The 144,179-nt window shown below is 43.2% G+C and overlaps 2 protein-coding genes across 3 annotated transcripts; both read right to left on the bottom strand.

The window, feature by feature from the left end:
• Positions 1-9,176: 9,176 nt before the first annotated feature.
• Positions 9,177-12,790, bottom strand: edn1 (endothelin 1). The gene is made up of 5 exons (XM_020501856.2): positions 12,397-12,790; positions 11,942-12,101; positions 11,683-11,832; positions 11,182-11,298; positions 9,177-10,231 (listed from the first exon to the last, which is right to left on the bottom strand). The coding sequence occupies exons 1-5, from the start codon at positions 12,455-12,457 to the stop codon at positions 10,111-10,113; spliced, it is 609 nt and encodes a 202-aa protein (XP_020357445.1). The 5' UTR covers positions 12,458-12,790; the 3' UTR covers positions 9,177-10,110.
• Positions 12,791-17,292: 4,502 nt separating this feature from the next.
• Positions 17,293-108,373, bottom strand: hivep1 (HIVEP zinc finger 1). 2 transcript variants are annotated; one of them, XM_020500172.2, is made up of 9 exons: positions 108,275-108,373; positions 104,845-104,973; positions 46,725-46,781; positions 27,783-33,595; positions 27,465-27,592; positions 27,172-27,347; positions 22,194-22,292; positions 19,565-20,109; positions 17,293-19,211 (listed from the first exon to the last, which is right to left on the bottom strand). In XM_020500172.2, exons 2-9 carry the CDS (start codon positions 104,882-104,884, stop codon positions 17,991-17,993), a joined length of 8,079 nt encoding a protein of 2,692 aa, XP_020355761.1. In that variant the 5' UTR covers positions 104,885-104,973; positions 108,275-108,373; the 3' UTR covers positions 17,293-17,990. The 2 variants fall into 2 exon arrangements, with proteins under 2 accessions (XP_020355761.1, XP_031644672.1); XM_031788812.1 differs by lacking the exons at positions 104,845-104,973; positions 108,275-108,373 and adding an exon at positions 70,550-71,137.
• Between the last annotated feature and the right edge of the window lie 35,806 nt (positions 108,374-144,179).

The following is a 144,179-nucleotide window of genomic DNA, read 5'->3' on the forward strand; positions in this document are numbered from 1 at the left end:
TGCATCCTCTCCGGCCTGGTACTTTGGCGCAGATGGCACAATTGCTGTTGCTGCATTGTTTAACTACTGCTGTTTTGTGGACATTTATCAATTGGTAGCTGTGAGAAATCAATGAGGAGAAGCATGAAGTAGTTGCTGATTTTCACCAGGTGAGACTGTACTTTGTGAGGTCATAACAGAGCATGTTGATCACCCCATTTGGTATTATAACAGGTGCTCAACTTTGCCCTAATTAATAGGCTACTGACTTTCATAACAGGTGGTGACATAGCAGATTTGGCATGCACTGTGATTCATCTTTGTAATTAACCTGATATTGATATCATTCCTGCATGCATCATCTACCTACTAATCTGGTCCAACGAGCCAACTACTGTGTCTCTCTCTCAGTCGCAAATGAGCCTGAGGACGAGGTTATCCACCTATACTTGTAGTATGAATAATGCAGCACACGGGAGTCGAAAGTGAAGAAAATTAATTAATTACACTTCACATGTAATAGTTGCTCCTGTCAATGCAGGGTGTGTATCTAGTATTTCAAGTAATTCTTTATAACGAGCAGCTCTACGGTAAACAGTACAGAAGTTCTAGAGAGAGAGAGAGAGAGAGAGAGAGAGCTTGTTCGACACCTGCATAGCAATGTACACAAAGGATGGCAAAGCAAACAGCAACACTGTAGGTTTTACCACCAAGTTTTACCATCATTTGGTAAACGACACCTGGTCGGTATGTGCGCACGCAACCTGAACTCGTGATGTGTTCCAAGGTCTCGGGGTGCTACGCACATACCAGCCGGCGCACTAGCTCTGATCCATTGTGTTATATTTGGGAGAGCAATTACTTTACATATGAAGTGGGAGAGCTAGCTAGCTATGTCAGGATGAATTTAGTTTTTATAATTTTTTATATAATGTTAATACCAAAGATCACAACAACCAAGCAACCACTGTTGCTTGTGCGTTAACTGCCTGTCACCTTAAAAAATTGCTACACTGGCTAGCTAGCTAGTAGATTAGCTAACTAGCTAGCAAAGATACTGGTAACTAGCCCCTGTTGTCTGTGCTACTAGCTAGCTAGTAGTGTCTAATTCTAAAAGTAATTTCACCACACCTGCTGTTGGTGGAGGTAATGCACCATCCTCTCTGGCAACATTCCACATCCTGTCTCATCTCGCATGTCTGACAGCATCTGTGGTGTGAGAAGGTACAGTATCTGCTGGAGCCAGACCCAATTGCCACTGGGAGCAATTTATGATCCAGAAAAGAATCCAACATTAAACTGCACCGGGAACTACACTTCACCTGTGGTTTTGGCAAAGGTATTACTGCTCTACACGGTATTAACATTATGGCGTGACGCTCCTGATCCAAAAATAAGACTACCTGCAGCTAATTCCTCTGGTTGGGGCTTTTGTTGTGAGAAGACAGGCAGGTAGGGCAGGCAGACGTTGCTCTCTCTGGCCTTGAGGCCTTGAGGCATTCTCTTGTCTGACGTTGATTAACTTTACAGATGATAAATAATTACATCTGGAACCTTTCATGAGTAATGCCTGTCGTTATGTATGGCCTATGTAAAACCTGTAAATTCAAAATGCGAAAAGATCATGTACATTCAGTGACACAGTTTAAGCAAGCTCAATGAAGAATCTCCATCCAAAATAGTTTTTTTGTCTAGGACTAGGCTTTATCTGTGGCCGGGACACCGCCGCTCAAGGTACAGAGTACTGTACATGAAGTTGCCTATTTCAAACATTTCATAAGATTGCATGTTAAAACATAGAATGCTTGAACAAGATAGCATTGCCCTATTGTTGATCTCACAGAACCACCATTAGAGTACTGTGGCTGTTTATGAACTATTTTGAAAATATTTTACGGATATTCCACAGGACTGCTCCTCAGTTGTTGTGCTCCTAGCTGAAATGACTGGAAACAGCTAGAGAGTGACTGGGCTTGGCAGAGCTGAGAGAGAGAGAGAGAGAGAGAGAGAGAGAGAGAGAGAGAGAGAGAGAGAGAGAGAGAGAGAGAGAGAGAGAGAGGATTACTGCAGCATTCAGACATACTGACTGACTGACAGAGTGCTGAATGATAGCTGTCTGCAAATTCCCATAATCACGTCTGAGAAGTGTGCACTAGTGCACATAGAGGATCAGTGAGGTTAGTCCCTGTGGTCGAGCAGGGTTTCGTGAGATCCGTTGGCACTGGCATGGCTGGGAGTTGGATAACAGGGTGTGTGGAGGTATCGAGCGGCTGGGGCAGGGCGGCTGAGGCTAAGTTCTGGCCACCCCTCTCTGACGTATCTAGCACACAGTCCCATTGTTTGCCTCATAGACTCGCAAATTCCTGTCGAGTCGAGGAGATTCCTTGCGGTGTAATGGGCTATTATGTTAGAAGCTGGAACTATTCAAAAGCCTAATGAGTTACACCAAAGCTAATGTCTCTGGGGAGTCCCGTGCAGAGAGGCTGCATAGCTCAGAAGGTGAGGACCATTGTTGCAAGGGCTGCTAGGGGCTCGGGGCCTGTCCACGAGTTGTTAACCTTTTCTAAGCATCCAGGTACACTGATGAACTAACTGCTATCCACCACAACACAGCAACACTTTAGAGAAAGGATGAGGGGGTTAACATAACCTCTGCATACTGATGTCATGAAAGGTCATCTTCTCTGTCTTGGGTGAACAGATCCACAGTTTGGAACCTGAATGGAAAAGTACAAAGACCCAGTGAGTCTTTTGAAATGAGTTATCAGGGTTTAGGGGCTGGAGGGCTTTTGAAAGTTTAAATGGTGATAACGCAATTATAAAGGGCACCACCACCATCATTACTGTTGTCATTATCATCACTACTGACCACTGGCGCAATAAACATAACAGTTATCAAACATCTGATCAGTTAATCTATATCAAGTTAATTTGTGTTCCCCAAGAGAGTGTAAATATCAGCAGATTGATCTCTGATAAATCTTTCCCCTGTAGTCAACAGGAAATCCTGTAAAAACACCATCAAAGTAGAGACAGTTCTTCAGAACAGGCCAGAGGCACAATGTTTGCTGTTGATTTGTTATTTGGCTAAATAAGCTGGTAAGGAAATGTAGACTTTTCTTCTTCTATTTGCTTGGAGTGTCTCTGGCACCTGTTGTAGCCGGCATCTGATTGACAGATACAAACTAGAGAGGAGGGATCGAATAGTTTGGAAGTAAAGGACTTTAAGAAATGCTGAAGATTTTGTTAAAACATAAAACGTCTATTTTTTGTAACTCACCACAAACACATGTTGTGTAACATGCATCGACTGCAAGGCTGAGATTTAAAAAGGGGAAATCTGACAGTTTGAAGCAAAGCAATTTCACCACAGTGATCTCGGCTTTGCAAAAGATGCAGAAAGTGCCCGAGGTGCTGAAAATGACATCAAAGAGCTATCCAGTTCTACTCTCCAGGCTCTAGGCTATTATAGGCTGGCATGTGGCATAACCTCTTCAGTTCCTAATGGCCTGAAAACCACAGTAAGTGATCTCTGCCATGCAGTGAGGAGTCATGTAGTGAGAATTTCACAGTGTAACGAGCATGGTATTGCCCGATTAGCTAAGATGTTTTGACATGCCAATAGACTTCTACAGGGTCTGTTGAAGTTGGACCCTGAGATAATCCAACAGAGTATACCACTCAATACAGAACATACACTGAGTGTACAAAACTTTTGCACTCAGAACAGCCTCAATTTGTTGGGGCATGGACTCTACAAGGTATCAAAAGCGTTCCACAGGAATGTTGGCCCATGTTCTCCAATGCTTCCCACAGTTGAGTCAAGTTGGCTGGATGTCCTTTGGGCGGTGGACCATTCTTGATACACACGGGAAACTGGATGGCACACATAAACACTCCATGTCTCAATTGTCTCAAGGCTTTAACATCCTTCTTTAACCTGTCTCCTCCCCTCCATCTACACTGATTGAAATGCATTTGACAAGTTGCCTCAATAAACGATCAAAGCCTTCACCTGGATTCACCTGGTCAGTCCATATCACGAAGAGAGCAGGTGTTCATAATCTTTTGTACACTTAGTGTAGGCCACTGGTCAAATGTCACATATTATGTTCTAGTTTAGTAACTTACATATAACCCACACACACACACACACACACACTGGCCCCAATCACTGCTCTTATTGAGTTCTATGGGCCTGTAGTGAATCTGCGTCACATATGGCACCCATTTCCCCACATAATGCCGATAGGGCTCTGGTCAAAAGTATTACACTATATAGGGAATAAGGTGCCATTTAGTACAGGGCAGTCAGTGGAGGGGATAATAGCAAGGGCTGATTAGAATGAAAAGAAAAGGAATGCAAGGGGTATCTGCTGTGGTGTCAGGGGTTTGGGGTATATTGTGGAGGAGGAACAAGGACACTAAGGCCCTTTGGGCTTGGTAAAGGCTGATTAAGAGATGCTAGCTGTAAATGATGGCTTTTATGTCTCAACAGAGAGACTGGAGGAAGGTGGGTCTCTAAGGCCAGGGCTGGTGTTAGAGAATGGCTTCAAAGGCTTTATTAAGCTGTTTATGTGTACATTTTGCTGTGTCACAACTCACTTGTCTCAGAAAATGGGTGTCAGATAGCCTAAAGATTAAGAGCATTGGGCCAGTAACTAAAAGGTTGCTGGTTTGAATCCCCAGGCTGGCTAGGTGAAAAGATCTGTAGAACTTCCGGCGCCGACAGAGATGGCCGCCTCGCTTCGCGTTCCTAGGAAACCATGCAGTTTTTTGTTTTTTTTTACGTGTTATTTCTTACATTAGTACCCCAGGTCATCTTAGGTTTCATTACATACAGTCGAGAAGAACTACTGAATATAAGATCAGCGTCAACTCACCATCAGTACGACCAAGAATATGATTTTCACGAAGCGGATCCTGTGTTCTGCCTTTCAACCAGGACAACGGAATGGATCCCAGCCAGCGACCCAAAAAAACGACTCCGTAAAAGAGGGAAACGAGTCTTCTGGTCAGACTCCGGAGACGGGCACATCGTGCACCACTCCCTAGCATTCTTCTCGCCAATGTCCAGTCTCTTGACAACAAGGTTGATGAAATCCGAGCACGGGTAGCATTCCAGAGGGACATCAGAGACTGTAACGTTCTTTGCTTCACGGAAACATGGCTGACTGGAGAGACGCTATCGGAGGCGGTGCAGCCAGCGGGTTTCTCTACGCATCGCGCCGACAGAAACAAACATCTTTCTGGTAAGAAGAGGGGTATGCCTTATGGCTAACGAGACGTGGTGTGATCATAGAAACATACAGGAACTCAAATCCTTCTGTTCACCTGATTTAGAATTCCTCACAATCAAATGTCGACCGCATTATCTACCAAGAGAATTCTCTTCGATTATAATCACAGCCGTATATATTCCCCCCCAAGCAGACACATCGATGGCTCTGAACAAACTTTATTTGACTCTTTGCAAACTGGAATCCATACATCCTGAGGCTGCATTCATTGTAGCTGGGGATTTTAACAAGGCTAATCTGAAAACAAGACTCCCTAAATCGTATCAGCATATCGATTGCGCAACCAGGGCTGAAAAAACCTTGGATCATTGTTACTCTAACTTCCGCAATGCATATAAGGCCCTGCCCCGCCCTCCTTTCGGAAAAGCTGACCACGACTCAATTTTGCTGAGCCCTGCCTACAGACAGAAACTAAAACAAGATGCTCCCACGCTGAGGTCTGTCCAATGCTGGTCCGACCAAGCTGATTCCACACTCCAAGACTGCTTCCATCACATGGACTGGGATATGTTTCGTATTGCGTCAGATAACAACATTGACGAATACCCTGATTCGGTGTGCGAGTTCATTAGAACATGCGTTGAAGATGTCGTTCCCATAGCAACGATTAAAACCAGAATTAACCAGAAACTGTGGATTGATGGCAGCATTCGCGTGAAACTGAAAGCGCGAACCACTGCTTTTAATCAGGGCAAGGTGACTGGTAACATGACCGAATACAAACAGTGCATCTATTCCCTCGGCAAGGATATCAAACAAGCTAAGCGTCAGTATAGAGACAAAGTAGAATCTCATTTCAACGACTCAGACACAAGAGGTATGTGGCAGGGTCTACAGTCAATCACGGACTACAAGAAGAAAACCAGCCCAGTCACGGACCAGGATGTCTTGCTCCCAGGCAGACGAAATAACTTTTTGCCCGCTTTGAGGACAATACAGTGCCACTGACACGGCCTGCAACGAAAACATGCGGACTCTCCATCACTGCAGCCGAGGTGAGTAAAACATTTAAACGTGTTAACCCTCGCAAGGCTGCAGGCCCAGACGGCATCCCCAGCCGCGCCCTCAGAGCATGCGCAGACCAGCTGGCCGGTGTGTTCACGGACATATTCAATCAATCCCTATACCAGTCTGCTGTTCCCACATGCTTCAAGAGGGCCACCATTGTTCCTGTTCCCAAGAAAGCTAAGGTAACTGTAGCACTCACTTCCGTCATCATGAAGTGCTTTGAGAGACTAGTCAAGGACCATATCACCTCCACCCTACCTGATACCCTAGACCCACTCCAATTTGCTTACCGCCCAAATAGGTCCACAGACGATGCAATCTCAACCACACTGCACACTGCCCTAACCCATCTGGACAAGAGGAATACCTACGTGGGAATGCTGTTCATCGACTACAGCTCGGCATTCAACACCATAGTACCCTCCAAGCTCGTCATCAGACCCTGGGTCTCGACCCCGCCCTGTGCAACTGGGTACTGGACTTCCTGACGGGCCGCCCCCAGGTGGTGAGGGTAGGCAACAACATCTCCACCCCACTGATCCTCAACACTGGGGCCCCACAAGGGTGCGTTCTGAGCCCTCTCCTGTACTCCCTGTTCACCCACGACTGCGTGGCCACGCACGCCTCCAACTCAATCATCAAGTTTGCGGACGACACAACAGTGGTATGCTTGATTACCAACAACGACGAGACGGCCTACAGGGAGGAGGTGAGGGCCCTCGGAGTGTGGTGTCAGGAAAATAACCTCACACTCAACGTCAACAAAACTAAGGAGATGATTGTGGACTTCAGGAAACAGCAGAGGGAACACCCCCCTATCCACATCGATGGAACGGTAGTGGAGAGGGTAGTAAGTTTTAAGTTCCTCGGCATACACATCACAGACAAACTGAATTGGTCCACTCACACAGACAGCATCATGAAGAAGGCGCAGCAGCGCCTCTTCAACCTCAGGAGGCTGAAGAAATTCGGCTTGTCACCAAAAGCACTCACAAACTTCTACAGATGCACAATCGAGAGCATCCTGGCGGGTTGTATCACCGCCTGGTACTGCAACTGCTCCGCCCACAACCGTAAGGCTCTCCAGAGGGTAGTGAGGTCTGCACAACGCATCACCGGGGGCAAACTACCTGCCCTCCAGGACACCTACACCACCCGATGTTACAGGAAGGCCATAAAGATCATCAAGGACAACAACCACCCGAGCCACTGCCTGTTCACCCCGCTATGATCCAGAAGGCGAGGTCAGTACAGGTGCATCAAAGCTGGGACCGAGAGACTGAAAAACAGCTTCTATCTCAAGGCCATCAGACTGTTAAACAGCCACCACTAACATTGAGTGGCTGCTGCCAACACACTGACTCAACTCCAGCCACTTTAATAATGGGAATTGATGGAAATGATGTAAAATATATCACTAGCCACTTTAAACAATGCTACCTAATATAATGTTTACATACCCTACATTATTAATCTCATATGTATACGTATATACTGTACTCTATATCATCTACTGCATCCTTATGTAATACATGTATCACTAGCCACTTTAACTATGCCACTTTGTTTACATACTCATCTCATATGTATATACTGTACTCGATACCATCTACTGTATCTTGCCTATGCTGCTCTGTACCATCACTCATTCATATATCTTTATGTACATATTCTTTATCCCCTTACACTGTGTATAAGACAGTCGTTTTTTTTGGAATTGTTAGTTAGATTACTTGTTGGTTATTACTGCATTGTCGGAACTAGAAGCACAAGCATTTCGCTACACTCGCATTAACATCTGCTAACCATGTGTATGTGACAAATAAAATTTGATTTGATTTGATTTAGATATGCACTTAACCCTAATTACTCCTGTAAATCAATCTGGATAGGAGTATCTGTAAAATGAAAGCAACACTTGAACATTCATAAGACGGACTACAATGTACAGTTAATTGTCTTAAAATTGACATATTTCTTGATTGAAATGGAGATGAAAAGCACCTCTGACTAGCTACAATTATGCAGTAAGCTAAGCAATGCATGTAACTTTTGTCCTGGTATTCACACAAGAGATCCAAGAGATCCTCTTGCAGCTGTTTGACAAATTGTAAAGCTTGCATCGGTTTAGCACACTGATTAAAGGTTGAGGTTAGCCTTATTTTTCATATCACGCTTTGGTAAGCTTCCATATAATCATTTTATTTAACACTTTCTCTCTCATTATCCCAGGTCTCCCAACAGTCTCAGAGTACGTCACAAATGCCACAGTATTCCCTTAAGAGTGCACTACTTGATGCTGGTCAAAAGTAGTGAACTATTTAGGGAGTAGGGTACCATTTGGGATGCACACTGGGGCTCAAAGGACTTCTGTTTATTCCTGTTCTTTATGGATCTCATTATTCACTGTTGACTCAATGCTAACATGCATCCCAAATGGCACCCTGTTTCTTATATAGTGCACTGCTTTTGACCAGAGCCCCATCAAAAGTAGTGCACTACATAGAGAATAGGAAACCATTTGGGATGCAAACCCAGTTTTCAGAGGCTGCCTGTGGTTGGTATTACCTGGCTGTGTGTAGCAGTGAAGTGGATTGCATGTAAAAACAGCTTTGTGAGTACAGATCCCATTCCCACTGCTGTGGTTTCTCTGCTGCTCTGTAATTCAGATGATAAACAAAGAGGCAAGAGCTCAGACTCGGTGAAAGGTCAATGATCTGAACTCAATCGTTCTAAGGATTATTCATAAATCAGATTTTATCACCTTTTTTTATCACTAACCACTTTGATGTATCTCTATAACTACTTGAATTGAACCATCTCATTTGGTGTTTTTGAGAATCCAAACGTGATGTGAGTGTAACAGAAGGAACACCAGGAGAGATTTAGTGATTTTAAATAAGTGTGACAATTTATTTCCCTAAGTTTTGCCAAATGTATCTTGGCGACAAAAGCATTTCACAGAAATGACATACAATTATCACATGGATGGGGCCAATATGGCTATAAATAAATTGAATAAATAAAACATGGGGACAGAACAATGTGCATTAATTATTATACAACATGTATAGAGACATTTCAGACAGCAATAAATAGAACCAAATATAATCAGAAAACGCTAAAGTTCTAATGGATAACCATAAGATCATTTAGAAAGGTCTGTTGTCAAAAGTAGTGAAACTTAGTCAAACTGTGATAACGCCTGAAATCAATCAGCTGTGTTTCTTATGCCAGGTCATAGAGTCAATTCAATAAGTCTATGAGATTGTGATCTTCTATGAATCCAATGTTTTCTTGAGAGAGCAGACACAAGAACCTTGGACAGGATACACTGTAGCAGCAACAGTGCTTCTGATGCTGTTGAGTAACTGTCCCTCAAATCCAGTGATAATCAGAGGCATGCATAGAGTAAAGTTTCAGCCATTCAATTTATTAGCTATGATCTGAAGTTCTGTTTGAGGGTTGCTGCTGAAGTCCAAAGGTGTGTCAACAGTACACAGGAGGACCATCGAGTGTCCGTCTTTGTCTTTAGGATGTGGTGTCAATAAAGTTGACTCAAGTTCATTGCATTTCTCCTGCATGTGTCTCCAACCATCTGCATCTCTCTGACACTGCACCCACCATCACTGCCATTCACCCCCTTTAATGACCCACACCGTGACTGAGCCAACATGGGGTCCAGTAGCAGGCTTCCTGTGGAGTATCCAATGCATCTCGAGGGACCAAAGCATATGAGTCCCCAATGACAGGTGGACAGAGAGAGATAGATGAATCTCTGCCCTCTCTGTGTGTGAGACAGAGTATGTGGACATCTCCCTTCTCATCTCTCTTCTCGTGCCCTGTGTTGTTGTCCCACCATCAATTTCTCCAGCAGCAAGAGAGCTTTGACTGTGGCCTGAAGAGCTGATGGGCCCACCGCTTTTTGGTCTCTGTATTTCACCCTGGAGAGAAATAGGAGAGACCCATTAGACACCAATGATTAGACTTAACTCAATTCAATACAACTGTATTTATCCCCTGAAGGGCTATAAAGACTGTTGAATTCAGGTGATGTTTATTTGCATACTAAAACCACAAGGTTGGCCTGGCCTGTCAATCAGATGTAGGATCTTAATTTGGTCACCCCTTTGCAGGAGAACTTTCTTGCAATGCAATAAATGTAAACTTGCAGTGTATTTGAGGTTTAAAAGTCCACTTTGAAATTTCAAACTGTGTTTTCCCTTCACGAAAAATGTATATTTACTATAATCCACATAGAGTAATTCACATTTCATCTAGTTGCAGGATTATTTTCCTGCTGTAACAAACTGGCTCAAATTAAGATCCTACATATGTCTCGCCTGCAGGTTTCTTTTGACACATCAAACCTAAATGCTCAGCAATTTGCCATATATGTTTCCATGTTATGAATGTGAGCAGACACTGGCGCCTGACTGAGCGGGGGTAGGTTTCCAACCCTGATGCCACATGAGAAGAGCTGTGCCAGGTGAAGGCTCCATTACAGGGATCACTATGACATTTATGCAAGGGAAAGTGATACATGCCCTCATAGTCTGAGTGGGGAAATTCCATCACATAAATAAATTAGAGAAAGAAAACTGTTTCTTTGTTGTTTCTAAACTTTCACATTCTTACATTTCATATTTCAGTGAGACTCTCTCCCATAATATAATATACTATGCTTGAGGGCCAGCACTCTCTCAAATTACGTCTTTATATCCCCCATTGACTATACAATGCGTGCCGCCTGAGCTTCACAGCGGCACAGATCCTTCTACAGTTTTACCCACGGAGAAAGTATGCACTCTGCTAGATTACGTCTATCTTTCGTGAGGTTATAATTACAATGTCCATTTATTTTGCAATTAGACCTGTGGTATTCTCTTCTTACCTTTTAATCCTACTCGTCTTGGCTGAAAACTTGTGTTTGCACTGATGCCTCTCAGCACAGTCAGCGCCCACGGCGGGCTGGATCGCTGTGTCTGGCGTTACTGCTGCTGCAGCATATCTGAAGAAGAGCGAAAGTACACAAGACATGAACTTAGAGTCAGTCGGGTTTCCATTAATCATATCGTTTCGAAACATTTAAGGGGGGGGGGGAATAACAAGACAAGGTGTAAACCTGTTCACACAGGTTACGATGATTTGCATTGTTGACAGCTCAAATGAGAATCGAATTGAATAGATTGCCAAGTTAAATAGAAAAGGCGTTTTGAAATACCAAGCACGGGTGATTTATTGATCATAAACTACAATGTTGCAACATCCACATAGCAGTAGCAGAGTGGAACGCGCGTAATTACCCCAAATATTAGGCTAATAACATAATGTAATACGTTTTTGACATGTTTTAACTAAAGTTATTGGGCTAATATTATATAACATGTTGTACCTCAGGTAAATTTCAAGCTGACAGAAGTTTGTACATGTGCTGTCATCTTCATGGACGCACTTGCAGCGAGGGTCCTGCTTGGAGAGGGCGGGATCCTTGATGGCGCGCTTCTTTCTGGAAGCGTTGCCCAGACCGTAGGAAACCACGCGCCTAAAGAAATTAACGAAATTATTAGCCCACTGTAACCAAGCCAGTTACATTACATGTAACAATAGAATAGAAGACATATAATCAATTGTCGGTCGGAAAAGTGACTTACTCAGGCGTGTTGACCCATATGATGTCCAGGTGACAGAAGTAAACGCACTCCTTGTCCAGGAACGTCGCGCAGGAGCATCGCTTGTTCCTGATGTGGCGCACTGGCACCGGGGTGGCTGTTGTGGAAGCCGCTGTATCCTCTTCCATAGGAGCGGATGAGACTGTGAGGGAGAAAGTATGTTAATTACCTAAATTGAATACTATTATATTAAAAAACCTATGCCAGAAATTATAACATAAGATGCTATTGCATAGGCTATTGCAATTTATCGACTACGATTGCGCAGTTATTGTGTTGGATTCATTATGCTGCTTCAGGATTAAAGAGTGTAAAATATATGTATTGTTACCTAGCCTATTGTGGCCATTCATGTTAAAAAAGTGAATCAAATAATACTGAAAACACAAGATATTCAATAGTTGCTAAAACATGAGGCTCATTTTGGAAGATCTTACCCGCATGTAAAATTCCAGAGTACATCATTGACAACATGGAGCAAAGTATTCTCAAATCCATTTTTTATATTTCTTTAGTACAGTTAAAATAATCTTGTTCACAAAATGGAATATTCCCTTTTTAATGAAAAGGCTCCAAAAAGCTAGCAAAAAGCGACACGGGTGCCAACTGCGTAGGTTCGCATACAAGGTACGTTCACAAAGGAGTGCAAAAGCATTCCACTTGCACGGTTCTGTCAGTGCCTCCACATGTGCACCTTCTGCCCTTTATATACTAAGCACTTACCACCTCCGCCCTCCCCCCTGCAGTCGCGTGTAAACAGTTTTGTCCTTTGACTTATTCGTAGACAATGCTGTTTGTTAATAATCACCGACAAGCAACGTGCAGCCCAAGATAAGAACTGTGGATGGAGACGCCGGGAGGCAGGCGGCGACGCGAGCCAAGTTTTGACCAAGGAAGTTCTGAAGACGTAAATGCACACATTTTACAGTAGATGGCGACCAAGTATCAATGTATTAGCTTTACAATCGCATCAGCTCTCTAAAACGTTTTAATTTCCATAGAATGTATAGTCAGGTCCATCATTTTTGGCACCCTTGATAAAAATGGGGGCCCCTGTTTTCGATACTCTAGCTCTTCAATACTCTCCCCTTGCGAGGATAACTACACAGGCTTGATTGGAGAACTGGACTGACCTCTTCAATTCAAACCACAGGTTTTGATTTGGGGTTCAAGTTCGGTGACTGAGATGGACATTGCAAAATGTTAATTTAGTTGTAAAATAACATTTGTGTGTGTGTGTGTGTGTTGATTTTGAGTAGTGCTTCGAGTTATTGTCTTGCTGGAAGATCCACTTGTGGAAATGTGTTAGCCTCATGGCAGAGGCAACCAGGTTTTTGGCTAAAATGGTAAAGTTAACAAGGGCCCCAGGACCAATGGAAGTGAAATAGCCCCATAACATCAAACATCCACCACCATATTTTACCTTAGGTATGAGGTAGGCCTACTTTTCTGAATATGCTTTTGTTTTTCAACGCCAAACCCACTACTGCTGTGTGTGACCAAAGAGCTCTATTTTCATGTCATCTGACGACAGCACCGGTTCCAATCCAAGTGCCGATTCCGTAATATCAAACTCCAAGTGGTGCAATGGGCAGATTACATGAAAATAGATATCTTCAGCCATGAACACGTGGTGAGTTTGACTTTGAACATCAGACTTCCAGTGAGACAATAACCCAGGCACAAGGCCTAATCAAAATCTGACTTCCAGTGAGACAATAACCCAGGCACAAGGCCTAATCAAAATCTGACTTCCAGTGAGACAATAACCCAGGCACAAGGCCTAATCAAAATCTGACTTCCAGTGAGACAATAACCCAGGCACAAGGGCTACTCAAAATCTGACTTCCAGTGAGACAATAACCCAGGCACAAGGCCTAATCAAAATCTGACTTCCAGTGAGACAATAACCCAGGCACAAGGCCTAATCAAAATCTGACTTCCAGTGAGACAATAACCCAGGCACATGGCCTAATCCAAATCTGACATCCAGTGAGACAATAACCCAGGCACAAGGCCTAATCAAAATCTGACTTCCAGTGAGACAATAACCCAGGCACAAGGCCTAATGAAAATCTGACTTCCAGTGAGACAATAACCCAGGCACAAGGCCTACTCAAAATCTGACTTCCAGTCAGACAATAACCCAGGCACAAGGCCTAATCAAAATCTGACTTCCAGTGAGACAATAACCCAGGCACAAGGCCTAATCAAAATCGGACTTCCAGTGAGACAATAACCCAGGCACAAGGCCTAATCAAAATCTGACTTCCAGTGAGACAATAACCCAGGCACAAGGCCTACTCAAAATCTGACTTCCAGTGAGACAATAACCCAGGCACAAGGCCTAATCAAAATCCACAAAGAAATGCTTAATTGACCTCAAAATACTTATTTGCAATGACCATCTCTGTCTCCGGACTTGAACCCTATTGAAACCATGTGGTTTGAATTGAAAAGGGCAGTCCATAAGAGCAGATGAAGGATATCAAGGATCTGGAAAGATTCTGTGTGGAAGTATTGCGTAACACTTTCCCTGTCTGCCACTGCTCTTGTTCAACAAAAATGTCCTGTGTGTCATCACAACTTTTGGAGATATTTTAACAAAACCATTTTGTGGTAAATTGATACATTTTTTAAAAATGTTTAAAAAGTTGTAGGTATATTCCAATGAAGTTAGATCTATAATTGTTTTTTGAATATACACATAGGAAGGCCTTAAGATATATAATCCACTTGTTTTTTTTTCAAGGGGGCGAAAGTATTCGGCCCCCTTGAACTTTGCGACCTTTTGCCACATTTCAGGCTTCAAACATAAAGATATAAAACTGTATTTTTTTGCGAAGAATCAACAACAAGTGGGACACAATCATGAAGTGGAACAACATTTATTGGATATTTCAAACTTTTTTAACAAATCAAAAACTGAAAAATTGGGCGTGCAAAATTATTCAGCCCCCTTAAGTTAATACTCTGTAGCGCCACCTTTTGCTGCGATTACAGCTGTAAGTCGCTTGGGGTATGTCTCTATCAGTTTTGCACATCGAGAGACTGAAATTTTTTCCCATTCCTCCTTGCAAAACAGCTCGAGCTCAGTGAGGTTGGATGGAGAGCATTTGTGAACAGCAGTTTTCAGTTCTTTCCACAGATTCTCGATTGGATTCAGGTCTGGACTTTGACTTGGCCATTCTAACACCTGGATATGTTTATTTTTGAACCATTCCATTGTAGATTTTGCTTTATGTTTTGGATCATTGTCTTGTTGGAAGACAAATCTCCATCCCAGTCTCAGGTCTTTTGCAGACTCCATCAGCTTTTCTTCCAGAATGGTCCTGTATTTGGCTCCATCCATCTTCCCATCAATTTTAACCATCTTCTCTGCCCCTGCTGAAGAAAAGCAGGCCCAAACCATGATGCTGCCACCACCATGTTTGACAGGGGGGATGGTGTGTTCAGGGTGATGAGCTGTGTTGCTTTTACGCCAAACAAAACGTTTTGCATTGTTGCCAAAAAGTTCAATTTTGGTTTCATCTGACCAGAGCACCTTCTTCCACATGTTTGGTGTGTCTCCCAGGTGGCTTGTGGCAAACTTTAAACAACACTTTTTATGGATATCTTTAAGAAATGGCTTTCTTCTTGCCACTCTTCCATAAAGGCCAGATTTGTGCAATATACGACTGATTGTTGTCCTATGGACAGAGTCTCCCACCTCAGCTGTAGATCTCTGCAGTTCATCCAGAGTGATCATGGGCCTCTTGGCTGCATCTCTGATCAGTCTTCTCCTTGTATGAGCTGAAAGTTTAGAGGGACGGCCAGGTCTTGGTAGATTTGCAGTGGTCTGATACTCCTTCCATTTCAATATTATCGCTTGCACAGTGCTCCTTGGGATGTTTAAAGCTTGGGAAATCTTTTTGTATCCAAATCCGGCTTTAAACTTCTTCACAACAGTATCTCGGACCTGCCTGGTGTGTTCCTTGTTCTTCATGATGCTCTCTGCGCTTTTAACGGACCTCTGAGACTATCACAGTGCAGGTGCATTTATACGGAGACTTGATTACACACAGGTGGATTGTATTTATCATCATTAGTCATTTAGGTCAACATTGGATCATTCAGAGATCCTCACTGAACTTCTGGAGAGAATTTGACTGTTGTAAACTATTTGATGGGGGATCGAGCTACACATTTACTAATGATGGAAAGTGACGGGGGTACAAAGCGGTGCAATGTGGAAAAAGGTAAAAGTAAAACATTCTGAGTCAAACATTTCTGACGGGCCTAATCAAGGGCCTGGTGTTAGACCGTTTCCATTGGCCAAGGAACAGCTTGTGCTAATGGCTACAGGACAGGACAGCCTGTCTGGCTCCTTTCCAGTCAGGACATCAGTCTATGATGCAGGGAGCAGAGCCTCAGTTTCCTTTTCATAAGAGCCCAATAAAGCAGCTTCTTTCAGCCTTATTATAGGCGCCATCTCAAAGGGCTTTGGAGTAGACCTAGCATAACAGACCATGAAGCTGCTTTGGGGTTGCACAAACAAGGTAGGCTCTGAAAGTAAAAAGGCTACGGATAACTCTCACTCTCTCCATGTCTCTGATTTGGTGGGTATTCTAACTTGGCAACATTCTTCCCACCCGCTCCACTACACTACACCCACGGCTCTAACAGGAAGGGCTATTGCCCTCTAGGCGTCTCTGTTGCCTCATCCCAGGATCCACCTCAGGCCCCAACAACTACTAACTAACTGAATAACAGAGGCAGGCTCTCTCTCTCTCTCACAAACCCTGATAGGCAGATAAGTCACCATCTACATCCCAAACGGCACCCTATTCTCTATATCGGGTCAACAGGGCTCTGGTCAAAAGTAGTGCACTATGTAGGGAATAGGGTGCCATTTGGGCATACACAGATTAACTAGAGTAATGAGGAGTCTTACTGTAAAAACTCTTGAGATGTGCAATACGTTCTCTTCCTCACTGATGTTCACTCTCTCTCTGGTCTAGTGTGATAGAGGTCTGATTGCATTTGTTTGGTCAGTGCCCCCCGAGAGCATTCCTGATGAAAATGGCTCTTTCCCACGGAATATGAAATCCACTATAAGGCTGATTGTGAAATTATGTAGAGCATTGGGGAACAGTGGCGTTGAAAAAGCTCATGTTTTTGTTTTTAATCCGTGAACTTTTGCTGCATGTGAGATAAAATGTTGTACATAAGATCAAGAAAAAGGCTTTTGTCATATGTGGTCCAGAACTCTAGTCCATCTTCTAAACAGTATGACATTTTATTAAATGTGAAAACTTAGGTGCATCTGAGACAAAAAACATGAATACCATTTGTACATTTGTAAACAAGGTTTTACTGATACAGTTGATAATAATATTGATACCGCAATGTAAAGCTACCATATTACAGATACCTATGGATTTATGAATAATCATGGGCACTAAATGGAATATAATAAATAGTTGAACACAACATCTGTACACAGAAACAATGCCCCAAATCCATAGAAATGTACATATACCAGTACAACAGATTTATTTTTACATAAATTTACGATTGACATAAAACCTTCCAAAATAAAATTGTTATCCTCTATTTTCACTTCCATGTCATCGAAATAAACACAAGCAACTGCTGAATTTTTAAGGTATTATTTACAGGTTCCTAAAACAAGTAACTCCAAAAAGGCACAATTGTCTATACAACATGTACAAAAAAAAATTGTCTGGAGCTGACAAATTTTTAAAAAAGAAAAACGATTGGTCATCATTATCATCATCATCATAATAATAATAATCATTTATGATTGCACATACAATATGAATGTCAGAAACTGTGCTTTGAAAGGTGATTTGCAGAGTAACAAACCCACCCTGAAGTGTTTTCAGTCTTAGAAAGTGACAAGCATTACAAAAAGAGAACAAAGAAAGAGCTTTTCAATATGTAGCCTGGTAACCCAAATTGAATGCTGCGATCACCATTGTAAGCTCAGCATTCGGTTTGATTTGACCAGGCTATTCGACTAGGGGTTTCAGGTGGCGATGACCAGTCGGTCCTCGTCATCGCTTGATGCTGAGTCATCGATAAAGTCTTCCGTCACCTGCTGCCGTGACAGCATCGACTGCCTCCGAGGCATGACAGGCTCACTGGCTCCCCCTGCCCGCTCAACAACCCCCTCAGCAGCTGGAGCCGGGGATGGTTGTGGTAGAGATGTTGTAACCCTCCCTTCCTTCCCGGGAGTCTGCGTGTGATCAGAGCCTCCGGAGCTCCTGTGCCCAGAGCTGCTGGGTCTGCTGCCCGATGATGTCATTTCCTGGGCGGGACTTCCTCTTATGGTGGCAGTGGGAAGGGATGATGCAACAGATGGACAGCTGACCAAGGGTCCTAGTTCAGTCTGAGAGGAGAGTCGGGTGGCCCCTTGGGCCTCAGGGCTGCCCTGCCTCTCAGAGGGTCCAGGGAGGGGACTGAGGGCGGAGAGAGGGCTGAGCGAGGGGATGAGTGCGGGCAGGGCAATGTTGAGGATCTGCAGGCCGGGGATGGGTGTGTGGTGGGTGTGGTGATGGTGCGGGCCCGTGCGGCTCTGGGAGCTGGGGCTGGCAGTCAGGGCCTGCAGGCCCAGGGTGGTGTTGAGCGTCAGGCCGTGCTGGGACAGCAGCTGAGTGGAGGTCAGGCCTCCTGAGCTGGTCAGTCCCATGACGTTGAGGGTCTCCAGACCCATGGACTGCAGCGTCTGCTGGGAGGCCCCAAGGGCCTGAAGTCCGGTGACCTGCCCCAGGGGGAAGCAGGGCATGATACTGCTGATGGGCTCCTGAACCACCAGGGGCTGGTTGGTGGGGGTCAAAACAGAGCCCTCAGGCTGGGGGGAGTTAGAGGATTTGGGGAACGGGAGTGGACTGGTATTCCGGTGGATGACACTCACTGCAGGGATGGTGAGCTGGACAGTGCCAGCCTGGATGGGCACGAAGGTGGAGTAGGCTGGCAGGCCAGCTGGCACCAGCTGGATGCCCCCCACGGGGACCATGCTGTAGGAGGAGCAAGAGGGCTGCTGGGAGTGCAGAGGCAGGTGACTGAAGAGGTGCGTGTGTCCCCCCTGTGTGGCCCCTGATCCTTGGGTCGGGCCCTGGGAGGGAAAGTGCCAGGGGCTGTAGGAGGAAGTCTGGGGGGTGAAAGAGGCGGTCTGAGTGCTGACGTCTGTCCCGAAAGGGACACCTGGCTCACTCGTTGGTAGGGTGGGAGGAGCCAAAGAGCCATCCTGGGAAACAGCAAACATTTATAAAATGAGTAATTATGACCTTTACATACTCTACACGTCTTATCACTGGAAACAGGACAAACACTGAACATACTCCCCATATCTTTTCACAGGAAAAACTCAGTGAAGACATGAGAAGATCATCTGTTACTAGAAAACAAGCCTTCTAACAAGCTGCCCATCAGAAATGTATTCACCTTTTCAAGCATTCAGAGCAACTTTGCTGAAGTGTCTCACATGCGGGATTCAAGGAAAAGAGTTTGTGTATGAAAGTGCAGAGAGACAGGGACAGAGGGATGGAGGGAGGGATGGAGAGAGAGAGGATGGGATGAGGAAAACATGGTGGGTCTCACCTGGCCGAGCTTGGAGCAGCCCTTGCCTGGTACGGGGGGACTAGGGGGCACGTCAACATCGGGGTAGTCGATGGACATCTGCCTGCACGGCGAGACAGGGCTCATCATGTGCACCGACTCAGTGTCGGAGGTGTGGGGGGGTGGGGAGTAGGGTAGGGGGCCAGGGCTTGAGCACCCACCGGAGATTGACATCTGCTTGACCAGGGAGACGGGGCTCAGCATGGGCACGGACTCTGTGTCTGAGGCGTCGTGGGTGTGGTGGGTGTGGGAGTCGGATGTGGGGAGCTGGGGGAGGGACAGGGGAGCTGGGTGATGGTGGTGGATGGACATCTGAGCCAGGAGGGAGCTGGGAGGGAGCTCAGCCTGGAGGGAGGAGGGTATGTGCTGGGGGCTGGCCGAGACCGAGGGGTTGGTGGACAGGCCCGACTCAGCCTGGCTGTCCTCTTCCTCTTCTTCGTTGTCATCATCGTTGTCATCGTCAGCGCCCTCCGAGTCCTCTCCTTCTGAATCTGGGCGGTCTGTACTGCCAACCTGGCTACGGTCTCCTGGGGTAGAGAGATAGAGGGCACTTAGTATACGAGAAAGCAGTGTCAATATGTTCAACTATTAACCAACATTGACACAGTCATATGGGGGCCTTGGAAATCCTATATCTGGCACTGCTTCTATATCCCACTCCTAAAGTAAGAAAACTTGGCAATGAATAGCATTAAGATTGAGTACACAATGAGTGCACAATGAGTGCATCCAAAAGGGTATAAGTCCCTGGTCAAAAGTAGAGCACTATATAGGGAATAGGGTGCCATTTGGGATGCAACCTAGCATTGAAGGAGGCAGAAGGAGAAAAACAAATATCCTATCGGCCTGGGACCATAGAAAGCCTTTTAGCCTCTGCCTCTCTCCCTCTCTTTCTAAAATTAGACACAGCAATTTCCCTTCTAAACACTGCCTGTGCACGCCGCCCACGTGTACTCCCAGTTAACTGATAAAGAAGCTACATTTAGAATGTCTAATTAGAAACCTAGCAGTGGCATCATGGCTATTGATTGGCATGGCTACACTACGCAGACAGGGAATCGGCATTTCATAGCTGTGTGAAGTCATTTTGGGGAACTAAAGGAGAGGGTGATTCTGTTGTTAGAATCCATATGAGATTGGTGTAAACCTTCCAAATCAAATTCACATTTGTGTTATAAACACAGGCTTAAATCTGAATGCTAGTGCACCCCAGTTTAGCTATGGTGGATTAAGAGTTCTGATACTGAAAGTGAAGAAAACACAAATATTACTACAAATCTGTAATATCCCTTTGAACTAAGAGGAATACATTAATTCCTGTTGGCTTATGCTCTCTTTCAAACCTGTGATGAACTGACTTTATAACAGCTATCCTATCACATATGTCAGTACACCTGTGTGCAGAGATGGGTAGAATTTCTGTTAAATGTATTTGAAATATATATTTAAATTACTATTTAGTATTTTGTCATTTATATTACAATGGGCTGAACTACACTCCAATTTATTTTGTAACAAGATCATTTGGGAGCTGTAATTTGTATTTTCTAAATACAAAATACTTTTCTACACTATTTTTTATAGCGGTTCACCATATTGTGACCCCCTTTCACCCTGCATTGTTTGAAGTCTGATGACTGTCACGCCTTGGTCTTAGTGTTTTGTGTTTTCGTTATATATTTTGGTCAGGCCAGGGTGTGACATGGGTTTACGTGTTGTGTTTCGTATTGGGGTTTTATAGGATTTGGGATTGCTATGTTTAGGGGTGTGTCTAGTTAGGCTTGGCTGCCTGAGGCAGTTCTCGATCAGAGTCAGGTGCTTCTCGTTGCCTCTGATTGGGAACCGTATTTAGGTAGCCTGAGTTCGCTTTGTCTTTTGTGGGTGATTGTTCCTGTCTCTGTGTAGTTTCACCAGATAGGTTTCACGTTCCGTTTGTTGTTTTTTGTATTTATTAGTTATTTCATGTATCGTCACTTTTTCCTTCATTAAAGATCATGAGTAACCACCACGCTGCATTTCGGTCCTCTCCTTCAACAAACGAAGAACGCCGTTACAATGACACTATGGCGTGATAAGAGTGTCTGCTAAATGAACGAAATATAAATGTATATGTAAACATGTACAATTTCAAAGCATTCTGAGTATTATTCTAATGAGCTCTGCCCCAAAACAAGGCCAATAATAATACCCAGTGTGCTTTGCAGTTCATTTTTGTATGTTCATTTTCACATGTACATTTTGGTCATTTAGCAGACACTCTTATCCAGAGTGACTTATAGTCAGTCCATTCAACTAAGGTAGATGAACAACAACATATCACAGTCATAGCAAGTAAAACAGTTCTGTAACCGTTACAGCGAATGTTGTTGATGTTCGGGCCGCCTAATTGCAAATGTATTTCTGTATTTTAAAATGCAAAATACATGTATTTGAATTAAAGTACGATGTAGTTTATTTGGATACATTAATATTTATGTTATTTTGTAAATATATTTTAACATTTTTGCCCATCATTGCCTGTGTGTATTATAGATCTGTAGTGAATTCATTTTTAAAATAGCCAGCACATAGGGGCCCTACGACAGCGGGTCGATTCTGAAATGTGAAGTACCTGAGTCTTCTGTATCATGGTCCTCGAGGCCTGCAGACACCCCCATCTCCATGCACTTCTTACTGTGAGCCTTGGACTTCATATGCTTGGTCAGATTCCCTGTAAGAAGAGATTTAAGTTTTAAATGGAAACATCAATGCATAGCAGCAATATAAAGATGCTCTTTACAAGTGGAGGACCATTCTGAAATAAAAACCAAACATCACATCATAACCACATCATTTCTTTTTTTGAGAAAGAAGGCCACGAGTTCGTTAAGGTGGGACAAGCTTACACACCACAGGAGGAGCTTACGTAAGTCTGAGAGCACTGACTGTGCCCCAAATGACAGCCTATTCCCTACATAGTGCACCACTTTTAACTACGGCCGATAGGGTCTGGTCAAAACTGGTGCACTACATAGGGAATAGGGTGCCATTTGAGATTGTGCCACTATCTCTAGGCAGGCTGCATGTAATGGGTGAGTAATTGATAAATAAATGTTTTTAAAGGAACGTGGGATGATGCTCTGACACCGAGTACTGTTCTGCAGTGCCGCGTGGGTAGACAGGTTCGAGAATGGTGAATCATCCTGCCTCTTTTAGAAGACAGAGAGAGAGACAAAGTCTTCAAAACCATCAAGGCTTCTAACAGGAAAAAGATTAGAGCGAAACTCAGTTATGTGCTATTGAAAGTAAAAAGGGCCTTAAAAAGTAGAAACAAAGGAATTAAGTGCAATATCTGGCAGGCAATTCATGTCTGCCCACACATGTCATTTAAGATTTTTTATCCTGTCATTTGATTGAACATTACGTTATTGGCCTCACAATTCTTGTTTTCTTGCCCAAAGAAATATGACAATATGACTGTTTTCTGTGCACATCCCTTATGACACCAAAGCCTGTCACAGCCAGCAGCTACTGCTAGGCATTATTTGTAACTCAAGATAGCTATTTGCTTATCTACAGGGCCAGATTGAAGGCAGTCAATTCAGGAAGTACACTACGGGTCCAAAGATTTAGAAGTACTACTCATTCAACGTGTTTTCTTTATTTGTACTATTTTCTACATTGTAGAATAATAGTGAAGTCATCAAAACCATAAAATAACAAATATGGAATCATGTAGTAACCAAAAATGTGTTAAACAAATCAAAATAATTTTAATAATAGTTTCTTCAAATAGCCACCCTTTGCCTTGATGACAGAATGCTCTCTTGGCATTCTCTCAACCAGATTCACCTGGAATGCTTTTCCAACAGTCTTGGAGTTCCCACATATGCTGAGCACTTGTTGGCTGCTTTTCCTTCACTCTGCGGTCCGACACATCCCAAACCATCTCAATTTGGTTGAGTTTGGGTGATTGTGGAGGCAAGGTCATCTGATGCAGCACTCCACCACTCTCCTTCTTGGTAAAAAATAGCCCTTACACAGACTGGAGTTGTGTTGGGTCATTGTCCTGTTGAAAAACAAATAAGCCCAAACCAGATGGGATGGCATATCACTGCAGAATGCTGTGGTATCCATGCTGGTTAACTGTGCCTTGAATTCTAAATAAATCACAGACAGTGTCAACAGCAAAGCACCCCCACACCATAACACCTCCTCCTCCAGGCTTTATGGTGGGAAATACACACATCTGCTCACCCACACCGCGCCCCACAAATACATGGCAGTTGGAACCAAAAATCGCCAATTTGGACTCCAGACCAAAGGACACCGGTCCAATGCTCGTTTTTCTTGGCACAAGCAATTCTCGTCTTCTTTTTGGTGTCCTTTAGTAGCGGTTTCTTTGCAGTAATTCGACCATGAAGGTCTGATTCACACAGTCTCCTCTGAACAGTTGATGTTGACATGTGTCTGTTACTTGAACTCTGTGAAGCATTTATTTGGGATGCAATCTGAGGTGCAGTTAACTCTAACGAACTTATCCTCTGCAGCAGAGGTAACTCTGGGTCTTCCATTCCTGTGGCGGTCCTCATGAGAGCCAGTTTCATCATAGCGCTTGATGGTTTTTGAGACGGCACTTGAAGAAACTTCAAAGTTCTTGAAATGTTCCTGGATTGACTGACCTTCATGTCTTAAAGTAATGATGGACTGTCATTTCTCTTTGCTTATTTGAGCTGTTCTTGCCATAATATGGACTTGGTCTTCTACCAAATTGGGCTATCTTCCGTATACCCCCCTACCTTGTCACAACACAACTGATTGGCTCAAACGCATTAAGAAGGAAAGAAATTCCACAAATTAACAAGGCACACCTGTTAATTGAAATGAATTCCAGGTGATTACCTCATGAATCTGGTTGAGAGAATGCCAAGAGTGAGCAAATCTGTCATCAAGGCAAAGGGTGGATATTTGAAGAATCTCAAATATAAAATATATTTTGATTTGTTTAACACTTTTTAGTTACTACATGATTCCATAAGTGTCATTTCATAGTTTTGATGTCTTCACTATTATTCTACAATGTAGAAAATAGTAAAAATAAAGAAAAACCCTTGAATGAGTAGGTGTCTGAAAATGTTTGACTGGTAGTGTCACTTTTAATACAAAAATACAAAATGAAAAACAGCATCAGTGACTTCTCAATAAACTGAGGAGTATAAAATATTTATTGGAAAAGTTTTTCAATTTTTGAATATTAAATTACTGACTGCCTTCAATTTGAATTGATCCCAGACCTGTAGATAAGCAAATAGCTATCTTGAGTTACAAATAATGTTAACACTAAGATATATATTATACGTACCTTATAATCATTCGTTTTAAGATATTACTGATTTATAAATCTGTAATAAACACCTGTAACCCATTGGTTAATTTATTGTAAACCAAAGGTATATAAGGTGTACCTTACATATTAAGATAAAACCCTTTTATGTATAGCAGGTGTAAGTGGGTTCAGATTTTTTTTTGATGATCAAATAAAAATGTAACATCTTGAGTTACAAATAATGGTAACACTTTACATAATGTTACACATTATAAATTGTTTATAAATAATAACAAATTGTAAAAAAAAAGTTAAAAAAAGAAAAGATGAGTTTACAGTTATTATTATTATTAATTGTTAGGATTATAATTTATTAAATGTTTATAGATAATTAATAAACAGCAATAACACGTTGATTAATTTATTATAAACCAAACCATGCTACTGGTATAATTAAGCAATAAGGCCTGTGGGGGTGTGGTATATGGCCAATATACCACGGCTAAGGGCTGTTTTTAAGCACGAGCCAAATCGGCGTGCCTGGACACAGCCCTTAGCCGTGGTGCATTGGCCATATATCACAAACCCCCGAGGAGCCTTACTGCCTTACTGCTATTAATTCATAAAAATCCAAATAACTTCACAGATCTTCATTGTAAAGGGTTTAAACATTGTTTCTGATGTTTGTTCAATGAACCATAAACAATGAATGAACATGCACATGTGGAACGGTCGTTAAGACACTAACAGCTTACAGACGGTAAGCAATTAAGGTCACAGTTATGAAAACTTAGGACACTAAAGAGGCCTTTCTACGGACTCTGAAAAACACCAAAAGAAAGATGCCCAGTGTCCCTGCTCATCTGCGTGAATGTGCCTTAGACATGCTGCAAGGAGGCATGAGAACTGCAGATGTGGCCAGGGCAATAAATTGCAATGTCCGTACTGTGAGACGCCTAAGACAGTGCTACAGGGAGACAGGACGGACAGCTGATCGTCCTCGCAGTGGCAGACCACGTGTAACAACACCTACACAGGATCGGTACATCCTAACATCACACCTGCAGGACAGGTACAGAATGGCAACAATAACTGCCCGAGTTATACCAGGAACACACAATCGCTCCATCAGTGCTCAGACTGTCCGCAATAGGCTGAGAGAGGCTGGACTGAGGGCTTGTAGGCCTGTTGTAAGGCAGGTCCTCACCAGACATCACCGGCAACAACGTCGCCTATGGGTACAAACCCACCGTCGCTGGACCAGACAGTACTGGCTTAAAGTGCTCTTCACTGACGAGTAGCGGTTTTGTCTCACCAGGGGTGATGGTCGGATTTATGTTTATCGTTGAAGGAAGCGTTACACCGAGGCCTGTATTCTGGAGCGGGATCGATTTAGAGGTTGAGGGTCCGTCATTGTCTGGGGCGTATGTTACAGCATCAGCGGACTGAGCTTGTTGTCATTGCAGGCAATCTCAATGCTGTGTTACAATGCTGCGTTACAGGGAAGGCATCCCTCCTCCCTCATGTGGTACCCTTCTTGCAGGCTCATCCTGACATGACCCTCCAGCATGACAATACCACCAGCCATACTGCTTGTTCTGTGCGTGATTTCCTGCAAGACAGGAATATCAGTGTTCTGCCAGCGAAGAGCCCGGATCTCAAACCCATTGAGCATGTCTGGGACCTGTTGGATCGGAGGTTGAGGGCTAGGGCCATTACCCCAGAAATGTCCAGGAACTTGCAGGTGCCTTGGTGGAAGAGTGGGGTAACATCTCACTGCAAGAACTGGCAAGAACTTGCAGTCCAATTAAGAGGATATGCACTGCAGTACTTAATGCAGCTTGTGACCACACCAGATACGGACAGTTACTTTTGATTTTGACCCCCCCTCTTTGTTCAATGACACATTATTCCATTTCTGTTAGTCACATGTCTGTGGAACTTGTTCAGTTTATGTCTCAGTTATTGAATGTTGTTATATTCCTACAAATATTTACACATTTTAAGTTTGCTGAAAATAAACGCAATTGACAGTGAGCACGTTTCTGTTTTTGCTCAGTTTATAAACTGGTTACCAATGACCCGTGGTATACGATCTGATATACCATGGCTTTCAGCCAATCAGAATTCCAGGCACAAACCTCCCAGTTTATAATGTAATATATACATTACGTTATAATATAACTTGTATTTATAAAGGGTTTATAAGCAGTTTACAGATATAACAGCTATTGATTCATTTATTAGAAACAAAACCACAGCTACTGCTGCGGTAAGCTCTGACCTTTAGTCTTGAAGGAGAAGTTGCAGTGGGTGCAGTGGTAGGGCCGTACGTCAGAGTGGGTGCGGATGTGTTTACGCAGCATGCTGGGCTTCTTGCAGCGGATCCCACACTCCTCACAGATGTATTTACCACGACCACGCCCACGCACATAGACATAGTCCTCGTTAGATTTGAATCTGCAGGGTTCACAAGAAGGTGAAAAACAATAAGTGCATACACACAACATGACTGAATCCTTAATCCAATAACTGAATCCACAATGAAAATATTTATATTACGGTTAAGACACCTACCCTCCATCAAATATTTTGACCCTCCGTGGCTCTATTTTGGATGAGGAAGAATCCTTGTCTGACTCGCTGCTCACCTGACTCTCAGGTTGCACTTTGCTGTTATTCTCAGTTTTCTGAGGCTTTAGGACCTAGGGAGTAAGTTGATTTGAGAAATTAACTAAGTACAAGACAGAAAAGATAATGTGACATGCCCTTCACAAATTTCTATCATGAAATGATGGATATATTTAAATGGATTAAGGGATTCAATTATGGAAAATTAAACACAGATAATTCTACAAATAAATTTGAAAAATGCAATTAACGTTTGGTTCTTACCTTAGGCATGACGTCTTTTAGCTTGCTTGAATAGGCCAAGATGTCGGATTTCATACTTGTCGTTATGGCCTCTGTGTAGTGTATTTTTTTCGAGTTCTGCTTGGAGTCAAAGAGAGACATCACCACTTTGGTGGGCAGGCCCAGTGGGTTGGGGTTGTTGGGGCTCACCGCCCAGGTGGAGTAGGCCGAGACCTTCTGGTCCGTCTGGGGAACATGCAGAGGCCTCCTCTTCATCAGGTAACACCAAGTAAAGGTGGTGGCAGTTTTCAGGCTGGGGAAAGACAGGCGATGGCTGTCTCGTGTGTTGACGACAGATACAGATGAGGCCAATTTCACCTGTCCATGGAAAGTCGAGGGCCTAATGGGAGACTTGGCGGGAGACCATCTCTCTTCCTCGCTCTTGTCTTGAGGCTTCAGGGAGGCGTTAGCTGGCACAGAGGAGGAGACATGACTCCCTGGAGCGGTGTTTAATGCAGAGCGTGGTTGTTCCTGGGGAACTACAGAAGATGGTTCATCCTTTCCGGTGCTTTCAGGTGTTATAGTCTTGCAGTTCTTAGGAGTATGGGCGTCTTTTTCACCTACTGGCTTCTCGTGTTGCAGTGGAGGGGCCTCAGTTTCAATGGGACTGTCCACTGGTTCAGTGGTGCACACCTGCCGGACTAGCATCAGCTTCCGTTGCCTAGTTACCTCCGCCATCTTGGAGTTCAGGTAGTTGACTGACCTGCCATCAGTGAGGCATGCAGCACCATGTTCATCCTTTGCTCGCTTCTGATGTTTTTCCATGGCGATATCCAAGCTGTTGGCAGGGGAGAGCATTCTCTTGCTTGAGGCAATGGGCTCTTGTTGTGGGCAAAGGGTCACAGCTGCCATTTTCTGTGTGCAGTGTAAGGACCCCAGGGAGGGAGCTCTTTGAATTTCTCCAATATGGTTCTGGGTATTGGAAACTAAACCGTGTTTTACTTGAAGGCTAGTAGATGCTGGAGTCCTGTCCTTGTTAATTTCTGGTACAGTCTTTGTGTCAGTATCTACAACATACAGGTTACTGGTCACAGAGAGGGAAGGGTGCATCTGCTCATGAGTTATCAGTATCTGTGGCAATTGGAGAGCACCTGGTAGGTTTTGAGAAGGTGGGTCATTGTGTAGGCTTACAGGCAAGACTATTGATTGTGTCTTATTGCTTACAATCTGAAAACACGGTTGTGCCACACAGACATTGTGGAGAACATCTGAAGACTTCAAAATACTTTGCATCTGATTGGCAATAGGTATTGTTAAGACTGGCAAAGTTGTCTGAGTACCCTGTGTGGTAGAGAGAGAGTATGTTTGGCTTGGTCTCAGAGCAGGACACTGCAGTTGATATTTGGGCACAAAACTTTTGTCTTGAGAGTCAGCAGAGTTGTTCTGGGCATCTTCTTGGCCGACCACAACATGAACCACAGATTGCTGTATATTTTGGCATGTCTGAACCCTCGACGTTAGGTGCCAAGGGTGTGGAAGGCCATGAATTTGAGGCAGTTGACCTTGGCTGCCCAAGTTAATGCTTTGCACCATTCTTTCATTCTTCTGAGGGAGAGTTTCTCCACAATGCACAATAAAGGGTTGGGCAAGGGGAGGCTTGTTGGTAGTCTGTTGAGGCCTCTGCTGAGATGTAGAGAATACAGTGGGGAGCCTCTGGAGAGGTATGGCATGCCTCCCGACATGTTGCTGACTCTCTGGCCCAATCTTTAAAGACATCTGGCGTACCAAGGGCCCCCTTCGCCTTTCAATGAGAGGTACCTGTACAGACGGGAAGGCTTGAGCACTCGTTGGCAGTTCCATTGGTGACATTGACCTGTTGGGTGGCAGAGACCTGCTGGGGGAGACACTGCCAAAGTCAAAGGACTTGCTGCGATAGTCGCACAAGATCTCCACTGAGGGTTGAGTGCAACTGATCTGTTCTGAGGCAGCACGTCTTATCATGCCAGGGACCCCCAGGGTGTTGAAGGCTATTGGTAGCCCTTGATGCTCAGATATTTTGTTCACAAATTCTCCTCTGGAGGGGCTTTCTGACCTGGATGGCTCATCCCGGTCGAAGGAGGCTGAGATACTGGAGCATCTTGAGAGGCTACTGTCTCTGCTGAGGCTACGAGACAGTGAGGACTCGAAGCTTGATTCTCCAGAGGAGTGTTCCATCTGAGCCAGACGAATTCTCTTTTTCTTGGGTGGAAGCTTTTCTGTCGGTAGTTTGGACAGGCTCTCGCTCCTCTGGGGCCAGTTGAATGTATCTGCAACCTTTTCCCCTTGCTCAGTGCTCTGACCGTCATGCTCCCGATCGGGTTCCTCTGTGACCAGGATTTCAGGAATGTTATTTTGGCGAACCAGACGAGACTGCTGGACAGCAGCACAGCTCTCAGCCACTGCTGCTAAAGTGCTGTCGACACGGTTTTCCATCCCTTGTTTCCCCTGGTCGGCACATTTAGGAATGGACATCTTTTCATGGTAGCTCTCTAATGAAAGATTGGCAGTAGCATCGGTCTTAGTTTTTCCTGTGCTATGGCCATCTTTGTACATGAAATCAACAGGAGAGGCCCTGTCAATAGATTCAGAGGTCTCAAAGGAATTGGGCTTGCTTAAAGAGTTGGTGTGTCTGATAACTGATGTACCGCTGCCTTGCCTCTGTAGGTCGCCTCTCTCTTTACCAGAGATGTTAACCTGGGTTTCTCTGATCGGTGACAGTCTTGATTCTGATGCATCTGTACCTCTTGCTACTAGCTGATTTTGAGTTATTTGCGGTGGGTTGCTTTTAGGCTGTAGATCAACCATGATAGAGTGCTGAGAAAATGGCCGACCTGAACTGGCTGTTGATAGTTGGCAAGAATCAAAACTGACAGAGCATGGGGGATTGGTGTCAGTTGGTGATTGGTCATCATCGTCACCAACACTCTTCATTTTCCTTCTTTTTCTAAATGATTGCTGTTGGTCCATTATTCCTGAAATAACTGTTCTGGGGACTAACGGCTGCTGCATGACATGTTGAAAAACATCCTGCTCAGTCTCTCTGACAGATACTGGCTTGTTTTTCGGACCATGGAGCTCTGAACAATAGAATTTCTTGTGATTTTCAAAGTTTTCTAGTTTTCGGTACCTATTGCGACAGGTCTCACATTCATACATTGTGCCTTTGCTCTGCAGAGGCTTTCGGTTTCGGTCTTGTGCATGCTCAAAAGACCTGCTTCTTTGCATTAACTCAGTGGAGATGCTAGACCCATGGTAACCTTCGTCCATGGAACGGACTGAGGTAAGGCCCTCACTTGTGGAGAAATCCTCCACTGCTACTTGTCGTACAAGAGTACGAGAATGTATTGCTGGATTTGGGGTAGAGGGGGCAGATGAAAACACATCATCGTTTAAGGAACTCATTTTGTCATCAAAAGACTGACAGATCCGTAGTGGGTGGGGTTGCTGGACAATGTTAGGTGGGAGACCCGAGTGCCCTGGAGTTGTGGGCATAGAATTACTTCTTGTTATTGGTAAACAGTCCATTGGTGTATACTGATTGGGTACAGATAGAAGAAATACTGGCTTAGATTTTTCTGTGGGGGTGAAGGGGGACTTGGGTATGTCTGAGCTGGAACTCGACCTTCTCGCCATTGGTTTAAGGTCAAATTGAAAAGAGTCTTTAAATATATACGACTTGGGGGAGTCTATGCTACCTCTCCTAGAAAGAGAAGTCCTTCTTGGTTTGACACTGTCCAGTTGTTTGTCGTCAACCACTGCCTCATTGTCCGATATTAACTTTGAGATTCGTTCCTCGAGAGAGAGTGCTTTTGTTTCTAACGGAGGACGCATTTGTCCTTGCACAACACGTGGCTTCTCCACAGAAGCCACATGCATGGCAGTGGCAACCACTGCAGGGAGATTAGGAAGTACATTTTTGGTGACATCCATGTCTGTTGGTGGGGTTATTTTGACAAAGGGACTCGGGGGACTCATGGCCTGGTCTGCACTTTCAGAACGTGAGAAGTAACCAGAGTCTGTGCTGCCTAAACTGCGGGGACTAAGCAGACACTTGCCCTGCTGCTGCTGAGAAAAGTCTGTGGCTTGCTGCCTCTGAAGCTGACCATGTCCGCCTCCTGGTGGAGTCCTGCACTGCTGATCCTCATCCTCACTTCCTGCATCCTGTAAGGGGCTTGTGCAATCCACCTCTTTCAAGGACGACAGGACGGTGATGCTGGATCTCAGATGTGCTGTTTGGAAGTCCTTTTGCCGCTGGGCAGTAGCCTGCTCAGGGCTGGAGTCTGTGACTCTTGGACTGTCCGCCCGCTGAGGGGAAACATTGACAGGATAGACGACCACTTTTGGTAGGCTAGCTGTACCTTTGGACTCATAGCCCCTCTGACTCAGAGGGAAAACAGCTGATGGGTCCCCTGCATCCCCATGAGTGCCTTGTGTTGTGCCTGCACTCAGCAAACTGCTCTCAGAGAAGGCTGCAACACTGCTTTGTGATGAGTCAGGGTCTAGGTCTGCTGTGCTACTTTCCTCATCGCTGTCCCCACTTTCCTCTACATCTGAATGTGTTCCAAGTGCTTTGTCAGACTCCACGGAGAGGGACCCACTTCCAGAGTCAGAACGCGCCACAAGCCCCAGTTTTATTGCGTGAGCATGGGATTTCTTATGCTTGTACAAATTGCTCTTAGTTTTGAATGAGAAGCCACAAGTAACACATGGGTAGGGACGCTCTCCTGTGTGAGACCTGATGTGCTTGAGTAACACACTGGGCTTTGCACATGCCCGACTGCAGTATTCACACACATACTTCCCCTGCTTCTTAGGCTTCTGGTCCTTTGCTGAGATGCTACACATCTGTTCAAGCCCAAAGTTCACAACCGTGGCCATCTGGGCTGGGTTGTAACCAGGTGTAACAGGGACTTGAATGGTGCTAGGGACACTAGCCGATAGGGACTGGCATGTGTGCACCACCGGCGGCTGGCTCCGAGGCAAGGAATTGGAGCCTGAGGGAACAGGTGAATGAGTTAGGGTATCGGAGGAGCCAGTACTGAAGCTCATCTGCAAGCCAGGCTTTTCCCCACAGTTGCTGAAATGCTGTGTAGCAAGCTGCAAAGTCTGCAAGGGAACAGCCTGGGTAGAGGAGTGCATTGTGTAGGTCTCTTGTTTATTTACAAAGTCATTCTGCATATGCGCAGGCTGAGTTTGGAGTCCAAAATGTATAGCTGGCATAGCATTTACTTCACTATTAGACTGAGCAGAAAGAGTTCGGACAGGTTTTTCAACGGCTGTGACTGGAAAGGATTTTTTCTTTTCTGACAAGGAGCTGAAGTCTGATTCCATAGCCCTGAGCAAGACTTCAAGGGGAGCGCTAGCATGGTAAGGAGAGTCACCTTCACAGCTTGTTTCGCCACTCTTACTGTCCTTGAGCTGCTGAGACTCCCCAACACCAGAGACAGATTCCTCTTTACCACTGATGGGATCGAGAGACTGTGCCTTTGAGAAGGACGTATCCCTCTGCTTTAGCCTATCATTGTCAATGGAGGATGTCACTCCCTCAGAGGATTCAGCATTAGGCTGGACATACTCCGTATCTCGGTTCTGGCTTGGTGAGCTGGCAGGGTTTTGAGAAGGGCTGTTGGGGTAGGAGCAAGAGGGTGCGGCTTCCTTGGACGAGGCAGCTTGGAGTGTTGCCACGGAGGTCTTGGACTGCAAGGACTTCTTTACGGGAGATTTGGGTATTTTCTTCAGCTGGTTTTCTGCCACAACCTTTTTCCTCTTCAGTGCCTTTATGTTATCTGCACTTCTTCGACCACCCTCATTGATCCCTGTAAAGCAAACAAAGAGAAATTGGCATGCATATTGAAATAATATTATATGATATACAATAACAACATGCTAGCAGACATTTTTATCCAAAGCGACTTAGAGTCATGCGTGCATTCATTTTACGTATGGGTGGTCCCAGCGGGAATCAAACGCATGACCCTTTGGAGTTGCAAGCGCCATGCTCTACAGCCTGAGCTGCAGTTTATGCAAAATAAAAATGATCTGATATGCTATGAGGATCTTCACTGAGAAGAATAGATATGATTCACCAAGAATTCACCAACCAGATAAAAAATATGGTTTGGCCTGTGTTAGAAGAAACCACCCTGCAAACTGTGCTACCAAGCCTCTGGTTTGTTGATTAATTGGAAGTGAAGTTTGTTATGCAATACTCCTCAATGAAACAAATTCTTCAGAAATTTTTCTGTCAATTTCATCCAAACAATTCTGTACGCAGGCATATTCCTGGTTTATTTTTTATCTTGCACAAAATATTCAGAGCATGATAATCAATTAGGGTATTTTACCAAATAAAACGCATCACCAGTTGCATTAACCATCGGTCTTTCTACCAAAGATAAAAGGCTGTACTCTACCTGTGCATCAAGATTTTTAACGGTAGCAGCAAATCACTTGTCTATGTCTGTCGTTTGTTCTGTAAAACCTCCATCCTCAACACCAACACCAGCCAACCTTTACCGCTCACTGCCTTTTGTCTCTGACATATTTCGTTCTCATGGATGAGGCTTCTTATTTTGGGCTCTGGAAGTTCTCCTCCGCAGCACGAGCTGTGCGTCTGAAGCCACTGAGGCCCACGCATCATTACAGTATGAATAAAACCCACTCTCTCCCTCGCTCTCTTCCTCATTCCCACTTCTTTTCAAACCATCCCTTAACATTTTCCATTTCATAATGATGTTGAGGATAGATGAATAAAAAGCAAACCTATAAACCAAACCTCTTCCCTATAAATGTGTACCCTAATGCAATGTTATTGTATATACATTGCATATGCATACATTAAATAGGTAGTGCATGTGTATTATATGTGTAGTATATGGTATATGTGTAGTATATGGAAACATGTCGAGTAACGAATTCAATCCCTGATTGCACTTAATCCTGGAGAGAACCAGCTCTAATTATTATTGTGCCAGATAATTACATAACACCAAATACAGTAATGGGAAACAACAGGTGTATTTCATTACTACGTTACCACACAATTAAGTGCAATTGCAGCTTTTATCCTGTGGGTGTGCAGTCAGTTACCCAACCAAATACAGCGTTTACTGTTTAAACCAGATAGACCAATAGAGGGCTGTTGTCACGCCTTGGTCATAGTGTTTTGTGTTTTCGTTATATATTTTGGTCAGGCCAGGGTGTGACATGGGTTTACGTGTTGTGTTTCGTATTGGGGTTTTATAGGATTGGGATTGCTATGATTAGGGGTGTGTCTAGTTAGGTTTGGGCTGCCTGAGGCGGTTCTCGATCAGAGTCAGGTGATTCTTGTTGTCTCTGATGGGGAACCGTATTTAGGTAGCCTGAGTTTCGCTTTGTATTTCGTGGGTGATTGTTCCTGTCTCTGTGTAGTGTTCACCAGATAGGCTGTATAAGTTTCACGTTCCGTTTGTTGTTTTTGTATTTATTAGTTATTTCATGTATCGTCACTTTATTTTCATTAAAGATCATGAGTAACCACCACACTGCATTTCGGTCCGACTCTCTTTCTACAAACGAAGAACGCCGTTACAGCTGTCCCCATAACTCCTAAACCTGGCCTTGAAAGAGATGTTCATTAAAATGTCACTATTTTTCAACTTCATATTCATCATCTCCAGCACCACTCTAACATCAACATATGGAAAAATGGCACGTCTATGTTTTGTGGGAAAAACGACAAGTGCTTCCAATGACATCATCGTGTGCATTGTGCGATTTTAACCAACTATGAGTAGGCATTGCCTAATACTTACTAATTGGTTGATTGTGTCATTGGAATCACTTATTGTCTATCTTTTTTACTATAAAACATACTGTAGAAACGTTCCATTTTCACATATGTTGATGTTGGGGTGGTGCTGGAGATGATGAATATGAAGTTGAAACATTTAAACATAGTGAAATAACCTTTTGACGCTTAAGTTCTAAGTATTAATAACGCCTTATAGTGCAAGTTATTTTTGCACACAGTACCAGAATTCTATGCTGCTGTTCTAGAATTTGATTGTTGCATTTTGCCACTATTCTCTGCACCCCTCATTGCATCAAGATCACATTTTCTGCTTCATATTAGGCTTTATAAAACTATTTTTAACCACACAATCTCTTATCCTTTCTGCTTATAGCAGTAGCAGCAAATATCTATAGTAATATTTATAATTAAATAATAATAATTATGATCTATATTAAATTAATATATGAAAGAGGCTGTGGTATTAGCCTGTCTGAGGGTCTGCGCATGTGAGACGGTGTAACGATGTGCACTGAGGGTCGGGAAGCAAGTTCAGGGAGTGAGTGTTATAAATAAATGCAACATAATACAAAACCAGAAACACGAACAACGCACAGACATAAAACTGAAACAGAAACAATGACGGCTGGGGAAGGAACCAAAGGGAGTGACATATATAGGGAAGGTAATCAGGGAAGTGGAGTCCAAGTAAGTCTGATGACGTGCAGGTGCGCGTAACGACGGTGACAGGTGTGCACCATAACGAGCAGCCTGGTGAGCTAGAGGCCAGAGAGGGCAAACACGTGACAGGTGGGAAACTTGAGGTGTTAAATCCGGTGTGTTTGATACAATAGTGTTGAACAAACCAAAGTGATAGCGGGGTATGAGCATATATTACATATGCAGGCCATGGCTAAGGGAAACGCTGGCATCATATATACTTTTTGTTCATTTAAAAAAAGTATGTAATTTATTCTACCCAGGAAAAACTAGGCTACAGCGGTGCCTACATTTGATCATCCTGTCAACGTATTATCACCACTGGGCATTTAGCCTAAAGACGCCTGCCTCGTCACCAAGCGATGAAGATATTTCGCGTCATCAAATGCAATAAGTATTATGGCTTGGATAAGTTTTAGCCTGGTCAGAACGGAGGAGAGTGAGAACAGGGTCATGTGATCAACAAAGTGAGGTAGTTTGTTCGGATGGTCAGATTAAATGGTGATTAAATGTGTGTAATCAGCTATATTGTGTGCAATGACCATGGCATTAGTGGGTCACAAGTTTACATACACTCACTTAGTATTTGGTAGCATTGCCTTTAAATTGTTTAACGTGGGTCAAACGTTTCGGGTAGCCTTCCACAAGCTTCCCACAATAAGTTGGGTTGAGTGAATTTTGGCCCATTCCTCCTGACAGAGCTGGTGTACTGAGTCAGGTTTGAAGGCCTCTTTGCTCACACACACTTTCAGTTCTGCCAACAAATTTTCTATGGGATTGAGGTCAGGGCTTTGTGATGGCCACTCCAATACCTTGACTTTGTTGTCCTTAAGCTATTTTGCCACAATTTTGGAAGAATGCTGGGGTCAATGTCCATTTGGAGGAACCATTTGTAACCTAGTTTTAACTGATGTCTTGAGATGTTGCTTCAATATATCCACGTAGTTTTCCATCCTCACGATGCCATCTATTTTGTGAAGTGCACCAGTCCCTCCTGCATCAAAGCACCCTCACAACATGATGCTGCCTCCCCCAAGCTTCACGGTTGGGATGTTGTTCTTCGGCTTGCAAGCCTCCCCCTTTGTCCTCCAAACATAACAATGGTCATTCTGGCCAAACAGTTATATTTTTGTTTCATCAGACCAGAGGACATTTCTCCAAATAGTACGATCTTTCTTCCAATGTGCCGTTGCAAACCATAGTCTCTCTTTTTTTATGGCGGTTTTGGAGCAGTGGTTTCTTCCTTGCTGAGAGGCCTTTCGGGTTATGTCGATATAGGACTCGTTTTACTGTGGATATAGATACTTTTTGTACCGGTTTCCTCTAGCATCTTCACAAGGTCCTTTGCTGATGTTCTGGGATTGATTTGCACTTTTCGCACCAAAGTACGTTCATTTCTAGGAGACAGAACGCGTCTCCTTCCTGAGCGGTATGACGGCTGCGTGGTCCCATGGTGTTTATACTTGCGTGATATTGTTTGTACAGATGAACGTGGTACCTTCAAGTGTTTGGAAATTGCTCCCAAGGATGAACCAGACTTGTGGAGGTCTACCATTTATTTTCTGAGGTCTTATCTGATTTCTTTTGATTTTCCCATGATGTCAATCAAAGAGGCACTGAGTTTGAAGGTAGGACTTGAAATGCATCCACAGGTACACCTCCAATTGACTCAAATGATGTCAATTAGCCTATCAGAAGCTTCTAAAGCCATGACATAATTTTCTGGAATTTACCAAGCTGTATAAAGGTACAGTCAACTTAGTGTATGTAAACTTCTGACCCACTGGAATTGTGATACAGTGAATTAAAAATCTGTCTGTAAACAATTGTTAGAAAAATTACTTGCGTCATGCACAAAGTAGATGTCCTAACCGACTTGTCAAAACTATAGTTTGTTAACAAGAAATTTGTGGAGTGGTTGAAAAACAAGTTTTAATGACTCCAACCTAAGTGTATGTAAACGTCTAACGTCAACTGTATTTGCAATGGTACGCTGCAGGGACCACTCAACAATGATCACAAATATGTGATCATATGCATCAAAAGGGTAAATAGTGTGGTTTTAGTGACCCATTACATAAGGTTAGCTGTACCCTGTGTGCATCCCAAATTGCACCCTATTTCCTATATATTATGTTACTTTTGACCAGGGCCTATAGGCCTGTCATGATTTCCTGGCTTTTACATTTTTCCCCTCACATTACCCATAAAATTATGTCAGGATTCCTATTAGTCCCTGACATAGATAGATATTGGTCCTACAGTGCCTTCAGAAAGTATTCCACATTTTGCTGTGTTCCTGCCTGAATTCAAAATTGATTAAATATATTTTCTTCTCACCCATCTACACACAATACCCCAGAAGGAAAAGTGAAAAAATGTTTTTAGAAATGTATTGAAAATTAAATACAGAAATATCTGATTTAAATAAGTTTTCACACCCCTGAGTCAATACTTTGTATAATCATCTTTGGCAGCGATTACAGCAGTGAGTCTTTCTGGGTATGTTTCTAAGAGCTTTCCACACCTGGATTGAGCAACATTTGCCCATTATTCTTTTCACAATTATTCAAGATCTGCCAAATTGGTTGTTGATCATTGCTAGACAACCATTTTCAGGTCTTGCAATAGATTTTCAAGTAAATTTAAGTCAGAACTGTAACTCGGCTACTCATGAACATTCACTGTGTTCTTGGTAAGCAACTCCAGTGTAGATTTGGCCTTGTGTTTTAGGTTATTGTCCTGCTGAAAGGTGGATACTTCACCCAGTGTCTGATGGAAAGTAGACCGAACAAGGTTTTCCTCTATGATTTTGCCTAACTCCATTCCATTTATTTTTTTTATCCTGAAAACCATTCCTTAACGATAAAAGCATACTCATAACATGATACAGCCACCACTATGCTTGAAACTATGGGGAGTGGTACTCAGTAATGTGCTGTATTGAATTTGACCCAAACATAACACTGTACTCGGCACAAAAAGTTAATTGCTTTGCCAATTGTTTTGCAGTGCTACTTTAGTGCCTTGTTGCAAACAGGATGCATGTTTTGGAAAATGTTTATTATATACAGGCTTCCTTTTCACTCTGTCAATTAGGTTAGTATTGTGGAATAATTAAAATATTGATCCATCCTCAGTTGACTCCTATCATAGCCATTAAACACTTAAGGTCACCATTGGCCTCATGGTCAAATCCGTGGGTGGTTTCCTTCCTCTCCGGCAACTAAGTTAGGAAGGACACCTGTATCTCTGTAGTGACTGGGTGTATTGATACACCATCCAAAGTGTAATTAATAACTTCACAATGCTAACTTCACTGGGCTCCTGAGTGGTGCAGCGGTCTAAGACACTGCATCTCAGTGCAAGACACATCACTATAGTACCTGGTTCGTATCCAGGCTGTATCACATCCGGCCGAGATTGGGAGTCCCATAGGGCGGCTCACAATTGGCCCAGCGTCGTCCGGGTTTGGCCGGAGTAGGCCGTCATTGTAATTAAGAATTTGTTCTTAAACTGACTTGCCTAGTTAAATAAAGGTAAAATAAAAAGTAAAATCTGTCCTTCTGCCCCTGAGCAAGGAAGTTAACTCACTGATCCCCGGGCACCGAAGACGTGAATGTCGATTAAGGCAGCCCCCCCGCACCCCTCTGATTCAGAGCGTTGGGTTAAATGCGGAAGACACATTTCAGTTGAATGCATTCAGTTGTACAACTGACTAGGTATCCCCCTTCTCCTTTCTACATCCCCCTTTCCTATGTGCCCTTCTTTGCGAGGCATTGGAAAATCTCCCTGGTCGTGGTTAAATCTGCTCGACTGAGGGACCTTACCGATAATTGTATGTGATGCAACTTATTATGTGACTTGTTATGCAAATGTTTACTCCTGAAATGTATTTAGCCTTGCCATAGCAAAAGAAATTTCAGCTTTTCATTTTTATTACGTTGTAAACATTGAGAAAAAAACGTTCTATTTTGACATTGTGGGGTATTGTGTGTAGGACAGTGACACAAAATCTCAAGGTAATACATGCTAAATTCAGGCTGTAACACAACATGTGGAATAAGTCAAGGGGTGTGAATACTTTCTAAAAAAGACACTAAGTTATGCTTGGTGGTCTTATCAATTAATAGGTATAAATCAATTATTTGCACTTGCAATGAAATGCAGTTTTTCACCAGCCATGTTTTATCTTCGATTACTATTCTGGATTACATAGTACATTGCAGGGAATGGCCATGAGTTAGAACGCAAGGGAGAAAAATGACTGAAAGACAAGGAAAATGAGAAGCCATTGAAATGGTGTCCTAGTAGCACCTATTGATAGTGCCTTTCCATGGGGATTAACCTGTGATTTACAGGCCTGGTGACATCACCGGTGGTGTATTTGGAGAGGGGATTTAGACGATCAATACATTGTTAGTTCCGAATCCTCTCGCTTCAACACATAACCCCACCCAACCTCATTCAAAAGGAGACTGAGGCTGTGTCTCAAAGGGAACCCTATTCCCTATTTAGCGCATTACTTTTGGGCCCTGGTTGAAAGTACTGCACTATAAAGGGAAAAGGGTGCCATTTAGGATGGATACTATGTAGGGCCTGCTCAGAGAGCAGAGGGGGGGATCTAATGGGATAGAGGAAATACCGGAACCTTCCTGATGTAGTAATCTCTTTGGCATACTAACACTAATCTTCCTAGCTAAGGAACATAGCCTTAACAGCGTTCAAGGCATGAGTAAATATTTATATCTAGGTCCCAAATAGTACCCTATTCTCTATATCAGTGGTTCCCAACCGTGGCACACTGATGGGATAAAAATTCCACACCTAAAATTCCCCAAATGTCCCTTTGAACTTATTTAGTGGTGATGACCACCACCTCACCTGGTACATACTACAAATAATCTATACAGATGTAACCATTTGTGCCATTCAATGTATTATCTGAGTGATATTCTTTCTAGTGGGACTGGTGCTCCCAAATCAAATAATCACATTCATTCCACAGGTTACATTTATAATTGAGTGTTCAAAAAAAGTAGCAATATTAGGAAAACACAGTTTGAAAACTACTGCCCTGTATAATGCACTACTCAAAAAGTAGTGCACTACATAGGGAATAGGGTGTCAATTGGGATGCATCCTTTCTCCATGATAAACTCTGACCAGAGGAGTATCATACAAATGGCAAGGAATTCTTCAGAACTAACCTGCTACGAGGCAGGTTAACTCAAGACTAACTCCATTTCAAATTAAATCACTTTTCTTTTTGGTCACAGGCGCCGAATACAACCGGTGCAGACCTTCCAGTGAAATGCTTACTTACGAGCCCTTAACAAACAATGCAGACTAAAAAACTACAAAATTGCTGAATAAACTGAAGGAAAAATAGTACCACAATAAAATAACAACAAGGATATATACAAGGGGTACCAGTACCGAGTCAATGTGCAGGGGTACGAGGTAGTCGAGGTACTATGTATACAGTATACTGACTCTGCGTGCAATGAACGCAAGAGAAGTGACATAATTTCACCTGGTTAATATTGCCTGCTAACCTGGATTTCTTTTAGCTAAATATGCAGGTTTAAAAATATATACTTCTGTGTATTGATTTTAAGAAAGGCATTGATGTTCATGGTTAGGTACACATTGGAGCAACGATACGCACCGCATCGATTATGTGCAACGCAGGACACGCTAGATAACTACACATGGTTGATGATATTACTAGTTTAACTAGTGATTATGATTGATAGATTTTTTTTAAAGATAAGTTTAACGCTAGCTAGCAACTTACCTTGGCTTAATGCATTCGCATAACAGGCAGTCTCCTCGTGGAGTGTAATGAGAGGCAGGTAGTTAGTGTTGGAGTAGTTAACTAAGGTTGCAAGATTGAATCCCCGAGCTGACAAGGTGAAAATCTGTCGTTCTGCCCCTGAAAGGGGCAGTTAACCCACCGTTCCTAGGCCGTCATTGAAAATAAGAATGTGTACTTAACTGACTTGCCTAGTTAAATAAAGATTAAAAGGTGTAAAAAAAATAAAAAATAAAAAAAACGGCCATATCGGTGTCCAAAAATACCGATTTCCGATTGTTATGAAAACTTGAAATCGGCCCTAATTAATCTGCCATTCCGATTAATCGGTCGACCTCTAGTATAGAGACAAAGTAGAGTCGCAATTCAACGGCTCAGACACAAGAGGTATGTGGCAGGGTCTACAGTCAATCACGGATTACAAAAAGAAAACCAGTCGTGTCGCGGACCAGGAGCTTGCTCCCAGACAGACTAAACAACTTCTTTGCTCACTTTGAGGACAATACAGTGCCACTGACACGGCCCACTACCAAAACCTGTGGACTCTCCTTCACTGCAGCCGACATGAGTAAAACATTTAAACGTGTTAACACTCGCAAGGCTGCAGGCCCAGACGGCATCCCCAGCCGCGTCCTCAGAGCATGCGCAGACCAGCTGCCTGGTGTGTTTACGGACATATTCAATCAATCCTTATCCCAGTCTGCTGTTACCACATGCTTCAAGAGGGCCACTATTGTTCCTGTTCCCAAGAAAGCTAAGGTAACTGAGCTAAATGACTATCGCCCCATAGCACTCACTTCTGTCATCATGAAGTGCTTTGAGAGACTAGTCAAGGACCAGATCACCTCCCCCCTACCTGACACCCTAGACCCACTCCAATTTGCTTACCGCCCAAATAGGTCCACAGACGATGCAATCTCAACCACACTGCACACTGCCCTAACCCATCTGGACAAGAGGAATACCTATGTGAGAATGCTGTTCATCGACTACAGCTCGTTATTTAACACCATAGTGCCCTCCAAGCTCGTCATCAAGCTCGAGACCCTGGGTCTCGACCCCGCCCTGTGCAACTGGGTACTGGACTTCCTGACGGACCGCCCCCAGGTGGTGAGGGTAGGTAACATCTCCACCCCGTTGATCCTCAACACTGGGGCCCCACAAGGGTGTGTTCTGAGCCCTCTCCTGTACTCCCTGTTCACCCACGACTGAGTGGCCATGAATGCCTCCAACTCAATCATCAAGTTTGCAGATGACACTACAGTGGTAGGCTTGATTACCAACAACGAAGAGACGGCCTACAGGGAGGAGGTGAGGGCCCTCGGAGTGTGGTGTCAGGAAAATAACCTCACACTCAACGTCAACAAAACAAAGGAGATGATCGTGGACTTCAGGAAACAGCAGAGGGAGCACCCCAATATCCACATCGAGGGGACAGTAGTGGAGAGGTAGTAAGTTTTAAGTTCCTCAGTGTACACATGACGGACAAACTGAATTGGTCCACCCACAAAGACAGCGTGGTGAAGAAGGCACAGCAGCGCCTCTTCAACCTCAGGAGGCTGAAGAAATGTGGCTCGTCACCAAAAGCACTTACAAACTTTTACAGATGCACAATCGAGAGCATCCTGTCGGGCTGTATCACTGCCTTGTACGGCAACTGCTCCGCCCACAACAGTAAGGCTCTCCAGAGGGTAGTGAGGTCTGCATAACGCATCACCGGGGGCAAACTACCTGCCCTCCAGGACACCTACACCACCCGATGTCACAGGAAGGACATAAAGATCATCAAGGACAACAACCACCCGAGCCACTGCCTGTTCACCCTGCTATCATCCAGAAGGCGAGGTCAGTACAGGTGCATCAAAGCAGGGACCGAGAGACTGAAAAACAGCTTCTATCTCAAGGCCATCGGACTGTTAAACAGCCACCACTAACATTGAGTATCTGCTGCCAACATACTGACTCAACTCCAGCCACTTTAATAATGGAAAAATTGATGTACAAATGTATATCACTATCCATTGTAAATAATGCCACTTATGTTTACATACCCTACAATACTCATCTCATATGTATATACTGTACTCGATACCATCTACTGAATCTTGCCTATGCCGTTCTGTACCATCACTCATTCATATATTTTTATGTACATATGCTTCATCCCTTTATACACACAAGTGTAAGGTAGTTGTTGTGGAATTGTTAGGTTAGATTTCTCGTTGGTTACTACTGCATTGTCGGAACTAGAAGCACAAGCATTTCGCTACACTTGCATTAACATCTGCTAACCATGTGTATGTGACATAACATTTTATTTGAACCAACCGTAGACATGCAGTGCATTCGGAAAGTATTCAGACCCCTTAACTTTTTCCACATTTTGTTACATTACGTTCTAAAATAGAGTAAATAGATGATTTTCCTCAAATCTACACACAACACCCTATAATGACATGGCAAAAACAGGTATAGACATTTTGGAAAAATGTATTAAAAATAAACGTAAATATTACATCAGTATTCAGACCCTTTACTGAGTACTTTGTTGAAGCACCTTTGGCAGTGATTACACTCGAGTCTTCTTGGGTATGACGCTAGAAGCTTTGCACAGCTGTATTTGGGAAGTTTCTTCCATTCTTCTCACAGATCCTCTCAAGCTCTGTCAGGTTGGATGGGCAACGTTGCTGCACAGCTATTTTTCCGGTCTCTCCAGAGATGTTTGATCGGGTTCAAGTCCGGGCTCTGGCTGGGCCACTCAAGGACATTCAGAGACTTGCCCCGAAGCCACTCCTGCATTTCCTGGCTGTGAGTTTAGGGTTGTTGTCTTGTTGGAAGGTGAACCTTTGCCACAGCGTGAGGTTCTGGAGCAGGTTTTCATCAAGGACCTCTCTTTACTTTGCTCCCTTCATCTTTCCCTCGACCATGACTAGTCTCCCTGTCCCTGCCACTGAAAAACATTGCCACAGCATGATGCTGCCACCATGCTTCACTGTAGGGATGGTGCCAGGTTCCCTCCAGATGTGACCTTTGGCATTCAGGCCAAAGAATTCAACCTTGGTTTCATCAGACCAGAGAATCTTGTTTCTAATGGTCTGAGAGTCTTTTAGGTGCCAAGCGGTCTGTCATGTGCCTTTTACTGAGGAGTGGTTCCGAGTGGCCTGATTGATGGAGTGCTGTAGAGATGGTTGTCCTTCTGGAAGGTTCTACCATTTTCACAGAGGAACTCTGGAACTCTGTCAGAGTGACCATCGGGTTCTTGGTCACCTCCTTGACCAAGGCCCTTCTCCTCCGATTGCACAGTTTGGCCAGCGGCCAGTTGTAGGAAGCATCTTGGTGGCTCCAAACTTCTTCCATTTAAGAATGATGGAGGCCACTGTGTTCTTGGGGACCTTCAATCCCCACATCTGTGCTGACACAATCCTGTCTCGGAGCTCTAGGGACAATTATTTTGACCTCATGGCTTGGTTTTGGTTCTGAAATGCACTGTCAACTATGGGACCTTGTATAGACAGGTGTGTGTGCCTTTCCAAATCATGTTCAATTACAATTTACCACAGGTGGACTCCAATCAAGTTGCAGAAACATCTCAAGAATGATCAATGGAAACAGGAAGCACCTGAGCTCAATTTCAAGTCTCATAGCAAAGTGTCTGAATGCTTATGTAAAATAAGGTATTTCTGTTTATTCGTCATACATTTAAAAAGAAAAAGGTTTTGTTTTGTTATGGGGTATTGTGTGTAGCTTGGGGGGGACAATTTAATCCATTTTAGAATAAGGCTGTAACGTAACAAAATGTGAAAAGTCAAGGGGTCTGAATACTTTCTGAATGCACTGAGCTGGAATGTCAAGCTAACTGAAGCTGATTAGCTTTAGAAAACACTTAAAAAAAATTTTTTTTACAGTTAGCATAACCCCTTTCAAAAACAAAGCCTTCACCGTATTCCACCTCGTGAGATTCTGTGATTGACCAATTAAAATGTTCCTTGCATGTATCGTACAAAAAACAAGAACATTTTGAGTTGACTGACTTTAGGGTACATTGAATGATGTGCTGTTTACATCAGTATAATCATAGGGTTGACACAGGCTACCTCAAGTTATCATTAACATCAGAGGACAAAATGTATTGTGTAGCAACCAGGCAAAGCTTTTTCAATACACTGACAGTCAGAAATTGCTTCCTATTCCCTCTGTGGTGCACTACATTTGACCAGGACCAATATGGTTCTAGTCAAAAGTAGTGTACTACATAGAGAATAGGGTGCCATTTCTGAAGCAACCAATGACTGCCTGAGGAAACGCAGACGGAAAATATCCAGGCAGTTTTTCCTGCGTTAAAAATGTAATCTCCATAATGTAATGACTGAACTCCACTAACACAGCGTACAAAGGACCAATACTTTTTCCTATGATGAGCTCAAAAAGACACTCCCAACATTTGCCACAGAACACCAGCAGTTGCAGCAGTACGTAAAATGGCACAGTACGTTCTTTACAAATCACTGCGTTACTGTAAGTATGGACAGGAAAATAAATTTCCCTCACAGCATACACTTAGTTAACTAGCATATGTTGAAAGTGAAAGCATTCCATTAATTCCCTTTGATCGTTACTCATCGATTAGAAATTATACCTTTCTGTGCGCCGGCTTTGGTATCTTTCAGTTCATTCTGTGCTTCTTCGATTTTATCTGCAACACAAGAAAGGAAGGATACCTGTTGGTTTTCAGCACAGAGAAACAAACCAGAAGTAAGAGGCTGATTATTATCCACACTATAGGCAATGTGGAAATTAACTAATGATCCTGGGGATGTTTCCTACACTGGTGTTGTGATATGGAGAGGTTTTTTATTATAATAAGAACCAGACCTTCTTAGGGGAGGGAGAACACCAGAGTACTACAAAAAACATCATTATGAGAACAGCTCTTAGGTACTGTCCCAAATGGCACCCTTTTCGAAATTTGTGCACTATAGGGAATAAGGTATGAATTGGGACACAATGTTGAGAGCTCTTAAAATACCTCAATTCCACATCATATGCATGATACATGTTAGCGGAAATGAGCTAAAGAAATTAACGCAGTGATAATGTAATTCTAATTACCTTTAAGAAACTGAAGGGATTCCATGAGGATCAATGTATGGATAAGATCAAGCACAACCTAAGCGACATCACAACATAACTCACATGGCTGTGTATTATTTCCATCTCGATTAGACCTTTTATAGTGTGTCTTTGTCCCAAATGTATTCACAACCTTGACCTTTTCCGCATTTTGTTGTTACAGACAAAATTTTCAATTGATTAAATTGACTGGCCTACACACAATGCTTCATAATGACAAAGCAGAATTGTCTATCAAAAATTGTACACATTTATAAAAAAAAAATGAAAATCTAAAATATCTTGAGTCAATAAATATTCAATCCCTTACTTATGCAAGCCTAAAGTTCAGGAGTAAACATTTGCATAACAAGTCACAAGTTGCACGGACCCACTGTGTGCAATAATAGCGTTTAACATGATTTCTGAATGACTACCTCATCTCTGTACCCCACACATACAATCATCTGTAAGGTCCTTCAGTCTAGCAGTGAATTTCAAACACAGATTTAACAAGAAAGACCAGGGAGATTTTCAAATGCCTCGCAAAGAAGGGCACTTATTGGTAGATGGGTGGGAAAAAAAGCAGACAAATAATATCCCTTTTGAGCATGATGTAGTTATTAATTACACTTTGGATGGTGTATCAATTCAACCAGTCACTAGAAAGATACAGGCGTCCTTCCTAACTCAGTTTCCGGAGAGGAAGGAAACCGCTCAGGGATTCCACCATGACGCCAATCCTAGAGGAAAACGTGGTTCAGTTTGCTTTCCACCAGACACTGGGAGATTAATTCACCTTTCAGCAGAACAAATACCTAAAACGCAAGGCCACATCTACACTGGAGTTGCTTACACAAAAAGACTGACAGCTGTAATCGCTGCCAAAGGTGTTTCTCACATGTATTGACTCAGGGGTGTGAATACTTATGTAAATTATATATTTCTGTATTTCATTGTCAATACATTTTCACCATTTTGAAATCAGGCTGTAACACAACACGTGGAATAAGGGGTATGAATACTTTCTGAAGTGTCATGCCCTGACCATAGAGAGCTTTTCATTCTCTGTTGGTTAGGTCGGGGTGTGACTAGGGTGGGTCATCTAGGTAATTATATTTCTATGTTGGCCTGGTATGGTTCCCAATCAGGGGCAGCTGTTTATCGTTGTCTCTGATAGGGGAAATGGCTGCCTAAATATGATCCCCATTATGCTTTGTGGGATCTTGACTACGTATAGTTGCCTGTGAACACGATTGTTGCTTCACGTTTCATTTTGCGATTTCTTGTTTTCTTTGAGTTTCACTTCCTAATAAAGAGAATGGAACCATACCACGCTGCATCTTTGTCCACTCATTATAACGATTGTGACATGAAGGCACTATAAAGGGAAAATGGTGCCATTTGGTTGCTAAATTCTAGAGTTTGAGTTTATTTTTTTACAGGGACAGTGCACATTAATCAACGTTTCAGTAAAAGTGCCGGTTTTAGCCAGCCGGCTAATTTTCAACCGCAGTCCCTGGGCAGGTTATTAAAAACAATTACAATATAGACAATAGCAACATAAAACAAGCAAGACATAGCAACATAGGACAAGCAAGACATAGCATACAGACAGAGCAACATAGGACAAGCAAGACGTAGCATACAGACAGAGCAGCATAGAACAAAAAGCAGCAAGTCAAAATTCATAAAAGCAACAAAGTGTTTCCACACCTCACAAGCTACAGACAACAGACGATTTATTTAATTTAATTGCTAAATTGTAATTATTTCGCTACTATGGCCTATTCATTGCCTTACCTCCCTAATCTTACTACATTTGCACACACTGTATATAGACTTTTCTATTGTGTTATATGTAACTCTGTTGTTTGTGTCGCACTGCTTTGCTCCATCTTGGCCGGGCCGCAGTTGTAAATGAGAACTTGTTCTCAACTGGCCTACCTGGTTCAATAAAGGGGAAATATATATATTTTTTTATTAGTAGCCTACCAAACTTACTAACTGCCTGGTACTCAGCACTCTATTGTCCCTCTAATCACTGTCTCCACTAAAAATAGGAGAATCAGCTTTCTATAGGCTAGGCCTACTACTGTATATTTATTTCTCAACTTTCCTAATATTAAACACCGTGCTTATATTTACAACAGGAGTATAGCCTATCTGGCTGGCATGAAAATAAACAACGGAGAAAAGCGCCCTCCATTCGCTATTTAAGTGCATAGATTACATGTTTTTTTCCTGCTGCCCCTGTTTCAATAGAGGTGCGTGATAATGGTCCATTCTAAATCAAAACCAATTTCACACAGGATTTATTATATGTAAAGACAAGATTAAATCAAGAATAGTCTGTTGGGTGATATTAGCCTATCACTTGTGATAGGGTGTTAGAGCCTAACTGGCAAAAAAAAGCAGTGCGTGAGTTTCAAGTTTAGAGAAGATAATTTTCCCCATAAAAATGCACCTTTATAAGAAAAGCATTACATGCACCTTTATAAGAAAAGCATTACATGCACAATTGCACTTTTGATAATGGTGTTTCCGCTAATGAAACATTCACGCTTATATATATATAAATTATATATATATATATATATATTAATTATATATATATATATATATTATATATTAATTATATATTATATACATATAAATTATATATATATAAGCTGCACTTATAATGTGAAGAAATAAACTATCAACATTTTAAGCTAAACATTCTGATCTGTTGTGTCAGCCACAGTGGGTAAAGTGTTTTTAAATTCTACTGGTTGTATTAATTTGGAAACGATCGCATCCCACAACTGTCCCAGATCACGTTAGGAATATTTATTTCTCGCACAGAATAGGTCGACTTTGTACAATGGGGGATATTAGATTTACATAGGCTTGTGCTTTTGCTGTTCGTTAGGCCTACTCATCTTGTTGGCTGCCGAAAAGTAAATGTAGTTCTTACAATATCTTCAATATGCACCTCGGAATTGAATTAGGACGCGAGCAGTTGCGTCCCGGATGTGTCTGTCTTCACTTGTAGCCTGTAAAAGGCATGGATTTTTTAGGATGCATTACTGCCACACAAAGGGGATGCTGCAGGGAAATTGGAGGCATTATCAAGTTCTTGTCAAATTGAAGTCTGCGAAAGTTACATTAATAACTCTAAATTAAGCATATAGGAATAACTATTTCTTTGTTAACAGCACAACACAGAATAGCCGCATGTGCTCACTCCCTCAAATTGCTTGGAGAAAATATCCTTTCTATTTTATTCAGCTTTGTTCATTTGTATTCTTCATACTATAAAATAATGCCACGGAATTCTAAGCAAATTTGGTCTGCTAAATGAACTAGTGTAGCCCACAGCCATTTGAAATAGACTAATGGATTTATTGTGAAGGTATAGGCTATATTACATGGATTTATTAGACTTTTGAAAATGTAGACGTTCCAAAGGTCTGCATCAGTGGCTTGTAGGCTGTGTGTGGTAGCCAGGAGATTATGTGTTTGTTAATTAACTGTCAATTACCGTGAGACCAACAGTCATTTGCTTGACAATCATCGTCTGATGAAATTGTGACATCCTCCCCCTCCACCACCACCTCTAGCAATCTTAAACAGCCACAGTTCAGTTTGCGCACGTGTGTGTATTTACTTATTTGGGAGCATGTTGTGGCATGTGTGTGTGTGTGTGTGTGTGTGTGAATGAGTGTGTGAACTGAGATAGCCCTCTGACAGGGGACACAGACTGATAGCATGTTCTTGGCACTGAGGCCTGGTTGGTATGCCTCCAGTGACAGAATCAGTAACCACAGAGTAACAGAGTCCCTCCGACACACACACACTTCCCTCAGCTTCAGTTCATAGAACCACATTGCCTACCAGGCATTCACTAGAACTATCCCCCCAAAGCTCCCTAAAGCATACCACAAATTATATTATTGCAAACTCATTTAAAATAATAATAAATACTCATTTTCATTGGTCAGGGGATTTGAGGGTAGACTTTTACTATTAAGCTTTATTGTTTGTACATGTATTGCGTTAGACCACACTGGCAATCTAATCTTCACTGATTACTACTACAACAGAACAATCTGAGGGGTAATATGGGGTATGAGACCAGGGACAGCATTCACCATAGATCAGAATACACACACCAAATGATTGATGACACAGCTATTAAGTATAAGCCACTATGCCCAGTACTGAGTGCACACCACCTCTGAACTGTGGTGAACAACACCGCCTCTGAACCTTAGTGAACAACACAGTTACAGTATGAAGCAGTGAAGGAGGGAGAAAGGGAGGCACTGGCTGCATACCAAATGGAACCCTATTTCCTTTATAGTGCACTACTTTTGAACAAGGCCCATGACCAGGGTCCAAATGTCAGGGACCCCAAAAGTAGTGCATTATAAGGGAAATAGGGTGTGATTTGGGATGAAGATAACACACTTAATCAGAATGCTAGGAGTTATTAAGACCGTGGGGAATGATTAGTGTTGTTCCTATTCCCCTCATTAAGATTCCTAGCTACTGTTATTACTGTGTGTGCTATTCCAGTACCCCTGTTATTAAAGGCAAGCTTTCAGAAGAGCCTTTTATGATGTGATGTTGGACATGGTTGGGATGACAGCCAGACAGCTACGTGTTTCACGAGAGGGAGAAAATGGAGAGATGTTAATCACGCAATTTTTACATGATTAATCAAATATAACGTCAAAAATAAACACTGCATTTATGTTGCCGGTGACGATGAACAGAGCACAATCATCTAAAACGGGTTGTATTCCAAATAGCACCCTATTCCCTATATAGTGCACTGCTTTTGAACAGAGCCCTCTAAGACTAGTGCACTATATAGGGAAGAGTGCCATTTGGGACACATGCCTGACTGGAATTTAAACGGAGGGAGGGTCAACATTTGTTTTAGGGTATTGAACTCATGAAGCTATGTTATGGTTGCCAGCGACTGGACTGCTGTCGAGTGCAGGCTTAAGGAAAACAGAAAAATCTGAAGTTCATAAGATGCTTTCATACAAGAAAGCAGAGACTATAAATCAGTTCAATGCAGCTGTTTTCCATTTGACACAAGGCACTGCACCGACCTAGGCAGAGTCTGTAGTAGTACAAGTAGGTTATACCACCCTTTGGTTACACTTTCATAGATGAATTCCTTGATTTTAATGAGTTAATTATTACAACTTAGACAGCTGCTTTCACCATGTATTCAAGCAGCAAAACTGGAACATAACACCCAGTGTAATATGTCATGGTTGTGATAAATTCAGAATAGTTTCCCATTCACCTCATGAGTTGAAATTCAAATTGAATTGTCCACACCCCACAGGATGTAGAATTAGAATTTCTGTTTGAGTGACAGAAAATAGCATTTCATTCAGTGCAATTCAAATAAATTCCACTCTGTCATAGAACATGAATGTTTCATTGAATCTGCCAGGTCAGATACAGTAACTTTTATCTGGAAACAATGTTCATATACTCTTAGCCTTAGTGCTAGAATAGCCAATTATGTTTCCACCAACCATTTCATTTGTTTGTTATTTTTTAAAGCTTTATGCTCAACTTGAGGGTTCAACTAATGCATTCAGGGATTATTTTCCCCATATTGAACAACATTTTGTGATTTTGTTTTCCTTGATGAATCATTTTAAGAGTTGGTCCTGACAATTGCATGTATATAACGACATGTGTTATGTACACTCAATGACCAGTTTATTAGGTACACCCATCTAGTACAGGGTCAGACCCCCTTTGCCTCCAGAACAGTCTAAATTCTTTGAGGGGTGGCAGGTAGCCTAGTGGTTAGAGCATTGGGCCAGTAACCAAAAGGTTGCCAGATCGAATCCCCGAGCTGACAAGGTAAAAATCTGTCGTTCTGCCCCCGAACAAGGCAGGTAACCCACTGTTCCTAGGCTGTCATTGTGAATAATAATTTGTTCTTAAAACCTGTTTTAAGGGGGTAGTATTGTCACCTCCGGATGAGAAGAGTGCCCAAAGTAAACTGCCTGTTACTCAGGCCCAGAAGCTAGGATATGCATATAGTTGGTAGGTTTAGATAGAAAAAACACTAACGTTTCCAAAACTGTTAAAATAATGTCTGAGTATTACAGAATTGATATGGCAGGCTAAAACCTGAGGAAAATCCATCCAGGAAGTGCTATTATTTTTAAATGGGTGTTTTTCCATTGAAAGCCTATCCACTATATAAAGGGATATGACGCAGATTGCATTCCCTATGGCTTCCACTAGCTGTGAACAGTCTTTAGAGATTGTTTCAGGCTTTTATTCTGAAAAATGAGGGAGAATGACCACTTTCAATGAGTGGACAGTGGAAAGTCCCAGAGCTGTTTGGTGCGCACAACAACCTTTCGTTTTTCTTTTATATTGACGACGCTATTGTGCGGTTGAAATATTATTGATTATTTAGACAAAAAACAACCTGAGGATTGATTATAAACATCGTTTGACATGTTTATACGATCTTCACTGGTACTATTTGGATTTTTCGTCTGCCTGCTGTGACCGCCTTTGAGCCAATAGATTACTGAACAAAACGTGCCAACAAAACGGTTTTGGACATAAGAGGGACTTTATCGAACAAAACTAACATTTATTGTGTAACATGGAGTCTCCCTTTAACCCCTCTCTCTCCATATTTTACTCCCTTTACATTATCTCTCACTCTGTTTTACCTCTCCCTCACTCTCAAATCTCTGATATGATGAGCCCAGTCAGCAGTCCATTAATAGAGGCAGCATCCAAAATGGCACCCTATTCCTTATTTGGTGCACTACTTTTTGGTACCATTTGGGATGCAGAAAAGTGTCCCGGTAAAGACCCTCATGTCAAACTTTGATCCAGGCAACGTGATTATATCTGGGGATCAGATTGGTGGTGGAAGTGGCTTGTGTGGGCAGGATGCATGTAATTAAGCTGCAGAGCCGTGGGCCTAAAACGAGTCATCGTTGGCGCTACCATGACAACCAGGAATCCTATCCTCATTGCAGGCTGCCCCCCCACACACACACACGCACGCGCGCACACACACTGCCCCCTCTTTGCTCACTTCAGTGTGAGGTGGAATGTGATTAAACTGGTCCCCATGGACCAAAAATGACAAATCACAACCACCACATGTGAAACATAATTGACTTGGCTACAACGCCCACATGTTGGTGAATTCCCGAAACACCAAGCCACAGCAAGGAGGAGGAGGAGCATAGCTTGCTCTAACTCTTCAAGGAAACAGGGCCCCTGTCAGCATTAGGCCCAAATTAATACAATTGGAAGAGTGTGCCCATGAGGTGCAGGGCACCTCTGCAGCAAACGCCTGGCTCGGACTGAGGCTCTCCTCGTGACAGGCAGCACCCACTACCTGCTACCTGTCTCGGCCTGCTACTAGAAAACCACCAGGCTCCTCGTCCCCTGCCTGCCCACCTCCCCCTGCCAGGCAGTAACACATTTAGCTCCGCTCAACAGCCTGTTCTGCCCTTCTGGTGCCTGGGCCTAGCCATGCCCACTATGCCAAACAACTAAGTCAATCTGTGATTGGCATATGTGTGTTCAGTTCAACAATGGAGCACAATGCCTGGTGGGCTGCAGAGCAAACAGTATGGTGGATGGCTTTATTATTGGCTGCATTCCAAATTACACCCCACCCCCTATATAATGCACTACTTTTGACCAGGGCCAATAGGGCACTATGTATCTGGCAATAAACAGAGAGAACACAGTGGCAAAATACCTGACCACTAACTGACCCTAAATTAAGAAAATAGTAAGCATAGCCTTGCTATTGAGAGAGGCTGTTGTAGGCAGATCTGGCCCTCAAGAAAAGACAGGCTATGTACACACTGTCCACAAAATGAGGAAACTAATTTCTAATATTTCTAATATTTTTTTGTTGATGCTGTTGTCCTCTCACTTTTGTTTGTTTATTTCACTTGCTTAGACAATATAAAATGTTTCCAATGCCAATAAAGCCCCACTGAATTGAGAGAGGGGAAAAGTGAGACTGATGCTGCTGCAGATGAGACAGGAACAGACAGCCATCCCCCACTTCTCTGTCATAGCAAGGGAGAGAGATGAAGATTGTGTAACTCAAAGAGCTACCTCCTCCTCGGGCACTCTTCCTGTCGTCTGAAAATAAGATATTGCTTTTTCTGCAGCTCTCAGCAGTGACCTCCTGAAGCAGATAGACCGTACTGTACAGTAGCTGTCTGACACATGTTTGGGTCACACCCTTACAAGAAACCATTGGAGACGCATATGGGTCTGGGGAAAACAACCAATCACAGACAAGAAAAGATACCAAAAAAAGAAGAACCTACACCCAGTATTCTAGGAAGTACAGTAAGCTCCTGGTTACGGTCAGTGGGTGACACACACACTGTGGTAGATGAGATGAGGAAGCCCAGTGACTAGTGTCCTATTACCCAACAGTATATCATCATCAGCAGACTTACAGGCTAGTGCACACTGCTTTGACCTTCCCCACTCCCACAGACACTCACTGGAGCGACTGGCTCCATCAGCCTTAATAGACCAGGAGGTATGGAGAGTGTGTGAAGATGAGAAAGAAATAACCACCCAGACTACCCTGTGCTAGACTGCAGTGCTGTGCTGAGTGCTCCGACTCTCTCCGTGTGTGTATAGATAGATAGATAGATAGATAGATAGATAGATAGATAGATAGATAGATAGATAGATAGATAGATAGATAGATAGATAGATAGATAGATAGATAGATAGATAGATAGATAGATAGATAGATAGATAGATAGATAGATAGATAGATAGATAGATAGATAGATAGATAGATAGATAGATAGATAGATAGATAGATAGATAGATAGATAGATAGATAGATAGATAGATAGATAGATAGATAGATAGATAGATAGATAGATAGATAGATAGATAGATAGATAGATAGATAGATAGATAGATAGATAGATAGATAGATAGATAGATAGATAGATAGATAGATAGATAGATAGATAGATAGATAGATAGATAGATAGATAGATAGATAGATAGATAGATAGATAGATAGATAGATAGATAGATAGATAGATAGATAGATAGATAGATAGATAGATAGATAGATAGATAGATAGATAGATAGATAGATAGATAGATAGATAGATAGATAGATAGATAGATAGATAGATAGATAGATAGATAGATAGATAGATAGATAGATAGAGAGATCTCTCAGTGCTGACTGCACGTCTGAGAGTTTCGCTTCTCAAAAGCCGTGCAGCATGACAAACAAATAATTCAGGCGAATCTCGCTCCGTCTCTCTGTTGTTACGGGATCAGCTTCCGACTACTAAGCACTCTGCGAGGACAGGAGGAGGGGAGGCAGCGTGGGAGGATGGTATGGTGCAGCGTTTCCTGTTGGGGCTGGGCGCGTCTCGTTCCATTGGGATAGACTGGGAGGGAGATGGTTGTGGTGTGTATAGGCAAGGTAGTGAATGGACACAACATGCATTATGCACAAACTGAGTCAAACACCCAGTCACAACTTACAAGTTTGGTTTTGAACATGTACACACACACACAAGTTTTGGTGTGGGTTCTTTACAGTGCGGCTGGCCCCACAGGAAACAGTGGGAGGTAGGTAGGCAGGCAGGCAGGCAGTAGACCGGCAGGCAGCAAACAGGCGTCCATTGATTGGTGGGAATCTTCCTTGAACAGTATCAGTCAAAAGTTTGGACACACTGACTTATTCAAGGGTTTTTCATTATTTTTACTATTTTCTACATTGTAGAATAAGCAACCAACAAGTGCTCAGCATATGTGGGAACTCCTTAAAGACTGTTGGAAAAGCATTCCAGGTGAAGCTGGTTGAGAGATTGCCAAGAGTGTGCAAAACTGTCATCAAGGCAAAGGGTGGATACTTTGAAGAATCTCAAATATATTTAGATTTGTTTAGCACTTTTTGGTTATTACATACTGTAATTCCATGTGTAATTTCATAGTTTTGATGTCTTCTATTTATTCTACAATGTAGATAAATAGTCAAAAGTAAGAGAACCTTTAGGTGTGTCAACATTTGACTGGTACTGCATATAAAACTACAGTGGTCAGATTGAGATGTGTTGGTTGGGGGGTTTGTGTGGGTGTGTGTCTGCGTAATGGCGTGGGTGGTGACAAATGTGAATTCTGAAACTTCCATCGCTATTAGACAAAAATCTGTCCTGTGTAAATAAAGAGACAGACTGCCAAACCAAAACACATGGCCAAGCAGAGCTAAATTATGATTTGTTTCTTTCTCAGTTGCCAATCATGGAAGGTGTGATTATGGTGCTGAAATAGACCCAATGATTCAGACTGGCTCTAGAAAACAGAACTAAATGACATTGCTGGTTGATATTTACCTTTAACAAACAATCAGGAACACATCAAACAGGTATGTGATTCAATGTGTCTTACAAATCATTCACGGAATGTAAAATGTCAGAAAATATGTTCTATCAGTGGAATGAGTAAAGATTGATCTAATTGAAATAGATAAATAGATCAAATAAAACCAAACAAATTAAACAAAATGCAAATTTAGTAAAGAAATTAGGGAAAAGAAAATAGAGAAATCAGTCCATGTGATTGGTATCACTTCCTGATTGATTAAGACAGGGGAGAGAAATTATAATTTAAATGTTACAGCAAGCCCAAAAACACACACACACACACACACACACACACACACACACACACACACACACACACACACACACACACACACACACACACACACACACACACACACACACACACACACACACACACACACACACACACACACACACACACACTTTCCTTTCTCTGCATAAAACCCCAAAACGGGAAACAAAACAAGCCACACGTCAAAGTTGATTGGATCAAAATCTCAAGTTCCCCATTGGTTGGTTCTTCTAGGGGCCGTGAACCAGAGCTAGTGTGTGTGTGTGTGTGTGTGTATGTGTGTTTGACAGAACGAACATCTAGACTGCAGTTCCACTCAACTGACTCCACAGACAGCCAGCAAAGGTGACTGGGACGGCGCGGGGTAGGAAGCATGTTCCATTGGATTCAGTGTGAAAACAACCTTCACATGCAGTCACACACATACACACGCACAACAAACCTCACACAAGCCCTTCGGACCAGCCGAGGTAAGCTGAGGGCTGGGTGATTGTCGCACGGCTGAGACTAAGATAAAAAAAAAATATGCATTCCGTAATCACATTAATTAATTAGATACTTTAGCCCGAAGTTGCCATGTCTTCTGCACACTTGGCTAAAGCTAAATGCTTCATCAACACAGTCATTAGCTGAAGCAGGTCATTTGGAGAAGCCTCTGCCACTCACTCACTGCAGGTCTGAGTCCCAAAGAGCACCCTATTCCCTACAGTATATAGTGCCATACCTTTGACCAGAGCCCTTAGGGGTGGGATATAGGGAATAGGGTGTCATCTCGGACACGGCCTCAGTCACAACTCCAGACGTAGGTGTGGAGAAATTCAGCACGGGTGTGTGGTACATTAATATTAGGCTACCCTGAAAAAAAACTATGCCTAAGAAACGCTATTAGCGCTCACCCCGCTAACTAGCTAGCCATTTCACACCGGTTACACTAACAAGCTGTTCTATCTAAAACAAACCTACACCTTGCATGTTCATTTAACATTTGCTTCAGATAGGTCTCCTGTGGATAAACTTTAAAACAGACAGGAGTAGTGTTCTGAGGCAAAAACTGAAGGCTACATGAACTCATCCCTGGTTCCCTCATCCCTGGCCCCTTACCATATGAATGTCCATATTAAATTGGTTGCCATTGTTGTTACAGTTGCTCTATGAGTGACAGCAGCCGAGCTGCTCCCTGTCACCTCTGCTCTCATCAAACACGTTGCTGTGGACGGTGGCAGTTAGCGGCACTCAACCCTGAACGCTCCCTCAACCCCTGGGGAGCAGTCCACCCATTCAGCTCACACACACACACACTGTATAAGTCACGGGGGGTATATATAATAGCATTAGTGGGTGCTTATATTTCTCCTATTTCACGTGTGTGAAATTGAGATATTTTTTTCATTCCCACTCCCTCCGAGACCCTCAGAGAGTGGAGGGGAGCTGGGCCAGCAGGGTCTGCCATTATCAACAGTGATCCTGGAGCAATTCAAGTGCCTTGCTCAAAGGCACAGACAGATTATTCACCTTGTCGGGTATTAAAACTAGTGACCTTTCGGTTACTGGCCCAATGCTCTAACCGCTAGCCTACCTACTGACTATGTATCTCTCCATCCAGATACTATATAGAAGCTAGCTAGTCTGATCTCACATTCAACAAACACTTGATGACTGGCCTTTGTCCTGAAACGCAAACAACAAGTCTTTTGTATAGCTTACATACTCATCCATCAGTCAACACAGTCATAAGTCATCATTTTTGGCCAAACAGCTGTGGAGCTGCAGCAGTAGCCACAGTAACTTGGCGACAAGGAGGGAAATTCCTGTCAGGGCAGAAGAGAGGGAAGGAGGAGATAGGAGGGACGGAGAAGAGGAAGGAGGGGAGCTGGGCCAGCCCAAACACAGTGGTGGAGTATGGTGACGTCACTAGAAGAAGCTCTGGTACCCTCCAGGGGTTCCGGCTCTCAGCTCTCTCGTTCTTTTTTCTCTCTTGCTCAGCTCTCTTTTTCTTGCTCTCTTTTTGGAGCAAGAGCATTCGTCTGAAGTGCCAGAGGCAATGGTGGAAGGAGAGGGAAGGGAGGAGCAGAGGGGGGAGGACGGGAGTTGGGGTGGTAGGCTCTGCCAACTGCCTTCTGCCCAACTTCTAACTCAACAAGGAGGAGATACAGATGTTGAGTGAGCCAGTTAATTATTTTCTCCTCTCTCAGACCTGGTAAACAACTCAAACTATGTTCTTTGTCTTAGCAGCTGTGGTGTTAACTTACTATATGCGCAAAAACATTAATTGGGTAGGCCTACTTATTTAGAGAGAAATTTAACAGATCGTAGGCCTATAGCAAAACTGGGGATACACAATTAATGTGGCATCTTCTTAAAGCCATCTTTCAAAATGAATCACTCAATTCATTGTTCAACTAAAACTTCATCTACACTTTTAAACAACTTAAAGGCCCTATATAGCCAAAAACATTATTTTTATATGTCTGGAACTCTATTGGAGGAATGCAACACCATTCTCCCACGAGAAATTCCATTTGTAGTTTTGTTGACTGTGGTGGAAAACTCCCCAGAATCTCACAAGTGTTCAGTTGAGTCGAGATCTGGTGACTGAGACGGCCATTGCATATGGTTTACATCGTTTTCATGCTCATCAAACCAATCAGTGACAACTCGTACCCTAGCATTGTCATTCTATGAGGGTGTAGCCATGGTAGCCAAAATAATGGGCAAAATATTGGCCTGCCCAGCATTTTTATACATGACCCTAAGCATGATGGTTAAGCATGATGGGAAGTTAAGTTATTAATTAAATCAGGAACCACACCTATGTGGGACCACCTGCGTTCAATAGACACTGTAGCCCTCATTTCTCAAGTGTTTCCAATATACCTGTATATTTCCACACTGAGTTTGGAATAATACTATGAAATTGTGAAAATGATTATAATAGTGTTAGAGCAGTTAGAAACCTGAATGGAGGTTTGGCCTGATTATTTGGGCCTGGCTATATAAAGAGGGAACTTCCCTGGGTTTCAGTTTTGGATATGGCTATTAGGGGAAGTCCTGAAGGCTAAAATAACCAGCCAACCTAAACAAGTGGCTTCACCCAATCAGATAAATATTTACCAAGGCCAGGGACAAACACAGGCTGATTCCCAAATGGCACCCTATTCCCTATACAGTGCACTACTTTTACCAGAGTCGTATTGGCCCTGATCAAAATAAGTGCACATCTGTACATAGGAATAAGGTGCCATTTGGGAACCTACCCTAGTGAGTGACCACACTGTTTTTTGCAATGTCACTGTGAAGTGGTGGTAAATAAATAGGCATTTATGTGTTCCGGTAAATCGTTGCAAAACAAAACCCAAACAGTGAAAACAAACCCAACAGTAATTAGGGAGACACTGGGATAATTTGGCAGTAGTGTACTGTGGTAATTTTAGACAGGAATAAGGGTCTCTGCCTGTAAACAACAAAGAACTACAGTACGAGTCAAAAGTTCGGACACCTACTCATTTAAGTTTTATTTTTTGACATGGTAGAATAATAGTGAATACATCAAAACTATGAAATTACACATATGAAATCATGTAGTAACCAAAAAAAGTGTTCAAGAAAATATTTGAGATTCTTCAAACTAGCCACCTTGATGACAGCTTTGCACACTCTTGGCATTCTCTCAACCAGATTCACCTGGAATGCTTTTCCAACAGTCTTGAAGGAGTACCCACATATGCTGAGCACTTGTTGGCTGCTTTTCCTTCACTCTGTGGCCCAACTCATCCCATACCATCTGAATTGGGTTGAGGTCAGGTGATTGTGGAGGCCAGGTCATCTGATGCAGCACTCCATCACTCTGCTAGGTCAAATAGCCCATACACACAGCCTGGAGGTGTGTTGGGTCATTGTCCAGTTGAAAAATAAATGATAGTCCCACTAAGCGCAAACCAGATGGGATGATGTAACACTGCAGAATGCTGTGGTAGCCATGCTGGTGTCACCAGCAAAGCACCATCACACCTCCTCCCCCATGCTTCTCGGTGGGAACCACACATGCAGAGATCTGTTGTCTAACTCTGTGTCTCACAAAGACACAGCGGTTGGAACCAAAAATCTCACATTTCGACTCATCAGACCTAAGGACAGATTTCCAAGGCTCTAATGTCCATTGCTCGTGTTTTATAGCCCTAGCAAGTCTCTTCTTATTATTGGTATCCTTTAGTAGTGGTTTCTTTGCAGCAATTTGACCAAGAAGGCCTGATTCCACGCAGTCTCCTCTGAACAGTTGATGTTGAGATGTCTGTTACTTGAACTCTGTAGCATTTATTTGGGCCGCAATCTGAGGTGCAGTTAACTCGAATGAACTTATCCTCGGCAGCAGAGGTCCTCAGAACCTCAAAGTTATACAGCTGCACCATCGAGAGCATCCTTACTGGTTGCATCACTGCCTGGTATGATACCTGCTCAGCCTCCGAACACAAGGCACTACAGAGAGTAGTGCGTACGGCCCAGCACGTCACTGGGGCCAAGGTTCCTGCCATCCAGGACCTCTATACCGGTGTCAGAGGAAGGCCCTAAAAATTGTCAGACTCCAGCCACCCTAGTCATAGACTGTTCTCTCTACTACCGCATGCCAAGTGGTACTGAAGCACCAAGTGTAAGTCCAAAAGACTTCTTAACAGCTTCTACCCCCAAAACACCAGTCTCAACGTCAACAGTGAAGAGGCGACTCCGGGATTCTGCCCTTCTAGGCAGAGTTGCAAAGAAAAAGCCACATTTCAGACTGACCAATAAAAAAAAATATTAAGATGGGCAAAAGAACACAGACACTGGACAGAGGAACTCTGCTTAGAAGGCAAGCATCCCGGAGTCGCCTCTTCACTGTTGACGTTGAGACTGTTGTTTTGCAGGTACTATTTAACAAAGCTGCCAGTTGAGGACTTGTGAGGCATCTATTTCTCAAACTAGACACTTTAATGTACTTGTCCTCTTGCTTAGTGGTGCACCGGGGCCTCCCACTCCTCTTTCTATTCTGGTTAGAGCCAGTTCACGCTGTTCTGTGAAGGGAGTAGCACAGTGTTGTACCAGATCATCAGTTTCTTGGCAATTTCTTGCATGGAATAGCCTTCATTTCTCAGAACAAGAATAGACTGACGAGTTTCAGAAGAAAGTGCTTTGTTTCTGGCCATTTCGAGCCTGTAATCGAACCCACAAATGCTGATGCTCCAGATACTCAACTAGTCTAAAGGCCAGTTTTGTTGCTTCTTTAAATCAGAACAACACTTTTCAGTTGTGCTAACATACTGTATTTGCAAAAGGGTTTTTCTAATGATTAATTAGCCTTTTTTAAATGATAAACTTGGATTAGCTAACACAACATGCCATTGGAACACAGGAGTGATGGTTGCTTATAAAATGGGTCTCTACGGACTATGTAGATATCCCATAAAAAATCTGCCGTTTTCAGCAACAATAGTCATTTACAACATTAACAATGTCTACACTATATTTCTGATCAATTTGATATTTTAAATGGACATATTTAGCTTTTCTTTCAAAAACAAGGACTTTTCTAAGTGACCCCAAACTTGACCCAGAACGATAGTGTACATTTTACCTCAATAAAGTCGACTAACCGGTGCCCCCTCACATTGACTCTGTACCGGTACCCCCTGTATGTAGCCTCGCTATTGTTATTTTACTGCTGCTCTTTAATTATTTGTTACTGTTATTACTATTATCTATTTTTTACTTCACACTTCATTTGACTTAACTGCATTGTTGGTTAAGGGCTTGTAAGTAAGCATTTCACTATAAGGCCCACCCACATCTGTTGTATTCGGCTCATGTGACAAATCAAATTTGATTTGAACTCTGGGTCTTCCTTTCCTGTGGCAGTCCTCATGAGAGCCAGTTTCATCATGGCGCTTGATGGTTTTTGCGACGGCATTTGAAGACACTTTCAAAGTTCTTTACATTTTCCGGATTGACTGACCTTCATGTCCTATATAATGATGGACTGTCGTTTCTCTTTGCTTATTTGAGCTGTTCTTGCCAAAATATGGACTTGGTATTTTACTATATAGGGCTATCTTCTGTATACTACTCCTACCTTGTCACAACACAACTGATTGGCTCAATAGCATTAAGGAAAGCAATTCCACAAAGGATCTTTTACCAAGGCACACATGTTAATTGAAATGCATTCCAGGTGACTGACTCATGAAGCTGGTTGAGAGAATGCCAAGAGTGTGCAAAGCTATCATCAAGGTAAGGGGTGGCTACTTTGAAGAATCTCAAATATAAAATATATTTTGATTGAACACTTTTTTGGTTACTCCATGATTCCTCATAGTTTTGATGTCTTCAATAATATTCTACAATGTAAAAAATAGTAAAAATAAAGAAACCCTGGAATGAGTAGGGGTGTCCAAACTTCTCACTGGTATTGTGTGTGTGTTAATGGACGATAAAGAGTGTTTCTGTGTGTGTATTAATGGAAGTTTCACAGCAGGATACGAACATCTGAGTTAATGTGTGTGTAATATTCATAGGGTTATATTTTACAATTCACACAGTCACACACACACAAACATGAAATTACAAGAATTCCTCTGATTTAAAGCAATTGCTTCGATCAACCCCCCTGCCTCCCATCCAGAGTGACAAAACAGCAGATGAACAACGACTGTATTGAAGAAGCCTGCCTCTTCTTTAATAACATTCCCTATCAGAGGCATTTCTATCAGTCTTTTCTCTAGACCGCAGCATAGTGTTTGTGTCAAATATGGTTGCGATCAGAACTGCAGGAATGGGACAGAAAGGCCACGTTCAAATGCTCCTTTATGCATCTGAAATTAACTGCTCGGCCAAGACCTTTATCAAAGATAATGTCAGCCTGTCTTTTGAACAACAGTGCACAAAAAATTAAATGTTCTTCACTTATTATAGCAAAATATGAAAGATAAGGAAGACACGAGGAGTGTCAAAAATGAGCACTATTAAGCTTGTGTTACTGTTGCAAAATGGCATAAAATCAGTGGAGTCTTACACCAGTCCACAGAAAGAAAGGAGGGTCTCAGTAGGCTGAGAGGAGAGAGGCACTGCTTGCTAGCTACCTTGATGTTGTTGTTGCTGCTGCCATGCCTCTGCCTCACGTTGTTACTCGGTGCCAATCACCGACAGGCAGGCAGGAGGTAACGTTACATAATCACACCCAGTGGAACACCGCTGATGGAGGAGAGCCTTCTCTCTACCCTCCCCCCACACTCTCCATCTCTCCCACTCCTCACTCTTTCCATCTCTCTCTTCCCACTCTCTCTCCTCTCTCCTTTTTCCCCTCCATCTCTTTTGCACCCGTATAACAGCATAACAAAACAAAGACATCCACTGAACATCAGGTTAATGTTGTGTATTAGACCACTGTTACAAAGTATTACTGCACCCAGATGGTAAAGAGATCGTAACAATCCCGTAAACTAGTTTTTTCCACCCTTTCATTTCATCATGGTGAATGTTGGGCCCTGGTCAAAAGTAGTGCACTATAAAGGGAATAGGGTGCCATTTGAGATGAAGGTGTCCTTGTACCTCTAGCAGAGGTAGTAGGATGATTATGTCATTAAAATACCTTGATGAAATAAAGCAGGGAGACCTTGGCTATGTGGAACAAAACACTGAGGGAGAGAGATTCTCTCTCTCTCTCTCTCTCTCTCTCTCTCTCTCTCTCTCTCTCTCTCTCTCTCTCTCTCTCTCTCTCTCTCTCTCTCTCTCTCTCTCTCTCTCTCTCTCTCTCTCTCTCTCTCTCTCTCTCTCTCTCTCTCTCTCTCTCTCTCTCTCTCTCTCTCTCTCTCTCTCTCTCTCTCTCTCTCTCTCTCTCTCTCTCTCTCTCTCTCTCTCAGACACACACACACACACACACACACACATAAATGTACAACCTTACACACATAAACACAAACATGACTGTGAGCATGCACCACACACAGACACACATGCACAAACACACATCACCCTATTGCTGTGATAGGGACTAGCTAATATTAAACCATGCATAGCATGGATTGTGTCTGAATGAGCTAAGTGAGCTGATGAGCTCATGGTGGGTGGAAGAGTCAGTCAAGACCACCTCCTCACACACATATGCGCGAGCACACACACACACACACACACACGCAGCTCTCATCTGTGGGACTTGGCTGTCTGTTACAGTGCCTTGCGAAAGTATTCGGCCCCCTTGAACTTTGCGACCTTTTGCCACATTTCAGGCTTCAAACATAAAGATATAAACTGTATTTTTTTGTGAAGAATCAACAACAAGTGCGACACAATCATGAAGTGGAACGACATTTATTGGTTATTTCAAACTTTTTTAACAAATCAAAAACTGAAAAATTGGGCGTGCAAAATTATTCAGCCCCTTTACTTTCAGTGCAGCAAACACTCTCCAGAAGTTCAGTGAGGATCTCTGAATGATCCAATGTTGACCTAAATGCCTAATGATGAATAATAAATACAATCCACCTGTGTGTAATCAAGTCTCCGTATAAATGCACCTGCACTGTGATAGTCTCAGAGGTCCGTTAAAAGCGCAGAGAGCATCATGAAGAACAAGGAACACACCAGGCAGGTCCGAGATACTGTTGTGAAGAAGTTTAAAGCCGGATTTGGATACAAAAAGATTTCCCAAGCTTTAAACATCCCAAGGAGCACTGTGCAAGCGATAATATTGAAATGGAAGGAGTATCAGACCACTGCAAATCTACCAAGACCTGGCCGTCCCTCTAAACTTTCAGCTCATACAAGGAGAAGACTGATCAGAGATGCAGCCAAGAGGCCCATGATCACTCTGGATGAACTGCAGAGATCTACAGCTGAGGTGGGAGACTCTGTCCATAGGACAACAATCAGTCGTATATTGCACAAATCTGGCCTTTATGGAAGAGTGGCAAGAAGAAAGCCATTTCTTAAAGATATCCATAAAAAGTGTTGTTTAAAGTTTGCCACAAGCCACCTGGGAGACATACCAAACATGTGGAAGAAGGTGCTCTGGTCAGATGAAACCAAAATTGAACTTTTTGGAAACAATGCAAAATGTTATGTTTGGCGTAAAAGCAACAAAGCCCATCACCCTGAACACACCATCCCCACTGTCAAACATGGTGGTGGCAGCATCATGGTTTGGGCCTGCTTTTCTTCAGCAGGGACAGGGAAGATGGTTAAAATTGATGGGAAGATGGATGGAGCCAAATACAAGACCATTCTGGAAGAAAACCTGATGGAGTCTGCAAAAGACCTGAGACTGGGACGGAGATTTGTCTTCCAACAAGACAATGATCCAAAACATAAAGCAAAATCTACAATGGAATGGTTAAAAAATAAACATATCCAGGTGTTAGAATGGCCAAGTCAAAGTCCAGACCTGAATCCAATCGAGAATCTGTGGAAAGAACTGAAAACTGCTGTTCACAAATGCTCTCCATACAACCTCACTGAGCTCGAGCTGTTTTGCAAGGAGGAATGGGAAAGAATTTCAGTCTCTCGATGTGCAAAACTGATAGAGACATACCCCAAGCGACTTACAGCTGTAATCGCAGCAAAAGGTGGCGCTACAAACTATTAACTTAAGGGGGCTGAATAATTTTGCACGCCCAATTTTTCAGTTTTTGATTTGTTAAAAAAGTTTGAAATATCGAATAAATGTCGTTCCACTTCATGATTGTGTCCCACTTGTTGTTGATTCTTCACAAAAAAATACAGTTTTATATCTTTATGTTTGAAGCCTGAAATGTGGCAAAAGGTCGCAAAGTTCAAGGGGGCCGAATACTTTCGCAAGGCACTGTATGTAACCACCCCCCATCCAGCAGCTCATCCTGCTGGGTTCACCTCGTCCTCCTTGGTCCTACGTCACTCTGCCCATGAAGAAACACACCACAAACATGTGCAGTAAGTAAGCCCTGCTTAAGGACTCACTCACTGATTGGACTGACTGAGGAGTTAGTGGGAGTGGAGTTAGCATTTAGCCTTGTTAGCCCCTGACCAACATCAACCATCCTGCCAATGTTAATGCCAACAGACAGAGAGTAGCCTGCATTTACATTTTTTAAACGGAACCTTTATTTAACTAGGCAAGTCAGTTAAAAACAAATTCTTGCTTACAATGAAGGCCTACTGGGGAACAGTGGGTTAACTGCCTTGTTCAGAGGCAGAACAGCTGATTTTTACCTTGTCAGCTCGGGGATTCAATCCAGCAACCTATCGGTAACTGGCCAAACGCTCTAACTACTAGGCTACCTGCATCATCTGGTTGGGCACATATAATGAAGAAAAAACATATCCCCACTAGGCTATTTTCCTTATTATACACTCTTAAAGACACAGGCACTCTTTTTAGATGTTACACATCATCCATAACATACCACCCTCCAAACTTGATACGTATTATTTTACAGTAAAGGTAAAACAAATTCAAAAAGGATCAGGGAAAAGGGAGGCATCAATCCCAACTCCGCCTGGACAGGATATGACAAACAGTTCACAGTGCCACACAAAAACACCACAAAGTAGCAGCAGCACTCTTAATGGTCTAAGAAGTTAGATGAAAGGAGAGAGAGATAACGAAAGAAGGTGAAGAGAGAAGGAGTCAATCAGAACCATGGCTACAGTAGAGGAGGTAAAGAAAGAGGGGGATCAATGAGGATAGTGAAGGACCGATAATCAGCCGATATATCGGGCCGATATTGGCCTTTTCTATTCTATTAGCCCTTCTCTGTTGGCTTTGCCGATAGTCCCTTTACATAGCAAAACTGTTGGTACTGTATGCCAGCCGACACTCACCGCCTGAGCCACGAGCCCTGCAGAATGCAGGGGAATGTCTAGCTAGGAAAATCAGCAGCAAGCTAGCTGTGACTGGAAATATTAATTGAGTTAATTCACTAATAATAAAGCTTGTGTCGGCATTCCCGGACATGCATGCAATAAACAAGCGAGCTAGCTAAGCAGATAGCTATGTGCCCTGTTAGTAAAGATTATGATAACTAACCCTTTCATCTGTGGTATTAGCTAGATTAGCTACTATGCTAGCTACTGTAGCTGGCTAGATAAACACCCCTGCTAAGATATCAGGAGATAATAGCCAACGTAGCTATCCAACATTAGCTGGTTATCCTTTTGAACATGCACCATTTTTGGCAACGAGCCATCTGACTTGGTGTAAGGTTAGCTATTTACTGGTGTGATGATCTGACCAGCCGCAATCGTATCCGTAAATTGACAGTTGACAGTCAGATTAGATGATTGTTGTAATAGGGAAAGTAGGAAGTGTTTTAAGCGGCCTAAATAAAGGTTGGAAATAGGTTTAGCAACCTAAGAATCTTCCTGCAGGTTTAGGTGCCAAGAAAGCTGTAGATCAGCACGAGCGAGTGTGCATTCTCACTTCACAAACTATGGGCAGACTTGAGTCACAGACAGAACGTGCATAGCCTTTTCAGCTTTTTTTCCTACCCTCAGTCTCCTTGTTAAATATTATTCACATGTATGGATTGGTTGCAAATGTCATTGAGCTAGTTCTCATAGTAGCAGTAAACAGCAGCAAGTGATATGAGCGATGGGGAGATATGTAACAGTAGGATCAGGTTACAATACGCCCATTTCTTGACAGATAGCTGAACTAGCCATTTGAGTCACTTGTTAAATCCACTTCAAATCAGTGACGATGAAGGGGAGGAGACAGGTTAAAGAAGGATTTTTAATCAAACTCAATATTAGGAAGGTGTTCTTAATGTTTTGTCCACTCTGTGTAAGTCCCAAATGGAAGGAACACAAGCTCAATAACTCAATGCATGCACACACTCTTACTGACTCCACATTCACCTGTTTTGTGAGTAGGTCTATGCCATCTTAATTCATACAGTTTATCAAAGGATTTACCATTCAAATAAGTATTCAAGTATTACAATTATGTTGCTTTGTAGTTAATTTAGTAAAAAATGATATATATATATATATATATATATATATATATATATATATATATATATATATATATATAATATATATATATATATATAAATAAATCAAATTTAATGTATGCATTAATCTATGGGAATATTCGTCATAAAAATGTACAAATATAATGCTTTTGAATATCGACCTAAAATATCAGACATCGGCCTCCTTGACACCAAAAATCGATATTGGCCCTAAAATATCTATATCTCCAAATTAAAAGCATTGATACAGTAGGAGGTAAAGAAAGAGGGGATCAATGAAAAGCATTGATACAGTAGGAGGTAAAGAAAGAGGGGATCAATGAAAAGCATTGATACAGTAGGAGGTAAAGAAAGAGGGGATCAATGAAAAGCATTGATACAGTAGGAGGTAAAGAAAGAGGGGATCAATGAAAAGCATTGATACAGTAGGAGGTAAAGAAAGAGGGGATCAATGAAAAGCATTGATACAGTAGGAGGTAAAGAAAGAGGGGATCAATGAAAACCATTGATACAGTAGGAGGTAAAGAAAGAGGGGATCAATGAAAAACATGGATACAGTAGAGGAGAAAACTGAAACTCCACAAGCTCTATATGAGTATATAATGCTGTTTCAATAACACACAGCCATAAATCAACGCACGCACACACAAACACATCACAATACCTGTGCAAGAGGCAGAGAACTCTGTTCTGTTGTGTAGTCTGAAGTCTCTGTCTTCTCTTCTCGTCTTTCCTTCGAGTCAGACGACATCGACAGCTTACAGGGGAACACCTGACCTAACATTCCGCACACAGTCGGTCAGTCAGACATGCTCCTCCAGAACAATAACCGGCTGACATTCCTTCTTGCCCCCTCCTCAACTCCTGAAATGCCACAGCAGAGCAGAAAGGAAGGCAGAGAGCCTCCGTCTGGTCACCGTCTGTCTGTCTGAGAACTCACTCACTCAAAACTCGACTGAGTGAGACAAGAGTCTGAGCTTTCTCTTTACACTTCTGCCTGCCTCCCCTTTTGCTGGAGCGGCAGCTAGCATGCAGCCAAGCTTCCCTTCCTTCTCTCTCTTTCTGCCTTGCCTTTCCTTTTTTTCATCCCTCTCTCCTCCATTTTTTTTAATCCCAGCTCTAAATCAGGGAAAGCCCTGGCTGCCATTGTGCTGACTTCCCCTACCAAAGCGTCAGCTCGCTCACTCACTCAAATCAAATCTTATTTGTCACATGCTTCGTAAAACAACAGGTGTAGACTAAATGCTTATTTACGGGCCCTTCCCAACAACTCAGAGAGAGAAAAATAGAATAATTGAAAATAAAACACGTAATAATAAAATAAGTAAGAAATACAGATTAACGTGGCTATATCTCTCTCAAAACAATCTAACCAAAGCAGGATGCAGGGGCAAAAAAAAAGATCTGGTGCCTAATTCCGCTTCACACAAATACAGACACACAGAGGCGTAATGCACACATTATTTTAGAGGGGGCATGAAGTATGTGAGTTTGGAGGGGGAGGGGGGTGGAAATTGGAGAATTTACCATTTTTCAAACACCCTAAACAGCTTTTTTTCGTACAATCCTGAGCCATAGTCATTATGTTCAATTGTAATTTTAATGAGGGTGTTAATCACACAACAGACTGCACTAACATGCCTAGGATATTACATCCACATTACAACACAGTACATGGGATCATAATCCCCAAAGATTGTAAAGCTGCTGTGGTCATCCCCCTCTTCAAAGGGGGAGACACTCTAGACCCAAACTGTTAGATCTATATCTATCCTACCCTGCCTTTCTAAGGTCTTCGAAAGCCAAGTTAACAAACAGACCACCGACCATTTCGAATCCCACCGTACCTTCTCCGCTATGCAATCTGGTTTCCGAGCTGGTCATGGGGTACACCTCAGCCACGCTCAAGGTCCTAAACAACATCACAACCGCCATCGATAAAAGACATTACTGTGCAGCCGTAGTCATCGACCTGGCCAAGTCTTTCGACTCTGTCAATCATCGCATTCTTATCGGCAGACTTAACAGCCTTGGTTTTTCAAATGACTGCCTCGCCTGCTTCACCAACTACTTCTCAGATATAGTTCAGTGTGTCAAATCGGAGGGCCTGTTCTCCGGACCTCTGGCAGTCTCTATGGGGGTGCCACAGGGTTCAATTCTCGGGCCGACTCTCTTCTCTGTGTACATCAATGATGTCGCTCTTGCTGCTGGTGATTCTCTGATCCACCTCTACACAGACGACAGCCCTTCTTTGGACACTGTGTTAACAAACCTCCAGACGAGCTTCAATGCCATACAACTCTCCTTCCGTGGCCTCCAACTGCTCTTAAATGCACGTAAAACTAAATGCATGCTCTTCAACTGATCGCTGCCCGACCCTGCCCGCCCATCTAGCATCACTACTCTGGACGGTTCTGACTTTGAATATGTGGACAACTACAAATACCTAGGTGTCTGGTTAGACTGTAAACTCTCCTTCCAGACTCACATTAAGCATCTCCAATCCAAAATTAAATCTAGAATCAACTTCCTATTTCACAACAAAGCATCCTTCACTCATGCTGCCAAACATACCCTTGTAAAACTGACAATCCTACCGATCCTTGACTTCAGCGATGTCATTTACAAAATAGCCCAAAATAACACTCTACTCAGTAAATTGGATGCAGTCTATCACAGTGCCATCCGTTTTGTCACCAAAGCCCCATATACTACCCACCACTGCAACCTGTATGCTCTCGTTGGCTGGCCCTCATTTCATATTCGTCGCCAAACCCACTGGCTCCATGTCATCTACAAGACCCTGCTAGGTAAAGTCCCCCCTTATCTCAGCTCGCTGGTCACCATAGCATCTCCCACCTGTAGCACACGCTCCAGCAGGTATATCTCTCTAGTCACCCCCAAAACCAATTCTTTCTTTGGCCGCCTCTCCTTCCAGTTCTCTGCTGCCAATGACTGGAACGAACTACAAAAATCTCTGAAACTGGAAACACTTATCACCCTCACTAGCTTTAAGCACCAACTGTCAGAGCAGCTCACAGATTACTGCACCTGTACATAGCCCACCTATAATTTAGCCCAAACAACTACCTCTTTCCCTACTGTATTTAATTTATTTATTTATTTTGCTCCTTTGCACCCCATTATTTTTATTTCTACTTTACACATTATTCCATTGCAAATCTACCATTCCAGTGTTTTACTTGCTATTGCTATATTGTATTTACTTTGCCACCATGGCCTTTTTTGCCTTTACCTCCCTTCTCTCACCTCATTTGCTCACATCGTATACAGACTTGTTTATACTGTATTAATGACTGTATGTTTTACTCCATGTCTAACTCTGTGTTGTTGTTTGTGTCGCACTGCTTTGCTTTATCTTGGCCAGGTCACAGTTGTAAATGAGAACATGTTCTGAACTGGCCTACCTGGTTAAATAAAGGTGAAATAAAAAATAATTAACACACATCATCAATACAGGCACATATCATGGCATCATAATTAATACACAAATATCATGATATTATCATAAAATGCCAGATTACATTTAACCCAAGTATGTTCTGTATATCTAAGCATACCTCTTGACCTGTCTGTATCCTTTTTTTAAAAGAAACTGAATATCCTTCTCTGTGTCTCTAGTAAAATCTGGGGGGGAAAAGATGTGTCTTATTCAGTACATTTAGTAATTGCTTGCTTTTCTAAAGTCTAGCAACCTTGCCATCAGGCATGCAAGCTAAGATAGTTAGACAAGCGACTCGAACTCCATTGATAGCCTGAATTGGTTTGGTACCTAGTTATTGGTTGGGAGACAGGAAACCTATCTAGCTGGCTAGCTAAAGCCAACTTCCTAAAATGGCTGTTGCTAGTGTTACAGAGAAACAACAAAACATGTTCATTATATTAATCGAGAAGGAATCAATAGGCTACATATCTTGAGCAAATGAATTTACAAACATACCTCCTGCGAGTCCTGCCCATCACCGGCAGCTAAAGTCAAATCAAACAACGTGTGTCTTTTCTCCGTGGTGCACCTTGAAAGGAAACCCTTACTAAGGAGAATAAGAGAGGGGGGGGGTTCCAGTCACTGTGCCCCCTCCTCAAAATACAGCTGACAGATATGATTATGAATAATCATGATAAAACATGGGCTTAAAAATGATGTGTAGTTATTAAATGAACGTCGTAAAAATAATCCAAAAACTTGACAAATCTGAGGGGGTGTACCCTTGTGCCCCCTATGGGCAAGACGTCTCTGCACGCACACACACACTGCTCAACAGCAGAGCAGATTAGCCGCTAACCCACTTGTGGTGCGCAACAACATCCCATGGCCCCAAATCAGCTTTGAATACACATCGATCTGTCCTGTGCATTGATCCTATCTGCTGCTGGACCATGAGTTCTCGCTTCACTCCTGCCGAGGAGGACATCCGTAGCTAATACACAAACAGGGACTAATGAGTGAAGCTAACACACACATACACACATAGCAGGACAGAAATAGACACAGAGAAACAGACATACACAAACACACATTCTCACATAGAAACAGACACACACACATTAAAAGAGAAACATATGCACAGTATACACACACTCTCTCTCTCACTCACTCACACACACACAAACACACACAGAGAAAGACAGAGAAACAGACACACACAAACACACATTCCTACATAGAAACAGACACACACATACACACTCACATAAAAAGAGAAACAGGGAAAAGTGCACACACACACACGCTCTCTCCCTCTCGCTCTCTCACACACACAGTATACACACACACACTCTCCCTATTTATCTCCCACTCTCTCTCACACACACGAACACACACACACACAGAATCTCCCGCTCTCTCACAGAAACACACACCAGGAAGTCTCAGCAGAGGGAGAGCTGCACATTGTGTGCTGTGTACTTGCTGCTTGGTCTCAGCTGTGTTCTTCTCACTGCAAGCTGGTGCTACAGCAGCCCTCTCTCTCTGTCTGTCTGTTAGTCACCTGGTTACAGAGTGACTCCACCAACAAACTCCTGAGACCCACCCCAGTTAGTCATTGGCGCACCAACACACGTGCAAACGCACTCACACACACAGAAAAACTGGGAGAGACACAGTTTATTTTTTATAGCTCTTTTTATATATATATATATTTATATTTATAAGGAACACCTGAGGGAGCATTGAGTCCCAACCCAGCAGTTTCATTGCAGGATTTGTAGTCATAAACACACACACCATGTGAGAGCACACGCACTCTCATGCTCTATAAAATAAAGTATAGTCCAGTTCATGATAATATCCAGGCAAATGATAGGGCCTCTAAAACAGAATTTATGCTTTGTTTAGAAACACAATCCAGTTTCAGTGGGATCTACAGTATCTCGAAAAAACAATCATACAATTTAAGCACCTTCTCTCAGCCTCGACAGACAGACAGACAGACAGACAACACAAGTCGGTTGGGGACAGTCGCAGGGAGCTTAGAAATCCCCAGACAGTCAGAGTCTCTCTCTCCTGGGTATGCGAGTGAGGCGTAGTGAGCTCAGAAAACACCTCCCTTCACCATTTTTCCCCATGGCAACAGCTGCTAAAGGAAGACGGCCCACATGTTACACAACCAGCAGGCAGTCAACCCCCTCCTCCTTCATCCCCCTTCCCCTCCTCCATCCCCCTTACTCATACAGCTATTTCCATTGCCTCCTTAAGAGCTCCACAAAGGCTACGCAAACGGAGCAGACACAGCCGCACAAATGTACGTAGAACTATGTAGAGCAACACAAACGGACCTCAGTCAGCTCTGTTGGCAAAGGCCCCTTCAACTCTTTTTACAGTAGACACCCCCCCCCCCCTCTTTCTTTCTCTAACACCTCATCTCCTACTTGCTCTCTTTCACACCCTCAATATCCAGGGCCTTGGTTAACATTTTTCACATTTTCTTCGGGAGTCCCAAATGGCATCTTATTCCCTACATAGTGCACTGTTTACTAGGTATAGGATGCCATTTGGGAGGCAGCTTGGAAAGAAACACTGGTGTCATGGCTGACTGGCTTTTCCATTAGAAAAGGCTGTTTCCACAGTGAGTCTGGTCAACAAACTGAAGTGCTGTATCTCAAATGGCACCCATTCTCTAGTTAGTGCACTACTTTTGACCAGGACTATGGTCAAAAGTAGTGCACTAAATAGGGAATGGGGTGCCATTTGGGAAGCACTCGATAGCTGATGGAGGCTTGATGCAAGAGCTTGACCTGTAAGGAGGAGTGGAGCATGATTTTCCCATCGTAAACCAGATCCTCCAGAGTCAAGACAATACATCAACCCCTTACACCTGACTGCCACCTGTCAGTACGGGCTCTGCTGCCTGTACACTGTCTGAGAGGTGAAAGGTCAGGAACCGTCTGAACCCGATCCCTCAGGAGTAAGTTAGTGAGTGTGTGTGTGTGTGTATAATATTGACCTGACTGACCCTGCTGACCCCAAATTCATGTTCCTGATGACTCACACACCCACAGTGGGGGTCTTTCAATATATCAACATCGACCCACCTGCTAGAATCCATCAGGTCCACACAACCAAGGACAGGGCCATGCTGACACCAGCACACACTTTAGACCATAGGCCTATACACTCAATTCCTCCTCCACCTCCTCTCCCTTCCTACAAATCCATACACACCCACACACATCCACGCACCCACACAAGACCATCATTACCGGTACTGAGGGGGGTTCAATTATTAAAACAACTAATTGAGGAATGTACATAACGACGAGAGGGACAGAGACAGTTTGTGAAAGTATGTCTTATCTACTTTAAGGAACTAGTAAGATCATTTAGTCAGACAGCTCTGCAGCATACTTAGGCAGGCTAGTTAAATAGCACAGTATTGGGAGCACAAAGATAAGATGGTCTGGCTGGCTGACTGCAACTGTCTGAGTAAAGATGAGATGATGACTAAGGAATAAAAATGAATAGTAATCAAATTAAAACTAAAGTAATATACACAACTGAAATATTTTATTATTTCATAGTAATTTCTTATTTTTCTATTGATGTCTACCCAATGTGGACCTGACAGAGACAATGGAATATTTTCAATGTTTTGGCAATTGAATGTTCACTATTTTGAGCTTTGGAATAATTGTCATGTCATTATTTCATTATGCATTAAATGTTTACAAAAATAATATTGAAACCGAAACTGTGATATTTAAAAAAAATAATCAAACCGAAACAACTTCAAAAAGCACGAAATGGCTCAGCACTAATCCTTACAAAACCAGGCAGGAATATCTGTCAGGTTACACCAACAAACACACAAAGCACCAGTTAACATTACATAAGCATCATGGAGCAATTCTCTACAGAGAATGGCATTAGATTGCTTGTTGCGCTGTTCATTTCAGACCATCCTTCAACTGGACCTTGAACAGTATATTACAACGAGAAAATACACAGCAGCAGCTAACAAAACAAAACCTGTGTAGAATAAATCTTCCCAATAATGTCAGATTGATGGCCTGTTGTGTTGCTTATTACAGAGAACCTTCAGCATCATTCTACTGGACCTTGAAGACAATTCACCTCAGAATGTCCTGCCCCTCAACACACCACGGAGGCTGTGTCACAAATCGCACCTTAATCCCTAAATGTTCACTACTTTTGACCAGGGCTCTGGTCAAAGGCTCTAGTCAAAAGTAATGGGCTCTGGTCAAAAGTAGTGCAGTAAATAGGGAATAGGAGTAGTGCACTACTGTACATAGGGAATAGGGTATAATTTCAGAGCAACCTGAGAGCCACACACTTACAGGTGTGCTGAGGATAGGAGAGCTTATGGTCCACAGTGTTGTGGTGACAGACAGCCCATGCAAAACCAATCCCTTAAATGCTTACTTCCCAACAATGCAGAGATATATATATACACTGCTCAAAAAAATAAAGGGAACACTTAACCAACACAATGTAACTCCAAGTCAATCACACTTCTGTGAAATCAAACTGTCCACTTAGGAAGCAACACTGATTGACAATAAATGTCACATGCTGTTGTGCAAATGGGATGGACAATAGGTGGAAATTATAGGCAATTAGCAAGACACCCCCAATAAAGGAGTGGTTCTGCAGGTGGTGACAATGGACCACTTCTCAGTTCCTATGCTTCCTGGCTGATGTTTTGGTCACTTTTGAATGCTGGCGGTGCTTTCACTCTAGTGGTAGCATGAGACGGCGTCTACAACCCACACAAGTGGCTCAGGTAGTGCAGCTCATCCAGGATGGCACATCAATGCGAGCTGTGGAAAGAAGGTTTGCTGTGTCTGTCAGCGTAGTGTCCAGAGCATGGAGGCGCTACCAGGAGACAGGCCAGTACATCAGGAGACGTGGAGGAGGCCGTAGGAGGGCAACAACCCAGCAGCAGGACCGCTACCTCCACCTTTGTGCAAGGAGGAGCAGGAGGAGTACTGCCAGAGCCCTGCAAAATGACCTCCAGCAGGCCACAAATGTGCATGTGTCTGCTCAAACGGTCAGAAACAGACTCCATGAGGGTGGTATGGGGGCCCGACGTCCACAGGTGGGGGTTATGCTTACAGACCAACACCGTGCAGGACGTTTGGTATTTGCCAGAGAACACCAAGATTGGCAAATTCGCCACTGGCGCCCTGTGCTCTTCACAGATGAAAGCAGGTTCACACTGAGCACATGTGACAGACGTGACAGATTCTGGAGACGCCGTGGAGAACGTTCTGCTGCCTGCAACATCCTCCAGCATGACCGGTTTGACGGTGAGTCAGTCATGGTGTGGGGTGGCATTTCTTTGGGGGGCCGCACAGCCCTCCATCTGCTCGCCAGAGGTAGCCTGACTGCCATTAGGTACCGAGATGAGATCCTCAGACCCCTTGTGAGACAATATGCTGGTGCGGTTGGCCCTGGGTTCCTCCTAATGCTAGACCTCATGTGGCTGGAGTGTGTCAGCAGTTCCTGCAAGAGGAAGGCATTGATGCTATGGACTGGCCCGCCCGTTCCCCAGACCTGAATCCAATTGAGCACATCTGGGACATCATGTCTCGCTCCCTCCACCAGACTGTCCAGGAGTTGGCGGATGCTTTAGTCTAGGTCTGGGAGGAGATCCCTCAGGAGACCATCTGCCAGGTCATCAGGAGCATGCCCAGGCGTTGTAGGGAGGTCATATAGGCACGTGGAGGCCACACACACTACTGAGCCTCATTTTGACTTGTTTTAAGGACATTACATCAAAGTTGGATCAGCCTGTAGTGTAGTTTTCCACTTTAATTTTGAGTGTGACTCCAAATCCAGACCTCTGTGGGTTGATAAATTTGATTTCCATTGATCATTTTTGTGTGATTTTGTTGTCAGCACATTCAACTATGTAAAGAAAAAAGTATTTAATAAGAATATTTCATTCATTCAGATCTAGGATGTGTTATTTTAGTGTTCCCTTTATTTTTTTGAGCAGTGTATATTTTTTTATAATAGAAAAATAATTACACGAGGAATAAATACACAATGAGTAATGATAACTTGGCTATATACGCGGGGTACCAGTACTGATTCGATGTGCAGGGGTACGAGGTAACTGAGGTAGATATGTAAATATAGGTAGGGATAAAGTGACTAGGCAACAGGATAGATAAAAAACAGTAGCAGCAGTGTATGTCACGAGTCAAAAAAGGGTCAACGCAGATCGTAAAATAGGTAAACAATAGCTACATGGACAAACTATTTAGCAGTCTTATGTCTTGGAGGTAGAAGCTGTTCAGGGTCCTGTTGGTTGATGCATCGGTAGAGCCGTGCCGCTAGAGATACAACTTTAAGCCTTTAGCATGACCTTAACCCAACCACCACACAAATTCCACCTAACTTCCCTTCTGTCCGCCCACCTGCCCCTCTCAACCCATGTGTCAGCCCCAACATCTGGTAGGTCGAGACCACCTACTGTCAAACACACATCACCGGCCAAAGCCTGTTTGTCACCTGTAGTCAAAGACAACATCGTATAGCAAGGCTGGAGAAAGGGTGTGTGTACATGCGTGCGTGAAAAAGAGAGACGGGAGTCATTTGTGCTAGTATCATATAGCCCCGCATATGCTAACGTGTGTGTGTGTGTGTGTGTGTGTGTGTGTGTGTGTGTGTGTGTGTGTGTGTGTGTGTGTGTGTGTGTGTGTCAACCTAAGTATGTAACGGCTCTTTAATGTGTCTGTGCGTCAGATGGTGTACGGTCTAATGTGTGTCCACTGTATGAATGCAGAATATAAATGTTGACATTGAATTAATGATCTGCTTAGCTATTAAGTTCAGGCAACAAACTGTGTGTCATTAATAGTAATGACCACCGCTGCCAATAGATTGTTGACATGGATTGCATCTCAAATGGCACCCTATTCCCTACGTAGTGCACTACTTTTGACCAGAGCCCTATAACCAAAAAGTCACATGGTACACTTACAGGCCAAGGAATAAATGCTATTTGATGATTTGAGGGGTTCCATTATTGGACTAGAGATGGTGAATGGAAAAGGGAGGAAAAGAGGGAAACATTATGAGAACAGTGGTGATTCAAACCCCAGCCCAGAGACTCAGGGACTCAGAGAGCATATCATTGTTGCCAGGCTGGCTGTTATTATTTTTCCTTTAGTATGTCACTGTGGAGCAGAAAGCGAAAAGAGACTTTAGGGGGGGGGGGTAACACTGCATGGCTGTCCTCTCTGGCCGGTAGATCTAAGCTGACGTGCGTCCACATACTCTGTCTTGACACTGTGCCAACCCTCCCAATAGCCATAAGCCCCCCCCTGATCTCCACACCTCTATTCTTCTGCCAGTCACTCTGGCTTGCTGAGTTTATTGCATTGTTGCTCCTACTCTTAACTACTCTTCTCTCCCATTCTCTACTTCTCATTCTCTCCCTCAGTCATCCCTGCTCTTTGCAGGAGTATGATTTTTCTTACGGGCCCCTACCGAGCGTCAGCTGAGGTCCAGGACTGTCCTCAAAGACTCTGGAGTCCTTTTGTGTGAAATTCTTCTTCTTACCCCCTACCCCTTTTTCTTCCTCTGTTATTTTTCCACCTTTATTTCATCCCCTGTTAGTGTTGTAACTAGGCTTTCTTAAAATCACTCTCTCCCTCATTTATGTACTTCACTACTTCTATCAAACCCATTTTATCAGTCTTACCTGAGCTGCCCAGTGCTCCCTGTCCTCCCTCCCTTCCTCCCTCTATCACATCGTAGGAGGCTCCAGGAGTAGGACACAAGGAACAGCACCTGCACACTAAGACTCATGCTGATCCGTTGCCCTGGCAACTGCTACATCAGGATTCGCTTGTGCAAACCATTAGGCATTGCCAGCACACTGCACTCACACACAAAGACACACAAATACACCCCCACGCAACCACCCTATTAAGGGTTTCCGGCTGGCATACGTCAGTTCTACTGCCTCTCTTTTTCACCCAAAGCTGTTTTTCCAAATCCTTTTTTATTTGAACTGAAGTGAATTAACTCACATTTTCCCCAATCATAAAAGGAGCCTGAGGGAAAACAGAACGCAGTGTGTGAACTCCACACAGAGGTGTAGTGTTTTGTTCAAGAGGCATTTCTCTGGGAATGACACATTCTCTAAAGCAGATCAGATAGAGGGAGGATCTACTTTACCTCCCCCGCTGTGTCGTGATTCCTGAACGGGTGTCAAAACCACACTAGGTCCAATCATTGGACCATTTCATGACCGCAGGGGACTTCTCCCACGGTTCCAGATTTACAGTGCTGACGAGGACGGATGCAATTGTAAGGGGGCTCGACCGCTCCCATGCGGTTTTTCCCCTCAGTCCGGGTCAGTCAAAATGCAAACATGTCCCTTTCTAAGCAACATCAATGCCGCTATACCAAGGTTCCAGGAAGTGGTGTTGGAATGGAGCCCCGGGCTGTTGAGCTCACCTATGGAACGTGTGTGTGTGTGTGTGTCTGTACGTATGTGTGTGTGTGTGTGTGTGTGTGTGTGTGTGTGTGTGTGTGTGTGTGTGTGTGTGTGTGTGTGTGTGTGTGTGTGTGTGTCTACGTACGTATGTGCAATCGGGGGGTGTAGTGGGGAGGCCTCTGTTCGCCAGCTCTTCACTTGAACTTCAGTTTAAAATGTGTCAACAATTGCACAATCAATGATTCAGTCCAACGGATTGAGAAATAGTCACCATTACTAACCCACACGGATAGAGAAGGCACATAAACACACACACACTATAGGGAGGGCCAGTCAGGAGGTCAGACCTACTGGCATCAGGGAGTAGTGTTCTAAATAGTGGTTGGTTGAGGTGAGAGATGCATACAGTACCTTCAAAAAGTATTCCTACAGTGCCTTCAGAAAGTATTCCTACAGTGCCTTCAGAAAGTATTCATACAGTGCCTTCAGAAAGTATTCATACAGTGCCTTCAGAAAGTATTCATACAGTGCCTTCAGAAAGTATTCATACAGTGCCTTCAAAAAGTATTCATACAGTGCCTTCAGAAAGTAGTCATACAGTGCCTTCAGAAAGTATTCATACCCCGTCACTTATTCATACAGTGCCTTCAGAAAGTAGTCATGCAGTGCCTTCAGAAAGTATTCATACCCCGTCACTTATTCATACAGTGCCTTCAGAAAGTAGTCATACAGTGCCTTCAGAAAGTATTCATACCCCGTCACTTATTCATACAGTGCCTTCAGAAAATAGTCATACAGTGCCTTCAGAAAGTATTCATACCCTTTCACTTATTCATACGGTGCCTTCAGAAAGTATTTATACCTCTTCACTTATTCCACATTTTGTTGTGTTACAGCCCCAATTCAAAATGGATGAAAACGTTTAGTTTTTTTTACACACAATACCCCATAATGGCAAAGTGAAAAAAAATATTTAAAGAATTTCCAATTTATTGAAAATGAATTACAGAAATACATAATTTACACCCCTGAGTCAATGCATTAGAATCACATTTGGCAGCGACTACAGCTGTGAGTCTTTCTGGGTAACAGGATTCATACAGACAGTGGCAATTCAAATTCAAGGACTTATAAGTACTTTTTGAAGCACTAATATTTATTTTGGAGGACCATCAATTGGTAATAGTTCCTATTATGCAATTGTTTGTAGTCGCCACCAGGTGGCAGTATATTTCCACAACCTTATGATTTTTTATTTTTTATTTACTATTCATCACTACCTTACAAGTTCTACTCAATAATACCTTGTTTTACAACATACATGAATGATAGGTCAGTACTGATAATGTCATTTGAGTAGTGATGAGCAAGGTTTTGGGACATGCCTACTGGTGAACATACATTTCCTATTTGCATTACTACACAATTCCAGCTTAATGACTATATTGTATTTTTATTGGGAATTTGGGGATCTACTACTTAATATCTATGAAAAAGCGTCTTGCATATTCACATATGTTATAGGTTAGACCCTATTTTACATAATCTGAGGTCATGGTGTTGTGCCCACCATTAGTTGAGACACAACATGCTCTTGAAAAATGGGTGGGTGTCATTTCAATCATAGAAATACAACTCATAGAATGGGCATATCCCTTCAGACAACTGCAATTTATCTGGTGCAACATTGAATTTGAAATTTAACTGAAATTGTCATTTCTAATTAAATACCACAAAGATGTCCACCAAAAATATAAACGCAACATGCAACAATAACAAAGATTTGATTGAGTTACAGTTCATATATGGGAATCAGTCAATTGAAATTAATTCATTAGGATATGGATTTCACATGACTGGGAATGTTGGTCACAGATACCATAAAAAAAGGTAGGTGCATGGATCAGAAAACCAGGCAGCATCTGGTGACCACTATTTGCCTCATACAGCACGACACATCTCCTTTGCATAGAGTCGATCACGCTGTTGATTGTGGGCTGTGGAATGTTGTCTCACTCCTCTTCAATGGCTGTGCGAAGTTGCTGTATATAAGCGGGAACTGAACACGCTGTGTACGTGTCGACCCAGAGCATCCCAAAAATGTTCAGCTTCCAGAAATTGTGTACAGGTCCTTGTGACAGGTGGCTGTGCATTATCATGCTAAAACATGAGGTGATGGCGCCAGATGAATGGCACGACAATGGGCCTTCAGGATCTCATATCTCTGTGCATTCAAATTGCCATTGATAAAATGTAATTCTGTTCATTGTGCATAGCTTAAGCCTGCCCATACCATAACCCCAACACCACCATGGGGAACTCTGTTCACAACATTGACATCAGCAAACCGCTCACCCACACAACGCCATACACGTACGTGGTGTGCGGTTGTGAGGTCAGTTGGACATACTGCCAATTTCTCCAAAACGGTGTTGGAGGTGTCTTATGGTAGAGAAATGAGCAATACATTCTCTGGCAATAGCTCTGGTGTCTATTCTATTATCTATATTTCTATGATTACAACAGGTTTCCTATGGGGGACTGACATTAATGGTTAAAACATGTCCTTTTTAGCTAGCCAACAACTTGACCCTGTTGCCAAAAGCTAACGTTTTTAGCAGCCAGCTAGCTTCATCTGGCTAATATTTCCGGCGCCGACAGAGATAGCCGCCTCGCTTCGCGTTCCTAGGAAACTATGCAGTATTTAGTTTTTTTAAGTGTCATTTCTTACATTGGTACCCCAGGTCATCTTAGGTTTCATTACATACAGTCGGGAAGAACTACTGAATATAAGAGCAACGTCAACTCACCATCAGTACGACCAGGAATATGATTTTCGCGAAGTGGATCCTGTGCTCTGCCTTCCACCCAGGACAACGGAATGGATCCCAGCCTGTGACCCAAAACAACAACGTCGTAAGAGGCAAACGAAGCGGTCTTCTGGTCAGGCTCCGGAGACGGGCACATCGCGCACCCCTCCCTAGCATACTTCTCGCCAATGTCCAGTCTCTTGACAACAAGGTTGATGAAATCCGAGCAAGGGTAGCATTCCAGAGGGACATCAGAGACTGTAACATTCTTTGCTTCACGGAAACATGGCTCACTCGAGAGATGCTAACGGAATCGGTGCAGCCAGCTGGTTTCTTCACGCATCCCGCCGACCGTAACAAACATCTTTCTGGCAAGAAGAGGGGCAGGGGCGTATGCCTTATGATTAACGAGATGTGGTGTGATCACAACAACATACAGGAACTCAAGTCCTTCTGTTCACCTGACTTATAATTCCTCACAATCAAATGTCGACCGCATTATCTACCAAGGGAATTCTCTTCAAATATAATCACAGCCGTATATATTTCCCCCCAAGCAGACACATCGATGGCCCTGAACTAACTTTATTTGACTCTTTGCAAACTGGAAACCACATATCCTGAGGCTGCATTCATTGCAACTAGCGATTTTAACAAGGCTAATCTGAAAACAAGACTCCCTAAATTGTATCAGCATATCGATTGCGCAACCAGGGCTGGTAAAACCTTGGATCATTGCTATTCTAACTTCCGCAACGCATATAAGGCCCTCCCCCACCCTCCTTTCAGAAAAGCTGACCACGACTCCATTTTGTTGCTCCCTGCCTACAGACAGAAACTAAAACAAGAAGCTCCCGCGCTCAGGTCTGTTCAACGATGGTCCGACCAATCTGATTCCACGCTTCAAGACTGCTTCGATCACGTGGATTGGGATATGTTCTGCATTGCTTCCAACCACAACATTGACAAATACGCTGATTCGGTGAGCGAGTTCATTAGAAAGTGCATTGGCAATGTCCTTCCCATAGCAACGATTAAAACATTCCCAAACCAGAAACCGTGGATTGATGGCAGCATTCGCGTGAAACTGAAAACGCGAACCACTGCTTTTAACCAGGGCAAGGTAACCGGAAACATGACCGAATACAAACAGTGTAACTATTAGAGTATAGAGACAAAGTAGAGTCACAATTCAACGGCTCAGACACAAGAGGAATGTGGCAGGGTCTACAGTCAATCACGGATTACAAAAAGAAAACCAGCCCCGTCACGGACCAGGATGTCTTACTCCCAGGCAGACTAAATAACTTTTTTGCCCGCTTTGAGGACAATACAGTGCCACTGACACGGCCCACAACCAAAGGACTCTCCTTCACCGCAGCCGTGAGTAAAACATTTAAACGTGTTAACCCTCGCAGGGCTGCAGGTCCAGACTGCATCCCCAGCTGCGTCCTCAGAGCATGCGCAGACCAGCTGGCTGGTGTGTTTACGGACATATTCAATCAATCCTTATCCCAGTCTGCTGTTCCCACATGCTTCAAGAGGGCCACCATTGTCCCTGTTCCCAAGAAAGCTAAGGTAACTGAGCTAAACGACTACTGCCCCGTAGCACTCACTTCCGTCATCATGAAGTGCTTTGAGAGACTAGTCAAGGACCATATCACCTCCACCCTACCTGACACCCTAGACCCACTCCAATTTGCTTACCGCCCCAATAGGTCCACAGACGACGCAATCTCAACCACAGTGCATACTGCCCTAACCCATCTGGACAAGAGGAATACCTATGTGAGAATGCTGTTCATCGACTACAGCGCAGCATTTAACACCATAGTACCCTCCAAACTCGTCATCAAGCTCGAGACCCTGGGGCTCGACCCCGCCCTGTGCAACTGGGTACTGGACTTCCTGACGGGCCGCCCCCAGGTGGTGAGGGTAGGTAACAACATCTCCACCCTGCTGATCCGCAACACTGGGGCCCCACAAGGGTGCGTTCTGAGCCCTCTCCTGTACTATCTGTTCACCCACGACTGCGTGGCCACGCACGCCTCCAACTCAATCATCAAGTTTGCGGACGACACTACAGTGGTAGGCTTGATTACCAACAACGACGAGACGGCCTACAGGGAGGAGGTGAGGGCCCTCGGAGTGTGGTGTCAGGAAAATAACCTCACACTCAATGTCAACAAAACAAAGGAGGTGATTGTGGACTTCAGGAAACAGCAGAGGGAGCACCTATCTACTCACATTGGTGGGACAGTAGTGGAGAGGGTAGTAAATTTTAAGTTCCTCGGCGTACACATCGCGGACAAACTGAATTGGTCCACCCACACAGACAGCGTCGTGAAGAAGGCGCAGCAGTGCCTCTTCAAACTCCGGAAGCTGAAGAAATTTGGCTTGTCACCAAAAGCACTCACAAACTTATACAGATGCACAATCGAGAGCATCCTGTCGGGCTGTATCACCGCCTGGTACGGCAACTGCTCCGCCCACAACCGTAAGGCTCTCCAGATGGTAGTGAGGTCTGCACAACGCATCACTGGGGGCAAACTACCTGCCCTCCAGGACACCTACACCACCCGATGTCACAGGAAGGCCATAAAGATCATCAAGGACAACAACCACCCTATTATCCAGAAGGTGAGGTCAGTGCAGGTCAGTACAGGTGCAGCTTCTATCTCAAGGCCATCAGACTGTTAAACAGCCACCACTGACATTGAGTGGCTGCTGCCAACACACTGACTCAACTCCAGCCACTTTAATAATGGGAATTGATTGAAATTGATGTAAAATATAATCACTAGCCACTTTAAACAATGCTACTTAATATAATGTTTACATACGCTACATTACTCATCTCATATGTATATGTATATACTGTACTCTATATAATCTACTGCATCTTTATGTAATACATGTACCACTAGCCACTTTAAACTATGCCACTTTGTTTACATACCCTACATTACTCATCTCATATGTATATACTGTACTTGATACCATCTACTGCATCTTGCCTATGCCGTTCTGTACCATCACTCATTCATATATCTTTATGTACATATTCTTTATCCCTTTACACTTGTGTGTATAAGGTAGTAGTTTTGGAATTGTTAGGTTAGATTACTCGTTGGTTATTACTGCATTGTCGGAACTAGAAGCACAAGCATTTCGCTACACTCGCATTAATATCTGCTAACCATGTGTATGAGACAAATAAATTTGATTTGATTTAGTAAGGCTCAAACAGGACCGGGTTTGTGTTGTGAAACTAGCCACAATAAGGATTAGGCACAATCGTGGAATTTGCGGTTTGCATTCAAAGTAAAAGTAAAAATACGTCATTGACAGTGATACAAATGAATACAAATAGTAGAATTATGCCATACTTTTATTTTGAAGGCTAACCGCAAAGTCCACTATTGTGGCTAAACCTTATTGTGGCTAGCTTCACATAGATGAGTCCGACCACCATTTAATCAAATAAAAACTGTCTTATAAATTAGGGTTATTTTAGATGATGACACCTAGCTATATAGTTAGCTAGCTAACTGGAGGTACTGAAACAGATTGTCGTTTTGCTATGTTTTTGGGGAAGAACATTGTTTGCATCCATGAGCTAGCTAGCTTTATTTTGTGACCAGCACTGTAGGTGCGCGAGTCAACTTTACCAGCATCATGTGGCGATGAATCATTGTGACATATGAGATACGAGTGATAGTGTAATCAGTGTGTAATAACTACGTAAAAAATGTATGAACGCGTTTAATTATGTAATGTGCAGTCATATTCATGTCCTGATTGGTCAACAAGGTTATTTGACACGTCAAAATAGTGTTGTTTGACGTGTATCTTTTTTGACATGCAAAGACCCAAACGATGTTCCATAAAAATCCTGGTTGAGAATGAAACAACTGAACAAATGAACAACGAAACAGCACAGCAAGTAAGTGAAAGAAATAGGTTTTGATTATGGGGACATACGTAAATGCCAACAAAATACATTTTTGGTGTGTGTGTGTGTGTGTGTGTGTGTGTGTGTGTGTGTGTGTGTGTGTGTGTGTGTGTGTAACCTTTATATAACTAGGCAAGTCAGTTAAGAACACGTTCTTATTTACAATGACGGCCCGGACGACGCTGGGCCAATTGTGCGCCGCCCTATGGGACTCCCAATCACGGCAAGATGTGATACAGACTGTAGTGACACCTCTTGCAAGGAGATGCAGTGCCTTAGACCGCTGAATTCATGTGTGTGTTAACTATTTAACTGTACTAGAATGCTTAAAAAGCTGCCAAAAAAATGTATATCGGTTATCGGTATTGGTTTTTTTTGGCAAGGAAAATATCAGGTATCGGCCAAAAATGACATATCGGTGCATCACTAGTATGTATAGAAGGTTTCGTTCAAATACAAAAAGGTGCTGTCAAAAGGTGATCGAGTTCAAATGGATTTAACATCAAAACAGGATGTCTCAACTCTGACAAGTAAATTATACAGTTGACAATCAATTAATAAACTGTTTTGAGTTCCATTTTAAAGGGTATGGCACATTCTGAGAAGTACTGGAAGGAATGAACAGAAATAAAATGTTTCACTGCCTTCACAGTAGGACACAGGCAACACACACACGGGGCCTTCTCTGCGCAGACATGTGGGTGGTGTGAGCACTGGTATTAGTCACCATATAGTGCCTGATAAACAGGCAGTGTTTTTGACAGACATTCAAACCGAAACTGTCTGAAAAGAGCGCATGGTTTGAGAGGAGGTGGGAGGAATAAAAGAAAGCAGGCCTCAAACAGTGAGAGAGAGAGAGAAAATATAAAACTGAGAACAAGAAAACAACACAAGCGTTCCAATCCCACAGCTTAAAAAATGAACTAGTACGAAGTTAACTCAACCGTAGCTCGAGGGCCTGAGAGTCAAGTCGTGGGTTGGGTTCCTATCCAAGTAACTATCAACGAGTTCTGGCCTATTTCATTGGAAATTCACATCCAAAAAGATCTAATTACCTGAATGGACTGCTGCCATCTGAGATTGTTGGAAATTGGCCATTGGTTAAGTGCTTCCTCAAGAACATATGTTTGCCGGTAATGGAGAGGTCATCAGAGCAGACCTGCCCTGCCCTGCCCTCTCCTCTAGGCTAGGTGATTTGTCAGTAAACTCCCACCTCTTTAGAGAAAAAACACCCCCCAAGCTGCTCTTGGAGACTGGAGAGACACCCCTGATGGTTTGAATCCCTACCAAATGGTGGGGGAAAAAAGGTATTCTAATGTTGTCAAGAGTTACAGCTAAACTACATATTGGAAATCATAGGTCTACTTTTCCGTTGTTGAATATAAATCTATCACATTGGCTATGGTCTCTTTGGTGGCTTCCAGTTGAAGTGAAAACACAGTGAGCAGTAAAACACACTGCCTTTTCCTTCTTGTAAAGGAGGTGGCTTAGAATTGAACCCATATTACAGATGACAGAGTGAACAGCCGGTGTGTGTTTTTTCAACGTATTCAATTTCATTCACACAAAATATGACAATAAAAATTATATTTTGTCTCCCTTGTCCCCTCCCTGTCTTTCTCACCTCCTTCCCTTCCTCTTTCCTCTCAAAGTGAAAGGCTTCTCCCGTTCTCAGAGGTCAACACTAAGTTAAACAGACGTCCGTGAACCCGTCCCAGCCTGTCTGTTGTACTAGTTACTGTTGCTAAAACCCTGGGTCCTTCCTGCCTCTGGGGCAGAAGTTCCCTTTGTGTGAATCTTGCTGGTTTCTAACACATTCATTTGAAGGAGGAGGTACAGTACAGAGGGACTGGTTTGGCTTCCTAAGCATGACACAACGTGTAGAAATCCATGCCAGGAGTCAGGGTGTTAGCTCTTTCAACGCACCATTGACTCTAGCTGAGCTAAACTCAAAGTACAGTAGATAGACAGACACTATGCTATACAACATATCGTTTGATTGATTTCACCTTTATTTATCCAGGATGTCTCATTGAGGTCATGAGACCTATTTTACAAGAGAGACCTGGCCAGTAATATAGAGCATTCTTGTTGGGCTATTTACTTAGGATATTAAGAATCTGGTGTCAAGCATATAGAGTCCAATCCAGGCTCCAATCCAGCCCTGGGTAAAGTGCTTACTAAGCTGACCTAACTGCTTACAGGATGGGGGTTCTCTCCTGAGAGGAGGACCTACGTATGGAGGGAAAGGGAATCTCCCAGACTGCGTCACAAATGGCACCCTATTCCCTTTATAGTGCACTACTTTTGACCTGGGCCCATAGTGACTTTTCAGACCCTGACCCTCCGGTGCCCCTGAGCTGGGAATTCAGAGGGGTTCCCTGGCATCAGGACAGGGCAGGGGATCAGTCAGCAGAGGCCTGGTAGGGCAGAGCTAACAGAGGAGAGGAGCCAGACCAGCAGCACAGAGCACTCTTAAAGAGCCACTGAACACACCGATTGGCACATGTGTTTTCTGTTGCTCATTAGAAAAGCTAGACTTCAGTCTTGGAGGTGTTTCCTGACCGATTCCGCATTTGGTTAATGATGTTTGTCCCCCATGAGACACTGTAGACGCAGAAGCCTATTTCACTTCCTGAAAAATCCCCAGAATTAGTCTAAGATAACTCAAGATGCATTAGTTGTGCAATTTTGCAATTAAGGTGTGTGGTGCAGCATTTCTCAAGTAAAAAATATGTGTGACGGGTTGTCTTATGTAAACAGACTGCTATTGAATAGAGAGCAATCACCGCAGCTGTCCACCCCATGTTAGTGGGTAAATGAACAGTCAAATCAAAACCCGTTGTGACACATGGATGTGACATTTACCCGTTTTCGACAAGACTGACTTTATGACCAAAATTATCGTATTTACACTTTGTACTAAATTTTGACACTAGAATAGCTGTTTCTGACACATCAATACCACATAGGACGTTTTCAAAGGGATTCATTGCTTTTTAAAGGCAGTCGCTCTTTAACCTCTTGACCAAATAGAGACAAGATATCATGTTACCCTTCCCCCTTCTGAGTGTGTTAGTTTTGTTTAGAGAAATAAAATCCTGTAAATAAATAAATAGGCATAAATACAGCAAATGCATTACAGAAAGAAAAAAAGCTGTGTCCTTGAAACCATAAAAAGACAAGTGACTAGCCTAAATAAATACAGTAAATACACGCACCAAGCAGGAAGAAAAGAACACATTATTGTAGTCTTGAAACCACAAACAAGTGAGAATGAGTGTGTGTGTCTCCCATATCTCTAGTTTACTGTGTAAGTTAGACCAGGGACTCTGACCCCAAAATACCTAACCAGTAACCACTGGCAGCAATGAAGTCATTGATTGCAGATCCATGGGTTGATTATTAACAGACTATATCCCGAATGGCATCCTATTCTCTATACTATGTAGTGCACTACTTTCAACCAGGGCCCATAGGGTAAAGTAATATATAGGGAATAGGGTGCTTATTGGGACACAGACAGAGTGATGTTGGTATGGTCAGAAACTACCGTATTTGTGAAATATTCAACTGGCTAACAGAGCCGTTATACACACACAGAGCACACACTATATCAACCTAAGCTATTACCCAGTTAATGCAATAGCCTTTACAGTTTGCAGAGATTGAATGTATTTTTCCCTCTAAAGGGGTCAAATGTAAAACCTTGTTAAAAGTGTGGACCCCTGCATAGCAATTGTTCACCATTTTGCAGACAGTGTTTTGTTTGCTAAAGCAGGGGTCCAGACATACTGAGCCTTGGTGAGATTAAACCTTTTATAAGACAGGAGGAATGCAAGCTCGGTGCTATAATAAAAACTGGTGTGGTTAACAAGACTGGGCATTTTCAGGGGCACAATAAAAAGGAATATGAGGTGAGGGTAGCTAGGGGGTGAGCTGAGGTGCTATGCTACTGCAAGTCAACACCGACCAAACACAACATAAACTGAACAGTACCAGTCTGCACATCATAAAGTTTACAAGACTACTGACATAAATAATCCAACACAAGAAAAAATCCAAGATCATGGACACTTGGTAAGGAGAATAATTACATTTTCAGCAAATATTTTGCATTTTTAATCAAGAAAAAAAAGCAGATCCCAAGGAGATGTGTGTCAATGGTGAATGTATGTATGATGGCCATAGAGTGTGAATCTGTCAGTCAGTGACGGGGGAAGTGGGCCCAGGTCAAAGCTGTTGGAAACCAGCTGTTTGAAATAAACAGAAGACCTGGATGGGGGTCCGGAGTTCCTGACTTCCTGCTTTGCTACCCGCAAACTGCGTCACAGCATTCCTGTCATGTTGACATCACACACACACATCGGAGCTTCACCCTGTTTTAACTTCACCTGTTTGAGAGTCAATAAAACAAAGAATCTTGTGTATCTCTTGACAGGACCAATGTGAGAACCTAAAGAGAATACATGGTGACACACAGACAAATACACACAAGGGTGGTTCCCTCACTGACATGATTGTTGGTAATCATGGTACCAGTAGTCAGTACAGAGCTTCAAGCCAAAAAGAAAATGGAGGGAACTTTGGCCTTAAACACTGATTTTTAATATTTTCTAAAATATTTACAGTTGAAGTCAGAAGTTTACATACACTGTAGCCAAATACATTTAACTCAGTATTTCACACTTCCTGACATTTAATCCTGGAAGAAATTCCCCGTCTTAGGTCAGTTAGGATCACCACTATATTTTAAGAATGTGAAAGGTCAGAATAATAGTAGAGAGAATTATTTATTTCAGCTTGTATTTCTTTCAGCTTGTATTTCTTTCATCACATTCCCAGTGGGTCAGAAGTTTACATACACTCAATTAGTATTTCGTAGCATTGCCTTTAAATTGTTTCACTTGGGTCAAACGTTTCAGGTAGCCTTCCACAAGCGTCCCACAATAAGTTGAGTAAATGTTGGCCCAATCCTCCTGACAGAGCTGGTGTAATTGAGTCAGGTTTATAGGCCTCCTTGCTCGCACATGCTTTTTCAGTTCTGCAGACAAATTTTCTATAGAATTGAGGTCAGGGCTTTGTGATGGCGACTCCAATACCTTGACTTTGTTGTCCTTAAGATGTTTTGCCACAACTTGGAAGTATGCTTGGGGTCATTGTCCATTTGGAAGACCCATTTGCGACCAAGCATTAACTTCCTGACTGATGTCTTGAGATGTTGCTTCAATATATTCACATAATCTTCCATCCTCATGATGCCATCTATTTTGTGAAGTGCACCAGTCCCTCCTGCAGCAAATTACCCCCACAACATGATGCTGCCACCCCCGTGCTTCACGGTTGGGATGGTGTTCTTCGGCTTGCAAGCCTCCCCCTTTTTCCTGCAAACATAACGATTTTCATTATGGCCAAACAGTTCTATTTTTGTTTCATCAGACCAGAGGCCATTTCTCCAAAAAGTACGATCTTTGTCCCCATGTGCAGTTGCAAACCATAGTCTGGCTTTTTCATGGCGGTTTTGGAGCAGTGGCTTCTTCCTTGCTGAGCGGCCTTTCTGTCGATATAGAACTCGTTTTACTGTGGATATAGATACTTTTGTACCTGTTTCCTCCATCATCTTCACAAGATCCTTTGCTGTTGTACTGGGATTGATTTGCACTTCTCGCACCAAAGTACGTTCATCTCTAGGAGACAGAACGCATCTCCTTCCTGAGCGGTATGACGGCTGCGTGGTCCCATGGTGTTTATACTTACTATTGTTTGTACAGATGAACGTGGTACCTTCAGGTGTTTGGGTATTGCTCCCAAGGATGAATCAGACTTGTGGAGGTCTATCTTTTTTTTCTGAGGTCTTGGCTGATTTCTTTCGATTTTCCCATGATGTCAAGCAAAGAGGCACTGAGTACAGTGGGGAGAACAAGTATTTGATAACCTGCAAAATCGTCTGTGTTTCCTACTTACAAAGCATGTAGAGGCCTGTCATTTTTATCATAGGTACACTTCAACTGTGAGAGACGGAATCTAAAAGAAAAATCCAGAAAATCACATTGTATGATTTGTAAGTAATTCATTTGCATTTTATTGCATGACATACAGTGCCTTGCGAAAGTATTCGGCCCCCTTGAACTTTGCAACCTTTTGCCACATTTCAGGCTTCAAACATAAAGATATAAAACTGTATTTTTTTGTGAAGAATCAACAACAAGTGGGACACAATCATGAAGTGGAACGACATTTATTGGATATTTAACAAATCAAAAACTGAAAAATTTAGCATGCAAAATTATTCAGCCCCTTTACTTTCAGTGCAGCAAACACTCTCCAGAAGTTCAGTGAGGATCTCTGAATGATCCAATGTTGACCTAAATGACTAATGATGATAAATACAATCCACCTGTGTGTAATCAAGTTTCCGTATAAATGCACCTGCACTGTGATAGTCTCAGAGGTCCGTTAACAGTGCAGAGAGCATCATGAAGAACAAGGAACACACCAGGCAGGACCGAGATACTGTTGTGAAGAAGTTTAAAGCCGGATTTGGATACAAAAATATTTCCCAAGCTTTAAACATCCCAAGGAGCACTGTGCAAGCGATAATATTGAAATGGAAGGAGTATCAGACCACTGCAAATCTACCAAGACCTGGCCGTCCCTCTAAACTTTCAGCTCATACAAGGAGAAGACTGATCAGAGATGCAGCCAAGAGGCCCATGATCACTCTGGATGAACTGCAGAGATCTACAGCTGAGGTGGAAGACTCTGTCCATAGGACAACAATCAGTCGTATATTGCACAAATCTGGCCTTTATGGAAGAGTGGCAAGAAGAAAGCCATTTCTTAAAGATATCCATAAAAAGTGTTGTTTAAAGTTTGCCACAAGCCACCTGGGAGACACACCAAACATGTGGAAGAAGGTGCTCTGGTCAGATGAAACCAAAATTGAACTTTTTGGCAACAATGCAAAACGTTATGTTTGGCATAAAAGCAACACAGCTCATCACCCTGAACACACCATCCCCACTGTCAAACATGGTGGTGGCAGCATCATGGTTTGGGCCTGCTTTTCTTCAGCAGGGACAGGGAAGATTGTTAAAATTGATGGGAAGATGGATGGAGCCAAATACAGGACCATTCTGGAAGAAAACCTGATGGAGTCTGCAAAAGACCTGAGACTGGGACGGAGATTTGTCTTCCAACAAGACAATGATCCAAAACATAAAGCAAAATCTACAATGGAATGGTTCAAAAATAAACATATCCAGGTGTTAGAATGGCCAAGTCAAAGTCCAGACCTGAATCCAATCGAGAATCTGTGGAAAGAACTGAAAACTGCTGTTCACAAATGCTCTCCATCCAACCTCACTGAGCTCGAGCTGTTTTGCAAGGAGTAATGGGAAAAAATGTCAGTCTCTCGATGTGCAAAACAGATAGAGACATACCCCAGGTGACTTACAGCTGTAATCGCAGCAAAAGGTGGCGCTACAGAGTATTAACTTAAGGGGGCTGAATAATTTTGCACGCCCAATTTTTCAGTTTTTGATTTGTTAAAAAAGTTTTAAATATCCAATAAATGTCGTTCCACTTCATGATTGTGTCCCACTTGTTGTTGATTCTTCACAAAAAAATACAGTTTTATATCTTTATGTTTGAAGCCTGAAATGTGGCAAAAGGTCGCAAAGTTCAAGGGGCCGAATACTTTCGCAAGGCACTGTAAGTATTTGATCACCTACCAACCAGTAAGAATTCTCACAGACCTGTTAGTTTTTCTTTAAGAAGCCCTCCTGTTCTCCACTCATTACCTGTATTAACTGCACCTGTTTGAACTCGTTACCTGTATAAAAGACACCTGTCCACACACTCAATCAAACAGAATCTAACCTCTCCACAATGGCCAAGATGGCAAAGCCACTGTTTTTTTTTTCCTGGAGTTCGATATTTTTTCTCATGTTTATTTAACTCATTGTATTAGACTAAAAATAACTTTACTAGCCATCTTATCAATGCAATTTGATTTGCTGGTTTTAAGCATTAAACTTTCAAATAGCTCTTTGTTGACTGTTGCTGGGTGTTATCGTCCTCCATCAGCACCGGCCTGTACCCTACCTGCCAAAAGCTCTCTCCTGGCCCATTACACTAAGTCTGAATTTCTCCTGCTAGGTGACCTAAACTGGGACATGCTTAAACCACCTGACCAAGTCCTAAAGCAATGGGACTCCCTAAATCTTTCTCAGATTATTACCAATCCATCAAGGTATGACTCCAAACACCCAGAAAAGACCACTCTCCTCGATGTTATCCTCACAAATAATCCTGATAGGTATCAGTCTGGTGTTTTCTGTTATGACCATAAAGATTACTGTTTAACAGCCTGTGTTCATAATGGCTGCTCAAGGAAACGACCTGTCCTGATTTGTCATAGACGCTTGCTAAAAGACTTTAATGAGCAAGCCTTCCTTCATGACCTGGCCTCTGTATATTGGTATAGAATCAGCTTGATCCCCCCTCTGTCGAAGATGCTTGGACCTTTGTTTTTGATATTTCAAGTGATATTGTTAACAAACATGCCCCCATAATGAAAATGACAATTAAAAACAGGTTCAGCCTCTGGTTCGACTGGGAGTTATTACACCTAAAGAATTGCATTTGGCGAACGGCTCGGTACACACATACTCAGGCTGACTGGCTCAGTGTTCAGGTAAATGAGAAATACAGTAAGTGCACTCAGGCTATCCGGAAGGCCAAAGTTAGTTACTTTAAGGAGCAGTTCTCTCTCTGTGGGTCTAACCCCAAGAAGTTCTGGAAAACAGTTCAAGACCTGGAGAATAAACCCTCCTCCTCACAGCTGCCCATGTCCCTTAAAGTTGACGATGTGGTTATTACTGATGGCTGAGCTCTTTAAAGCTCTTTAAAAACCACTTCATTATTAAGTCAGGATTCCTATTTGACTCAGCCATGCCTCGTTGCCCATCCAACATTTCCTCATCTCCAATGCTCCTCTCTCTTTTTCCCCTGCCCCGCTACAAAGTTTCTCCCTGCAGGCGGTCACTGAGTCCGAGGTGCTAAAGGAGCTCCTTAAACGTATCTGGGTTTTCTTTAAGGTTGCTACCCCTATAATCACCAAGACCATCTCTGACCTTTTTAACCTGGCTCTCCTCTCTGGGGAGGTTCCCATTGCTTGGAAGGCAGCCACGCTTTGTCCTTTATTTAAAGGGTGAGATCAAGCTGATCCTTACTGCTATAGGCCTATTTTTTTATTTTGCCCTGTTTATCAAAAGTATTGGAAAAACTTGTCAATAATCAACTGACCGTCTTTCTTGATGTCTATAGTATTCTCTCTGGTATGCAATCTGGTTTCCGCTCAGGTTATGGATGTGTCACTGCAAACTTAAAGGTCCTCAATGATGTCACCATTGCCCTTGATTCTAAGCAATGTTGTGCTGCTATTTTATTGACTTGGCCAAAGCGTTAGATATGGTAGACCATTCCATTCTTGTGGGCCAGGTAAGGAGTATTGGTGTCTCTGAGGGGTCTTTGGCCTGGTTTGCTAACTACCTTTCTCACAGTGTGCAATGTATAAAGTCAGAACATCTGCTGTCTCAGCCACTGCCTGTCACCAAGGGTGTACCCCAAGGGCTCGATCCTAGGCCCCACGCTCTTCTCAATTTACATCAACAACATAGCTCAAGCAGTGGGAAACTCTCTCATCCATGTATATGCATATGATACAATCTTATACTCAGCTGGCCCCTCCTCAGATTTTGTGTTAAACGCTCTAAAACAAAACTTTCTTGGTGTCCAATAAGCTTTCTCTGCCCTTAACCTTGTTCTGAACACCTCCAAAACAAAGGTAATGTGGTTTGATAAGAAGAATGCCCCTCTCCCCACAGGTGTGATTACTACCTCTGAGGTTTTAGAGCTTGAGGTAGTCACCACGTACACGTACTTGGGAGTATGGCTAGACGGTACACTGTCCTTCTCTCAGCACATATCAAAGATGCAAGCTAAAGTTAGAGGAAACCAAGTCTAGATATATCGTAAATTGCTCCTCTTTCACCCCAGCTGCCAAACTAACTCTGATTCAGATGACAATCTTACCCATGCTAGATTACGGAGACATAATTTATAGATCGGCAGTTAAGGGTGCTCGTCACTGCGCTCTATTCTCTTCTGTAAATTGGTAATCTCTGTATAGCTGTCGCAAGACCCACTGGTTGACGCTTATTTATAAAACCCTCTTAGGCCTCACTCCCCCCATCTGAGATATCTACTGCATCCCTCATCCTCCACACATAACACCCGTTCTGCCAGTCACATTCTGTTAAAGGTTCCCAAAGCACACACATCCCTGGGTCACTCGTCTTTTCAGTTCGCTGCAGCTAGCGACTGGAACGAGCGGCAACAAACACTCAAACTGGACAGTTTTCTCAATTTCTTCATTCAAAGACTCAATCATGGACACTCTTACTGACAGTTGTGGGTGCTTTGCGTGATGTATTGTTGTCTCTACCTTCTTGCCCTTTGTGCTGTTGTCTGTGACCGATAATGTTTGTACCCTGTTTTGTGCTGCTACCATGTTGTGCTGCTACCATGTTGTGCTGCTGCCATGTTGTGCTGCTGCCATGTTGTGTTTCTACCATGTTGTTGTCATGTCTCAGCCTCCAGTATTTATGCTGCAGTAGTTTATGTGTCGGGGGGCTAGGGTCAGTTTGTTATATCTGGAGTACTTCTCCTGTCCTATCCTGTGTCCTGTGTGAATTTAAGTGTGCTCTCTCTAATTCTCTCTTTCTCTCTTTCTTTCTCTCTCTCAGAGGACCTGAGCCCTAGGACCATGCCTCAGGACTACCTGACATGATGACTCCTTGCTGTCCCCAGTCCACCTGGCCGTGCTGCTGCTCCAGTTTCAACTGTTCTGCCTTATTATTATTTGACCATGCTGGTCATTTATGAACATTTGAACATCTTGGCCATGTTCTGTTATAATCTCCACCCGGCACAGCCAGAAGAGGACTGGCCACCCCACATAGCCTGGTTCCGCTCTAGGTTTCTTCCTAGGTTTTGGCCTTTCTAGGGAGTTTTTCCTAGCCACCGTGCTTCTACACCTGCATTGCTTGCTGTTTGGGGTTTTAGGCTGGGTTTCTGTACAGCACTTTGAGATATCAGCTGATGTACGAAGGGCTATATAAATACATTTTATTTTGATTTGATGTTGTGTTGCTACCATGCTGTGTTGTCATGTGTTGCTACCATGCTATGTTGTTGTCTTAGGTCTCTCTTTATGTAGTGTTGTCTCTCTTTCGTGACGTGCGTTTTGTCCTACATTTTTACTTCATTTATTTTTAATCCCAACCCCTTCCCCGCAGGAGGCCTTTTGGCTTTTGGTAGTCCGTCATTGTAACCGAAAGGTTGCAAGTTCAAATCCCCGAGCTGACAAGGTACAAATCTGTCATTCTGCCCCTGAACAGGTAGTTAACCCACAGTTCCGAGGCCGTCATTGAAAATAAGAATTTGTTCTTAACTGACTTGCCTAGTTAAATAAAGGTTCAATTAAAATAAATTAAAATTCTGTCAGGCTACATACAGTAACGTTGCCTTGAGGTCTGAGCATTATCATGTGATGGCAAGAGTCAGTTTGGGGAGTATTTTAGTACTTTATTAGGATCCCCATTAGCTACTGCTAAAGAAGCAGCTACTCTTCCTGGGGTCCACACAAAACATGACATATTACATAACATTAATAGGCAAGTACACTACATCCCTAGGATAGAACTACTTACTTCCCTCAATTCCAGATTATCTGCCCTGGGCTCTTTCTGTAATTCTGACCGAATTTCCGGGCTACCCATAAGAAAACACCAACGTTACAGAGGCAAGAGAAGGGGGATCCTGGCAAGATTAAGGCGAAGGGAAACCCAGCCACCTCTTCCCTCCATTCTACTGGCCAATGTACAGTCACTTGATAATAAGATGGATGACCTCCGATCGCAGATTTGCTACCAACGATTTGCTATTGCACCTGCAATATTCTCTGCTGTTCTGAAACATGGCTCTCGGACAAGTTGGCTATCCAACTTGATGGATTCTCCATTCACCGTGCCGACAGGACAGTGGATTCTGGGAAATCAAGGGGGGAGGGGGTTGCCGCTTCATCAACAACAACTGGTGTGCTGTCTCGAGCATGGTGGAAGTGTCGACCCATTGTTCACCCATTTTGGAATACCTGATGGTCAAATGCCAACCCTTTTACCTCCCGAGAGAGTTTTTAGCTGTTATCGTGACTGTTGTATATCACCTCAGGACAAGAAAAATAACAAACTGGGACTTAACGAAATGTACGAGGCTAACCAAGCAGGAAAACATCCTTCTTGCTGGCGATTTTAATTCATTAAGACACGTGATGCACAACTTCCATCAACACATCTCCCTCGCCACTTGGGGCGATAAAGTCCTAGACCACTGTTTAACCCACAAGCAAGTTTACAAGGCTCTCCCTCGTTTGCCATTCGTAAAATCAGATCATGACTCCGTATTCTTGCTTCCTGTTTACAAGCAGAAGCTGAAACACGAATTACCCATGACTCACTCCATTGAGAAATGGTCTCCAGAATCTGAGATTATGCTACAGGACTGCTTTTCTAGCGCTGATTGAAATATGTTTCGAGATTCTGCCGATAACATTGACGAGCCAACCACCTCCATCACCGGCTTCATTAGGAAATGCTTCGGCGACAGTTACATTTTGCTGCTTCCCCAATCAAAAGCCATGGATTAACACTGAGGTTAGATAGGGCTACCCCACACAGGGTTATCGCAGACAACCGAGGCTACGGCTGAGAATAGAAAAAGTACAAGAAATCCTGAAATGACCACCGCAGAGTCATCAAACGAGCAAAAGGACAATATAGGAATAATGTGGAATGATATTACACAGGCTTCGACACCTGGCGCGTGTGGCCGGGGCTACAGTCCATTACGGAATACAAAGGAAGACCCAGCCTCGATCTGCCCAAAAATACCTCTCTACCAGATGAACTCAATGCATTTTATGCATGCTTTGACAATAACAACATTGTGCAAGGTGTGAGGGTTGCCACCGACCCAGAAGATTGGGTGATCTCACTCACCGAGGCCGATGTGAGGAAAGTCTTTAATCAGGTCAATATCCGCAAGTTCGCAGGCCCATTGATTTGCATACCGCCCCAACAGATCCATAGACGATCCCAACAGATCCATAGATCTCCCTCAACAGTGGAGCGGGTCGAGAGCTTCAAGTTCCTCTGTGTCCAAATCACTAAATGGTCCACACACACCGCACAATTGTGAAGAAGGCACAACAGCGCCTCTTCCCCCTCAGGAGGTTGAAAAGGTTTGGCATGGGCCCTCAAATCCTCAAAATGTTTTACAGCTGTACCATTGAGAGCATCTTGACTGGCTGCATCACTGCTTGGTATGGCAATAACACTGCCCCAAATCGCATGGTGCTACAGAGGGTGGTGCGGACTGCCGAGCTCCCTGCCATCCAGGACCTTTATATCAGGCGGTGTGAAAGGAAGGCCTGGAAAATCGTTAGTCTCAAACCACTCAAGCCATAGACTGTTCTCTCTGCTTTCGCACGGCAAGCTGTACTAGTGCAAGTCTGATACCAACAGGCTCCTGAACAGCTTCTACCCCAATGGCATAAGACTGCTAAATAGCTAAGAAAATGGCTACACGGACTATCTGAGTTTAACTTAGTGCAAAAATAACAATAAAATAGTCTCTCTATGCACACTCACAGGGCCCTACACACTGTGTACACTGATACTCCAACACACATACAAAAACTCACTCCATCATTTGCTCACACACACATAATATGCACATACATTTATACGGACTCTACACACACCCACTCACATACAATCATCATATACGCTTCTGCTACTTTGTTTATCATATATTCTGATGCCTTGTCACCTTACCCTTATACATAGCTACGTCTATGCCTGCACATTGTAAATATGGTACTGGAACTGACCCTGTATGCTTAGTATGCTTACTTATTTTATCGTGTTCTTCTTATTTTGATATATTTTGTGTTTTGGTTCTACTTTGTTATTTTCAGTATTACATTGTTATTGATTACTGCATCGTTGGGGTTAGAGCTTGCAAGAAAGGCATTTCACTGTACTGGTGCATGTGACATTAAAACTTGAAACTTATGCCTTCATAATCACACACAATTTTTTTTTTATGGAATGGGAGGAGGGTGTGTGGGGTTCCCAAGAAGAACGTTACAAGGATCTAAGTGGTATGACTCTCACTTCAGCAGAATGTGAGTTTGCCTGTGATAGCATGCCACGCCACACACTAAGCAGCATAGCATTTCCTGTCTGACTAATTAACCCCTGAGCACAGAGGGGGAGAGGTGATGAAACAGGTCAAAGGTCAAAAGCCACAATACAGAAGCTGTAAACGACCCCATGTCTATTCAATATAAAGTACCAGAAGCTGTAAAATACTCGTATACTATTTGTAATGGTGGATTTAGATCTACAGGCACCAAGTAATAACTATTATTTTTTATATATCTGATCATCTCATTTCCTTGAGCTCCTATTGAAACTACACTGAGTAACTTCAGATGGCAAAAGAGAGCGAGACTACAGATGTTGGATCTAAATTTGAGACAGTTTTGTACAGCAGGAAAATAATCCTGCAGCATCAGGAAATGTGGATTATTATATGGATTAAAATTCATGGGTATTTTTGTAGGGGTTGAAACTTTTTTTGTAAGGGAAAATCAAGTCGGAAATTTCAAAGTGGAAATTTCTCCTGCAACGGGGTGATCAAATTCAGGTCCTACTCTGTATGAGAGGGGACTATGGGGTAAGAGGAACAGAGGAATGCATCAGAGAGAACAGGACAGGACATCCTTGTTCACTGCAGTATTTGCATGTGTAACAAAACTAAATCCATACTTTGCCAGAGGAAACAATGGAGGAAATATCAATCTTCCTTCCATTCCTTAATTAATTAGGTCCTGCCTTTAGGTGACAGACATTTCTTCTTTTGAATTTGCTCATTCACATTGATTGATCCTAACTTTCTAACAGCTCATCAAAATGATGTTGCCCCAACCCCACCCTTTAGACCACATATGGACAGTTGGCATGGATATACCCACATTACATGACATTTACATTACCTCTGCCTAGCCCTGCTACTAATAAAACTGGGCGTTTCCACTCGCTCTAAAACAGTAACTGGCCTAATGTGGCTGGGGAAATGTACTATCCCACAATCCTCCTTTAGGCAATCTGCTGTTATAAAACTAAATTATTTACGTTGTTTGGCCAAGTAAGCTCAAAGCATTAAATTTGTGAGTGTGGGTGGGTGGGGGTGTTATAATAAATAAACATTCAAATACTGGTTGCTGCTTGCCGACATTGGCAAAGTACGTTTCTTTCTCATTTTATTCTTATGGGCTTTGCATGCAACACACATAGAAACACACACAAACCTCTAAATAAATCCATTACTAGTGTACATGCCTTAGGTTCTGACAGACACTTCGCCTCTGCAATAACGCATAATTGTTCGATAATTAGCCTATCAAAGGCAAATGATAAAGTCGAAGAAAAGCTCTGTTCTTGATTAACAGTCATGCACTTGTAAACATAAGCCGTTACAGCCTACACACTAACATATGGACTCCAACGACATAAAGGGAGGTTCCACCATAGAACGACACAATTGATTCTAGTTGTTTCCTATAGGTTCCACAGCACACACAGATTGGAAAACTAAGCACTAATAGTGAAGACAATTGTGTAACAAAAGACTAAACGAAAAAAATCACAAAAGGAAAGCGGACAACCACAGCTCAGCAGATTCTATAGACATTTGGTCAGCAAGTGTGGACAGAGAAGTGGGTAGGGGGCAAGTGTGGACAGCAGTCTGTAAGGGACTAGGGGACTGTGGGAGGACAGATGGCTCAGTGATCCCTTCTATCTATTTCTCCCTCCATCTCTCACCTTTGAATATTAAATTAAATTCTGAACTAAGATGACCTTTGTTTTTTTAAAGACCTTTCATTTGTTTACCCAGGATAGTACACTTAGTAACAATTTACAGGGAGTCCTGAGTTTGATCAAATCAATAAAAACATACACATTACATGCCCTCCAAAAATGTAACAACACAGCACACAGTAGCATGACATGACATAGGCCTACACACACAGACATTTAAAACGCAGCAATTCAGGTTGGCAACTCACCTTTAAGGTTCTTCGGGTTGTTCTGCTTGGTTCGCGGCATCTTTTCTTGTTGGTTGTTTCACTGACACATCTTCTGAAAGGTTGTCAATTCTCTAATGCAGGTGGACCACGAACACCCTCTGGGTTCATCTACAAAGCACACATACACACACCAGAGAGGGTCAGTGTCAGCTCAACACACCATAGATCAATAAACACTAAGCAGCCCTTATCTTCTTACTAAGTGTGTGTGTGAGTGTGTGTCTATGGCTGTCTGTGTGCAGTCTCCCGTCCTCTCACTTGGCAAGAATCAGAAAGGACACTGCTGTTGTTGCGTCTGTCAGTTTAACAGTTGTCCCTGTCGAAATTCTATTTCCAGTCCAAACTTGCACGGTCTAAATTTTTATTCTAGTCAAAACGTACATGGTCTAAATTCTTATTCCAGTCCAAACGTACAAGGCTTACATTCTTATTCCAGTCCAAACGTACACAGTATAAATTCTAATTCCAGTCCAAACGTACAAGGCTTACATTCTTATTCCAGTCCAAACGTACACAGTATAAATTCTAATTCCAGTCCAAACGTACAAGGCTTACATTCTTATTCCAGTCCAAACGTACACAGTATAAATTCTAATTCCAGTCCAAACGTACAAGGCTTACATTCTTATTCCAGTCTAAACGTACACAGTATAAATTCTAATTCCAGTTCAAACGTACAAGGCTTACATTCTTATTCCAGTCCAAACGTACACAGTATAAATTCTAATTGCAGTCCAAACGTACAAGGCTTACATTCTTGTTCCAGTCCAAACGTACAAGGCTTACATTCTTGTTCCAGTCCAAACGTACAAGGCTTACATTCTTATTCCAGTCCAAACGTACACAGTATAAATTCTCATTTCAGTTCAAACGTACAAGGCTTACATTCTTATTCCAGTCCAAACGTACACAGTATAAATTCTAATTCCAGTTCAAACGTACAAGGCTTACATTCTTGTTCCAGTCCAAACGTACAAGGCTTACATTCTTGTTCCAGTCCAAACGTACACAAAACAAAGCCCAGTGAGCACAATACGTTGAAAAGACGGTTATCAACGTCTTGTCAACATATGTTGCCCATATGGAGGCTCCTGCTAAGTTTGATGGCATGGCATAATATCCAATACAGCACCACTGACAGGGTGCTCCTCTACCGATATCAGGTGAGTTCTGGACCAACTCTGAGATGTGAATGCATCTCTCTCCATATAAATATAAACCTGGAGTGGCTATCTATAATCTGATCTAAACCAAGAGGAGATGGCTGTTTTTTTGGTACACAACTGATTGACAAGTTGATGTCAGATACACTGCCCTGCCCTTCGCTTTGATGACACACACGTTTCAGATGACGAAAGACGCAAACAATAAGGCCTTGTGTCTGGCGGGTAGTCAGCGCTCCCGGGTGCTTACGCGGTTAGCGGGCTACAATCAGACGGATCTTCTTATAAAAGTGAACATGCATTAGACCATTGCATCACCATCAGACATAAGCAAACACTGAAAGGGCATCTTGATCTCATAGCTGTATAGTATCTGTTTAATCTTATTGTATTGCTGCTAATGATACCCTTTTTACAGTGGATGAAAAGGGACTAATTTTAGACTTCATGCAAATCTGAGCTCTGCAAAAAAAACATCAGCAGACACCATCAGCAGTATGTTGAAGCTAAATTATATCAAATCTTGACCTTTCAAAAACCCAAGGCAAAGAAAAGAACAAGCAGAATGAATGATTAGCAGAGCTCCCTCAGTCCCTCCCGATACATTTCTATAGACATGATCTATAGAAATTCACATACATTGCTCTAGTCTAGTATACATGATCTATACATAACAATAAATGTATTGAAAATGACTAAACATTTTACATAGTATATACTGTATTATGCTTATAGATAATTCCCCACATGATCTTCCTAGATCAATCCCTTCCACTGTACATTTTGTTCCAACATCCAGTCTGTTCCGTTTGCCAATGTTACATAACAGTCCGTTACTATAGCCGTAGGATTTTTTTTACCATATACTGGTACACGTGCGCTGCTACAGCAATGACATCATTGAGCTCGCAAAATATATCGGCAGTAATGTACACAGCGCATGCACCAGGTCACAGAGCCCAGTAAGAACGACAATGAAAGTAATACAATCAAACATGTTCATAAGCTCCCACCTGCCTCCCAGGGAGAACGAAGGACAGGTCGAATACCTTAAGTTCAGACGATGCTGGTGATTTGGAGGAGAGCGAGACGTGCGTGTGCGGCGCGCGTGTCAGCTGAGAATTTTTTGAGGAAACACCCCGAAACTGACAGCTTGATGAGGATGCCACAATAAGCGGCGGAGTAAATGTTGCAGTAGGCCTAGTCCTATAGCTGTCCGAATAGAATGTTCTCTCTAAATCCCTGACGACAGACTTACGCCTCATTCAACACACACCTAGGAGGATTCCTTCCAGTCACCTTGCAGCATTTTACAGCAACATTGTAACAACATTTACAGCAACATTGTAACATGTAAAAAACAATGGACATGATGTCCTTCATTGTGAAATATGAACACGGAATAGCCAAACCCCTGTGACATAATCAAATGTCTCTATCTATCCAACCAATAACGGTGGCTTCAAGTGACACATCTAAAACAGGTGAACAACATTGTTTCCTTGTAGCCATGCATCAATGTCTTTATACAATACATGTTACATCACAACAGTCGCATCTTATTGTGAGGGAATGCAGTCTAAATAAAAAACAATGACTGGGTTATAGCGTATTTTATGCCTGTAGCACAAGCAACACATGAACGCGCTTTAACTGAGGGAGGAGTCAGGGAAAACCCCTCGCTCTCTGCAACACTACCGCGGCACTTCCCTAATTCAACAAATATGCGACAGTATTTTTGAACACTTTCTCATCTGTTGCGCAATATCTATGTATCAGAAAAATGGCTAATGTATCAGATAAATGGCAATAGATCAGGCTTACCTATTGGCGCAATAGACAGGCACATTCAGTAGCAAGCAAGACAGCAACATTACACACACCACATTCGAATGCTGCAGACGTATAACGTTACACCAAAACAACGATTCTATGGTGAGCAACGACGGTTCTGAAAGCTTAACTTGTTTGATCCCAGATTTTGACATTCCTTCTTTTCAAACGTGAAAGCACAGGCGTGAGCTAAAAGAAACACAACGGTGAATACAAATAACTAGCCGAACCAGCAAGAACGTCCCCGACAGGCGTCAGGCGTTGTAGCATACACGATCGCCCAGTGAGAGAACACTTCCACATGCATGCAGCCCAAAGTTTCAACCACATTTACGACAAATAAATATCCACAAACTAAATTCATACATTATATATATATATATATATATATATATATATATATATATACTTACAAGTGAGGTCTTAATAGTTGTCAGGGATTTCTGGTGTAACACACCTTAAGGGTAAAGGTCTGTTTTTGTCGCTTCTCCCTCTCTCACTTTCTATTGCAGGAAACAGACAGGCCAACTGACGTCAACGGGGGTCCCGTCTCCGCCTCCCAACCACAGGATGTCATCTCCGGGAGGTATGCGACGATCAAACTACGACCAAATAAATTACTAAAAACAATATCACCAGGGCCTTATTTTTTACCATATTTATAAAAATACATTTCAAACGTATATTAAGTAAGTTTAGACCATATTTACCACTGAAACCGTGTCTAAAATAGTATTTATTTAAGCGTCGTTTGTCGTGCACCCCCTAAAGATCTTTCCTTTGCACATAGTTTGGGACTGACAGTTTTCCCGGAGGTTCCTTGTTGTCAGGTCACGTTGCGCCCATCCACTGCCGACTGGGCTTTCCCATGCAGATCTCCCATTGCAATTACTAAACCATTTATTTTCAAGCCAAACAGACTTTGAACTTGCCTGGGGTATTGAGGCAGGATGAGTTTGAAAATCGAAGATTATATAGCATAGTTCAAAGCTACACTAGGGTGCCATACAGTGATTGCAGTCGGGTTTTGCATAGTCTGCATTATTGTTTTTTCCCCATCCACAGAGTATAAATCCAATTTAATTTAACTTGTTTTCATTTTAATGAAATGAAACATGAAATTGCATACTGGTCTTCTATAATAAATTGTATAAGATGCACCCTGCAGAATACTCCATATGTGACTGTTACTGAATGGCATTTGAACTAAGAAAGGCCTATTCCCAATGGAATTGTATCCTGCAAATCTTGACTTTGGATAGAGTCTGCCTTCTACTTCCTTATTATTTTCCAGGGTCAAGTTTCCAGGTTCCTACATTTCTAAATACTACATTTTTCTAATAAAAAAAATGTGTTGGCTATTTGAGGTTCACATCAGGTTAAATAAGATAAGCTACTATGGAAATTGTATCTATGGGAGTTTTATCTAGTGGAGATATACTCAACATACTGTACAGTAGTTGGAATTATTGCTACTGCAATAAATTGAGTCACAGCACCCCATTGTCTGCTAAGAGAAGATACATGTGAATTCAGATGATGCTGCATGTGGGTTATTTTTAATCCATGCCTGTGTGCCTCAAATCATGATGGCTACCACTGTGTTCAGCTATGACACATCACCTAATGAAAAAGGTCAAGATATATTTTTGTCATTGTGAACAGAAATACCTCACTAATGAACATGTGTGGCAGAAGTGGCAGTTTTTCTATGTGGAACAGATTCCCCACACAATGGTCAACAACCTGGTCAAAAGTAATGCACTATGTATGGAATGGGGTGCCATTTGGGATGCAACCTACAGTTGAAGTCGAGAGTTTACATACACTTTAGCTGAATACATTTAAACTCTGTTTTTCACAATTCCTGACATTTAATCCAAGCAAAAATTACCTGTCTTAGGTCAGTTAGGTTCACCACTTTATTTTAAGAATGTGAAATGTCAGAATAATAGTAGAGAGAATGATTTATTTCAGCTTTTATTTCTTTCATCACATTCCCAGTGGGTCAGAAGTTTACATACTCTCAATTAGTATTTGATACCATTACCTTTAAATAGTTTAACTTGGGTCAAACGTTTTGGGTAGCCTTCCACAAGCTTCCCACAATAAGTTGGGTGAATTTTGGCCCGTTCCTCCTGGCAGAGCTGTTGTAACTGAGTCAGGTTTGTAGGCCTCCTTGCTCACGCACGCTTTTTCAGTTCTGCAGACAAATGTGCAATGGGTTTGAGGTCAGGGCTTTGTGATGGCCACTCCAATACCTTAACTTTGTTGTCCTTAAGCCATTTTGCCACAACTTTGGAAGTATGCTTGGGGTCATTGTCCATTTGGAAGACCCATTTACGACCAAGCTTTAACTTCCCGACTGATGTCTTGAGATGTTGCTTCAATATATCCACATAATTTTCCTTCCTCGTGTTGCCATCTATTTTGTGAAGTGCACCAGGCCCTCCTGCATTAAAGAACCCCCACAACATGATGCTGCCACCCCCATGCTTGATGGTTGGGATTGTGTTTTTCGGCTTGCAAGCCTCCCCCTTTTTTCTCCAAACATAACGATGGTCATTATGGCCAAACGGTTCTGTTTTTGTTTCATCAGACCAGAGGACATTTCTCCAAAAAGTACAATCTTTGTCCCCATGTGCAGCTGCAAACATTAGTCTGGATTTTTTATGGCGGTTTTGGAGCAATTGCTTCTTCCTTGCTGAGCGGCCTTTCAGGTTATGTCGATATAGGACTCTTTTTACTGTGGATATAGATACTTTTGTACCTGTTTCCTCCAGCATCTTCACAAGGTCCTTTGCTGTTGTACTGGGATTGATTTGCACTTCTCGCACCAAAGTACGTTCATCTCTAGGACGCGTCTCCTTCCTGAGCTGCGTGGTCCCATGGTGTTAAACTTGCATATTATTGTTTGTACAGATGAACGTGGTACCTTCAGGCATTTGGAAATTGCTCCCAGGGATGAACCAGACTTGTGGAGGTCTTGGCTGATTTGTTTTGATTTTCCCATGATGTCAAGCAAAGAGGCACTGAGTTTGAAGGTATGCCTTGAAATACATCCACAGGTACACCTCCAGTTGACTGAAATTATGTCAATTAGCCTATTAGCCTATCAGAAGCTTCTCAAGGCATGACATCATTTTCTGTAATTTTCCAAGCTGTTTAAAGCCACAGTCAACTTAGTGTATGTAAACTTCTGACCCACTGGAATTGTGATACAGTGAATTATACGTGAAATAATCTGTCTGTAAACAATTGTTGGAAAAATTACTTGTGTCATGCACAAAGTAGATGTTCTAACCAACTTGCCAAAACTATAGTTTGTTAACAAGAAATTTGTGGAGTGGTTGAAAAACGAGTTTTAATGACTCCAACCTAAGTGTATGTAAACTTCCGACTTCAACTGTATGTGTGCTAACATGCATATTTGAGGGAGGGAGATAACGAATGGATACAAAATAGCATCACGTGAATGTACTATTTTTAGGGGCATATTGCCAGGCCAAGCTATTTTTGTTGGAGGAAATAGCCCACTGTGATAAATGTTTTCTGTACTAAACCTAATTCCATCTTCAGTCATTGCGAAATGTATTCATTTATATAATATGTTAACTGTGTGAATATCTGCTGGGTTGTTCCACGAAATGAGGGACTTTTGCGTCCCTTCAATATTTTAAGTAGAAATTGTTCACAAAATGCCTGTTATATTCAATGAAGTGCCCTTTAATATAGACCACATGGAGAATTCAATGAATACGGTTTTATTATGAATAAAGACTTGCTAAAGTGCCAAAATGCAGCATTTTGACATGTCTCTCCATGTACCTCCTTTGACTTCCAGGAAGATTGTAATTCACTTAACCCCAACATTTTTCACCATCATTGTAAAGCCCAAGTTATTTTGTTTTTTTGACCAAGTAATTTCTGCAGATTATTATTTCTTTCATGTGATTCGTGATGAATTTTAACGTAATTTTTTTTAATAATTAAGGTCAACTCTGTTAGGTGAACTGGACTCGTTTTAAAATGGTGAAACTATTCCTTTTTAATATTATTTTCAAAAGAAACATTGAACATCTAATTGTCAAATTATAGTGTAAAAGCAGATGAGCTGGTTCTACTCTTTTTGGAAAATGTCTGGTGTTTTCTGGTGGAAACCTGAGTGGGTCGAGCACAACACGTCAACCCTGGTACCCATAGATAGACAGGCTAGAAATGTTTCAACAATTACAAAAACAATTGTGAAGCGTAAATTCAGTTGCCCCTTCCTGATGCACATAACAAGCTTCCATTTCCCCTGCCACAAATAGATGTATAATAATAATAGATGTATAATTAGGTGGGTGCTTACATTTGTCTTATTTGTGTTTATTATACATGTGTGGATTGGAAATGAGTTTTTTGCATATCCCACTCCCCCCCGAGACACCCTCTGAGACTGGGGTCATAGTCAGGGATCAGACATTACCTTTCTCAAGTGCACATCGGCAGATCTATCACCTATTCAGCTTGGGGATTTAAACCCGAGACTATTTGTCTACTGGCCCAAAGCTCTTAACCGCTAGGCTAACTGCTGCCCATTTATGGCTGATTTCAGATTAAATCTCAAAGCTGTTATGGTCAACCCTGTTACTTTATTTGGCACTTAATAGGCCATTTCTATAGCTTTTTTCTCTCTTTTTTTTTGATGAATTAGAACATGCATTTTTTTTCACCAAGTTACTCATCTCAAAAGAGCTGTGACCACACTGCTCTGGATATGAGGGTGTTAGTTAATGCAATAGTCGCTCAGAAATTGTGTGACGCGTTTGATTGGTTCTCTCAAATGTTGAGACCTCTCGTTGTTCTGATTTGAAAATCCAACCGTTGTAATAGAAGGGGGCGGCACTCAGGGGCTGTGTGGCTGTGGGTGTTTGAGAAGGACACAGAGTGCCAACCAGTAAAACCACAGTCCCTTCATTATCAACGTATTGTGCCGACAACATCAAAGAGCCATTCCAGACTCTAAAGTCAGAAGGACTGGTCTTAGGAAACTCAACAAGGCAGTTAAGATTTACGAATTAATCCCATTTCAAATTCAAATTAAATGTCATGTCCATAATGGTGGCCAATTTGTGTTTTCTGTCAAATGGTACAGGAAGAAGTAAGAAAGCACATGCTCCTTCTACAGTCAATGCACTGGTACACTTTCTGACACTACACCAGTGTCATTAGTCACAGACTGTGGTAAATCTTCCATTGAAAGGTCCATTGAAAGCTGCCCACCATCACATCTCAGACTACCTGTAGAGTTGAACTAATAGCCCACTCACCCATTGTGACTAACCTTTTTCAACTGCATCCTACAGTACCACACAGAACATAGCCTATGTAACACAGTATGTGATATTAGTACATTTTGACAAAGACAAGTTTTGCTAAATATATCAAGTTTATGTTGGTGTAGGTCAGTTTATTTGAGTGAATATATTCACATAGGTACATTTATTCAGTATGTATGTTGTGTTTCCTTGACCTTGAGCAAATGCATAATATTTTTTATAATTAGGGAAAAAATAAGGGACTGATCTCTCTCTCTAATATTAAAAAGTGTATGCTTTTTAGAAGTTCAGTTACATAACAAAGCCTATAGAAGACGATAATGCAGCACAGATATGATCTAAAGGGCACTCTCCCACACATCCGTCTCTTTTTCTCGAAGAGACATAACCTCATTTGCATTCACCACTGTCTTCCCACCCACAGAGCTAGATGTTTTATTATTGCAGAGAAAGAGAGCACATGAGGGTGTGATATGAAATATTTTATGTTACTGCTTTTCTTCCATGCAGACAGGTAAGGGAATTAACATGATTTATAATAAGGGTTACATGGAGAATATCTGATTTTTCTGAAATGAAAATGGATGGACTTCCCTTCAACAAAAAAAGATTTGATCTAAACCCTCCCTGAACGCTTGAAAAAAAAAAAAAAGTGACCCTTCCCTATAACCAAAATAATAATTAAAACAAAGTGGATAGCAGAGAACATGTCTTCTGTTTACCCTCACTTCTTGGACAGACCACAGCCTTAAAGCCAATTTATGCTTGATCCGAATGTGGTCAGAGGCTTCGTCTGGAAGATGTGAAGCAATTGCGGAGCCTCCGGAGGCATGCAGAGGCCAAATCAAGCTCCTTACTGAATCGCCGTCCACCTCTAAAATGTAGGTGGGGGCAGTACGTCCTGTATAAACACACACTCACTTCCTTGACAACTTCCTTAACAATTGCTCTGATCCGCTAAGCACAAGAAGTATGAAAGCCCCGGGGCTGCATCAAAGTAAATGTTGTATGGCCACTTCAGATGTCGGATTGACCATGCAGTGCCTTTTTAAAGTCTCTGCCCGGTCAATCCGACATCTGCATTGGCCATGCAGCGTTTATGGTGATGTGACCTCTGCAGAAGTCAGAGCATTCATACTTCTTGAGCTTCGCAGAGAGGCAAAGAGCTATTGTGAAGGAAGTTGTCAAGGAATTCATTTTGTGTTTATACAGGAACTCCCGCCCTCACCTACTGTCAACCAATCATGTCAATGCGGAGCTATACAGAGACCTCCGCATTGTTAAAAATGCGGTACAGAGCTCAATTACAGAGCTCAGCATGCCTCCAGAGGCTTTGCAATTGCGTCACACTATCCATACGGCACCCCCAACCACATTTTCGTATCAAGCATACATTTGCACACAGGGCTGCGGGCCAGAAGGTTGTGGGTTTCCAGAGCACTGTGGACAACTAATTAGAGACAGGCTAGTCTTTTGGTTAGCAGACATGCGTCTGTCAGAAACTATCAAGCTAGATAAAGATCTCATGCTAGAGAGAGTCATTGAGATGCTAAGGCAAACTGAAGTGAAAAAGCAGCAAAGTTGATTGCGAGGTGACACAGTAACAACAAATAGGCATGCTCAGTGGATAGAGTTATGGAGAAAGGCAGCCACTAGAAACAGAAAGTCCAGCATGAGAAAGCTAGCCATGAAAATGCTAATGACAAAAAGCAGTCAAAGTGTTGAAACTGTGGCAAAATCCCTACACATCCAAGAGCGCAGTGTGCAGCTAATGAAGTAGTGTGTCGCTCCTGTTGGAAAAAAGGACATTATCAACATGTGTGTATGTCATCAAGAGCTATAAATGAGGTTCAAGAAGAGGATGATAGCATTATCCTAGGAACAATAACAGCAGGAGGTGACCCATCGATGATTGACATTCAAGTGATGGACAGAGTAGACACTGGTGCCGATGTGACTGTTAATCCCAGGCAATGTGTTCAATCACATGTTTGCAGGAACTAGCAAGTCAGAGATCAGAGATCTACACACAGCTTACAACAACCATATACCATCAAGCAGAAACCTGGCACAGAGCCCTACTCACTCCACACTCCATATTTGTTCTAATGACAATTACAAAAATACTGAATGAAACATGCTCAATTTTGTTTAAATAATGCAAAAACACAGTGTTGGAGAATAAAGTAAAAGAGCAATATGTGCCGTGTAAAAAAGCTAACGTTTAAATTCCTTGCTCAGAACATTAGAACATATGAAAGCTGGTGGTTGAATATTCCCAGTTCTTCAATATTCCCAGGTAAGAAGTTTTAGGTTGTAGTTATTATAGGAATTATGATGCGTCTACTATTTCTCTCTATACCATTTGTATTTCATATACCTTTGACTATTTGATGTTCTAATAGGCACTTTAGTATTGCCAGCCTAATCTCAGGAGTTGATAGGCTTGAAGTCATAAACAGCGCTGTGAAGCAAGCATTGCTAAGAGCTGCTGGCAAATGCAGTAAAGTTTGAATGAATGCTTACGAGCCTGCTGCCGCCTACCACCGCTCAGTCAGACTGCTCGATCAAATCATATACCTAATTCTAATATAATAAACAGAGAAATACGAGCCATTGGTCATTAATATGGTCAAATCCGGAAACTATCATTTCGAAAACAAAACGTTTATTTTTTCAGTGAAATACGGAACCGTTGTCACGATCGTCATTGGAAGCATACTCGAACCAAAGCGCAGCGTGATCTGGGTTCCACATATTTATTGAAGTGGAACTTTGAACAAGACAAAATAGTCCCCCTCAAAGGTGCGGACTCCGGCCGCAAAACCTGAAACCAACTGGAGAGGTTAGGGGGGAGGACTAGTGTCACTGGCGGCTCCGGTGCGGGGCCTTTGGAGCCGGGTAGAACGCCGTACCCGGACTAAGCATCGGCGCAGAAGAGGGCCCCGGCCATGGAGCTGGTTTGGACGCCGTGCCTGGACTGGACCTCGGCACAGAGGGAGGCTCCTGCCATGGAGCGGGACTGGACACGGTGCCTGGACTGGGAACCAGCGCAGAGGGAGACTCCTGCCCTGGAGCTGGATGTTCTGGACCGTGGACCGTTGCAGGAGGTTCCGGACTGTGGACCGTCGTAGGAGGATCCGGACCGTGGACCGTCGTAGGAGGATCCGGACCGTGGACCGTCGTAGGAGGTTCCGTACTGTGGACCATCGCAGGAGGTTCCGGACTGTGGACCGTCGCAGGAGGTTCCGTACTATGGACCGTCGCAGGACGTTCTGGACTGTGGACCGTCGCAGGACGTTCTGGACTGTGGACCGTCGCAGAGGTTCCAGACTGTGGCCCATCGCCGGAAGCTCTGGACCGGGGACCGTCGCCGGAAGCCTGGTGCGTGGAGCCGGCACAGGTGACACCGGACTGGTGACACGCACTTCAGGGCAAGTGCGAGGAGGAGACACAGGACATACCGAACTGGGAAGGCGCACTGGAGGCCTAGTGCGTGGAGCCGGCACAGGTGGTACCGGACTGGTGACACACACTTCAGAGCAAGTGCGAGGACCAAGCACAGGACGTACTGGGCTGTGGAGGCCACTGGAGACCTGGTGCGTAGAGGCGGCACAAATTGTACCGGAACGATGACACACTTCGCACGGCGAGTGCGGGGAGCAGGCACAGGACGACTAGGCTGTGAAGGCATACTGGAGACATGGTGCATGTCCTGCGACGGTCCATATTACGGAACCTCCGGCACGGGGTTGAGGAGGCGCTCTTCAGCACGCCTGTGCTGCAGCATACTCTGCCAAAACCACTTTCCAGTATCTCTCATTACCTTCCTCTATTGACTCCCACACAGGCTCTGGCTCACTCCCGGCTCCTCCGACAAACCCGCGTGCTCCCCCCCCAAAAAAATTGGGCTGTTTTTTGGGCTTTCAAAGTGGCCGCAAACCCCGGCGTCGATGCTGTCCTCCCTTCTCTACTTGCGTCTGCCGCCAAGGAAGGCGATCCTGTCCTCCCAAGTCCAGGATCCCTTCTCATCCAATATCTCCTCCCAAGTCCAGGATACCATCTCCTCCTGGGCACGCTGCTTGGTCCTGTTGTGGTGGGATCTTCTGTCACGATCGTCGTTGGAAGCATACTCGGACCAAAGCGCAGCGTGATCTGGGTTCCACATATTTATTGAAGTGGAACTTTGAACAAGACAAAATAAAGAAACAACGAAACGTGATGTAAATGCAGTGCTCAAAGGCAACAACACAAAAACAAGATCCCACAAAACACAGTGGGGAAATGGCTGCCTAAATATGATCCCCAATCAGAGACAACGATAAACAGCTGCCTCTGATTGGAAACCATACCCGGCCAACATAGATTTAAACAACCTAGATAGGAACACCCTCCCTAGTCACACCCCTCCCTAACCAAAATAGAGAATAAAAAGGCTTTCTATAGTCAGGGTGTGACAACCGTTCCGTATTGGCAACCATAAGTCTAAATATTGCTGTTTCATTACACAACCTTCAATGTTATGTCAAAATTATTCTAAATTCTGGCAAATTAGTTGGCAACGAACCAGGCGGCCCAAACTGTTGCATATACCCTGACTCTGCATGCAATGAACGCAAGAGAAGTGACACAATTTCCCTAGTTAATATTGCCTGATAACATGAATTTATTTGAACTAAATATGGAGATTAAAAAAATATACTTCTGTGTATTGATTTTAAGAAAGAAATAGATGTTTATGGTTAGGTACATTTGTGCAACGATTGTACTTTTTTCGCGAATGCACTTAAATCATCCCCCGTTTGGCAAAGTAGACTGTGATTCGATGATAAATTAACAGGCAACGCATTGATTATATGCAACGCAGGACAAGCTAGTTAACCTAGTAATATCATCAACCATGTGTAGTTAACTAGTGATTATGTGAAGATGGATTGTTTTTTATAAGATAAGTTAACAACTTGGCTCCTTGCTGCAATCGCGTAACAGGTGGTCAGCCTGCCACGCAGTTTCCTCGTGGAATGCAATGTAATCGGCCATATTCGGCGTCCAAAAATGGCGATTTCCGATTGTTATGAAAACTTGAAATTGGCCCTAATTAATCGGCCTCTAGTCCAGAGTAGTGATGCTTGACGGGCGGGCGGTTGCGGGCAGCAATCGGTTGAAGAGCATGCATTTAGTTTTACTTGCATTTAAGAGCAGTTGGAGGCCATGGAAGGAGTGTTGTATGAATTGGAGCTAGTCTGAAGGATTGTTTACACAGTGTCAAAAGAAGGGCCAGAACTATACAGAATGTTGTCGTCTGCGCAGAGGTGGATCAGAGAATAACCAGCAGCAAGAGCGACCTCATAGATATATACAGAGAAAAGAGTCGGCCTGAGAATTTAACCCTGTGGCACCCCCATAGAGACTGCTAGAAGTCCAGACAACAGGCCTTCCGATTTGACACACTGAACTATATCTGAGAAGTAGTTGGTGAAGCATGCGAGGCAGTCTTTTAAGAAACCAAGGCTGTTAAGTCTGCCAATAAGAATGCGGTGATTGACAGAGTCGAAAGCCTTCTCTGAAAAGGAGAGATGTAGTGTAATTTGCATATTGCATAGCCTAAAGGCTATGGATCATTTGATTGAGACCACACTAAATAGCATATGGGCACACTTGATATTGTGCGCCCAGCAGAGAATCAGAGATAAGGGGCAAACATCAATATATAGCCTAATAAGCAACTAATTCTAAAACACAGAGAAATAAAGACATTTCATAAATTAAAAATGACACGACCCTCCCCTGGACAAGATATTTTCCTCCAGGTAATCATTCTTTACATTTTGGTCCATCCATAATGAGTTGGATTGGGGAGCTACTGCAATATGCCAGAAGTTGAAGACTTCCCACTGGGCAAAAACTGGTTGAATCAACATTATTTCCACGTCATTTCAACCCAACGAATTCATGTGAGGATGTTGATTCAACGTGGAAAACTGGTTGGATTTGCAAAAAGTCATCAACAAAAGGGCATTTCATATTTTTTTCATCCAACTTTTAACCGAAATTCATGACATGGTGACATATTTTGTGGATTTCACGTTGAATTCACAATAGTTGACACCTCAACCTCAATGTAAATCAAAACTAGATGTTGAACTGATGTCTCTGCACCGTGGGCCTGTAAAAGGAATAAAAATCTGAAGAACTACCGCATTACGCCAGAAGTTAATAACTGTAAAAGCTCCGGCTCTTGTCAGCCAAGGTAAGGGCAAGATCATGTTTGGACTTGAGAGTAGCCAATGTTTTCAACAGAAGCATTGGCATGTCATAACTGCTTCTCAGCAGAAATTGTAGGTATTTTTGGGAACAGTCTTGGTTTAGGATGCTATTGGTTTAGGATGCTATTGGTTTAGCATGCTATTGGTTTAGCCAAGCCACAGAGAAGCAATCTGCATGTCCCGATAAACCCCTACCTCTTCTATACTGAACAAAAATAGAAACACATGTAAAGTGTTAGTCCCATGTTTCATGAGCTGAAATAAAAGATTCCAGAAATGTTCCATACGCAAAGGTTTTCTCTCAAATGTTGTCCACAAATTTGTTTACATCCCTGTAGTGAGCATTTCTCCTTTGCCAAGATAATCCATCCACCTGACATGTGTGGCATATCAAGAAGATGATTGAACAGCATCATCATTATACCGGGGCATCATGCCGGGGTCAATAAAAGGTCACTCTAAAATGTGCAGTTTTGTCACACAACACAATGCCACAGATGTCTCAAATTTTGAGGGAGCGTGCAATTGGCATGTTGACTGCAGGAATGTCCACCAGAGCGTTTGCTAGAGAATTGAATGTAAATTACTCTACCATAGGCCGTCTCCAATGTCGTTTTAGAGAATTTGGCAGTACGTCCAACCGGCCTCACAACCGCAGACCACGTGTAACCACGCCAGCCCAGGACCTCCACATCCGGCTTCGTCACCTGCAGGATGGTCTGAGACCAGCCACCAGACAGCTGATGAAACTGAGGAGTATTGCTGTCTGTAATAAAGCCATTTTGTGTGGAAAAACTAATTATAATTGGCTGGGCCTAGCTCCCCAATGGGTGGGCCCATGCCCTCCCAGGCCCACCCATGGCTGTGCCCCTGTCTAGTCATGTGAAATCCATAGATTAGGGGCTGATGAATTCATTTCAATTGACTGGTTTCTTGAATTGAACTGTAACTCGGTAAAATCGTTGAAATTGTTACATGTTGCATTTGTGTTTTTGTTCAGTAGATCAAATTAAATAAAACTTTACTTTTGTGTAAAGTCTACACAGTAAGTGTAGACTTTACCGTGAAATGATTACTAATAAGCCTTTAACCAACAGTGCAGTTCAAGAAGAGTTAAGAAAATATTTACCAAGTAGACTGTAATAATAAAAAGTAACACAATAAGAATAACAATAACGAGACTATATACAGGTGGGCACCGGTACGGAGTCAGTGTGCGGGGGTACAGGCTAGTTGAGGTAATCTGTACATGTAGGTGGGGGCGTAATGACAATGCATAGATAAAAAAAACAGCAAGTAGCAGCAGTGTACAAAAGGGAGGGGGTGGGGGGTTAATGTAAATTGTCTGGTAGCGATTTTATGATTTCTTCAGCAGTCTTATGGCTTGAGGTAGAAGCTGTTGAGGAGCCTTTTGGTCCTAGACTTGGCACTCCGGTACCACTTGCCATGCGGTAGCAGAGAAAACTTGGGTGACTGGAGTCTCTGACAGTCTCTGACAATTTTATGGGCTTTCCTCTGACACCGCCTATTATATAGGTCCTGGGTGGCAGGAAGCTTGGCCCCAGTGATGTACTGGGCCATTCGCACTACCCTCTGTCGCGCCTTATGGTCAAATGCTGAGCAGTTGCCATGCCATGCGGTGATGCAACCGGTCAGGAGCTGTAGAACCTTTTGAGGATCTGGGGACCCATGCTAAATCTATTAAGTCTCCTGAGGGGAAAAAGGTTTTGTTGTGCCCTCTTCACAACTGTCTTGGTATGTTTGGACCATGATAGTTCGTTGGTGATGTGGACACCAAGGAACTTGAAACTCTCGACCCGCTCCACTACAGCCCCGTCGATATTAATGGGGGCCTGTTCAGCCCGCCTTTTCCTGTAGTCCACGATTAGCTCCTTTGTCTTTCTCACACCAAGGGAGAGGATGTTGCCCTGGCACCACACTGCCAGTTCTCTGACCTCCTCCCTATAGGCCGTCTCATCGTTGTCGGTGATCACTGTTGTGTCATCAGCAAACTTAATGATGGTGTTGGAGTCGTGTTTGGCCACGCAGGCGTGGGTGAACAGGGAATACAGGAGGGGACTAAGTACACACCCCTGAGGGGCCCCAGGGTTAAGGATCAGCATGGCAGACGTGTTGTTGCCTACTATTACCACATGGGGGTGGCCCGTCAGGGAGTCCAGGATCCAGTTGCAGAGGGAGGTGTTTAGTCCCAGAGTCCTTAGCTTAGTGATGCGCTTCGTGGGCACTATGGTGTTGAACGCTGAGCTGTAGTGAAAGAACAGATGTTCCTTTTGTCCAGGTGAGAAAGGGCAGTGTGGAGTGCGACTTAGATTGCGTAATCTGTGGATCTTTTGGGGTGGTATGTGAATTGGAGTGGGTCCGAGTGAGTGCCACGGGGAGGTAATCTTTAAGACAGGTTACCTTTGCTTCCTTGGGCACAGGGACTATGGTGGTCTGCTTGAGGAGGAGAGGTTGAAAATGTCAGTGAAGACACTTGACAGTTGGTCCGCGCATGCTTTGAGGACACGTCCTGGTAATCTGTCTGACCCAGCAGCTTTGTGAATGTTGACCTGTTTAAATTTTTTGTTCACATCGGCTACTGCGAGCGTTATCACACAGTCATCTAGAACAGCTGGTGCTCTCGTGCATGCTTCATTGATGCTTGCCTCATAGCGAGCATAAAAGGCATTTAGCTCATCTAGCAGCTCGCGTCTGGGTTTGGATTTGTTGTCTGTAATAGTTTTCAAGCCCTGCCATATCCGACGAGCGTCAGAGTCGGTGTAGTAGGATTCAATCTTAATCCCGTATTGACACTTTGCTTGTTTGATGATTCGTCTGAGGGCATAGCGGGATTCTTATAAGCATCCGGATTAGTCTCCCACTCCTTGAAAGCGGCAGCTCTAGCCTTTAGCTCGATGCTGATGTTGCCTGTAATTCATGGCGTCTGGTTGGGATATGTACGTACAGTCACTGTGGGGATGACGTCATCGATGCACTTATTGATGAAGCCGATGACTGAGGTGGTGTACTCCTCAATGCCATTAAATGAATCCCAGAACATATTCCAGTCTGTGCTAGCAGAACAGTCCTGTAGTGTAGCATCCACGTCACCTGACCACTTACGTATTGAGCAAGTCACTGGTACTTCCTGCTTTAGTTTTTTCTTGTAAGCAGGAATCAGGAGGATAGACTCATGCTCAGATTTGCGAAATGGAGGGCGTGGGAGAACTTTGTATGCATCTCTGTGTGTGGAGTAAAGGTGGTCTTGGATTTTTTTCCCCTGCTTGCACATGTGACATGCTGGTAAAAATGTGTTAAAACTGATTTAAGTTTGCCTGCATTAAAGTCCCCGGCCACTAGGAGTGCCACTTCTGGGTGAGCATTTTCTTCTTTCACTATGGCCTTATAGAGTTGGTTGAGAGCAGTCTTAGTGCCAGCTTCATTCTGTGGTGGTAAATAGAAGACTACAAATAATATAGATGAGAACTCTCCTGGTAGATACTGTGGTCCGCAGCTTATCATAAGCTACTCTACCTCAGGCGAGCAATACCTCGAGACCTCTTTAATATTAGATATCCCGCACCAGCTGTTGACAAATAGACAAACACCCCTCGTCTTACGAGAGGTAGCGTCTCTGTTCTGCTGGTGCATGGAAAATCCCACTTGCCACAGTTTTTAATGTCCCGTTGCTAGGATAATCTTAATCGTTGGTTATTCATTTTATTTTCCAATGATTGCAGGTTGGCAAGAAGAATGGATGGCAGTGGGAGTTTACTCACTCACCTCCTGATTCTCAGAAGGCTGCCCGATCTGCGGCCCCTTTTCCGGTGTCTTTCTACATGCAAAAGTCGTGGACCTGGGCCTGTTCCAGTGAAAGCAGGATATCCTTCTCATCAGACTCGTTAAAGGAAAAAGATTCTTCCAGTCCGCGCTGAGTAATCACTTTTCTGATCACTTCACTTCACTGTCCAGAATTTATTTTCTGTCATAAGAGATGGTAGCAGAAACATTATATACACAATAAGTTTTAAAAAATAAGTTACGCATAATACTAAAAAAATACTAAATAGCGCAATTGGTTGGGAGAATGTAAAACGTCAACCATGTTCTTCGGCGCCATCTTTAAATAGACCTGAGTGTCAATTTACAGGGAATAAGGTGCCATTTTGGACACAACCACAGTCTAGTTTGAATAATGGAGAGTCATCCCGCCTCCCCTTAGCTGAATCGCATTAGTGTAAACCAATACTGTTCACTGGCCTGGTTGTTGTGTTAACCAATACTATTCTCAGGCCTGGCAGGCCTGTTTGTAGCTAGATATTTTTGAGTCATGTCGGGGACGATTTTAGCATTTTAGCTAACCCTAACATTTTTCCTTACCTAATTCTCTTAACATACTAAGTAAGTTCTCCTAACCTGCTACAAAAAGCCACTTCTGCTTGTCAACACTGTCAGACCTGCATTGAGAGCTGTGTGAGTATCAAATAATGTGATACAGCCTCCACTTATGGGCTCCTATCGGGTCCACAAGGATAACCCTAACCTTCCTCAAGCCGAGAAACCCCAGATTTCCAACACTTGGCCAATGCCACATAAACCTGTGACAATGTTCCAATAAAATAACATTTTGGTCACATTACAAGAGGGGAACTGCCTCCACAGCAGTCATAGCCAATGGCTCCACCAGTGAATGGCTATTAATAATCTGGGTGGTTTCAGTAAATAAGCACAGCTGCCCTCCAGAACTGTCCTGCTGAACAATGGCCTCTTATGTGACTGGGTTGAGAGGAAGGAGGTCGCTTCTGGTTGGGGCATATTATCCCCTACCATATCTCTGTCCCAAATGGCACCCTATTCCCTACATAGTGCACTACTTTTGAATATGCACTATCAAATCAAAACATTTTTGTCACATATGCCGAATACCACAGGTACTGCTGTATTTCACCTTACTGTGAAATGCTTACTTTCCATCCCTTAACCAACAATACAGTTCAAGAAATAGAGTTAATAAAATATTTACGAAATAAACTAAAGTGATTAAAAATAAAATAATAATAATTATATATTAATCAAAAAGTAACACAAGAAAATGTCATAACAATAAGGGGGCTATATACAGGGGGTACCGGTACCAAGTCAACGTGCGGTGGTACAGGTTAGATGAGGTCATTTGTAAAGTGACTATTTATAGATAATAAACAGCGAGTAGCAGAAGGGTAAAAACAAGGCGGGGTCAATATAAATAGACAGACTGTTCAGCAGTCATATGGTTTGGGGGAGCCTTTTGGTCTGAGAGTTGGCGCTCCGGTACCGCTTGCCGTGCGGGAGCAGAGAGAACAGTCTATGACTTCGGTGACTGGAGTCTTTGACAATTTTTTGGGCCTTCCTCTGACACCGCCTAGTATACAGTTGAAGTTTATTACATGCACCTTAGCCAAACACATTTAAACTCAGTTTTTCACAATTCCTGACATTTAATCCAAGCAAAAATTCCCTGCCTTAGGTCAGTTAGGATCACCACTTTATTTTAAGAATGTGAAATGCCAGAATAATAGTAGAGAGAATGATTTATTTCAGCTTTTATTTCTTTCATCCCATTCCCAGTGGGTCAGAGGTTTATATACACTCAATTAGTATTTGGTAGCATTGCCTTTAAATAGTTTAACTTGGGTCAAACGTTTCGGGTAGCCTTCCACAAGCCTCCCACAATAAGTTGAGTGAATTTTTGTAAATTTTTCCTGACAGAGCTGGTGTAATTGTATGCCTCTGCGCTGGCACACGCTTTTTCAGTTCTGCCCACAAATTGTCTATAAGATTGAGGTCATTGAGGTCACTTTGTTGTCCTTAAGGCATTTTGCCTCAACTTTGGAAGTATGCTTGGGGTCATTGTCCATTTGGAAGACCCATTTGTGACCAAGCTACAACTTCCTGACTGATGTCTTGAGATGTTGCTTCAATATATCCACATTATTTTCCATCCTCATGAAGCCAAATATTTTGTGAAGTGCACCAGTCCCTCTTGCAGCAAAGTACCCGTACAACATGATGCTGCCACCCCCGTGCTTCATGGTTGGGATGATGTTTTTCGGCTTGCAAGCCTCCCCCTTTGTCCTCCAAACATAACGATGGTCATTATAGCCAAACAGTTCTATTTTAGTTTCATCAGACCAGAGAAAAATTCTCCAAAAGTTTAATCTTTGCCCCCATGTGCAGTTGCAATCCGTAGACTGGCTTTTTCATGGCGGTTTTGGAGCAGTGGCTTCTTCCCTGCTGAGCGGCCTTTCAGGTTATGTCGATATAGGACTCGTTTTACTGTGGATATAGATACTTTTGTACCGGTTTCCTCCAGCATCTTCACAAGGTCCTTTGTTGTTCTGGGATTGATTTGCACTTCTCGCACCAAAGTACGTTCATCGCTAGGAGACAGAACGCGTCTCCTTCCTGAGTGGTATGACGGCAGTGTGGTCCCATGGTGTTTATTCTTGCATGCTATTGCTTGTACAGATGAACGTGGTACCTTCAGGCATTTGGAAAATGCTCCCAAGGATGAACCAGATTTGTAGAGGTCTACAATTTATTTCTGAGGTCTTGGCTGCTTTCTTTTGATTTTCCCATGATGTCAAGCAAAGAGGCACTGAGTTTGAAGGTAGGCCTTGAAATCATCCACAGGTACACCTCCAATTGACTCAAATGATGTCAGAACTTCTAAAGCCATGACATAATTGTCTGGAATTTCCCAAGCTATTTAAAGGCACAGTCAACTTGATGTATGTAAACTTCTGACCCACTGGAATTGTGAAACAGTGAATTATAAGTGAAGTAATCTGTCTGTGAACAATTGTTGGAGAAATTACTTGTGTCATGCACAAAGTAGATGTCCTAACAGACTTGACAAAACTATAGTTTGTTAACAAGAATTTGTGGAGTGCTTGAAAAACACGTTTTAATGACTCCAACTTAAGTGTATGTAAACTTCCGACTTCAACTGTAGGTCCTGGATGTCAGGAAGCTTGGCTCCAGTAATATACTATGCTGTAAGCACTACCCTCTGTAGCGCCTTACAGTCAGATGCTGAGCAGTTGCCATATCAACTGCATACCAATGCAACCGGTTAGGATGCTCTCGACGGTGCAGCTTCAGAACTTTTTGAGGATCTGGGGACCCATGCCAAATCTTTCCAGTCTCCTGAGGGTGAAAAGGGGTTGTCATGCCCTCTTCACAACTGTCTTGGTGTGTTTGGACCATGATAGTGCGTTGGTGATGTGGACACCAAGGAACTTGAAACTCTCGAACCTCACCACTTCAGCCCTGTCGATGTTAATGGGAGCCTGTTCGGCCCTCCTTTTCCTATAGTCCACAATCAACTCTGTCTTGCTCACATTGAGGGAGAAGTTGTTGTCCTGGCACCACACTGCCAGGTCCCTGACCTCCTCCCTATAATATAAGCTGTCTCATCGTTGTCGGTGACCAGGCCTACCACCGTTGTGTCGTCAGCAAACTTAATGATGGTGTTGGAGTCGTGTTTGGCCAAGCAGTCGTGGGTGACTATGCACACACCCGTGAGGGTCCCAGTGTTGAGGATCAGCGCGGCAGATGTGTTTTTGCCCACCCTTACCACATGGGGCCGGCCCGTCAGAAAGTTCAGGGTCCAGTTGTAGAGGGAGATGTTTAGTCCCAGGGTCCTTAGCTTAAGGATGAGCTTTGTGGGCACTATGGTGTTGAATGCTGAGCAGTATTCAGTGAGTAGCATTCTCACATAGGTGTCCTTTTTGTCCAGGTGGGAAAGGGCAGTGTGGAGTGCGATTGATATTGTGTCATCTGTGGATCTGTTGTGGCGGTATGCGAATTGGAGTGGGTCTAGGGTTTCCGACATGATGGTGTTGATGTGAGCCATGACCAGCCTTTCAAAGCACTTCATGGCTACCGACGTGAGTGCTACGGGGCGGTAATCATTTCAGCAGGTTACCTTCATTTTCTTGAGATTGAAGAATGTAGGGAATAGGGTGCCATTTGGGACACACTATGTTTAAGTGGGTTTTTTATTGCGTTCTGGTATGTTTTTCTTGGCGGGATGGATAAATATTCATTGAATACAGAAACAAGCCCACAAATGAAGCAAGCTTTTCTCAGGGGCATGCTTGCATGTAGGCTGCACATATTCCGCTTAGAACATTTGTTCTTCATAGAGTATAGATTTATGTCCTTATTGAAGTATATAGGTTGAAGTGCTTTCATTTATTTCCACCATCCATTTTACAGTGCTATAGATATTAAAAGGATTTGGCTCAATTGAACACCGTAACATAAATTCTTTAATTTTTCCTTCACTACAAGGAGCTGTCTTCCAGTGATAAGCTCTACTATATACACATATCACACAAGACAGTTTTTCTAATTAAATGCTATTATATATCTGAAGCCACAGAGCAAACAGCTGGTAAGTCCCCAAGCGAACTATATTTCAGTATTTTCTGTTAGGGCTACCACGCATTGCTGTTAAAATGCTCCTATTATTGTAAGCAAGCGTTAAAGGGAGGGAAAGAGGGAACACTGCTGGGGCGCTTTGTTTACACCTTGCCATATGATGTTACATAACTGAGGCTGTTGCCCCGGCAACGCTGACTCTGACTCCACTCCAAGGCCCCCCTGCTCATGAGAGAGAGAGGACATTCTGTGGCCACATGAGTGACTGACTGATTTAATGCTGCTCATGTAAAAGACTTCACGCTGCTTGCTTAGGGAGTACCATTTCCTCCCGATTTGGCCCATACCCAGAGTGAACTCAGGACCTCTGCCTCCCAAACACACATGACTTCTTACCCAAGCGTCTTAGCCGGTCGCACCACCTCATAAGCTAGCTAATGAAGCAACACAAGTGGGACACTTTAGGCAGTGGAGTAAGTTTCACACATCCCCATGTGCTCTTTCTCTCTGGTGCCCTGAAATGTTATTTCTAAGAGGGTCTAGTGACACACCTGTAATAAACACGTGTCAGTTTAAGCTAGAGAATCTGTTTTTGTTGTTGGCCTTATGCATCTGTGATGGAGGTGGCCAAGCTACAACGATGTTTGTCAGACCATGAGACATCCTGAAAATCAGTATTCTCATGAAAATGTCTATAGCATCCAAACGGTTTAATATGGAAAGATGAGACTCTCACAAACATCATAGTATTTTCTCTCCGACCCCCACAAGCCCCACGGGACTCGTCTGAATGTAACCCATACAAATTAATGGAAGTATGGAGGTAGTTTTGTGCCAACAAAAATAAGGAGTTAAATATGTGTCAAATACAATTAAAAATATATCCTAGATATAGGACAGACATTTCAAAACCTTATTCCTTATGATTACATTTTTGACTGTCTTTTTCTATTCAATGTGTTTCTATGGGCTATAGTAGTAAAGGCCAAATTCAATATTTTATCAAATAATGTAATAATAAAAAATTCCATATGTTAACTTGTTTTTACCCCTTTTTTCATGATATCCAATTAGTAGTTACAGTCTTGTCCCATCACTGGATCTCCCCTATGGACTCGGGAGAGGTGAAGGTCGAGAGCCATGCGTACCCCGAAACACAACCTTGCCAAGCCGCACTGCTTCTTGACACACTTCTTAACCCGGAAGCCAGCCGCACCATTATGTCGGAGGAAACACCGTACAGCTGGCTAGCTGGCGACAGTAGTTAGCTTGCAGGTGCCTGGCCCGCCACTAGGATTTCGCTAGAGCACCATGGGACAAGAAAATCCCGGCCGCCCAAACCCTACCCTAACCAGGACGACGCTGGGCCAGTGTATTAGACCACTGCGCCACTCAGGAAGCCCTCCATATGTTAACTTATTAGAACCCCCCACATTCTAACGGCTTAGACCTTTAGAGGTTTTTAAAGGGGATCTGAGGGAGGGGATTGATGATGAAGGAATTATGAATGCATTTTTCATCATGAGGGGATCTCATGTTGCATCTGTGTAGTAGGAATAGTACAATATATTAAAATGTTTTTTTTATGACATTTTATCGTATACATCTGAACCAGCCTTGGTCCTGCACAATTTAATTTACCCCAAAGTATCAAATGTCAAACATATTGTTGTACAAAAAAGCAAACCCCTAGGTAGCCTTACCTTTGAGAGAAATGTAAGGAGGCTACTTCCTGTTCAAGTCACATACAAACACGCAATATCACTGGTAACAATGAGAGTCGATTCTCATTACTTTGTGGGTGTAATCCCCTCTAGAAGATGGACTCAAGGTCACCGGCACTCTGGTCCTCCTGAGCCGTGCAATAACAGCACCCGGCTTCCCCACAGAAGAAGCTGGCTCTTTGTATTCCAGGGAACATCACTGAGTGCTCTCTCAGCTCTCAGCACTGCCACTCCCTTCTCCATTCATATAGCCTACCATGTGACTTTAGTCCTTACCATCAATCAGCCTCTCTGGAATAAGTAGAAGCTTCCATGTTTCCAATCGGCAAGTCTGAGCATTCTTTGCTTGCTTTGCCTTTCTAGCAATCAATGAAAAACTCAATGTAGTGCCATTTTTCTCTTAGAGAGTATTGATGTCTGTGCTCTCCACAATATCCTTGATAGATTTGAGCTTGAAACATTGCAGCTCTTCGCACATCCATAAAATCAATTTGGGAGGATGAAAATTGAAAACCGTCTAACGATAAGAGGTCTGTATTAGAGATAAACCCAGTGATCTTTTTATATGGTCATTGGACCTCTAGGGCTTCTGCTTGAGCATGAATGTCAGTTTTAGCCACGTATAGAGAACTGTTATGATGTGTTCTTGCCCTGGATGGTATGAGTTCCAAGTCACATTTTGGTGTGCATCCGTGCGTCCATGTGTGCGAGCACAATACAAAACAGGCTACCTAAATATGGTTCCCAATCAGAGACAACGACAATCACCTGCCACTGATTGAGAACCATATCAGGCCAAAACACATAGAAATAGACAAACTAGACATACAACATAGAATACCCATTCATATCACACCCTGACCAAACAAAACATAGAAACAAACAACGCAAATCATGGTCAGAGTGTGACAGTACCCCCCCCCCCCCCTAAGGTGCGGACTCCGGCTGCAAAACCTAAACCTATAGGGGAGGGTCTGGGTGGGCATCTGGCCGCGGTGGCGGCTCTGGCGCGGGACGTGGACCCCTCTCCACCATAGTCATTGCCCTCTTCAAGGGCCTCTTTAGAGTGACGACCCTCGCCTCCGACCTTGGGCCTAAGACCCTAATTAAACTGGACTGAGGAGCGCCTCTGGACTGAGGGGCAGCTCCGGACTAAGGGGCAGCTCCGGACTGACGGCTCTGGCAGCTCCTGGCTGGCTGACGGCTCTGGCAGCTCCTGGCTGGTTGACGGCTCTGGCGGCTCCTGGCTGGCTGACGGCTCTGGCGGCTCCTGGCTGGCTGATGGCTCTGGCGGCTCCTGGTTGGCTGACGGCTCTGGCGGCTCCTGTCTGGTTGCCAGCAACTGGCGGTTCCTGGCTGGCTGATGGCTCTGGTGGCTCCTGGCTGACTGGCGGCTCTGGCGGCTCAGGACATGCCCCCTCTCATGCCGTCCCTGGAAGGGGTGCGTCACCTGAGTGGGTTGATTCACTGATGTGGTCATCCTGTCTGGGTTGGCGCCCCCCCTTGGGTTGTGCCATGGCGGAGATCTTTGTGGGCTATACTCGGCCCTGTCTCAGGATGGTAAGTTGGTGGTTGAAGATATCCCTCTAGTGGTGTGGGGGCTGTGCTTTGGCAAAGTGGGTGGGGTTATATCCTTCCTGTTTGGCCCTGTCCGGGGGTGTCCTCGGATGGGTCCACAGTGTCTCCTGACCCCTCCTGTCTCAGCCTCCAGTATTTATGCTGCAGTAGTTTATGTGTCGGGGGGCTAGGGTCAGTGTGTTATATCTGGAGTACTTCTCCTGTCCTATTCGGTGTCCTATGTGAATCTAAGTGTGCGTTCTCTAATTCTCTCCTTCTCTCTCTCGGAGGACCTGAGCCCTAGGACCATGCCCCAGGATTACCTGACATGATGACTCCTTGCTGTCCCCAGTCCACCTGGCCGTGCTGCTGCTCCAGTTTCAACTGTTCTGCCTTCTTATTATTCGAACATGCTAATCATTTATGAACATTTGAACATCTTGGCCATGTTCTGTTTTAATCTCCACCCGGCACAGCCAGAAGAGGACTGGCCACCCCACATATGCTCTCTCTAATTCTCTCTTTTTTTCTCTCTCTCGGAGGACCTGAGCCCTAGGACCATGCCCCAGGACTACCTGACATGATGACTCCTTGCTGTCCCCAGTCCATCTGACTGTGCTGCTGCTCCAGTTTCAACTGTTCTGCCTTATTATTATACGACCATGCTGGTCATTTATGAACATTTGAACATCTTGGCCATGTTCTGTTATAATCTCCACCCGGCACAGCCAGAAGAGGACTGGCCACCCCACATAGCCTGGTTCCTCTCTAGGTTTCTTCCTAGGTTTTGGCCTTTCTAGGGAGTTTTTCCTAGCCACCGTGCTTCTACACCTGCATTGCTTGCTGTTTGGGGTTTTAGGCGGGGTTTCTGTACAGCACTTTGAGATATCAGCTGATGTATGAAGGGCTATATAAATACATTTGATTTGATTTGACAGACGGGAGACTCTAGCGGCTCAGGACAGACGGGAGACTCTAGCGGCTCAGGACAGATGGGAGACTGTAGCGGCTCAGGACAGACGGGAGACTGTAGCGGCTCAGGACAGACGGGAGACTGTAGCGGCTCAGGACAGACGGGAGACTGGCGGGTCAGGACAGACGGGAGACTCTGTCACCTCAGGACAGATGGGAGACTCTGGTGGCTCAGGACAGACGGGACACTCTGGCGGCTCAGGACAGATGGGAGACTCTGGCGGCTCAGGACAGACGGGAGACTCTGGCGGCGCTGGGCAGGAGGAAGGCACTGGCGGCGCTGGACAGGCGGGAGCACCTGTAGGGATGCGACGGAGAGACAGCCTTGTGCTGGGGGCTGCCACCGGAGGGCTGGTGCGTGGAGGTGGCACCGGATAGACCGGACCGTGACGGCGTACTGGAGATTTTGAGAGCAGGGCTGGCACCATCCGCTCTGGCTGGATCCTCACCTTAGCCCGGCAGATGCGGGGAGCTGGGATGTAGCGCACCGGGCTAAGCACGCGTACTGGGGACACCGTGCGCTCCACCGCATAACACGGTGCCTGACCAGTACAACGCCCGCCACGGTAAGCACGGCTCGGAGAACTGTAACGCCGAGCTGGCACAGGACATGCAGGGCTAGGGAGGCGCACAGGAGGCCTGGTGCGTGGGGCTGGCACAGTCTTCACCAGACGGCTAGCACGCACCTCAGGACGAGTATGGAGAGCTGACCCAGGTGACATCAAATCCCCGACACGCTCCGTCTGGCGGATGTCGTGCCCAGCTCTGCTTTGGGGTGACAATATTCCCCTGGCTGTGCCCAGGGTTCTTCGCCGTCCAGAATCTCCTCCCAAGTCCATGAGTCCTGTGTTCTTTGCCGCTGTTGCTGCTGGCCATTACCACACTGCTTGGTCCGTTGTTGGTGGATTATTCTGCCACGATCGTCGTAGTGAGGAGACCAAAGCGCAGCGTGATGTGAATACATATTTTTAATGAAAGACGAAAAAACACGAAGTACACTAAACAAACAAGCAAACTAACAAGACGAACGTGACTCCTATCAAAACACTGTGCTAACATGCAACGTAACATAGACAATAACCCACCAACAACAATACAAAACAGGCTACCTAAATATGGTTCCCAATCAGAGACAACGACAAACACCTGCCACTGATTGAGAACCATATCAGGCCAAAACACATAGAAATAGACAAACTAGACATACAACATAGAACATAGAATGCCAATTCATATCACACCCTGACCAAACAAAACATAGAAACAAACAACGCAAAACATGGTCAGAGTGTGACACATATGTATGTGTCCATCTGATACCATCTACTGCATCTTGCCTATGCCGTTCTGTACCATCACTCATTCATATATCTTTATGTACATATTCTTCATCCCTTTACACTTGTGTGTACAAGGTAGTTGGTGTGAAATTGTTAAGTTACTCGTTGGTTACTACTGCATTGTCGGAACTAGAAGCACAAGCATTTCGCTACACTCGCATTAACATCGGCTAACCATGTGTATGTGACAAATACAATTTGATTTGAGTTTTTTTAAGCCCGTAACCCTGTGTGTGAGGTATATACTTTTGCTTCAAAGTAGATTTGTTTAAGACTACCAAGAAACACTCTGTGTGACCCTGATTTAGCCCACTGCAGTAAAACGTTTAAGGTTTTGGAATAGTTTGAAGGCATGTAAGACAGAAAGAGTCTCTGGTTACCATGGAGATAACCTGATTCACTGAATGTCTTATCAAAGAGATCTCATTTCTTTTGGGAGATTGCAAATGGAACTTCTACATTCAAGAGAAACAAATTGAGTCAGAAGATAACAAAACACTTATTTTAGCTACTTTTTCTCAACTTGTTTCTATTACTTTTTAGCACGTCAAGTTAACTTTGGCCTTATAGCCATGGATTGTGCACCTTCCATTGTTTAGCTAAGTAGCTAGCTGGTGGATGTTTTGTTTTTGAAACCAGGGCAGAGGAAAGCAACATTCACCTCCACAAATGCTGTTTACATTATCCATACTGAATGAAGCATTTATTAAGGGACCTCAAGAGCAACCTTAACTTTTTCACTTGATTTAAGGGGGAAGTTCACCTTAATGTTTTGTGCAACTGAATTATAAACCTCTAAAACGGGGGAACCGCTTTGAATAACACAAAGACAGAAATTGCTACAGTCAGAAGTTGGCATATCAGCATTACCGACCTCAAATTAACCTCATTTGTGGGGGTTGTGGAAAAAAATTTAGAACAGCATTGTGTTCATGTGATTCTCCCTTTTCCATAGTAGGGTCATATTAGTTTGTAGCTCAAACTGGATGCTATAGACAGAAGTTGGCACATCAGCATTACTGACTTAAATCCAGTCTTGTGATCCTTGTGGGGGTTATAGAGCAAAATGGAGAACCCCATAGTGTTCGTGAGAATCTCCCCCTTGTATAGTTTGTAGGATACTACAGACATTTTTGTGAGAAGACAATTTCGGGACGTGTCATGGTCTGACAAAAACCGCTGTAGCACGGCTACCTTCCACCACAGATGCGGTAAGCTGACATAGGCGGATGTGGTGGATTGAGACACAGCCCACATCGATCAATTATAGACCCTTGAGGATTAAAGTTAAGGAAACTAAGGGGAAAATTCACTTAAGAAGTTTTCTTCATCCAAGCCCCTTTTCCATTGTTGCAAAATAATGTGCAGAATTCTTATGAATAAAGCAATGATATCACCATGACCTTACCTTACACAGGGTGCATAGCATATGCCTTCTCAAATGGGACATTTTCTCTGGGTTTGTAGACATGAAAGTAGGTAGCAACCATTGATTTGAAAAAGGCAGTGTTTGAATTTGGCATTTAATGCAAACTTCCCTCATCAGTGTTGCCACTGTAATGGAATATAACGTTATGACGTCCACTGAGAGAGAAGTCTAAAAATATTCTTACACCCTAATACTAATCCCTGGTGAGAAAATCACTCTGCCCTGCATCAGCTTTAAGCAGAGCGTTTCTCGGAAAACTAACATTGCTGCCTGCCTGCGGTAAACCCTGATTCTGTGCTCCCTTCGACCTACGGCTGCCTGGCTGGATCCAGCTCTCTGCTTTCTCTCTCCACAAAACGAGGCTTGAGGAAAAATAAATCCCATATTTAATTGTCTCTATGTGACCTGGCCAGGGGAGGAATTCAAGAGAAAGATGCATTTTTAAGGGCACTTCTTTCAAGTGGGGCCAGATTATTAGGACGTGCCCTACTTCTTTGGGGGATTTTTGTTGGGCCTATTTAAACTAAGAGTCACTGACCCGGTCTTGGTGCGTGTGGATTACTACAGTCCATTTTCCTGCAGCGGTTCAACTGAAGACCAGCCAGGCCAGCAGGGCACAACTGAGACGATGTTATGGCAACGTTGTGGCAACAATTCAGCAATGATCCACAGTGGGATGAGAGAGGGAAGAGAGGGAACCTCACCCAGGGGGAGAGAAGGGAGACTGGAAACCTGGATGCTTGGTGTGTTTTGGGACTCGATATTTTGTCAACATTTCCAGTGACATTATTTGAGGGAAAAAGCTGCTTGGGTTGTTGGTAAGGCAAGTCCCTGAGGAGAGGTCTATATTAAGAAGGCTAGAAGACATGCCCAAGTAGACACCATGAGACAAGTCATTTTACTAGAGCAGTCTGAGGAGGAGAGCTGAGGAAAGCAAAATCATATTGTTATTCCAATCACTTTTATTCCATTGCTTTTATATAAAGTCTCAGATAACAATGCTACTGCATACACCTACGCACGGTTATGAGAAAACACTACTGAAGCTGTTTTACCCTCTTCTATGAACAAAGTGAATATAGAAGACTGCAAAGCACATACAGTCTGAAATGGCTGCAGTGGAAAAAATATCTCTGGAAAAAAAACAAGGAAAATCCAAGTCATCGAAAAGCTCTGACTGTGCGGCCACTCCTTTTTTGAGCCATCACTGGAAAGAAAAGCCCTACCTACCCCAAGCGCAACCTTACCACCCTTCTTTCAGACACCTCTCTTTGTCTACACACTTGAAAAGCGTTTGAAAAGCTCAATTTGTGGGGAGCTGAGGGGTGAGGTGGTGGTGGTGCCAGATGCAGGGCCCCTGGTAGATCATACATCAGATGATTTATGAGCTCCCCACACCACTTAGTAATCCTCCTCATGCAGGCTGCAGTGTCACTAGCTGGTCCTCTGTGTTGCTGGGCCGGGGCCCTGGGGAGCAGTGGCGCGGCACATGACTGGCCTGCTTCCCAAATGGAACCCTATTCCCTATTTGGTGCATTACTTTTGACCAGAGCACTATGAGATTTCCATATGGAACCTGGTCAAATTAGTGCACTAAATAAAGAAAAGGTTGCCATTTGGGGCGCAGCCTGGTCTGCCTGCAGAGAGGAAGAGACCTGCGTTTCAATGTCTTTCTGACGCCTCCACTGATCACTGATTAAGCTCTCTCTCTCTCTCTCTCTCTCTCTCTCTCTCTCTCTCTCTCTCTATCTCTCTCTCTCTCTCTCTCTCTCTCCCTCTCCCTCTCTCTGTCTCTCTCAATTCAAGGGGCAATATTGGCATGGGAAACATATGTTTACATTTTACATTGGCAAAGATATGTGAAATAGATAATAAACAATATAAAATGAACAGTTAACATTACACTCACAAATGTTCTAAAGGAATAGAGACATTTCAAATGCCATATTATGTCTATATACAGTGTTGTAACGACGTGCAAATAGTTAAAGTACAAAAAGGAAAATAAATAAACAGAAATATGGGTTGTATTTACAATCTTCACTGATTGCCCTTTCCTTGTTGCAACATGTCACAAATCTCGCTGCTGTGATGGCACACTGGTATTTCACATAATGGGTATGGGAGGTTATCAAAATTAGATTTGTTTTCAAATTCTTTGTGGGTCTGTGTAATCTGAGGGAGATACAGTGCATTCTGAAAGTATTCAGACCCCTTGACTTTTTCCACAATTTGTTACGTTATGGCCTTATTCTAAAAATATACAGTTGTCAGAAGTTTACATACACTTAGGTTGGAGTCATTAAAACTCATTTTTCAAGCACTCCACAAATTTCTTGTTAACAAACTATAGTTTTGGCAAGTCTGTTAGGACATCTACTTTGTGCAGGACACAAGTCATTTTTCCAACAATTGTTAACAGACTTATTCACTGTATCACAATTCCAGTGGGTCAGAAGTTTCCATACATTAAGTTGACTGTGCCTTTAAACAGCTTGGAAAATTCCAGAAAATAATGTCATGGCTTTAGAAGCTTCTGATAGGCTAATTTACATAATGTGAGTCAATTGGAGGTGTACCTGTGGATGTATTTCAAGGCCTACCTTCAAAACAAATCAGCCAAGACCTCAGAAAAAAATGGTAGACCTCCACAAGTCTGGTTCATCCTTGGGAGCAATTTCCAAACGCCTGAAGGTACATGTTCATCTGTCCAAACAATAGTACGCAAGTATAAACACCATGGGACCATGCAGCCGTCATACCGCTCAGGAAGGAGACGCGTTCTGTCTCCTAGAGATTAACGTACTTTGGTGCGAGATGTGCAAATCAATCCCAGTACAACAGCAAAGGACCGGATGGAGAAAACAGGTACACAAGTATCTATATCCACAGTAAAACGAGTCCTATATCGACATAACCTGAAAGGCCGCTCAGCAAGGAAGAAGCCAATGCTCCAGAACAGCCACATAAAAGCCAGACTACGGTTTGCAACTGCACATTTGGACAAAGCTTGTACTTTTTGGAGAAATATCCTCTGGTCTGATGAAACAAAAATGGAACTGATCATCGCTATGTTTGGAGGAAAAAGTGGGAGGCTTGCAAGCCGAAGAACACCATCCCTTCCGTGGCAGCATCATGTTGTGTGGGTGCATTACTGCAGGAGGGACTGGTGCACTTCACAAAATAGATGGCATCATGAGGTTGGAAAATGATTTGGGTATATGGAAGCAACATCTCAAGACATCAGTCAAGGAATCAGGAAGTTGTAGCTTGGTCGCAAATGGGTCTTCCAAATGGACAATGACCCCAAGCATACTTCCAAAGTTGTGGCCAAATGGCTTAAGGACAACAAAGTCAAGGTATTGGAGTGGCCATCACAAAGCCCTGACCTCAATCCTATAGAAGATTTGTGGGCAGAACTGAAAAAGCGTATGCGAGCAAGAAGGCCAACAAACCTGACTCAGATACACCAGCTGTCAGGAGGAATGGGCCAAAATTCACCCAACTTATTGTGGGAAGTGTGTGGAAGGCTACCCAAAACGTTTGACCCAAGTTAAACAATTTAAAGGCAATGCTACCAAATACTAATTTAGTGTATTACACTTCTGACCCACTGGGAATGAAATAAATCCTTCTCTACTATTATTCTGACATTTCACATTCATAAAGTAAAGTGGTGATCCTAACTGACCTATGACAGGGAATTTTTACTAGGATTAAATGTCAGGAATTGTGAAAAACTGAGTTTAAATGTGTTTGGCTAAGGTGCATGTAAACTTCTGACTTCAACTGTATATATTTTTTTATATTAAAAAAATTCTCATCAATCTACACACAATACCCCATAATGACAAAGCGAAACAGGTTTTTAGACATTTTTGCAAATTTATAAAAAACAGACACCTTATTTACATAATTATTCAGACCCTTTGCTATGAGATTCGAAATTGAGTTCAGGTGTATCCTGTTTCCATTGATCATCCTTGTTTCTACAACTTGATTGGAGTCCACCTGTGGTAAATTCAATTGATTGGACATGATTTGGAAAGGCACACACCTGTCTATGTAAGGTCCCACAGTTGACAGTGCAGAAAGGCCTTGGTTAGGGAGGTGACCAAAAACCCAATGGTCACTCTGACAAAGCTCCAGAGTTCGTCTGTGGAGATGGGAGAACCTTTCAGAAGGACAACCATCTCTGCAGCACCACCAATCAGGCCTTTATGGTAGAGTGGCCAGACGCAAGCCACTCCTCAGTAAAATACACGTCAGCCTACTTGGAGTTTGCCATCAGGCACCTAAAGACTCTCAGACCATGAGAAACAAGATTCTCTGGTCTGATGAAACCAAGATTGAACTCTTTGGCCTGTATGAAAGCGTCCCATCTGAAAGAAACCTGGCACCATCCCTACGGTGAAGCATGGTTGAACCAGCGTCATGCTCTGAGGATGTTTTTCAGCAACAGGGACTAGGAGACGAGTCCATAGTGCCCTCCAAGCTCATCATCAAGCTCGAGACCCTGGGTCTCGACCCCGGCCTGTGCAACTGGGTACTGGACTTCCTGACGGGCCGCGCCCAGGTGGTGAGGGTAGGCAACAACATCTCCACCCCGCTGATCCTCAACACTGGGGCCCCACAAGGGTGCGTTCTGAGCCCTCTCCTGTACTCCCTGTTCACCCACGACTGTGTGGCCACGCACGCCTCCAACTCAATCATCAAGTTTGCGGACGACACAACAGTGGTAGGCTTGATTACCAACAACGACGAGACGGCCTACAGGGAGGAGGTGAGGGCCCTCGGAGTGTGGTGTCAGGAAAATAACCTCACACTCAACGTCAACAAAACTAAGGAGATGATTGTGGACTTCAGGAAACAGCAGAGGGAACACCCCCCTATCCACATCGATGGAACAGTAGTGGAGAGGGTAGTAAGTTTTAAGTTCCTCGGCGTACACATCACAGACAAACTGAATTGGTCCACCCACACAGACAGCATCGTGAAGAAGGCGCAGCAGCGCCTCTTCAACCTCAGGAGGCTGAAGAAATTTGGCTTGTCACCAAAAGCACTCACAAACTTCTACAGATGCACAATCGAGAGCATCCTGTCGGGCTGTATCACCGCCTGGTACGGCAACTGCTCTGCCCACAACCGTAAGGCTCTCCAGAGGGTAGTGAGGTCTGCACAACGCATCACCGGGGGCAAACTACCTGCCCTCCAGGACACCTACACCACCCGATGTCACAGGAAGACCATAAAGATCATCAAGGACAACAACCACCCGAGCCACTGCCTGTTCACCCCACTATCATCCAGAAGGCGAGGTCAGTACAGGTGCATCAAAGCTGGGACCGAGAGACTGAAAAACAGCTTCTATCTCAAGACCATCAGACTGTTAAACAGCCACCACTAACATTGAGTGGCTGCTGCCAACACACTTACTCAACTCCAGCCACTTTAATAATGGGAATTGATGGGAAATGATGTAAAATATATCACTAGCCACTTTAAACAATGCTACCTAATATAATGTTTACATACCCTACATTATTCATCTCATATGTATACGTATATACTGTACTCTATATCATCTACTGCATCTTTATGTAATACATGTATCACTAGCCACTTTAACTATGCCACTTTGTTTACATACTCATCTCATATGTATATACTGTACTCAATACCATCTACTGTATCTTGCCTATGCCGCTCTGTACCATCACTCATTCATATATCTTTATGTACATAATCTTTATCCCCTTACACTTGTAAGGTAGTAGTTTTGGAATTGTTAGCTAGATTACTTGTTGGTTATTACTGCATTGTCGGAACTAGAAGCACAAGCATTTCACTACACTCACATTAACATCTGCTAACCATGTGTATGTGACAAATAAAAATTGATTTGATTTGATTTGATTTAGTCAGGATCGAGGGAAAGATCAACGGAGCAAAGTACAGAGAGATCCTTGATGAAAACCTGCTCAGGACCTCAGACTGGGACGAAGGTTCACCTTCCAACAGGACAACGACCCTAAGCACACAGCCAGGACAACGGAGGAGTGGAATCGGGACTTACAGAGCTTGAGATGATCAGCAGAGAAGAATGGGAGAAGATCCCCATATACAGGTGTGACACTTGTAGTGTCAGACCCAAGAAGACTCAAGGCTGTAATAGCTGCCAAAGGTGCTTCAAAGTACTAAGTAAAGGGTCTGAATACTAATGTAAATGTGATATTTATCTTTTTATGTTAAATAAATTAGCAAAAATGTCTAAACCTGTTTTTGGTTTGTCATTATGGTGTATTGTGTGTAGATGAGGGGGGGGGGACTATTGAATCCATTTTAGAATAAAGCTGTAACGTAACAAAATATGGAAAAAGTCAAGTGGTCTGAAAACTTTTCCGAATGAACTGTATGTGTCTCCAAAATGGTCATACATTTGGCAGGAGGTTAGGAAGTGCAGCTCAGTTTCCACCACATTTTGTGGGCAGTGTGCACACAGCCTGTCTTCTCTTGAGAGCCAGGTCTGCCGGTAGCATCTCTCAATAGCAAGATTATGCTCACTGAGCCTGTAAATAGTCAAAGCTTTCCTTAATTGTGGGTCAGTCACAGTGGTCAGGTACTCTGCCACTGTGTACTCTCTGTTTAGGGCCAAATAGCATACTAGTTTGCTCTGTTTTTTGTTAATTATTTCCAATGTGTCAAGTAATTATCTTTTTGTTTTCTCATGATTTGGTTGGGTCTAATTGTGTTGCTGTCTTGGGGTCTGTTTGTGTTTGTGAACAGAGCCCTAGGACCAGTTTCCTTAGGGGACTCTTCTCCAGGTTCATCTCTCTGTTGGTGATGTCTCCCTGCTCACGTTTGGGAATCCATTCCTTTTAGCTGGTTGTAGAATTTAACAGCTCTTTTCTGGATTTTTATAATTAGCGTGTATCGGCCTAATTCTGCTTTATATGCATTATCTGGGGTTTTACGTTGTACACAGAGGATGTTTTTGCAGAATGTTGCATACAGAGTCTCAATTTGGTGTTTTTCACATTTTGTGAATTCTTGGTTGGTGAGCGAACCCCAGACCTCAACCATAAAGGGCAATGGGTTCTATAACTAATTCAAGTATTTTTTGCCAAATCATAATTGGTATGTTGAAATTGATGTTCCTTTTGATTACATAGAATAGTGTTTCCCAACCAGGGGTACTAGGTACTTGGCCTACACATAGGGGTACTTGAAAAGACTCATGAGGGAGCTCTGCTTTCATGCTCCAACTGGACCAAACCTGGGGCCCAACCTGAGGCATGACATTTTCATTGAGGCTTCGCTAAGGTGCTGCCACTATGAAGACTCAGCTGATTTAGAGACATGCAGGTTGTACTCTACTGTGTCACTGCTTTAAGCAAGTGTTGTAGGCTTACTGTATGTAATTCACTTGTGCTGACTGCAACCTCTTCAAATACAGTAGTGGCTGTACGCTCTAATTGATATACTACTTCCTAGTAGTCTGTCTATTGAGTTTAGATTTGTTGCAGTATTTGCTATAGAATTTCACTAGAGCATAGGATCCAGTATATTAAGCTTTTCTATTGTCAATATCCAGAACATCACATTAGGTAATGTCTTCATCTCAAATATATGTAGAGGTAGGACCTAAAGACAGAGACATTGAAACAGTATTATGACAACATGATACAGTTGGGATATGTCTAAACCAATATTTTTATGAGGCATATTTCTTGGTATATCGGGGGGGAGGGGTGACTCATCGCTCCCTCAATCCCAGTCTGGGTATAAATAGACACACACACACACACTTTCCACACCCTGCTGCCATTACATAAGATTGGAGCGTGGGAGGTGCGATGCAAGCCATATATAATTCATCAATGTGGGATTGGATCTAGCCTCAGCTCCCATCTGACCACAAGACAGAACCCCCCCCCCCCCCCCCCCCAACAAACGCACACATATTCACACACACTCACAAACAGATCTTCCAGTGTATATTTCCATCTTTGTCCCTCTGAGCTGTACATTCCAGTAAAATGACTGAACCATAATACACTAAGAGCTTCCTGAATACGGTGGCTTGACATGCTCTGAGATTTGGTCCTTTGTAGGAAGTGCCAATGGAGTCGTGTTGAGCCACAAAACAGTTGCATTCACTGCATTCATTCTGACAACAAGAGTTTGGGAAACCCTGTCCTAGGGTAAAAGTTGAATCCCTTTGCTATAGAACAGGGATGTCAAACTCATTCCATGGAGGGCCTAGTGCCTGCTGGTTTTTGTTTTTTCCTTTCAATTAAGACCTATTGCTGTTATAAACTGGTTACCAATGTAATTGATGAATGGGGTTACTTTGGCTCCTGAGATGCTCATTGGTCTAAGGCACTGCATCTTAGTGGTAGAGGCGTCAGACACCCTGGTTTGAATCCAGGCTGTATCACAACTGGTCGTGATTGGGAGTCCCATATGGCGGCACACAATTGGCCCAGCGTCGTCCGGGATTGGCCGGTGTAGACCGTCATGGTAAATAACAATTTGTTCTTAACTGACTTGCCTAGTTAAATAAAAAAATCTATTATAAAAAAAAGGGGTTAATAGAAAATACTTAATAGATAGATAGTCAATCTGAATGAATTATATTGACGAAAGGGGACCTTTTTACCTGAGGGTAAAAGATCAAGAAATGCACGTAGGAAGGCATCGTCAGAGACGGAAGAGGAAGCGAGGCATTCCACTCCCTCATTTTTTCTGGTTTGTATACAGTCAATGAACTAAGCAGACCAGACCCAGCTGCTAATGCATTGGTGCCTATGGGAGAACCACCTTCTTAAGCACACTTACATTTTTTCAATGGTAAATGGCCTGAGTGGGACATCTTCATTTACTTACCATCTTTGGCATCGTTTCTCCTCCACCACTGATACCAACTCTCCTGACCTCCATTTTCTTTTCTTCATGAAGAGTTAGTGCTCATCAATTAAATTAACATTTAAAGATGCACTGTGCAGAAATTGCTCCACCATTTACTGGTTTCTAAAATTCAAATAGTTCGCCTAATTTCAGCTTGTTACAAAACAAGCAAGTATAGTGCAGAGAATCATTGTACTATCTAAACCGCTGTGAAGTATCTTTTTCATAACCAAAAAATATATAATTTTCAGCTGTTTGAAGCTGGTCTACAAAACCAAAAGGAAAAGATGCAAAAACTAAACTTAAGCATGGGAAGCATAGAAATAGTGTGCATAGAACAGATTTACCACTTAGACTTACTTTCAATGA

The sequence above is a fragment of the Oncorhynchus kisutch genome, linkage group LG14, assembly GCF_002021735.2.
Source record: "Oncorhynchus kisutch isolate 150728-3 linkage group LG14, Okis_V2, whole genome shotgun sequence".
Lineage (NCBI taxonomy): Eukaryota > Metazoa > Chordata > Actinopteri > Salmoniformes > Salmonidae > Oncorhynchus > Oncorhynchus kisutch.

Excerpts from the sequence above, each read along its gene's own strand:
- edn1 (XM_020501856.2), bottom strand. The coding sequence starts at position 12,457 with ATGGATTTGAGAATACTTTGCTCCATGTTGTCAATGATGTACTCTGGA. Across the intron at positions 11,299-11,682 it reads CAGCTTGAAATTTACCTGAG|ATATGCTGCAGCAGCAGTAA; the intron begins GTACAACATGTT and ends GCTCTTCTTCAG. Across the intron at positions 10,232-11,181 it reads AAGACGAGTAGGATTAAAAG|GGTGAAATACAGAGACCAAA; the intron begins GTAAGAAGAGAA and ends ATTTCTCTCCAG.
- hivep1 (XM_020500172.2), bottom strand. The coding sequence starts at position 104,884 with ATGCCGCGAACCAAGCAGAACAACCCGAAGAACCTTAAAG. Across the intron at positions 27,593-27,782 it reads TAAAAGACGTCATGCCTAAG|GTCCTAAAGCCTCAGAAAAC; the intron begins GTAAGAACCAAA and ends CTTACTCCCTAG. Across the intron at positions 19,212-19,564 it reads GCTGCTCCAAGCTCGGCCAG|GATGGCTCTTTGGCTCCTCC; the intron begins GTGAGACCCACC and ends GCTGTTTCCCAG.